Source organism: Pristis pectinata, chromosome 13, assembly GCF_009764475.1.
Source record: "Pristis pectinata isolate sPriPec2 chromosome 13, sPriPec2.1.pri, whole genome shotgun sequence".
NCBI lineage: Eukaryota > Metazoa > Chordata > Chondrichthyes > Rhinopristiformes > Pristidae > Pristis > Pristis pectinata.
Genome location: NC_067417.1, coordinates 29,213,060 through 29,357,238, shown reverse-complemented (window position 1 = coordinate 29,357,238; position 144,179 = coordinate 29,213,060). Strand labels below are relative to the sequence as shown.

Here is a 144,179-nt window from a genome sequence, read left to right as displayed (position 1 = left end):
AATAATACAATTAGTACCAACATTTATAGTTTGAACAACTAATCATACCTTGGGCATTATAGTAACTTTCATACTTCAATTGTCATTGACAATAAAATCTGTTCTGTTTTGAAGTATGATAAACAAGTCACTCCATCATGCATGATAGATAAAATTCCATTTATTACCCAGTGGCAGTGGGATCCCAAGAGCATAAGCTATTTCATTTATGCTTAGTATTGAACAATTAAGTTTATCCTCAAGTCAACATTGATTACTGCAATATTTCTTAGATAAGACTCAGAGATTGACACTAAGAGACATGTTCAATTAATGCTGGAAAAAATAATTAAGATACAACTAAACTATCTATACTTTGTAATCAGCAGGCATGTAACAGAATATAAATGTGTTTTCTGGCAGCTTCATTGCATTTTCATTGTACTGCTTCACTAGAAAATATATCTACATATAAGCCAATCACATACATGTAATAGTGTCCATTACATATAATGTTTGAAATTTGAGATGGTTCAGTAATCTTACATAAAAAGTTATTAAATGCTAGATATATTTAACATTTGTGTTCAATCGTCCTTTATAAAGAATCAAAATGAAATATTACTGTGTATTAATGATTACGTTGTCCACCATTTACATTGAATGGGTAGGTATCTTTCATAGCTCAATTGTTCTTTAGTTCATTGTCACAAAGAAACTGTAAAGAATTTAACCACAATGGCATCATAGATTTGTGTGCTAATGTTTTCCCTTTAATATTAGCGTATACACTGTACACCCATGATATTAAAAGAACTCACTTACCTCAATATTGCAGAACTGCATGAAATAAACTATGTCGATTAATTTTGTTTTATCATGGTATATTGCCATATACCATTGTTGGACTTGTAATAACAATTTCTGTGGCACACAACAAATAGTGCAGAGGTGCTGGCCTACAAAGTAGATTGGCACTTAAGGGAATGTCTTAAGTGATGCTGTGGAGAGATGGAGGAGAGGAGTTGCTCTAGTTTAATGGGAGACACCTTGCAGCAAAATTCTGTTGTGGATGAGGCCTAAAGTTTTCTGTCAGTTAGAATATCATCTGATGCAGAATATGCCTTGCATAAATGAAAAACACTATGATGCTGGAGGAACTCAGCAGGCCAGGCAGCATCCGTGGAGAAAAGCAGGCGGTCAACATTTTGGGTCAGGACCCTCCTTCAGGACTGAAGATAGGAAAAGGGGAAGCCCAATACATAGGAGGGAAAAGCAGAGCAGTGATAGGTGGACAAAAGAGGGGAGGTGGGGTGGGCACAAGGTGGTGATAGGTAGATGCAGGTAAGAGATAGTGATAGGCAGGTGTGGGGGAGGATGGGAGAGCAGATCCACCGGGGGATGGGTAAAAGGTGAGAGAAGAAAAAAAGGCTTGGAAAGGGAAGAAGAGAAGAAGCGTGGTGGGGGGTGTGAGGGGTTTTGTGGGGAAGGGGGGGTGGGGATTACCTAAAGGATGGAGGTGATGGAGGTGGTGTATGGGCAGGTGTTGCATCTATGGTGGGGGCAGTGGAAAGTTCCCGGGGTGGGAGAGGGATCAGTGGTGGGGGGAGTGAATGAGGTAGTTACAGAGAGAGCGGTTCTTGAGAAAGGCAGAAAGGGGTGGGGGGAGGGAAGATATGCTTGGTGGTTGGGTCCCGTTGGAGATGGCGGAAGTGGCGGAGAACAATGCCTTGCATACTTCCATATGTTAGTCAGTGAAGAACGTTAGTTGGCTGCAGATTGTGCGTTTAAGACACTTGTGCCCATGTTGGATGTCGGAGCAGACTGGAGAGATGAACTGAGGTTGAGGTTGAGGTCCAGATGAACAGACAATTGGTCAGGTGGGCAATTATTGATGGAGGTCAGGCAGAAGGGGCTTATCAGACAGACAAATCCAGCTGGGGTCAGATTTGGTTAAAGAGTTGATCAGCAATCCTTATGATATTGGCAAATGTGTGTGTATGTGTGTGTGTGTGCGTGCGTGCGTGCGTGCGTGTGTGTGTTGGGGGGGGGTGGGTGGTGGGGGGTGGTGCCTTCACCTGGAAGATACCTTGGACTCTTTAGCAATGGACTAGGCAAAATTGAACCTTTTAACCAATGTCAAAACAGGCCTCAGTCATCCAGTTCAGGTGTTTTGGTGTGAAGGAATCTTGCACAAGTGGTGCCAAAATGTCATTGCACACAAAATTTAGTAGCACAGTGGCTCAGCTAGTAGAACTGCTGCCTCATAGCACCAGAGACTCAAGTTCAATCCTGACCACAGGTGCTGTCTGTGTGGAGTTTGCATGTTCTCCCTGTGATTGCATGGATTTCCCTTTGGTGCTTTGGTTTCCTCCCATACCACAAAGACATGCAGGTTGGTAGGTTAATTGGCCACTGTAAATTGCCCCTAGTGTGTCGGTGAGTGGTAGAGTCTGGGGGGAGATGAAGACAATGTGGGGAGAATGAAAAAGGGCTGAATGTAGGATTAGTGTAAATGAACGGTTGCTAGTGAGTGTAGATTCAATGGGCTGAAGGGCCTGTTTCCACGCTCTATTTCCCTATGACTCTATGACCGTTTGTTGTCACTGAGTTTCCCAGGAAAGCTCCTGGCACATACACATCAAATGTACAGAGGACTCATAACAATTTTCTCAATGTGTGCAACCAATGCGTGAAGTAGCTGGTTGCATTTAGTGATAGGATTTTTGAAAAAATCCAGTATGTAGTGCACAAAATCTTTATACTTTATAATAGATTTTCTAGGCCACAAACTGTAATTATATTACAATCTAAAGAAAGTCTATCACTTGACAGGAGATTTATTTTCTATTTAATGAAGCTCAGGCTCAGTATATACGATACCTTTGTATCTGTTCGTTTCTGTGTAACACTTCCAAAACTTCATCCAAGATGAATAAATTGGTTTAATGTGGGAAATTGATGATTTCCAAGTGCAGGAGGGATTATTCTCCAGACGCAGAATAAAGAAGGCTTCATGGTTGATCTGAGAGATACCAGCCTGATCCTGAATCTCCAGGCCTAATATGCCCACACTGATGCACATGAATTTCACCTCCTGCTATCCAAAATTTAAAATAACTCTAAAAATTCAGTCAAAATCAAAAATATTATTAATTGTTAACTGTTGGAAAAGTGAAATCATCACCCTCTTTGAGATATGGTTCTGATGGTTTTGAACACAGGGCTTGCTGTTTGTTGACCCTCCTTTAGCTGTGAAGGTATGCAACAATAATCTTGAAAGAACAGTAAAGAGAAAAAACTGTCACTGAAATTCAACGTCTTTCTGTTGGTAGATTTATTTACGCTTTATTGACTATCAAATGGATCACTCCAATGAATGCAAGAGGAATTTTGTCGCTGTGTATGATGGGAGCAGTGCCATCGAAAACTTAAAGGCAAAGTTCTGTAGCACTGTAGCTAATGACGTAATGCTACAAACTGGAGTCGGCGTGGTTCGCATGTGGGCTGACGAGGGCAGTAGGCGCAGCAGATTCCGAATGTTATTTACCTCATTTGTGGATCGTAAGTAAATGTAACTAGCGAATGTTGGCATGATTTAGTTTCTTGCTAGATTATTACACAATAGATTGTCTCAGGTGGTAGTGTTTTTACAAAATATGAAACACATTGTAATATGGCAGCAGAATTTTAATACCAATATCAAAAATGCAGGTTTGGAAATTATGCTGTGTAACACTTGAAGAATTGACCACGGGTGAAGTGAGAAAAGTTTGGGAGCAGTGTGATTCCCTCAGTCCTCTCAAACCAGAAGCAGCCAAGTGAATGGGATAATACCTATTAAACCATGTTTTTAAATATTTTCTGTAACACTCAAATAGTTTATCTCTTCCACACTTAAACTAAGCATAGAAAAATGCATACTCCAATAGGGATTTTTCATTAAAAATAAAGAGCACATCTGACCCCATAAAGCCTTTCATGTAATGTTCATGTCTCATGTATTTTAAAACAGATCTTTAGACACTAATGTCATAAATTATTCATAGCAGTTGCCACATGCATGAGGATAAAACTTGTATTTTTAGCTCTGTCAACTTAGCACCTGCAGAGTAATCAACAGTTGCAGATAGTTTGACACATGCACTGACTTGCTGTCTAAGCATTCAAAATTAAAGCAATTGATCCACATAAATCCCTGAAAAGACCACCATGAAAAATCGGATCTCAATGTACATAATGTTCTGCATCATATAACATTTCAAAGAGACATCTCTCTATCATAGTTTTGTTATTTTCTGATTCATTAGCCCTATTTCAGAATGCTATTAACTGAAGTGGTATAACTAGTTTCTAAAACCAGTGATTGAACAATGCCAATTAACAATCTATAAATCCAACAAGGTTATATAACTGTATTAATTTTGTAAGGGAGATTCAGTTAATGAATCTCCCTCACAAGTGAATAATGAAGCCATGACCAATTTACCTAACTGAGACAGCTGAACTCACAATGACGTGACCTTTCCAAAGTGCCCATTTACTGTGTTTTCTTATTCATGGTTAAATGGCCATACATAATACTATGCCACATCTCTTGTATAGGATTCTAAAAGACAATTGCTGTGCTATAATTTATAGTGACACTAACCTTTGTTTCACAGCTCCCTGCCAAGACAACACATTCTTCTGCCACAGCAACATGTGCATCAACAATTCTTTGGTTTGTAATGGAGTCCAGAACTGTGTGTACCCATGGGATGAAAATCATTGCAAAGGTAATGTTGTTTCCCTAACACTATAAGAGCATTTGTGAGAAAAAAAATGTCTTCACTTCATCAGACTTGACAAAGGCCATTTTTCTCTGACAATTGTATTTATGTGTTAAATCAGTATATTTATCTCACTCAAAGATTCCATTAAGCGCTGGTTTGCCATGCCTAACAGATCTTAACCAGTTTTGACACTTCCACAACCAGTATATGGAGATCTGATTTAATAGCTCATTTCATTGTGTAATAAAATCTGAAAAGTTCAATTGACAGTTACAAAATGGCAATGTGTCACTGAGTAAAAATGGGCATGATGTTTGGCTTACTTAGACTGTGATATAAGATTTATTGAATAATAATCCATTCTTGTACGTTGTAAGCTATGTTGCTCTTCTTCTGTGATAACTGATAGTGGGGTAACTGCTGTTGCTAAACTTATTTTTAATGCAGGATAACAAAGAGGATATTTAGCTTTTCTCTGTTCTTAATCATTGTTGGTCAATTGATAACATTGGTTTAACTATACAGTGAACATTGTGTTCCTTATTGTATCAGTATTGCAAAGCTTGTGGGGTCAGAGGAGGTACACAAGGGATGGAGGTGGAGGAGAGTGGGTTTGAGGGGGTTTCATTAAAATGTAAACTCAATGTTGTTGTCATCCAGTATTTACATTATCTGGAGGTAGAGATTGCTAAAAACAATCCTGGAACGCTAAACACCATGTCAGTTCCCAAAATATCAGTTAGCTTAATTCTAAATGAGAGTACTCAGTGGGTGATATGATTCTGATGCAGTGCACCAAATAAACATGTAAGAAGAACAAGTAGCAACATAGGCATCTTGTCAGTGAAGCAGTGAGTAAACAATATATTTAGCATTATGATGGAATATATACAGAAAGCAACTAAATACTGAGAGATCGTCCTTGCCAAAGTACAGAGACTGACTACAACTGATATCAGTGCAGCTGTGCAGCGGTGCATCTAACAAATATTAAACACTTTGCTGCCTCCTTGGGGAGGTATTAGACCATCATCCATATACTGGTTGTGCCAAGAGCATTCACTTCAAAAACCAATCTGCTCTGTGTTTAGAGATCTAATTATTAACTGAATTAACTATTGTATGCTAATGGACACTAAATATGCAGTAAATTGCTGTCAAAGACTGGATATAGAGATTTCATTTAAAACTGCAGAGATTGTCCTCCCCATCCCTAAAGGCCTGTTGAGATGTTGTTTCTGCATGTTGTAGGTGTCTTTTGAAAGGCCTGCATCAAGAGCTAAGCAAAAATGTTCATGTATATTTGGAAATCATGCTGTAGCAACATAAACTCACATCAATTTTGAAGTTAATGGTATAATTTCAAGGAAAGATTAAGCTAACTCTATAGTAGAATTGAATCACATATATTATTTTAAATAGGCAGCCCAGCCTGACAAATAGGTTTAATTAATATACAGCTTTATCAACATATTGCCAATTGTATAAGATGCTGGAATATTAGACATTTTAATACATGCCTGTATTGTTTACACCTGCAAAGAAGTTACATTTAAAAAAATGGAGATTTAATGCATGAATTGCAAAGTCCCTAATTATCCATCTGGGTCCCTAGTTCACCTGACATAATGCATGGAGGCACCCAGACCAGTGTAGTAACATCCAAAGCATTCAATGCTCACCTAGCTGTTCTGTGATGTTCACACTTCTGCAGAGACAAGTGAGATCCATTTCCTGGTAGTTTAAAGGATACCTGCCTGAGCAGATGCCAATGTGTGGAGCCAGGCTATGGATTGGTTCACATTAACTTGCATTTTGCAGTGGTTCTCCCATGGACACTCCAACCCCCCTCAAGTCTAATCCTCACTTACCTCCAACACTTATCTCCAAACCCAGTCAAGCTCCAACATCCCTTCAGTAGGCATTCATCACTATGAAATACACCCCACAACCTGTTTACAACCTCTTCCGCACCTCAACCACCAGCAGTCAATGGCAGCCTTTCCCCACCCACCCCAACAAACCCAAGCCAACCCTCAAGTTTCTCATTTCATTTGACTCATTCCGCAACCCTCTCTGGAATCTGTGTATTCCCACAGGCCATGCAGCAGAGTTTGTAGAGAAAGGGCCATACGAGGTTGATTCTTTTGTCTGCAATAGAATTTTGTAATGTTGGTCTGGTTTTATTTCTGCTTTCAATGCCACACTTCTACTGAAGAGGGTAAGGAAAGTATCCTCGTCCTCAGAATAACTGGGCACCAGGCAAATGTGGTGCCTTCAAAATATGCTCACTTGTAACGACTTAGCCTTACAAGCTCAGGGCACTCACTTGTCACCAGGCAGGACCTTTTACCTAGAAATTAGCCAGGGAAGTGGCCATTTGTGCAGACTTGAGAGTCCTGTGGCAGCAAGAGTGGTCATTGGCATCCAGACCTTTGGATTAGTCTCTAAAAACTGCAACCAAAAAAACACAAGGCCAAAGGAACCAGTAAGGCTAGTAAAAAGCTTACACTTATTTTAGGTATCCCTGACTTTGCTGCCTGCTAACACGGGAGTCAGGATCAATACTGGCCACTAGCAGTGAATGAACCTGGAGGATAATGAGTTGCCCCTTGCATGAACCTGCTCCAGACACAAATACTCCATCCCACTCTCCAGGTACCTCCTTGGACACCATAAACAGGGTAAATGCCTGGCTTCACAGGTCCCAATTCTTCTTCCACTTCTTTGCAAAGACAATAACTTGGATGAGTTACTGGTGAACAACTTGGATGAGTTACCGGAAGACAAGGAAGATGGAAATAAAGAAAGAAAGAAAGTAACAAATACTTCAATATTTTATCTCTCCAATTCTTCCCTTACTCCACACTAGTGCTTCCACTGCAATTGTTCCTGTATCCCTTTCCTTCAATCATGCTCGCATCGTCTCTGCTTCAATAATTATCTCCACTTGTACCTCTCACAGTATCAGACTTCCTTGGATAAAAAGGTTTCTTTTGCTCTCTATCCTAAATTAGATTCATTTAGTCATTCCTATATCCATATCTCTTCATCCAATCTTTCATTCATTGGGACATCATCTCTGTCTACTCTGTCAAATCAGTTTATACCTTTTAGCAATAACAAAATATTCTTTATGTTCCTCTGCCCTAACATATGTGCCCTAATTTTTCTTATTTTTCCTTATATTTCTTCTTACCAGGCAACATTGTGGTGAATATAAATTGTCTGCACTCTAATCAGTCAACATTCTTCCTCTGACAAAAATGCCAAAACTAGATACAGTACATTAACTTTATTTTAATTGCTGTAAATTTGTGCTTTTTCCATTCACCTCCTGAAGATACTCAGATGTTGTTAATTATATTTAAACAGTGCTTTTACCACCTATTCCCCTTAACCTATGATGTGTCTAAATAGTGAAGTACTGGTGAAGTAAATATTTCATATTCTACCTCAGGGAAAAGTGCCATGCTATGTACTCTAAATGACTTCTGTTTCCGTAAAAGCTACATTAGAGAGCACTTTAACATAGCTGTACATTGAAGGAACATTTAATATTAGGTAGCTATCTGATATCCATTATACCATGACCAATTTAATATATGGTCAAGTGCTTTCAGGTGTAACAGCCAGAAATTACCAGCCAGGAAAATATTGATGAAAATGTCACAATGTATAGTTCTGATGGGTTGTGGTTTAAACATCTAGCATGGATGAATGAGTAAACAGAAAACAAAATGCAGTGGATCTATTTTGGTACATTTTTCCTCAATAACCAAAGTGAGACAGTGTAATTTGGTTTTCCTGGTCATTATCATTCCACATTATATCAAGTTTAAAAAAATACTGGTATTGTCATAAAGCATTTATAATCTTCAATTATCCATCATTCCCAGTACTTTCATTATGTTCTTGTGATTGATTAAATAATTAAGGAAGGCTTAGACCTTCATGTGAGTCATAGCAATTTAAATGTGTACTTGCTAAAAGCACTGTAAGTTATTCGCTGAGAATGCATTGCCTGATTATTTTGAGAGAACTTAGAAAATGTACAGTGGAGCAACTATTAAGGGTTGGCCAACTCCATTATTTCACATTACTTCGATTTTCTGAAAACGCTTTATAAACTGGAGCAGTGCAGATGTGAGTGCATCAGGATAAATTGCACTTGATGGTTTTTCCAATAATGGATGCAATTTTTCTCTGAAGAATGGTAATTGTTTGCTGTCATTCTGCACACTCGACTACATCACGGTTTTATTGCTGATTCATAAAACCCAAGCTGATAAATGTTCATTCCACATCAATAAAGTATACAGACACACCATTTTTTAAAAAGCATGATAAAAATAAAACTACTTGTAATTTTCCCCTAGAATTCTTTGTTGAATTGTGAGAAAATAAACAGCCTTTCTTTGTCTAAAGATCAACTATTTAGGAAAAGTGGAAGTTATCCTGGTGTATTAAGTGAATCCATGTTTAATTTCACCACTTGATTGTCACACTTTATGGTAAAATTCATACATTTGTAAAGACTTTTAACTGTAACAGTCATGCTGAGTAACTGAGGTACACTCTTAGCATTTGCAATTTGAATATTAAACGTTATCTGGGTCAGTGCAGGTTGAAAAATTGGACGTGTGGATGCCAAACCTCTTAAAGGGGTTGCCTGATTTTGATCCAAATAATGTAAACTAAGGCAAAAACAGGTGAGCGCTGCATTTCTTGGGCTAGAATTGCCGTGAAGACAACATTGTCTACTTTTATTATTTTCTATTATTCATTTTAATTATAGGGTCAAATAAAAGCTCTAGCTATGGTTTAATTTTGGAAAATTCTCCAGGCAAGTAAGTCAGAGCAATGAGATAGTTGTTATATTTTTCAGACCTTTGGTGGGTAGACTGGTTCTCACAGCTCCCATGCCTTCTAATCCTGTCAAATGTTATTCACTAAATGGGCTTCAATTTCCTGTGCACTTGAGTTCATCCAAATTTTCTCCCTCAGGGAATCAGGATGCCAGCCAATAACATTCATGAATAGAGTAGACCATCACTCCATTTATATACAGTCATTGTCTGATACAGGTTTGTCAAAGGTACCCAGCAGTTATCACTGCAGATCTGTGGGCCTGGACCTTATCACTTCAATTGATTTAGGGAATGCAGAAAATGGAACATATGTAATAGTTCAACACCTCCTGTCTGCTCTATTATTCAGTAAGTTCATGCCCACCTTCCTGCAATAGCCCCATATTCAGTGATTTCCTTAATCTCCAAATCATCTATCAACCTCTATCTTGAATGTACTCAGTAACTGCAAATCCACAGGTCTCTTGTGTAGGGAATTCATTGCAATGCAAGTCTTTCACTTTTCACAATTTAAATATTTTTGGACAGGTCCACCACATATTTCATTTCCTAAAGTGGCTATTGGGCTATTGGTGGTGTACATACTTTCTCTCATATAATAGAAGTAAAAAGATTATGGCAGAGAAGTACATTGTTTATGAACTTACGAATTAAAAGCAGGACTAGGCCACTTGGTCCCGTAAGCCTGGTCTGACATTTTATAAGATCGTGGCTGATCTGATTATAACCTCAATTCTACATTTCCATCTACCAATACTAACTTTTCACTTCCTTCCTTATCAAGTATTCATCTAACTCTTTATGAAATGGTTGACCCCCCACTTTTAAACAGTGACTTTTAGTTCTAGATTCTCCCAAAAGCAGAAATATCCTTTCTGCTTTTCATAAGACCCCTCAGGATCTTATCTGTTTAAATCAAGTGCCCGCTCAGCTTTCTGAACACCAGCCAATTAAAGAAACGCAAGAGACTGCAGATGCTGGAATCTGGAGCAACACCCAAAACATTGGAGGAACTCAGTGATTTAGGCAGCATCTATGATGGGAAATGGTCAATCAACATTTCGAGTCGGGACCCTTCATCTGGACTGCTTCCAAACTTGACACAGATAGCACCAGAGGTCAGGATTGAACCTGGGTCCCTGGAGCTGTGAGGCAACAGCTCTACTGCTGCGCCACCCAACCTCGACACAGAGGTCAGGATCAACAAGTTCTGCACCCGCCACGATGCCAAGCTCTTCTTCCGTTGCTTCCGCCTCCGTGCCTACTTCTTTAGCAAGGATTCCCCAGCCCCTACTGATGACCCCTTCTCCCACCTCAAACCCTCGTAAAGAAAATCAGTCCAGATGAAGGGTCTCAATCTGAAATGTCGACTGTCCATTTCCCTCCATAGATCCTGCCTGACCCACTGAGTTCCTCCAGTGTTTGGTATGTTGCTCCAGTCAATTCAAGCCTAGCTGGTCCAATCTTTTCTCCTAAGGCAACCCACCTATACGATGTATTAGTCTAGTAAACCTATTCAATAAAAAACCTCTGTATTTCTGCTGGTGCATTAAAGGATGAAGTGTGTGACGGTGCAAAAACATAAACAATTTCCATTTATATAGCACTCTTAATAGCAAACTACCTTAAGGCTTTCGACAGGAATGTTATTAAAGAAAGTTTAATACTGATATATGCATGTTTAAATAAGGACAGATAAACAAAAGAAGTAAGTTTTGAGGAGAATATAAAAGGTGGAACAAAAGATAGAGAGTTGAAAAGATTTTGGTAAGATATTTCAGAAATTAAGGCCTTGACGTATACAGGCTGTTCCTGGGTTATGAATGCCTGACTTATGGTATTGGGATTGGTTTATTATTGTCACTTGTACAGAGGTACAGTGAAAAACTTGTCTTGCATACCGATCGTACAGGTCAATTCATTACACAGTGCAGTTACATTGAGTTAGTACAGAGTGCATTGAGGTAGTACAGGTAAAAACAATAACAGTACAGAGTAAAGTGTCACAGCTACAGAGAAAGTGCAGTGCAATAAGGTGCAAGGTTACAACAAGGTAGGTCATGAGGTCAGAGTCCATCTCATCGTATAAGGGAACCATTCAATAGTCTTATCACAGTGGGTTAGAAGCTGTCCTTAAGCCTGGTGGTATTTGCCCTCAGGCTCCTGTATCTTCTGCCTGATGGGAGAGGAGAGAAGAGAGAATGACCCGGGTGGGTGGGGTCTCTGATTATGCTGGCTGCTTCGCCCAGGCAGCGAGAGGTAAAGACAGAGTCCAAAGAGGGGAGGCTGGTTTCTGTGATGTGCTGGGCTGCGTCCACAACTCTCTGCAGTTTCTTGCGGCCCTGGACAGAGCAGTTGCTGTATCAAGCCGTGATGCATCCAGATAGGATGCTTTCTATGGTGCATTGATAGAAGTTGGTGAGAAGTAGGACATCCCTACGTACAAACTAACTCCCATAACATTATTAAATTCAAAAATCTGACATTCACACATACATTCCTACAAACAGCAGAACTAGTTTCCTCTCTCTTTCCACTTTCAGTAATTGTTCTTTCTTATCAGTCTTATGTGCTTTTGACATCATTCATTACAACATTGTAGGTATGGTTACTGTGGTGAGTGATTTTTATGTATTTACTGACATACAGACTAAATTGACTTATGGGCATTTGTGAAGATGGAACCCATTTGTTACCCAGGGACAACCTGGTGGCCATTGGTGCAACAATAAAGTTCATGAGAGATACCTCAGGGGGCTGTAGCTCTGGAACAGACTAAGGTCATGTGGATATTTTTAAAAAATTTTTAATAAAAGTGCCTTTGCTGAACAGAAACCAATGTCGGTCAGCGAGTGGAAGGGTGATGGATAGACCCGATAGTGCAGTAGAGTTTTGAATTGCTTGAAGTTTACTGAGAATAATGCAAAGGAAGCTAGGCAGGTGTGCCTTGGGGAAATCAAGTCCAGAAATAACAAATGAATGAATGAAAATTGCAGCAGCAGAAGGCTGTGGGACAGTCTCTCAGGCAACGTTTCGGAGGCGAAAAACGTGGATATGTAATCCAAAGTCCGCCTTGAGTTAAATATGACTCTGAGTTTCTAAATTGCCTAGTTCAGTTGCAGATGCCAGGGAGAGGGATGGAATTAGTGACAAGGGAACATAGGTTATAATGGGGACTGAAGACTGTAGCTTTATTCTTCCCAATATTAAGTTATGGATTTTTTTCCTCATCCAACAGTGGATGTCAAACAAACTGACAATTTAAGGACAGTGGAGGGGTCAAAAGAAGTAGTGTTGAGGTCATGTGAACATTGATGTTGGATTTTTAGATGTTGTTGCTGAAGGGCAGCATGGAGATGAATAAAAAGAGGGAGTCAAGAAGAGAACTTCAGTGATAATAGTATAAGCAGGAGAAGAGGGGCCTTTGAAGATGATTCTCTGGCTTCAACTAATTAGATAAAAATATTCTGCATTTTGTTATTGCTCTTCCCTCTCTCCTACCCTGATGTACTTAAGTTTTGAAATGATCTGCATGGATGGCAAGTTTTTCACTGTATCTCGGTACATGTGACAATAATAAACCAATTATCAATTAGAAACAGATAAATGCAATTCCTCCCAGTGGACCATACACAGAGACATTGGAAGAGGATAGTATGGCCAACTTCATTAAAGGTTGCAGATGTCAAGAAGGATAAGGATGGTTAGCTGACATTTTTCATAATCACATTATATGATATTAGTGACTTTGAGGAGCAGAGGGATCTGGGGGTCCATATCCACAGATCACTGAAAGTTGCCTCACAGGTGGATAGGGTAGTTAAGAAAGCTTATGGGATGTTAGCTTTCATAAATCGTGGGATCGAGTTTAAGAGCCGCAAAGTAATGTTGCAGCTTTACAAAACTCTGGTTAGACCACACTTAGAGTACTGTGTTCAGTTCTGGTCGCCTCATTATAGGAAGGATGTGGAGGCGTTGGAAAGGGTGAAGAGGAGATTTACCAGGATGCTGCCTGGATTAGAGAGTATGGATTATGAGGGGAGACTAAAGGAGCTAGGGCTGTTCTCATTGGAGAGAAGGATGATGAGGGGAGACATGATAGAGGTATACAAAATATTAAGAGGAATAGAGTGGACAGCCAGCGCCTCTTCCCCAGGGCACCAATGCTCAATACAAGAGGGCATGGCTTTAAGGTAATGGGTGGGAAGTTCAAGGGGGATGTCAGAGGGAGGTTCTTCATCCAGAGGATGGTTGGTGCATGGAATGCACTGCCTGGGGTGGTGGTGGAGGCTGAAATGTTGGTCAAGTTCAAGAGATTGTTAGATAAGCATATGGAGGAATTTAAAATAGAGAGATATGTGGGAGAAAGGGGTTAGATAGTCTTAGGTGTGGTTTGAAGGTCGGCACAACATGGTGGGCCGAAGGGCCTGTATTGTGCTGTATTGTTCAATGGTTCTATGGTTGATCAGATCCACCTTGGTAATGAGATGGGGACAAAAACTGGATTGGAAAGAATAACTTAAAATATCGAGGGAAAAATGCGTATCAATTTGCCAGTGAACAGCATGTTCAGCAACTTTGGAGAAGAAAGAGGCTGGGAATGGAGTAGTACTTTGCAAGGCTGGAGCAGTGAAATGTTAGTTTTTTGAGGAGAAGAGTGCATATTCTGCATTGTTCTTTTCCAAGACACTTTCTTTTGTTGTACCCAAGAGCTGAGAATGACATAGATAAAATAGAAATGGGGCACAGTAAAATGGCACAAGGAGGCTTCATGAGCGTTTTCATAATGCAGCTTCAATTTGGGGAATTTACTGAGTATTGCTGATGTAATTAAAGGTTTACAACAAATAAATGAACCCCATACTTAGATGTTATGTCAATCTTTGTCTTTTCCAATGCTATTAATCTCCAAGGCTTGGACTCATTTGAGTAAAGGGTATGTGTCCAGCAACGCAACCATACTCGGTAGCACTGAATAAGCTATAAGTCGTATTGGTGCATCATACTCTACTTTCTAAATTCATTTCTTTGAAATCAAGGGCATAAACTTCAGAGGTACTGTACTAACACCAATAAATTGTATTTAGCAGACTGGCCAGGGATGAATTTCTAGGGAATGACGTCTATTATTCCTCCACCAGCCTTGCTGCTATATGTTGCATTATTATGCTGTCCTGTCCTGAATAAGGAAAGTGCAAACAGTAGTGGTCAGTTATTGAACATATCAGTGAAGATATGGGAGGCTATTATTATAGTTCATGGTGTTGGAGCTGAAAAAGAAACAAAGTGGTTACATAGAACAAAGAACAGTCCAGCACAGGAACAGGCCCTTTGGCCCTCCATGTCTTTGCTGACCATGATGCCAATCTAAACTAATCCCATCTGCTTGCACATTGCCTGTATCCCTCCATGTGCCTTTCTAAATGCCTCTTAACCGCTGCTATCATATCTACTTCTACCACCTCCCCAGCAGCACGTTCCATGCACTTACCACAGTCTGTGTAAAAAATTAGCCTTGTAAATCTCCTTTAAACTTTCAACCTCTCACTTTAAATTTATGTCCTCTAGTATTTAACCCACCCTGGGTTAAAAAAGAGTGTGAGATTGATTAGGTGATCAAAAGAAAGCCAAATGTTTGCAATGGACCATTCGGTGCATAGAAAAGATGCAAAAAGGAAATGCTGTTTCATGGTATTACGTTGTATTTACAGTACAGAAACTTCCCATTTGACTCAAGAGATCCATGTTCTACACTAACCTTCTCCCCCACTTCTACATGCAACCTTATCAACAATATGAAATAGCACACCTATTTAATAAAAACCTTTATGTCCTCAAAGCGATGTAAATCCATGTATTTTCATATCACTTCTGGAATTGTAAATTAAGTAAATTAGAAAATAAAGGTGATATCGTTGTAGAAAATTGGAACATTACACCGAACTAGAATGGTTATGAGAGGTCAGTCTGGTTTATAAGCATCAGAATTCATATGAAGCTTTGAGATTTTGACAAGAGATTCATTTTAAAATAACTGTGAAAGTGGAAGCCAAGATTCATTTTGCAGTCAAAAGATACCATTGTTACTAGCAATTATGTGGGTCATATGCTGAGCTGTGGTTAGGGCAAGAACAGTTGTCTAGTTTTGTTCAAGAAGAAATATTTTTCTTTAATATGGTACAAGCTTGAATATTTCTAGGTTGCTGATGTTTTCACCTTGGGATACTTGTACTTTACAGAAAAGAAAACACCTGGCCTCTTTCACCAGATTACCAAAACTCACGGGACAGTCATCGGTATTTCATCAGGAATTGTTCTGGTTCTTCTTGTCATTTCTGTACTGGTCCAAGTAAAACAACCACGCAAAAAGGTTTTAGCTCGCAAAGCAACACTGAACAAATCAGGATTTCAAGAAGTATTCGATCCTCCTCATTATGAACTTTTTTCACTGAGGGACAAAGAAATAACGGCAGATTTAGCTGATTTATCTGAGGACTTTGAGAACTACCATAAACTGAGGCGCTCCTCCTCTAGTGCCTCCAGATGCATTCACGACCATCACTGTGGCTCACAGCCACCAAGCATGAAGCAAAGCAGGACTAATTTAAGCACAATGGATCTTCCATTTCGGAATGATTTCTCTCAGCCACAGCCAATGAAAACATTTAACAGCACCTTCAAGAAAAGCTGCTATACTTTAAAACACTCACAGGATAGTCCAGAGCGAGTCATAGAAGATAGAGTGATGGAGGAGATTCCTTCTGAGATCTACGTACGTGGCAGAAATGACACTGTTCAGCGTTCAATGTCCATTGACTTTTAAAATGGAACTGTTATGCTGTTACTGAGCGGTTTCTTTTGGTCTGTTTATCTCTTGAAAATGCTGCTCTGTCACTTTGACATTTCATGTCATATTTTAATATACCCCAAGTATCAGCCCACTGACAAAATACGTGGAAGTGGGATTATCCTTGTCTAACTCTTATTGACTTTCTGTGAGTTGAACTGTCAACAACAATTCTTAATAACAAACTTATAATTGTGTTCTGAAGCTTGTTAATGTTGTATTGCTGGTTTATAATTACTTACTGTAAATAAGCTGAAGATTTAATTCTTTGATCTCCTGCTGTCAGCCCATTAATTGCTCCAGTTCACTGGAGAGAAGTTTTTCAACTTAAGTATGGAAAGATGTAAACAGCATCACATTAACATCAAAATTCCTTTAAAATAGCCTTTTTTTTACTTAAAAGGAAACAATAAATTTTTGATCCTGCTAGTCTATGGTTTTGAATGGCAACATAACCTATTTGTTATGGCTAGGTTTTTTTAACAAGTTAGTCAACCATGTTATTTAGATCATTGAATCAATGTGAATAAAGTTATCATTAGTGAACTCACAGAATTGTGTAATTGCCAATTCAAATAAAAAAGCTTGTTGAAATGTAAAGTTATTTCTCTGTGACATGATTGACTACATATTGACAACATGATTATCCATTTTCTTTGCAAAATGAAAACACTTCAGTGACCTAATTTTGATAAAGAGGATTTTAAAAGCTGCGTGGTTGGCAAGTGTTGGCTGGAGAGAGGGTGAAATATTAATCTAAGTGGTGAAAGTAGATGATGGATCAACAGTCCCAGTTGTTTGTGTGGATAACAAGGCAGGGGGGAGGGAGAAGGTCCCATCACTGTTTGGGGGTAGTGCACTTCACTGGGTTTTGAGTTTAAACTTGGACAGTAACTTCATGTTCTGGGTTGCAAATCCCTAAAATCTTCAGATTTCCTTGCAGGGAAAAACAATGGGATCAATCAAATCCTAATTCTGGATGTTTGGAGGGAGGTGCCAAGGGAGTAGTTCGACCATGACAGCTGCTAGTGGCTGATTAGGAGCATGTTTAAGCATTGTTCTGAGAACCTAGCAAAGGTCCATTAAAACTCAATGCTTTGACCAGAACTGCCAAAGAGCTCTACTCCTTTAATTTGCTCTCCACTGAGGTTTGCAGCACATTGTCCTTTACAATCCTTCCCCAACTTCCCGTCACTTAATACCCTACACTACACCGCTTCTCTTTCAACCATTAATCTGCACTGTTATCTCCTCACAATGATTCAATGCACCACACTCACTGCTCCTTTTGTCCCCATCTGTGCAGAACCCTTCAACAGGTTACCTTCTTCCAAGACAATGCAAGAGAGCAAGCAGCACAAGACAAGGCCCAGCACCATTCTAGGTGCTGACAAAATGGCAGAAGCTCCCGTGGATACAGTGAGAAGCTGCTGTGCTGGAAATGTACACAGATATCAAGATTAGTTTGATATGTTCTGCCCGCGTGTTTGGTGCCCTACTTCTCATTTCACCTCCACTTGAACTTTCTTCCATACGTTTGTGGCTCAGTGGCACAACAGGTGGATTCGATGCTGATCCCTAACTGCTGCACCGCTGTGCTACCTGTTGTGCCACTGAGCCACAAACGTGTGGAAGAAAGTTCGAGAGTACATTATGTCTCTATGGAGTTTGCATGTTCTGTCTGTTACCACATGGATTTCCTCTGGGAGCTGCGGTTTCCTCCCACATCTCCAAGATATACTGGTTAGTAGATGAATTGGCTACTGAAAATAATCCAAAGTTTGGATGGGTGGTCAGAGAATTGGAGGGAGTTGATGGGCAGGTGAGAGAGAATAGGTTACAGGGAAATAAGTGGGAAGATAAGACCGGTAGGAATGCACTGAGGAATGCAAGGCCTCGATGGACTGAGTGGCTTCCTCATATTTTGTAAGAAAATATATGAAAATGATATGCACAGAATCCTGGTGCTGTCTTGAATTGTTACTTAACATCATGTTTTGTGTACCTCTACAACACAGAGACAGGCCATTTGACCCATCAAGTCTACACTGACTGTAAGCACAATTCTATCAATCCCATTACCCCACTTATTTCCCTGTAACATACTCTCTCATACATGTCCATGATTCTGATACCATCCATCTAAACTACTGGTAGTTTACAGTGGACAATTAACCTAACAACTAGCAAATCTTGGGAGATGAACACCTGGGGGAAGGTCGCACAGCCACAGAGAGAGCATGTAAACTCCACAAAGACACCTGAAGCAACAGGGGTCTACATTAGGAGGATCACCAAGCTCAAGTTCAAAGAAACACGGGCAGGAGAAAGGATGAATTCATCACGGGGTAACTTGTGTCCGAATGGTTTGTTTTAGGAATGAATGAAGACATTTGGAGCAATGGATATAAAAGATCAATAGTGGACACAAGGAAGGGAGAAGTAGAGCAGACTACCTCCAGCTCATGGGGTCCTTGCATCAGAACAACGTAGTTAACTTTGAAGCATTTGAAGACCTATTATGAATCCTGGAGTGTAAGTCTGTTTCCATGGGTTCTAGCATTTCCTGCATCTTGAATCCAAGATCTCCAAATCATCCAATCATTCCCACTTGGTTTGCACAGGAAGTGGAGTGCCAAGGCCCAGCCTCGTGTGAATATCAGCAACTCCAGAGCAGCACACACTTTGCCTTTTCAGGATAGCAGGATGACTCCTCCAACACTGCTTCAATCAGTGCCAGTACTGCTACTATAACGCAAGCCAGATCAAAGAACGCCCTGCCGTGGCCAAACAGCTGTGGTCTGCAGCCCAGTGCTTGCAGCTCCGTGATGCTTCAGTCTGCTCACAATTAAGTGGACTCATGGATTTGACGCAAGTAATTGCTGCAAATTGGTTAATATTGTTTATGTCACTGACCAAGATACGTTTAAATTAAGGGCTTTGGGTAATGAAATGACTGATCCACTGATGAGCAGCAGTCTAGACCCACAGCTCTTCACATAACTAGATAACCTGTTTTTAATCCGTAAACTAGTGTATGGTATCCCGTCCCCACCTCCTGCTATCAGCTCTTCCTCCTCCTGAGCCTTCAGCCACAATGGCACACCCAGCAGCACAGCCATGTTACTGGATGAAGTTGGTGCAAAGGCTCTTGAGCAGCAATTCTCTATCATGAACAGAGACATAACTTGCCACTGTCTGGCACTTAGCTACATCAGCCAATATAGCAGAAATGACCACCAAAGCCCACTATCATTTAAAAATGGCCAACGGATCCTTAACTAACTGCTGCTGAGGACCTGCTGAGATAATGCTAGGACATGATCCCTGTCAACTGTTCCTACCTTGGATTGAGAAGAAGGTTTCGAATCAGCAGCTGAGGAAGTTGAAAATACTGGCGCAGTGTGCTGGACTGTGTGTATTATATCAGACTGGTTCCATATATCAAAAATGCACCAAATGCAAAATGACACTTTGTAGTGTAAACTTGCCACTTAAAATTAGAAAGCCGCATACTCATTGTATGAAAACTAGTGGGAAGTTGAAAACATTCTGATGAAAGGTTATCAACTGAAATGTCAACTCTGTATTTATCTTCACAGATGTTCCTAGACCTGATGAGTATTTCCAGTATTGTCTGTGAGTACATGATTTGAAAATCCCCCTCTTAAAATTTTGAGCAGGAAGAGATTGCTGGAAAGCAAATAATATATTCTCTGGATTTTTGCCTCCACATGGATCATGGACTTTTGCAAGGTGAATGTGAAGGTGTCAAAGAAGAGTAGTGAGGACTGATAAGTTTTCCTTTATTAGCCCAGGTATAAAGTATAAGAGCAAGGAGGTTATGCCAGAACCGTACACAATAACAGGTAGATCACAGCTTGAGTACTGCATGCAGTTCTGGTCAATGCACCACAAGAAGGATGTGATTCACTGGAGAGGGTGCAGTGGAAACCTACAAGGATGTGGCCAGGAAAGGAAAATTGTGGCTGTGAAGACTGGATAAGCTAGGGTTGTTTTCTTGGGAAAAGTTAAGGCTGAGGGGGAGATTTCTGTGTATAGAATTACAAGGGGCCTGGATAGAATAACAAGGAATACTTTGCTTAGCAAAAAAACAAAGTGTGTAGATTTAATTGTTGGAAGGATTAGAGCAGAGCTGGGGAAATATTATTTCACTCAGAGGGTGGCAGAGATCTGAGATTCTCTGCACGAAAGAGTGGTAGAGGCAGAAACTGTCATTGCATTTAAAAGGTATCTGAATGTGTACAAAGAACCATGATGTGCAGAGCAGGGACCATATGATAGAAGGTGGGGTTAAGCTGGCCAGCTCTTTCTTGACCAACATAGACACAAAGGACCAAATGGCCTCCTTTTGCATTCTAATTTACCTACGATTTTTAATTCGTCTACTCTCTTGGTTTGGGAGTAACATAATGCAAATAACCAAACAGCATAGGAAAATAATGGACAAAGAGGGAAAGGGATTGTCATCAATATTCTTTCTTTCATGTACAGTATGGGCAGTGCTGGATTTACTTTTCCCTACAGTGGCACACTGCAGCACAGGGTGAGGCACCATGCAGAAGCCTAACAAAAAATGGTGAGATTTTTCAGAGTGTGAGGAGGCTACAAGGCACCAGCAAAGGTCTCAGACAGGAAAATATCACTTCCTATTATACCTAGTATCTAATCTCAACAATGTTTTCTTTATACTCTTGGCACTTCATTTCCTTACCCAGTTTCTTATCCCAAGATGTCAGTAAAGGCTATATTCCATAATAATTGCTGTCAGTGTGAAAAATAGTAACAACTCAAGTGCTATCAATAACACAAACTTCAAATGCATTGGTATATTTTGTGGGGAGTGAGTAACGTTATAGAAATTTAAATTATCTCCATAACCTTTTAGCCATTAGCATCCTAGTAATAACCTTTCAAAGGATTATTTCCTTATTTAATAGATTCTTAAATTGGTGGATCTCCTGCCAGGGCATCATTAGTGAACCTAGAAGAAAAGCAGAAGAAAATACAACAACATGCATTTATACAACAATAAACTTTGCAAGGTGTAATCAGTATCATTTTTGAGCTGTCAGATCTGCAGAAGGTTGAATGTGCTCTTCTGATTTCATTTGTCCCTCTCTGTTTTCCCAAAAAATGACAAGTTCATTAATTTTATTGACTGTTATGATAAGTGACTTTTAGTCTTTAAAATACATCCTGTTACAGCAGATAATTGTCCCATGCTTATGGAAAATAAGTGAGAATAGTGAAATGTGCTGAATATGAATTATTTAAATATAAGAAGGTCATTTTTACAGAGTAGGAATAACAGGTATTAAAACCTGGGCTCAGCATTTTGCTTTATTCTGATCAACAGTGCCAAGTAATACCTTCAGTTGGCAAATTAATATTAATTCTCTAATTTAGGTGCATTTTTTCATTAGCAATCTGGAATTCCAGGGGGTTATCAAGGAGGAAAACAATTTTCATTTAATGACATGAATGTTTCAGCCACTTCCACTTCTTCCTAATTCCTTTCATTTACTTAATGTTTTCTATATTAAACATACGATCTTGCAATATCAGCTGAAAATCTAAATTATTTTGCCCTTAACAGAGCACTGCAAAGACAATAGGGTGAGCACAAAATTACTAAATTATGTGCTTCACATAAGTATGCATTTATTTGATGAAATTCATTGAGGGAAAGTAACACTCCCTACATTTATGTGCAGCCTCTCATCTTCCTAGATATTCCTAAAGTACTTCAGAGACATTGAATAATCTTTTGAAACAGAACCACCGTTTTGCAGACAGATGGGTGTCTAATATATGCATTGCAAGCTCTAACAAACGGTAATGCTCTGAATGTATAATCACTCTGCTTTTGACAGTGTTGATTGAAAGTTCACAAGGACACCAGAAAAATACCCCATTTCTTATTTACTTTACACTTCTCCTGAATCTTCAGATTTCATGCTTCATCCAAAAGATGTATCTCTTGACAGTGCAGCACTTTCTCAGTATTCCATTGAAATTTTGGCCAAGATTACATGACCATGACTTTCCAACTCAATAGTGAATGGTGATACCACTTTGTCATACTGACAGCTAGTAATGTAATTAAACAGTTTGTTCTGTAGCTATACAGAGATTTGGCCCAGCAACTATCAATTTTTATATTCGGTGCCTATGAACAACATTTCATACATTCTCATGGCTGTACAAACAAGCAAATATTTGACATTTTTATGGGAAACTTTTTTTAGGAAAAAAAATCGCTTGCATTTAAACACTGATGGAGAAGGACTCGACTGGTGTCCTCTTGGATGACTTGTTAGCTGTGCCCCTGTCTGCTCTCTTAAATGGATATAAAGGATCCTTTGGCACAATTTCAAAGAGATGGGGCATTCTTGTAGTACCACAGCTGATATCTGTCCCTCAGCCAAAATCATAAAAAAAGATTAACTTGGAATTACCACCTTGCTATTTGTTGAATTTTGCCATGTTGTAGGGACTCACCGCACCAGCATCGAACCGGCTCCCGACATCGCAAACGTCGTCAGAGGCCCCGATCCAAGATGGCGCAGGGCCCTCCTTCTTCCTCATCATCGGGCTAGGAAAGCCCGCGTGCAGTAAGGTCAGGTGACCCGTGCGTGATGTCAGCGCGGGAAGTTTTGGGATATTAAAGGCGCACCGCGCCCCTGTCGTTCATTCGACTTCTGATTTCGAACCAGCGACTCTGTGTCTTCATTTTGTAGTGTGTAGCTAGCCACTACAATGTGCAAATAGAACCATAGAACCATAGAACACTACAGCACAGAAAACAGGCCATTCCGCCCTTCTAGTCTGTGCCGAAACGGTATTCCACTAGTCCCATTTACCTGCACCCAGTCCATAAACCTCCAGACCTCTCCCGTCCATGTATCTATCCAATTTATTCTTAAAACTCAAGAGTGAGCCTGCATTCACTACATCAGATGGCAGCCCATTCCATACTCCCACCACTCTTTGAGTGAAGAAGTTCTCCCTAATGTTCCCCCTAAACTTTTCCCCTTTCACCCTAAAGCCATGTCCTCTCATACTTATCTCTCCTAATCTAGGTGGAAAGAGCCTACTTGCATTAGCTCTGTCTATACCCCTCATAATTTTGTAAACCTCTATCAAATCTCCCCTCATTCTTCTATGCTCCAAGGAATAAAGTCCTAACCTGTTCAGTCTTTCCCTGTAACTCAACCCCTGAAGACCCAGCAACGTTCTAGTAAATCTCCTCTGCACTCTTTCAATCTTACAAATATCCTTCCTATAGGTAGGCGACCAGAACTGCACACAATACTCCAAATTTGGCCTCACCAATGTCTTATACAACCTCACCATAACATCCCAACTCCTATACTTAATACTTTGATTTAAGAATGCCAGGATGCCAAATGCCTTCTTTACAACTCTGTCTACCTGCGACACCACTTTCAGGGAATTATGTATCTGAACTCCCAGATCCCATTGTTCCTCTGCACTCCTCAGTGCTCCACCACTTACTGTGTATGTCCTACCTTGATTTGCCCTTCCAAAATGCAACACCTCACACTTGTCTGCATTAAGTTCCATCTGCCATTTTCTGGCCCATTCTTCCAGTTGGTTCAGATCCCTCTGCAAGCTTTGAAAGTCTTCCTCGCTGTCCACTACGCCTCCAATCTTAGTGTCATCAGCAAACTTGCTGATCCAATTTACCACATTATCATCTAGATCATCGATATAGACAACAAACAACAATGGCCCCAGCACAGATCCCTGAGGCACACCACTAGTCACAGGCCTCCAGTCTCAGAAACAATCATCCACTACCACTCTCTGTCTTCTCCCACACAGCCAATTTCGAATCCAGTTTACAACCTTTCCATGGATACCTAGTGACTGAACCTTCTGAATTAACCTCCCATGTGGGACCTTGTCAAAGACCTTACTAAAGTCCATGTAGACAACATCCACAGCCTTTCCTTCATCTACTTTCTTGGTAACCTCCTCAAAAAACTCTACAGGATTCGTTAAACAGGATCTACCACACACAAAGCCATGCTGACTATCCCTAATCAGCCCTTGGCTATCCAAATACTTGTATATCCAATCTCTCAGAACACCTTCCAATAATTTACCCACTACTGATGTCAGGCTCACTGGCCTGTAATTACCTGGTTTATTTTCAGATCCTTTTTTAAACAACAGAACTACATGAGCTACCCTCCAGTCCTCCGGCACCACACCCGTGGCTAAGGACATTTTAAATATATCTGCCAGGGCCCCTGCAATTTCTACACTAGTCTCTCTCAATGTCCGAGGAAATATCTTATCAGGCCTGGGGGATTTATCTACCTTTATTCACTGTAAAGCAGCAAGCACCTCCTCCTCTTTAATCTCTATATGTTCCATGACACTACTGCCTGTTTCCCTTCCTTCCATATCCATTATGCCAGTTTCCTGAGTAAATACTGATGCAAAAAAACTGTTTAAGATCTCCCCCATCTCCTGAGGCTCCACACATAGACGACTACTCTGATCTTCTAGTGGACCAATTTTGTCCCTTACTATCCTTTTACTCTTCATATACTTGTAGAAACACTTTGGGTTTACCTTCACATTATCTGCCAAAGCAACCTCATGTCTTCTTTTTGCCTTCCTGATTTCCTTTTTTAGTATTTTCTTACTTTTTCTATACTCTTCAAGTACCTCATTTGTTCCTAATTGCCTATACCTGCTATACACCTCTGTCCTTTTCTTAACCAGATCGCCAATATCCCTTGAAAACCAAGGCCCCCTATGCTTGTTAATTTTGCATTTAATCCTGGCAGGAACATGCAAACTCTGCACTCTCAAAATTTCACCTCTGAAGGCCTTCCACTTACAGAGCACATCCTTGCCAGAAAACAACTTATCCCAATCCACTCTTCCTAGATCCTTTCTCATTTCCACAAAATTGGCCTTTCTCCAATTTAGAACCTCAACCCGAGGACCAGACCTGTCCTTATCCATAATTAACTTGAAACTAATGACATTATGGTCACTGGACCCAAAATGCTCACCTACACATACTTCTGTCACCTGACCTGTCTGGTTCCCCAATAGGAGATCAAGTATTGCATTCTCTCTCATTGGTACCTCTATATATTGATTTAGAAAACTTTCCTGAACACATTTGACAAATTCCAAGCCATCCAGCCCTTTCACAGTGTGGGAGTCCCAGTCAATATGTGGAAAGTTAAAATCCCCTACTATTACAACTTTCTGTTTCTTACATCGGTCTGCTATCTCACTACAGATTTGTTCCTCCAATTCTCTCTGACTATTGGGCGGTCTATAACACAACCCTATTAGTGTGGCCACACCCTTCCTATTCCTCAGCTCCACCCATATGGCCTCAGTAGACGAGCCCTCCGGGCTGTCCTGTCTACGCACAGCTGTGGTATTTTCCCTGACTAGTAATGCCACTCCTCCCCCTTTCATCCCTCCCCCTCTATCACATCTGAAACAACGGAACCCCGGAACATTAAGCTGCCAGTCCTGCCCTTCCTGCATCCAAGTCTCACTAACAGCAATAATGTCGTAATCCCACATGCCAATCCACATCCTAAGATCATCTGCCTTACCTACAATACTTCTTGCATTGAAATAGATGCACCTGAGAACATTTCTATCATGTACAAACCTTTGATTTCTGTCAATATCTGCAGTCCCTGCATGACTTTTTTCCTCCTCCACCTCACTATCTGCTCTAACACTCTGGTTCCCCTCCCCCTGCAAATCTAGTTTAAACCCCCCGGAGCAGCACTAGCAAACCTACCCACAAGTATGTTAGATCTTCTATAACCTCTGGATATTCCAAAGTGCTTTACAGCTAATTAAGTACATTTGATATGTGATCATTAATGCAGTGTAGGAAATGTTACAGCTAAATTCAACATCATAAAATCCAGCAAATGGCAAAATGGTGATGGCAAGTTAATCTTTCTTCATGATGATGGTTGAGGGACAGATGTCAGTTGTTGCATCACAAGAATGCCTATTTCTTTGGGATTGTGTGGTGATGCTGTTTACACTGGGCTTCTGTGTGCTCCTGATGCACGGACACAAGATACTTAAAACTATCCCAAATACTCCTCCAATTTGACACATTTATGAGCCAGGACCTTTGTCCTTTTGATATGAAGGTATTGAGTTCAAAGCCCACTTTTCTAATTTACATCTGAGTGATAACTACAAGGGGCTTATTTCTTCTTTGATAAAATGTGTGTGGCTCATTATTAAACCTGATAGGGGATTGTGCCAAAGACATAAATTAATCATTTAATTGGAACAAACACAGTACATAAATAGATCTATTTCAATGTTTTAGGAAGGGCAATGTGAAATATAGTGGGATTTTATAGAATGGAGGATGTGTGGGACAAGAATGTGAACCATATAATTATTCATATAGTCATCAATTTGCCCAGTATGGAAAATTAGCACACTTCACACACTTGAGTGTATTGAGTCTCTGGAATTTTCTTCTTTAAAGAGCAGTGGAACTAGTCCTTGAGTACCTTTAAGGCAGTTGTAGATGTAGTCGATAAACAAGAGAGTGAAAGGTTACCATTGATAGACTGGAATGCAGAGTCGGGGTTACAGTCAGGTCAGTCATGATCTTACTAAATAGAGGACAAGGCCTGAGGGACTGAGTAGCCTACCCCGCTCCTAATTCATTTATTCATATGTACATGTGATTGTGCATGGGCATACAATAACAATTGTGATATAGTACCTAGATGGGTTTACACATCTATTTACTCATAAAACATTATCTGCTCTCTTCACAGAGAAAAGGAGGTAGTATTCTTTCACAAGATGGACCCAAACATTGCCAGCCACCTCTGCATTAACTGTTATCAATCACAATTGAAGCTGACTAATGCAAAGTACCCCACAGGAGAAGATGACTGATTCTGAGGAAGAAGGGTATGAGGTATAAAGTACACTTGATGAAAGCGTATGCTGGCTTCATGTCCAAAGCGCTTAGTTGTGGTACTTCTATATCACCTCACAGGTGCCCATTTTAAGTGCTTGTCAAGTTCTGTAATGACAGTGTGCTCATTAAAAGTGTCATGGTGATTGGAAACAGGTTTTTGAATGAGCATTAAGTTTCCAGAGTGTTATGAAGACCTGGCTGGTTTGTGAGTGGCCATCAATAAGTGACCATTGGAAAAGTGTGATTGAATTTCAATGACTAACATTGAAAACAGCTTTGTGTGAGGATTAAGCCAACAGGGGTATGCCTGGAAATGCATCACTCATCCAAGCTCTGTTGATTTTCCAGAAAGAACCGGAAATGACAGCTTTCACTGAAAATACCAGTGTTAAGTGCTTGAATTTCTTAGCCACCACCTGTGCTACCTGTTCTTCACCCCACACTTTTCAGTCCCGATGAACCTCCTCTTCCTGTCCCCTTCCCTAAATTAATTTGCAAAAGAATCGACTCCTCTGCACCAACCACTTTTTTTTCAACTGGCATGCTATGTCCAGAGCTTTCCTTTAGTTACTCAGGTCTGATCTTGAGTGAAGTCTTTACTTTTCAATATGACTCTCCTACAACTGCAGGATGTTTTAAAGGTTCATCGGCAAGACCTAAGTGAGCAAAATCAGAGTTTTTACAGGCTTTTCACTGATGTTCATTAGATAATTTTTGTATGAATATATAAACCAACCTTAACATTTTTAGTGTTTTTTTGTTGATATAATACCAATTTTTCTAAGTCTCTTTATTCCACACAAGGTGTCAGAAGAGAACAATATTGCTAATTGTCTATATTCTGATTGGCCACACAGTGCTGCATTAGCTACATGTATACATTTCAGCAAATATGGTAATGGTACTCTGGTGCCACCATGTGGTTATAGTTTTAAATGGCCACAGAGAAACGATGACAGGATGTCCAAATATATAAATGCAATTCTTTCCAATTATTGTCAAAAATTGTGCACAGTATAATATGTCTCAAAATCCTGTGACCACTTGTAAAAGGCTAAAAGGTGGAGATAAAAAAGAATGAAAAGTAAATATCTGAACAAAAGTGCAACCATTCCCTCTCCTTGCATGGTCGCTTTGCATTTCAAACTCTTGCCCTCCCACCCACCAAACATCTAAATTTCAGATTCATAATATTCAATGGTGACCTCAGTTCCTGACACAGTGGACTTTTATACATCCTCACACACATATTCCCCCTTTTACTGATTTCTTCTGGTCAGATCTGATTAAGAATGGAAATGTTACATAATCCTATGGATAGTTCATTGTCAGGGCCATTAATTTAGGCTGATAAAATTAGGAAGGTATATATTTTATTATTTCATTTTAGGATAACAAGTGTTTTACAGGTAAAATTTTAGAAATGACTATTTAGCATGAAAATTGTAAACAAGTAGCCTTTATTATTGTCGTGTGCTTAACTGATCTTTATGGTTTTGACTTGAAGATCTTCAAGCCATATAACAGTATTAACTACATCAAAGTTGATATCAGTAAGGTGAACTCCTGTAATTCCTATGCCTTGACAGACTGGAAGCTTATATATGACAGAACAACAAAAAGGCCAGGGTGGGTCAATGGTTGGAAGAAACAGTAAGTTAAAAGTCGTAATAATTAGAACATAGAGCACTACAGCACGGTACAGGCCCTTTGGCCCACAATGTTGTGCTGACATTTTATCCTGCTCTAAGATCTATCTAACCCTTCCCTCCCAAATGTTAACCCTTCCCTCCCATTTCTCTGTCATTCATGTGGCTATCTAAGAGTCCCTTGAATGTCCTTAATGTATCTGCCCCCACAACCTCTGCCGGCAGTGCGTTCCACGCACCCGCCACTCTCTGTGCAAAAAACTTACCCCTGACATCCCCCTTATGCCTTCCTCCAATCACTTTAAAATTATGCCCCCTCATGTTAGCCATTGTCACCCTGGGATAAAGTCTCTGACTCTCCGCTTAATCTATGCCTCTTATCATCTTGTACACCTCTATCAAGTCACCTCTCATCCTCCTTCTCTCCAAAGAGAAAAGCCTTAACCCACTCAACCTATCCTCATAAGACATGCTCTCCAATCCAGGCAACATCCTGGTAAATGTCCTCTGCACCCTCTCTAAAGCTTCCATATCCTTCCTATAATGAGGTGACCAGAATTGAACATAATACTCCAAGTGTGGTCTAACCAGAGCTCTGTAGAGCTGCAACGATTGAAATGTTTTTGCAATTGAAATGTTTTTATCTTTTTTATTGCAATTGTTACCATATTACAAACACTGATTTATCTTTCACTGCTTTATGTTCCTTTGTGGCTCATCTGATCCAATTTCATTTTCACAATTTCAAATCCCAATTGAAATTCAAATCCCAATTGAATCCCATGTGCTCAAGTAACTCTATTTGTATGATCCTCTATAGCGTAAAGTAACAATTTCTATCAGTTTTTTAATGTAATTTTTAGAAAATAGTTTTCATATTCTGAATTTTTGTTCTAAACACATGCATGTGTTTATGTCAGATGTTTACTTATCGTAGTTCCATTAAGATTTGAATTTATTTGTGAGATTAGCAGTTTTACTGTAACATGATAATTATTTCTCATTTTTGTTGGTAATACAGTAAATAAGTGATAATCGACTGAGCATATATGTAACCCATTTACAGTTGCTGGAGAGGAAAGAGGAACATTGTAACATCATTGTCATTTGGCAAATAAATTCTTGCCAACAGATGATATCTTTAAAATTAAAGATACTTTGAAAGATATTTCACCTTGTGGCAATGGTTAGTTAAAGTTACTATTTACCTTTTTGACACCACACTCAAGAAAGAAAAATAAGCAATCAAAACTGTACAATGTTGATTCACTAAGAGGATGCCAGTGATGTGAAATTTAAGGCACTTTGTCTATTTCCATTCAAGCAGTAAAGGCTTAGAAAAGATTTAACAGGGGCTTTTAAATTATGAACAGAATTAGAGGGAGAGACTTTTTTTAGGATGATGAGTCAATGAAAAAGGAATCATAAATTTAAAATTGTTACTGAGTGAGGGGAGAGGCAGGAAGAAAGGCTTCATGCAGAGGATAGACTGGGGAATGCTTTTCCACTGGGGGTGGTTAAAGTAAAGAATATTGGATCTTTTAAGGGAAAAGTAGATAAACATTTGAAGCAGAAGCAATCATGGCGAGAAAGTAGGAATTAGGGTTTGACTAATCCTGCAGAGAGGTGACAGAAACAGAGTTGCCTCTGCATGCCTTGACAACTTCCTTGATTCTATGGATACTCTATAAAAAATAGACACATAGAATTTTGACAGTTGTCTTTGGACTACTTATAGATTTATTTTATTCATATGTGAGAATTATGGCCCATTTATTATCCATTTCTAGTTGCTCTTGTGAAGCTTCTAAAACCTATTTCCAGTCAATGTAAATGTAAAAGTCATTGGGCTATTTTTTAACTACTTGATGTCCCAGTCCATTTTGAAGGTTTTGCTTCCAAGTTGCTAGACATGCAAAAGATGGCAAAAAATATTAGTACTCAGACAAAGTCCTTCCTTTAAACAGTTTCTGGATCTCTGGGCTATGTATCAATCTGTCCCTCCAACCTCCTCTGCCTCTTCTACCAACTCATATATCTATCTAAATCCTCACGGTAGGGTTTGACATGATTGTGCTGGTGCCTGGTAGTGGCAGTACAAATGACACCCTGAAGTACCATCTTCAACTTCTTCTTCAGGAGCATCGTTAGAGACTGAAAAAATATAACACTAGCTGAGAAGTAAGGCATGAAACAGGTTCCATACCGCGAAGATCCATGTCAGCAATATATACCAAAGTCTTTGATATATATCCCCAATCACTTTAATAGTTAGAGATGTGTGGCTAACTATGACTAATAACCATGTACAAAAGAGGGCCAACTTTGCCTCTTTCTCTCTCACCCATATTCTTTCCCTCAAGTAATATTCTTAATGTACGAACCAGGAACAGGGGAATACGTAGGCTACATGGCTCCTCAGCCTGCTCTGCCACTCAGAAACACTATGACTATTCCTCAGCTTTAATTTCATTTTCATCCTTAATCTACATATCCCCTGATTTTTCTTAAAAGTCCAAAAACCGATTGCTCTCGTCCCACTTGGTTCCCCTTCAATTCACACACTATCCTGACAAAGGGTACCAGACAGTTAATGTTTTAACTGTTTCTCCTTCCATAGATGCTGCCTGACCTGCTGAGTTTTTGTGTTTCTATTTTCATTTTAGATTTCCAACAATTGCAGTTTTTTTCATTTTCATTTACATTTAATGAAAACAGTACAAACCTTTTTCCTCTCTGTCTCCTTGTCTATCACTTCTCTCCTTCCACATTTTTAATAGTGGTAAAAACACAAAACAAAAGCACCATCAGCGATAATCAGAATAGCTACCTTTCACACACGCACACAAATGCATGTTTGCAAGTAAATGCATACAACATTTGCTTTAGAAAGATAATATCCAATTTTACCCCAGTGATGCATTTGAAATTTCTCTTGCTTTTGCAAATTTTTGGAAATGAGCTAAGGGACAAAAAGTTCTAGAAGCCAATAAGAATATTGTGTTAGTGCAGCGTAAAGTATCTTGTAAAATTAGATAAATTCTGCTCGGAGTGCACATTCAGAATTCAACTTGCAGCTCTTGGCAAATTTATCAACTTTTCAACTGTTGTACTTAAAAAAACTTGCATTTATATGCTTCCTATCACCACCTCATGGTGTTACAAATTACCTTACAGCCAATGAAGTACAATTAATGAATATAACATAAGGCTTGATGACTTTGACTGTAATTTTTACTCGAATTCTAAAGCCAGATTTTCCAATGATCATTGAGCTGCACTAATTGTTTCTTCCAACATGCTCCTGGGCATAATCTATTGAGGGGAGGTTGGGTCCCAAGTTGATCAGCAAAGCCTGCACAGCCCAGGGCCTTTCTGACTGTGAGTAGCTGGCTCTACACTGAATGACCTTCATGGCCAGCAAGTCCCAGCCTGTAACTAACCTGCTATCAGATAAACCAAACGATCCCTGGGCTCTTGCAGGAAGCCCTTGTTAACTTCACCTGTCAGTTTCCAAACTAGATCCTTTTGCCAGATTTTCAATAAGCCAATAGACATATACCTGTCCCATCATAGCTGTCTCCAGATATTGGCTGCTATTTGGCTTTGGATTGCAAAGCAGAGAGTTCAGAGGCAAGGACAGCAGCCAGTAATGGGAGGGGGAAGGTGACTGAGCCCTCCTCTTTCTCCAGCTTGGACCAACCTTTCCTCTGCTTCTTAGCACAGCCTGGATTGAGAATGTCCACTCACCTGTGGCCTCCCTCTCCACTCAGCCTGGCCCAGAGAGGCTGTGATCGATGGATGAGTCACATGGCCCAGGAGAAGCAGTGAGCAATGGATCAGTGACCTACTCTGGGCCCAACAGAATCCACTTGCCCCAACCAGGAGAGGCTGAGAGATTGGCTGAGTCATATTCAGTCCATTCCTACTCCTGGCCTGAAGGCAAATATGTTCCTGGTGTTCAGCAGCCCAGGCGTTCCAGTTCATACAATAACCTTCCTTCCTGAAAATATCAGAATGGGGAGGTTAATTGATGATTGCACCATGTTAAATCCATTCCAAACTTCTCAAGAACCAGACAACATTCAGGCATGGGCTGATAAGTGGCAGATAACAGTTGCGCCACAAGTGTTGTGCAGTAATCATCTCCAAACAAGACCAAGTCTAACCACCTTGATATCAGACAATTAATTAAGATGAAGTCTCATTGAAAGACAAGACTTCATGTCCTTTAGAAACACAGATATGTCATAAACAATGTATACAAATCACAGCAAATGAAAATGAAACAAATAGTGACTATAGTTTGCTATTTCAATATTGATTACTTTTGCTCTTTCATTTAATATGTTCATAAAGACTAGCTTACCATCCATTGGGTTCACCAGCTCCTTTGGCATGCACTAGAACTGCAGGTGCTTGGCTTGATTGGCAGACCTTCACTGTCACTGGGTCTGGATCCTGGAACAACAGCACTGTGGGAATACATATCTTCACCAGAAGGACTGCAATGATTCAAGAAGGCAGGTTACTATCATCCTTCTCAGGGACAAAAGGGATAGACAATAAATGCTGATATGAAAATGAACAAATAATAAACATTTAAAAGATACGTATAATCTTAGTATGTGTATATAATATTTTTATATATAATGGATGTATAACATGAACACTTGACCCGTCAAGGCATAGAAGCCCAGCCAGATGAATGGTCTTGACCTGAAACATCGGCTGTCCATTTCCCTCCACAGAAGCTGCCTGACCCGCTGAGTTCCTCCAGCATTTGGTTGTTGCTCCAGATTCAAGCATCTGCCTTCTTTTGTGTCTTCTATAGAAGGCCAAGAGCTGGCAAATAGATGGGCACTTGACAGTCAGCATGGACATGATGGGCTGAAGGACCTATTTCTGTGCTGCAAACATTTTCATATGACCTATTTGCAAGTACACATGTGTGCAATATTTCAGCGTACAATGATATACAATAAATGTGTCTACTACTTTTCTATGATCCATTTGCATTTACAACAGATAAGCATCATGTGTCCACGACAGTTGCTCACTTAGAACAAGTGAGTACTTGCTCACCTGTCCTAACAGATGTGTGCACCACCTTTCTGTGATCCATTTGCATGTACAACATGTGTCCATCCCAGATGTCAGCGAGTCCTGGTGCAGTGACCACCCACCAACACCACCAACACCTCCTCCCCCGCCCCCACCGATCGGTGATGACGTAAAGGAGCTCTATGTGAGGACAGGGGCCGACGTCACTTCCGGAGCCTGCCCGCCTGCGACCGGTGCCCGAGCTCCTTCCCTCCGTCACGATGGCGTCTGTGGCCGACACAAAGCTCTACGACATCCTCGGGGTCCCGGCGGCCGCCACGGAGAATGAGCTCAAGAAGGTCGGTCACCGTCCGCGGCTTACACAAGGCGGAGGGGATCCACTGGCCCCGGCCGGCCCGCTGAGCCGGCGCCGGGCAGCGATGGGGGAGGGGAGGGGATGACTTGGGGGGAGGGAACAAGTTGAGGCCTCGCCGGCTAGGCCGCGGTTGAAGCCCCGGCGTCAGGCCGGCTGCCCGCCCGCCCCGGAGCCGCTTCCCCTGAGGACGTGACACAAGCCGCCTGCCGCTGCCGGTGGAGGTGCCGGGCCCGGCCCGGGGTGGGGGTGGCTGTCCCCCTGCCCAGCCCCGCAGTGGGACGCGTGGTGCGGGCTCCTGAGGCCGCCGGGTTCGCTGGTGAACCCGACACCGCGACACCATTTTGTCCGTGTCGCTGTCGCCGCAGCGGTCGGATCCTGCGGGGGCCCCGGCGCTGAAATGCCGGTGACTGCGGAGGCCATTTGCTGCGGTGCGGTGATCCCCAAACCTGACGCCGCTGGTGCTTTCCGTCGGTCTCCGGAGCTGAGGCTCGCTGCTCTGCAAGGGCACAAGGAAACGGGAGTTACATTCTGCAGGCATTATGTGATGGCAAACGGTGCTAATCTAACGTGACATGGTATTTTCACTTTAGTGATTGCTGTAAAGCAACATACGGCCGAATGACATGCAAGACAACTATGTAGCATAATATCTGGCTTATTAGCCGCATGCTATTTAGTTCTCTCTGTCGGAGCTACAATCCATAAAAATCGAAGTGCTGAACTTTGTATCTTTCCCCACCACTGTAACTTACCCTGGAGTTTTTATCCAATCATTTACTGAATGTACTGTGCAGAACTAGCGCATTTCTAGGTAACTGAATTAAAGTTTAATAAGGGCTCCCTTGTTAACTCTCCTGCTTGTGAGAAAAATGTGGGGTTTGACCCGTTAATTTTTGATGATCCTAGTTGTCCATGCATGGAAACGTTGAGTTGGTTATGTTTGTTGAGTTTCCATGTCTGTTAGCATTTGCTGATAAGGTGATGATTTCTTGGCTGCTGCAGTCTTTTCAATAGTGAATTAGCAATTTTGGCAAGACAGGCGATTGAGAGAAAAAGGGGAGAAATGATGGGTAGTGTAAATTCAATTTTTTAAGAGCTGTAAATACTTTTGCCCTAAATATGGTGAACTTTTAAGTTCTAAAGCATTCAATTTGCTTAATTTGACAGATTGTGGGTGATGCTGACAAGGCCAGCATTGATTGCCTTAATGCCTTGAGAAAGTGGTGAGCTGATATTTTCAGCTGCTATAGTCCTTCAGGTGAAGGGATTCCCACTTATTTATTGAGAATGATGATTCAGGATTTTGACATATCTTCCCACACTCCAGGTGTAAGGCATTCCCATGCCAACACCCTTAAGTTCATCACTGTCCTGACTCGGAAACATACTGCCATTCTTTCATCACTGGGTCAATATATTTGACACAGTGGGAGTACCTCGGCCATGGCAACCTCAGTGCTTTCCAGGAGACAGCATGCTTGTTCTTTCACTGAACAAATAGGAATGCAAAACAAACTCTGTCCTTGTCAGTGATGTCCACAAATTGTATGAAAAGTACCCTACCTCTAAATATATTCAAGATAAGATTTAGAAATAATCTTAGATGTTTGTCTCGTTAAATTATTTTTCTACTTTAGTTTATAATGACAGTTTTAAAGTTTCAGACCATGTGCAACTCACTGCTACCCAACTGGGCTTGGCACCTCCCAAGAAATTAGATGGTGATATATTTTTAAAGAAGCCGAGAACAATTTTTGTACAGAAGTTATTGTAAATCCTGGAAGTTCTGGATTTCATATGGGGGAATTTCACAGCTTTCCTGTGCTATTCAGTGTCCTTTTTCCATCATATAGAGCATCTCCTTCCACTATGAAAATATTGTGTTTTTCTCCTTGTCACCTAAAATTCTCCTCTGTCTGTCACTGACAAATCTGACTCTTCCAATAGTCTCTTGGGCAGCCTCTATCCTCAAGTACTCTAAACCTTGGCCAATCCAAAACTGCTGCACGTATCCTCTACTGTACCAAGTCTTTCTCCCTCGTAGTTCTAAGATAAGATCTTTATTGGTCACATGTACATAGAAACACACAGTGAAATACATCTTTTGCGTAGTGATTTTGGGGGGCAGCCCACAAGTGTCGCCACGCTTCCGGCGCCAACATAGCATGCCCATAACTTCCTAACCTGTACGTCTTTGGAATGTGGGAAGAAACCAGAGTACCCGGAGGAAACCCACACAGACACGGGGAGAATGTACAAACTCCTTACAGAAAGTGGCCGGATTTGAACTGGCTGGCGCTGTAAAGCATTATGCTAACCACTATGCTACCGTGCCTGCCTCCTATGCTACCGTTTGCTTCTGGTTGCAATCTAAAATTTACTTACATGAGGGTTGCCATGGAGAACCTATATTTCTATATCTTGTCCTCTTTACCTGTTTCAGCACCTAAAGTGTTCTTTTCTGTTAGCCATTTTCCCCCAGCATGCCTCCCAGCTGTCTCCTTGGTAGCTGTATATTTTTACCTAACAGAATCCCATAGCCTTCAGTTTCTTCATCTCTTTAAGTTTGCAGCCTTACCATGACCCATTAATATGTCATTAACTCTGACCTATTGTGCATCGTTCTCCTCTGGTAAGGGAATCAGGATGTGGGTGAGAAAATGAATGGAGGAGTGGACTCATGGGGACTCAAGTATGATCAACTCTTATGTTCTTCCATGCTCTTGGTTCTAGAGTCTGTGGCAAATGGACACAGTTTTACAGCTCATTCCCTCCCCATCTATTGTGATCTTAAAAAATGTGGCCTTATGTTCTCTTGTAAACTTTCTCGCCCCAATAATTTTAATTTAAAGAACTCAAATGATTGGAATGCGCTGAGACTCTGACTGAATATGTAAAAGAAAATCAACCTAGATGCTTGGTTCAATGAATTGTACCAGCAAGGATAGAAAGTTGGTTGATAGGAAATGATTAACGTTATTTAGAGGGGAGAACATTTGAAGTTAGGATTATTGTACCATAAGAATCAGTGGTGGATCTATTTTTGGTAAGTTGGATTAAATTGGTAAATACATGTTTGACTGGGCTTGATAGATCTCAAGGGACTAATGCATTAATGGAGATGGAAAATTGGTAGAATAAAGAACATAAAGATGTGGAGGACAAACTGCAAGAATATAATTGCTTCAAAGTGCAACTAGTTTCAAGGTGAGGCAGATACATTTTAAAAGGCAAAACACTGCAGATGTAGGAAATCTGACGTGAAAGTAGAAAATGCTAGAAATACTCAACATATCAGACTGCATCTGTAAAGAAAGAAACAATGTTTTGAGTAGATGTCCTTTCAGTGGAACTAGGAAAGGTTGGTGATAAGTTCTTAATAGCAGACTGAACAAAGGATATGCCAGCTGGAAAAAAGGTGGGTAAAGGGCTACTGGATAGTATGATTGTTGCAAAATTAGATTTACTATACATTTTTCTTTGAATAATAGGAAATACAAAAAAATCAATTTCAGAATAACCATGCATACATTAAACCACATTCAATGTCACCTGGCTGCAAAGAAAGTGTATGTAATTACATCAGCACTTTTTTGTACCATTCATGATGCCCTGCAGTAATATAAACCTCTCTTTTGAATTTCAAACAAATGAAATCAAAGTTCTTGCAGTGAGCAGCAAAGTTTTACCAATTATTACACAACATACATTTCAAGGCCTACAATAGTGAGCCAATGACTTAATACTCTTTGAGTTTTAGTGCTGGCAGCTTAGAGCAATTAATGATTCCAGCTACATTTTCTTTCTAAGTTAATGGAACTTTGGATAGAATGGCGTCTTACTGACACACACCCTTCAGCCCACCATGTCCATGCTGACTACCAAGTACCCATCTATACCAATTCTATTTGCCAGCATTTGGTCTGTAATCTTCTTTGCTTTGGTGATTCAAATGTTCATCTAGAGATGTATTTAATGTTGTTTAAGTCTGATTCAATCGTCCCTCAGATGGTGTTACAGATTCCAACAAACCTTTTCCTAAGATCCTCTCTAAAACTTTTTGCCCCCTTACCTAAAATGATGCTCTTGATAATCCTTCCAAAGTGCATCACTTCACACTCAAGGATGAAATTCTATCTACCATTGCTCTACCCATCTTATCAACTGATCAATATTATATTATAGCCTACAACTATCCTCACTATCAATTCTTGTGTCATCTACAAACTTATCATGCTTCCTAAATTTTTATATAGGAATCTTTAATGTATATCGCAAACGGTAAGGGTCCCAGCATCGATCCCTGTGTTACACCACTAGTCACAGGCTTCCAATCACTAAAACAACCTTCCACCATCACCTGCCTCCTGTAACAAAGTCAATTTTGGATCCAATTTGTCATCTTGTCTTGGGTCCCATTGGCACTAACCTTTTTGGACTGGTTTCCCATGTGAGAGCTTGTCAAAGGCCTTACTGAAGTTCATGTATTTTGTTATCTCCGGAAAAAATTCAATCGTCTTAACAAAACCTCCCCTGCATTTCCAGTTGCAGAGTAATCCTGTCCTTAGGTTTATTTTTCCCAATAACTTCCTCCTCACAAGCCTGCAATTAGCTGGCTTGTGCCTACTGCGCTTCCTTAATAAAGGGACTGCATTTGCTGTCCTTCAGTCATCTGATATTTAACCCTGTGGCGAGTGAAGATGTGCAAATTTCAGAGTGATATATTCATTAGACCATAAGATATAGGAGCAGAATTAGGCCATTCAGCCCACTGAGTCTGCTCCATCATTTAATCATGGCTGATTTTTTTTCTTCAACCCCATTGTCCTGCCTTCTTGCTGTAACCTGTAACCCATAACCCCCTTACCAACCAAGGACCTATCAATCTCTGCCTTAAATACACCCAATGACTTGGCCTCAAGTCCTCTGTGGCAATGAATTCCACAGATTCACCACCCTCTGGCTGAAGAAATTCTCCATCACCTCCGTTTGAGGGACATCCCTTTAATCTGAGCTGTGCATCTAGGCATCTTGCGTGAAATGGGTAGGGTTTCTTCTCATGGAGATTTGTATTGCAGCCCAAGCAGTGAATTGAGAGTCAAATTACTTCTTCCTTTTGAAGGGGAAATTTTGTGCTCTAAGTGGTACTGTTGATCACGGAACAGTAGATGGGTTATAGTAGGAGATAATTTCCACTGTTATTGTTGCAGCAAAACAATTACAAAATTAGTTTTATCTTTCCTATTAAAGCTTTTGGTTTTACTTCCCCTCAAAGAACTAATATTCTCTCCCCCAACCTTCAATTTAATGACCTGATCAAATCATGATCAAATCATGTGTTTTATCTCTCCCCACCCCATCACTACCAACAGCTTTTCAGAGGGGCCATTCCCTCTTCTCTGTCGCTATGTTCAACCACAGGACACCTACTCTACTGTCTCTTCCCTTCTGGCTAAGGTCCAAGCTCTCTCAGTTGTTGCTTTGTGGGGTAATTCATGTGAAGTGGAAGTGGAGGCATTGAATGTGGATTGAAAGCCAAATAAAATGGCAGATATACAATGGCTGAAATACAAACACAGAATGCCAGAAGCACTCAAGCAGTATCTGTGGAAAGAGGACCAGAGTGGATAACTAGAGTGTCTGTTCCTTGGCTCAGAAGTCCTGCAGCAACCAGGCAAGCCTAATTCCATGATCCTCATCTTGGAGGTGCTCTTTCAAGGCTGGAGTTGGTCTTGACCCTACCTCTTCAGAGTTATCCATGATGCAGCATCCCAATGTGACCTGTGTACCTTCAGGAGTAGTAGGCAGAAGGGAAAGAGATACTTATTGATGCTGTAGAATTATGTTGATTTTATGATTTTTAGAAATTAAATGTATGGTCTTGATCATGTGTATCCTATTAATGTTATTTGGACTCTATTTGGCACATTCCTTGGGTATTTTTTTCATAAAATGGAATTTTCCTCTGTAGTATTTGTCAATTTTATTAATATACATTGAGCATTAAGAGCAACTATTGTTTGCAATAGTTATCTGACAATTTAATAAGCAAGATACTGATTAAATAAAGTATTTTGTAGCAATTCATTTGTTCTGTAATTTATTTTTAAGGCATACCGCAAGTTGGCTAAGGAATACCATCCAGATAAAAACCCAAATGCTGGTGATAAGGTAAAGATCAGCATTATTTAAGTTTTACTTAAAAAATATTGCTATAGTTCAAGAAAGAATGTGAGGAGGATGGGTTACAGGCAAATTAGTGAGGGAATAGGATTGCTCTGAGAGCTGGCATTGACTTGGTAGACGAAGTGGTAGCCTCCTGTGTTGTAAGGAAGTAAGGGAAATGTTTAAAATAAATGAATTGTTTGAATAGTTGTCTTGCTTTCCAAATTTGCTTCAATGATGGATATGATTGTTTACCTTTCTAAAAGGATGCACCGAATGCAAAATAGTATAGATACAGGTGCTTGGGAATGTGTAGCTTGGTGTATACAGGCCACCCAAATGAAGTATTGTTAACAATGTCTTTTATTTCTTCCCCTCCTGAATATGTAACTCCATCTTGGGTTGGTTCCATGGGCATCAGCTGTCCTTCAATAATCTGGCAAAAAGAGACATCATTAACATGTCATTGCAGACTATTGGGGGAAATTCCACATCTCCACTTCAATGACAAAATAGTGGACGTGCATGAGATTTAATTTGGTGGCAATATTAATGTTCTTTCTACCATCCTTCTGTTGGACATTTCTATTAATTTTCTAGGAAACTAGATGAAACATAAATTCAGAATGATAATGGGAGTTCTATCCAAATCCTAGTTAAGGTTTACTGCTCACGTTGATTCCTAAAAATTAGAATTTTTGAATGTGTTGTTGTGACTGCCATCAAATAGCTATTCAAAAATGGCAAGGAAAATTGATTAAAAGTTTGAATAGTTTTTTTAAAAAAGATGATACTTATTCATTGAGTATGCATGGGAGAAGTTACTTTGTCATTGCTCCATTGATGTTCAGAGAAGTCATTTTCCTGGGAATGATGTGTCAGCCAGAAATCTATATTGGAGAACAGGAACCTGAAAAGTTGTCTTTTGTCAGTAGTGCAATATATTGGCCTGTGAGGTATTCCATTTCTAAAGTTAATTTTCATTGCAACTATATCGTGTAATTGGATTGCAATGTGCTGAACAAAATAATGCCGTTGATATTAACTCCAAGGAGTAGAAAGCAGGCATTTATATTGTACTATAAAAATGAATATGTTCCTAGTGAAAGGCTACAAATCTAATGTGAAAAGACTTCATTTCTGTACAAATCTTTTTCCCAGAGTTATGACTCCCCAGATTGTTCAGCAGATGCCTTGCATTCTCCTGCTATTGTTGCCCTAATATATAAGTAACTGTTGGTTGAATACCATCCCACAGGTCCATTTAGTTATACCTTTGGTAGTTACCACATTTTTGCAATCACATGTACTTGCCAAGTATTTTACTTGTGCTAAATTTTATTTGCCTTTTAATGTGACTTTTTGCTAGACCACTTGTCAAAAAGATTACCTTTGTACACATATAAAAGCTTGTTTTTAGTTTGGGTTCTTAGTTGAGTAAATTAATTATTGTTCTCTGTCGTGGCAGAGGTCAAGTTGAGGCTTTTTTTTTGGAAAAAGTACTGTTTAATGGGTGAAAGTTTCCAACACAAGTATTTGTCACATTGTTAGCAGTGCTTTCATTATAGTTTGGCTTTTGTTACTAAATGGATACCCATAAAATCTTGTTAGGGCATGTTTAAATTGATCATTGAGATTTAAAAGTACTCAAACACTTATTTTTCATCTACAGTTTAAAGAAATAAGCTTTGCTTATGAAGTTTTATCAAATCCAGAGAAACGAGAACTTTACGATCGCTATGGTGAACAAGGTCTACGAGAGAGTGGTGGTGGAGGAAGTGGAATGGATGATATTTTCTCGCATATCTTTGGTGGGGGACTCTTTGGGTTCATGGGTGGTCAAGGTAGAAACCGCAACAGTAGGCGAAGGGGAGAGGATATGGTGCATCCCCTCAAGTGAGTGGATTTTTAATTTAATTTTTTTAAAGCTCTCTTTTGGCCCATCATTACCATGCTAAATGTATTTTTTTTCTAATTCAACAGGGTTTCTTTAGAAGACTTGTATAATGCAAAGACAACTAAACTACAGCTGAGCAAAAATGTTCTGTGTAGCTCATGTAGTGGGTAAGTTGTGTATTATTTGAGAAATGTGGAAGTTTAATCCAGAACTGTTGGATCTTTGATTTTTAAAGTCTATTCTTGATTAAAATGAGACACTGAAAAAGTACTTAATTTATGCAAAGCCATACCACAAACAGCAATTGATCAGTTTTAGTGCTAGAGAGTGCAATATTGCCAAGGTGTCAGAGCTGGTGCTCTTCAATTAATATGCTGAGGACAAGAAGATAAATACTTGACAATTTTGAATTTGAATGTAGTCATCTATATGTTACATGCCTTTAATATAGCTTCAAAACATGAAGCAGGGTGATGAAATTTGCAAGGAGACTTCTAATTGCTGCTCTGAAACTGTTCAGCAATAAGCCACCCAGTTATAAAGTCAAAGTAAACTAGGGTGGACTCTTATCGTATTTTATTATACTTTCTAAAGAAAACTGCAGATGTCTTAAGACCCAGTATTCTCTTTTAAAGGTTGGTACTTGTGAGGTACATTTCCTAGATTGTACCTTTCAGCTAATTATTATAAGTGGCCATTTGTTAATTACACAAAAACATGATGGTGATCTTGTATTGTGCTAATCATTCAGCTATTTTTCTGTTGAGGTTTAACAAAAATGTTGTGAAAAGTGGCAGTTTTTAGCTGCACCTATTCCTAAGGATTCTTTGTATGCTTTCTTGGATCTTAGTTGCCCTAGGTGTTTTTTCCTAATTAATCTTGAATAAATGTACCTACATTTTTGTGAAATCTACATTGTCAATAACTGGGAGAAAGTCCATTTTGCATTCAAATATTGTTATTCAGTTAAACAGATTATCTAAATAGCATTATTCAAATGTCTCTCCATTAAGTGCCAAAGATATTATTGAACATGTCAGTTTGTACCATTCTTAGAATTTGTTTGTTGATGCACCGATTTTATTTTTAAAACAGTCAAGGTGGCAAAGCAGGAGCTGTTCAAAAGTGCAGTGCTTGCAGGGGACGAGGTGTAAGGATCATGATTAGGCAGTTGGCACCAGGAATGGTTCAGCAGATGCAGTCTGTGTGTTCTGATTGTAATGGAGAAGGTAAGTCGATTTTTATTGTTTACAAATACCACATAGTGATTAGGCTTTCACTAGGTTTTTATGAGCAGGATGTGAAATATTCAACGGACTGTTGAGAACCAATCTGAATTTGATGTTTAAGGAGACAACAATCTTAATTACTTTTCTCATGGACCTACCATATAATAACTTGGTCTTGGCTATACCTCCATGAATGTAGAGGTATTTTGTCGTGCTGGATTCTCTTGTCCTTAATGATTAACAGGAAAAATAAAGACTGAAGGATTGACTGTTTTCTAATGTAGCAAAATGGTCAGATAATCAAGATCTTAAACAGTGCATGCCATAAAAAGATGCTGTTAAGAGTCACTTATCTGTGTTGTTTTGATTTGACTGCCTTGTATCCAATCCTCGTAAGATTAACAACAGTTGAAGTTGTTGGAAATGAGAATGCATAATGAAGAAGAGGCTTATTCTAGTATCTGACAAGGGAGCCTAATATCCAAAAATCATTATTATCTGCCCTGTGTTAACATTTGAAGTTATCAGCTTTTAAGACTTTGAATGGTATCTTGAATGTAGGATCTGTGTCGACAAAAGGCATATATTTTACCAAATAGTACATAATGAATTTTTTTAACATTATTCAATTCTTCTCCCTTGGCAAAATAGAATATGTTGAGGAAAAATCGGACTGTTCCTCCACAAAGCCTTGCTCAATGAGAGCATGTTGTATAATTAGATGTAATGGTGCTTTAGTCTTATCTACCCTGCTTTCATGCCTGCAGTGTCAAATCCCCCTCGTAAAAACCACAAAGCTGTTAACATTTATGTTGACATGCTGTTGCTACGTTTTAGAAAAATTAGCTTTAGCATATTTTAAATGTGAACTTCCAACAGATTCTAGAACTTATCATCCCTGATTTTGCTCTTAAGTACAGCAGTTATGAACAGTGTCACTGACGTTTGCTTGTTTGAATGGAAGCTAATATGGGACTTCTGTGTGTGCATTATCCATCACAGAAATCTAGATCTTGCATGGTTGGAATGTCAAAACTATTGGTTCAGTCTGCTGCATGGCACCGTTTGAGTTCAGCTGCATCTTGCTGAAGTTCCTTGGCATTGATTATGGGGATTAGTCTCTGATAGATTGATTTCAGTAGGATTGTGAGGCAAAAGAGAATGAAAGTTCTTGTTTTATAAAACCTTTGCCATTTAGTGTCTTTCATTGGGCCACATTGTATTCAAACCACAATATGCTTGTAGTTGCCTCAATCTTGGGGACTGGCTGCTGCAGCTCCCCATAAGGCAGAGCAGGTCACAAGCAGCGAGTGGGCCTCCGTGATAGGTCCTGTGGTCCTGTCTTCCAGTCATTGGCTTCTTACAGCTTGCTTACTGCTGTCAATGGTCTTTGACGTTTTCTTGATGTTTCTGATAATCAGTGGCATTTAAAAGCAATTGGAGTGAACTTTATTACTTTATTAAAATTATTTCCTTTGTCTTGCTACATGAAATCAATTAAAGCCACAGAAATTAAGTAAACTAAAAGGAAACAAACTACATTTCCACTTTTTAGTTATGGTGAGTGGCCTCTTTCAAGTGAATGGGCTTGAGCTCATGGCTGGTACAGAGTTCCATCTGACCCTCCACACAGGGTCTGTGGAACCACCAGCCAGAGGTTAGTACGTTTGGCCTTGTGAATTTGTCTAGATTTAGAATTTTTAAATAATTTACTTCATTTGTAATTGTTTTTAAATGTGTCAAGGCATTTGAGAACTGTTGGATAATCCTCTTAGCTTCATAGCTATCAAAGTTAATACTGGCTTTCAGGGACATTCTGAGGACGGCTTCAGTGTGCCATTGCCAACACTCATACTTCAAACCCTTTGCAGCAAGTTTCACCTAATAAAATTGCTTTTTAAATTGTTAATATACATGTGACACATCCTTTATATTACACCTGTTACAAGGTCTAATCTTCAGTAGTTCCTTAATGTGAACGGGCTGACAGATGGAGTTGATTTAAATCCTTTGAAAGTTTGCTTTGTTAGCCTGTGCTCTGACTTGTGCTGTATTTTGTGAATATTACAGGTGAAGTTATCAATGAAAAGGATCGATGCAAGAAATGTGAGGGGAAGAAGGTGGTAAAGGAAGTGAAGATTCTAGAAGTTCATATAGATAAAGGCATGAAGCATGGACAGCGTATTACATTTAGTGGAGAAGCAGACCAGTCTCCTGGTGTGGAACCTGGTGACATTATCCTTGTACTGCAGGAGAAGGAACATGAGGTATGAGAGTGCAAGGTGATAGATTTATTGCTAATTTTTACTTTCGTGTTCTGTTCTGTGGTCAGAAGGTTTTGGAAGGACTAACCTAATGTAGAGAAACATTAGAGAAATCCTGGTGCTGTTTACAGTTGCTGCATTATCAAATTGGGATCAGGGAGAAGTCATTTGATTCAGCATTCCACAATACGTTGGAGAAGGTGCAGAGGAGGTTCTTCTGAATTTTGCATGGATTGGAGTGTATTAGCGATAGAGGTTGGTCAATATTGCATTTTCTCTTGTGTTGGAGGCTGAGGGGTGACCTGATGGTTTATAAAATTATGAGAGGCTTAGATAGGAAAGATGGTCTTTTTTTTTCCCCATGTGGAAATGTATTAGAGGGCATAGGTTTTTCAACTGGAAAAGCCATTCAGATTATCCAAACTGTTTCTTCCAATATTTAGCTAGAGGTGATTTAATCACTGTAGACCAAATTGTGATCTATGTCCTATATTTGTACCTGTATCAAGTGATCAAATAAGAATATTCTTTCCTCTGCCAAGTACCACCTGTATATTGTCCAGAAATGCAACCTGAAGATACAAGGCAAAAGAGCACATTTGTATGCTGAGTAACCAATTCACCCTGGATATTTTTTTCAAAAAGTTTCAAATAATTTGTTTCTTTGATCTACAAGCTCACATATATAGTTGTCATTTCTAAGTAATCCACAATGCAGAAATTAAAGGACTTGTTCACTTTTTAAAAAAAACACTCACTCACTGAAACAGGTCACTTGAATCCATTATTACTCAAAGAAAAATGTGCTCATTTGCATTGCATACTATCTAAAAAGGGACAAGCTTGCAGGCCAAAGTATGAACATGCTATCTTCCAAATTCTTATGGGTAGGTAAAAGTCTAACATAGACAAAACATCCTGAGCTCCCAGATCATTGAGGTGGTACGTCTCGTGAATTTCAGGTGCAGTTAATGTCTCTAAGCCAGGTTCTGTTCTGTTACAGTACCACCCTTCTCCAGCTCTAGGTTATCTAGGATATGGAAGGCAAAATCATCTTCAGAGTTCACCTAAGTACTATTTTTACATAATAAATTCCTGTCCCTAATGTGACATAATGGAGAGGAATGCATTTCAGTTGGATGGAATCTGGTACACAGATCAGCTGTTCTGATGGTCAGCTGTTGGAAATTTCAGCAACCTGTCATCCCCAACTCCAGCTGAATGACCACATCCAGATCCTGGTATACTTTGAAGAATTCAGCATGAAGCAATTCACTGGAATTTTTCCAATACTCTCCAACAGTCTCTAGTCACTTAACTCCTCTTGCATCCATGGGCAGATAGCATGAATATATGATCCTCTTTTTCTTCATGGGGCTGACTCCCATTACTAGCTCCATACCCATCAGGCAGACATTGCCCCACCTAGACATTCAGCCCATTAAGTGTCTGTAGATGGATAATGAGTGGCTTCTAACTTGCTGCAAATGGTGTGCAGTCTGGATTCATTCTTGAAGACTGAGTCAGAACACTTGTCTAGATGGGAACTTGATTCAGTTAATAGAGCCATTATGCAAGGCCCTTTGCAGATCACATGCTGCAGAAGGAATCCAAAACCCTAATGAAATTGCTTTTCTCCTCTTTCCCCCCCACCCCCACCCACACATTCTCATTCAAAGCTCATTGAGGACTGCTGTAATGAAACTAATTTGTCTTTGGGAGGAAGTGTCTGTGTGTCGTGAATGAATTTCAAAATATGGCTTATTTTCCATGAATTTTGTGTTATCACCATATTTAATGCAAAAGTAAAAATATGGAAGAAGTACATCAGTTCTGATTACTGTTGATTTATGAACTCGCCTTCACATTATACCTGAGCACAATTCATTTAATTAAAGGGATGAAAAGATCATCATGTATCACTGTCTTTGAATGTTGCTGCTTTATTTCCCATGTTTTTGGAGGTATCAAGAAAATGATGAAAGAAACCTTGTGGTTCAAGTAGGTGTGATTATAAAATTTCTGTTGTGTAACCATGCATTTCCTTAATACAGTTTTCAAACAAAAATTCATTGTAATGTCAGTGCTATAAACTGATTAGATACATGCAATGTTTACTCTCAAACTGAAATTGCTAAAGATAAAAGCAAGGTAGTTGAATAAGATTTCAAAAGTAATGATACAGCAATGGTTGTTTTTCAAATGAAGTGAAATCCTATATTTGTGCCTGTTGTAATGAATTGAAATTTGCTGTTATCCACAAAAATACATGAAGCACAGCTGCAGTATGCTGTAATTGAAAAGCAAGGAGCTGCAAATGTTGGAGATATGAAATAAAATAGGTGAATGCTGGAAATACTCGGGTCAGGTAGCATCTGTAAAGAGAGAACAGCATTAATTGTCAACTTAGAATATACCCTCTGTTTCCCTGACTATAGATGCTATCTGCCACCTGAGTATATCCAGTATTCCATTTTTATTTTGGAGTAAGTTTCATGCTTTACCATGCTCGAGCTGTTAACATTTAGTTTACTCTTAAATTGCCACACTTCATTACAGGATCACTAAAGACAGCTTTTGTTTTTCTAGGTGTTTCAGAGAGAGGGAAATGACTTGCACATGACCCACAAAATTGGTCTTGTTGAAGCACTCTGTGGTTTTCAATTCACATTCCAGCATTTGGATGGACGGCATATTGTTGTGAAGTATCCTCCAGGAAAAGTTATTGAACCAGGTACCAGTGTGAAAGTTATCAATATTTTCTATTGATTGATATTGAACTGCTATATTTTAAATTGTGATATGGGATTTTGTATCAAATGATTGAAATGATTATTGTAAACATTCTTATGTTAAAGTTGCAATATAAATGGTCTTTGTTACACTACCTTATCTGTGGAGATATCCATATCTAAGGAGGAATCAAATGAGTTTTAAAAGAAACCTGATAATTCCTATATTCCCTTATAATACAGGCCATTTGGCCTATCAAGTCTATGCTGGCACTCAGCATGCCCATCAGTTCAATTTCCCCCACTTCTTGCATTCTGTTCTCTATCATGTGCTCATCAACTCTCCCTAGATTCTCCTATTATCCACCTACACTGAGGGCTATTTACAATAACAATTTAACCTAGCACCAGGAGGCATCGAGAATGTCTAAACTCCATACCACTAGAACCTGGATCACTAGAGCTGTGAGGCAGCAGCACTAATAGCTGTATCACTGTTCTCCCCTGGGTTCATGGAGGTATGGTATAAAACTCCTTGTATGCACCTATTTATTGGTCACCTGAAGCTATGCTAAAGGTACGAGATGTCGATGGCTCAGTTTGTACTATAGTAATATTCAGAAAAATGGACTTGGGATTCCCTTGTTTCTTGGTGCCAAGGTGCTTAGTTTCTTTGGGGATCCTAGTTACTGGTATATTTCATTTGGTTTTTCCATTTGGTCACCTGTTGTACCTCTGCAATATAAGTGATTCCATTCCTTTCTTCCAACCATTGTCAGTGTTGTATAGCACAGAAAAAGGCCTTTTGGCCCAACAAGTCTGCACCAACTGTCAAACACCCATTTACACTAATCTGACTTTTCCCCATCAAATACCCTTGGATTCTGTCACTGCCACCACATTTCCCTCTGCATGTTTATAAACAATTAGCCTACCTTGGGATGTGGGAGGAAACGGACACCCAGAGGAAACCCATACAGTCAGAGGGATGAAATGCAATCTCAACTGGTGGTCAGGTTTGAAGGTAGGTCACTGGAGCTATGAGGTAATTGTGCAACCCCTAAAATCTATCAAAATCTGAACCGTTAGCCTGAACAAATTTGAAAGGTGGCTGCAGGATGGTAGAATTTAAATTTTAATTAATTTGTGTGACCAACTAGACAAAAAATCCTTGGGCTAGGGAGAAGTACTCATTGTAGTTTGCATAGTATATTTAAATACCACCCACTCTGCTTTAGTGACCATTTGTACTTGTGTGGAATGTAAAACAATTCCTAGTCCTTGATGAGATAACATTAAGCAGCTGAAAAGTCTGTGATCTTGAACTATTTAGTTAATGGATCCCTACTAGAAAGTCATTATCTGGTAAGATCTAGATTCTGTTAAGACATCCTGTCTGTATGTTGTATATTTGTCTGTGTTAAAGATGGCTTGGGGGGTTGCTGTTGCTGATGGGAGAGCGGCAACATGAGGACTGCTGTAAACTTTAGCAATAACCTTCTGCACAATTAGCTGAGGAATGGCATGTAAACAAAAAAAAAATACCATTTTGGTATCAACGATGCTGTATCCTATAATGTCAGCCTCAAAGATAATTGGTTCATTGTCATGTGGGAAGAAATTGATGATTGAACTCTGGAAACTGCTTAAATTGGCTCTAGTTTCCAAATGGGATTGGGGCTAATAGGTTTCCTTATCTGTATTCTTGATAGCGACCAGACACATTTTGTCACTGGATTGCCTCAAATCTGTATGAAAGCATTTATAATACTGAATGATTTGATTTCAGTGATAGACAAATTTAAATATTCAATGTAGTGTTTTGATACTTAGTGGTGTGCTGTTCATCTAAGAACTCGTACATTTCTTGTGCCTTTTGGGTCATTCTGTTAAATTTGGATGTTATTTCTTCCATAGGTTGTGTTCGTGTTGTCAAAGGGGAAGGAATGCCGCAGTATCGTAATCCATTTGAAAAAGGAGACTTGTACATCAAGTTTGATGTCCAATTCCCTGAGCATAATTGGATTAGCTCTGATAAAATAGCCGTAAGTAGGAAGTCTGAAACTTAATTTGACTTGTTGGTTTCATTCTGTCAGTCAGATTTTCTAGTGTCTAATATTGGTCAACAGACTGGGAGGTTTTATTTTGAAAAGCTTTTTTAAACTGTTTATAATTAAAAATGCAAGTGCAAAATTAATACTTTTGTTGCCTTCAGGAACTGGAAGATCTACTCCCAGCCAGGCCTGAAGTCCCTGAAATGATTGGTGAGATTGAGGAGGTTGATCTGCAAGAGTTTGATAACACCCGTGGTTCAGCAGGAGGGCACAGACGGGAGGCCTACAATGATAGCTCTGATGAGGAAAGTGGCCATCACACTGGCCCTGGTGTACAGTGTGCCCACCAGTAAACTCTGATAAAACACTTGCAAACCATGTTCTGTTCAGTTTTGGATATTTTCAGGTTTCATCTGATTTTGCTAAGAGCCAAGCTGGACTTTGTCACAACTCAATCCAGAGGAACTCTGATGGACATCTCTTCGCTGTATATGTAACTTTTAATTATATTTACCGAATGTATAATTTAAAGTCAACTAACCATGGCACAGTGCGAGGTGCTCAATTCTTTGAGACCCATGCAGGGGAGCAGCTGGTGAGAATTAAACGTATATCACAAATTTGTCTGTCCTTGTATCTCTGCTTTTTTTAAGAAAAAAGATTCTGTACATTCTTTGCTTTCTGCTGCCATTTTAAAAAAGCTTTCTTGATGTTTTAAAGCCCTTATTTGTGTACACTTGATGTATGGGCTGAAATCACATGAGCTGCTAACATAGTAAAAGAATTTAGTGATGCACATATCTCAAAACAGCTGCATGTCAACCCAAATGGAACTTCATCTATAAGTTTGAGAGCTTCAAAAAAAAACAACAAAATAATGTGGTTATAAGGTTCTTTTCTAGAATCTTAGTTCTGTGGTTGTTCAGTAATAAATTTAAATGGCAACAGTGGAACATTTTTTAATTCTGAACCTGTGCTTGCAAGCAGGCCCCATTCTGTTCGCTTTATAAAGCTTGGACAAAGTTTACTTTCCTTTTTTCCCCTTCCCTCCCATTGCCTTAAATTCTGGCAAAGCCTTTGGACCATTCTGTATTGTAACACTGATAACATTTTCTTTCCATATTCAAACTGTTATTTCTGAAGTCCAAAATTGAGTCGTCTGTTAAAATGTTTGTTCAAATTAAAAGGTTTTGAAAAAGTTACAATCATTTGTATGCACTGTTAAATATTTGGCTGGTTTAACCATTTTGAAGCAGGCATGTTAAACATGTAAACCATTTACTAGAAATGCTGTGAAGTCTGATTTTTTAAAAAAATTATAGCAAATTATAAACTTGAAACAGGCCAGCAACAAGAGAAATAGGTGGAATTGATTAAAGATTATGAATGGGAATCTATTTTGGAATCATTGTGCAGAGGCTGTGAATATATGATTTGAACTCTGATGTTGCTCTGGATCCTTTTTTTTAAACTTGAGTGAAATGTAGCTGGGTCTGTGTAAATATTGTCTGCATCACCTATTACTGCTCACTAGCAAATTGCATGCATGTTTTACTATTATAGGAGTTTAAAGAAGAATGTAATTAATACTAGGTCAAAGGAATTACCAAAGGATCTCAGAGACCAGTTGAGTGAAATTGCAGAGGTGTTGTATAATTTAGCCTGAGTCAGAATTTTGAAAACTTGCCTTATGGATGTTTGGGGAAAGCTCGTGAAATGGGTTTAAACATTAAACCTTTGGACTTATAGTTTTGCATACCAATGCAGAAGGCAGAGGAAGAGAATTTAGTCCATAAGTATCCGCAGAAGCCACCCAGCTTTCCTACTGCCAAGTATTGATTGTTAAGTCACTGAATGCAACCTGTGTTGGAGAGTAATCCAAAAGCAAAATACAAGGGATGCTGGAAATCTGAAATAAAAACAAATACTGGAACTATGCAGCAGGCCAACATCTGTGGAGAGAAATGGCCAAGATTTCCGGTTGCAGAACTGGAGAAACTTGAATAATAGTTTAAGGTGCAGAGAAAGGGGGTGAGCAAAAGAGCTGGAGAGACTGAATGATTCAAGTAATTGTGCCAGCTGGAAAGGTGGCAAAGGCTTCTAAGCAACAAAAGGTAAGTCAGGGTGGTGTTATACAGGAGCCAACTAACATTTGAGAGAAGGGCTGGGATAACTGACTATCTTAGTTGTTGAATCAGCTCTAAGTGGTGTAGATGGAGGATGAGATGCTGATCTTGAGCTTTCTTCAAACACTAGGCCAAAAAGTCAGTTACTTACACTGAGCACCAATTGCACCAAAGTAAGGACAGTACAAGTAAATTACTGCTTCAGCAGAAAAAACTTGGAGCTTTGGACAAGATGCTATGTTGCATCTTCTCCCAGCAAAGCTGCTGTAAGGAAAGGAATGAACCTGAACGACCCTGTGGGATCAATTCCTTTAGACAGGTGAAAGGAGCAAATGTCTTGTGGCATGTGGGTGATGGAAGATCTAGATCAGCTGGATTTAACTTATTCACTACACATTAGCAACCCCCCACTGCTTTCATCATTCAATCACAGATCTTCCCTTTTCTCTCACCGGCTGCCCACTTTCTGCAACTTCATCTTTATCAGTTCTGATGATGGTTCATCAACCTGAACTGTAACTGCCTTTGGCTCCAAGGTTGCTGCCTGATGACTGTTTCCACTATTCTGTAATCTTGTGGAGTATGTGATAGCTGATACTTTGAATTATTTTACAGAATGGGTCTGGTTTAAGCTTTGAATATGTAAGGTACTGAAATCTGATATTTTTGGCAATTTTTAAGAAAATGTAGTTTGATTTAAAAAAAAGCTGGATCTGATGTGGGAAAAGTTTACAGAATTTTTTTTGGGAAATCCAACATTGAATTAAAATCCAAGACTGCATACACAAGCATTCCTTTACTCATACAAGATGGTTTATTGTAGCATTACTTGGATTAGAGTGCTTACATCTTATATCCAACAGAAGAAATGTTTAAACATTACAATGAGGAAAATAGTTGCATTGGCAAGTTATCATCCTGCACTTGTAACTGGTATAGTTTGGTTCTTGCATTCCTTTATTCTGTAGGTGTGAAAACTAACCAGTGTAATACATTCTCTTCACCTGCCTATTTTCTTAAATCTCAATACACTGACATTCTTTGCCATATGTTTCAAAATTAGATTTTTGGTTTCGTATTTCACTTGTTTTTTCCTCTGTGGATGTTTATATTAGAATTAAGTGGATAGCATCTCCGTGTACAAATCATAGCAAGCTGTTAACCTTGTTTGATTTCCTGACTGGCTCCACCATGTATCTGCAGCAAGCTTTACAGTTCAGAATTGTTCCAGCCCCAGTGCAAAAGAGCTTTTATGCTATTTTGCAAATAAATACCTAGAAAAGAATGAATGGAGCAAGGTATGAAATGATGCTGCTGATTAAGTTATCAGTGCAAATTTTCCAAACAGAACTGTGGCCTAACCATATACCAACATTCAATAAATGTAGAAATGTGAAATTAGTAAATTAAACATTGTTTACTGAATTATGATCTAATATATTTAGAAAACACTGCAACTTATTGCAGTGTTGAACTCTTACTGCTTGAAAGCACTTAATGGGAAGAGGAGTAAGAAAGTTTATCACCATGCATCTCCAACACAAATGCAACTGAGCTAGAGGCTAGGATTACTTGCAAAGTAACAAGAATTTGCATAAAGGAAGGTGATGTGACATCAAACTAGCCATGTTCTACCAGAAGCATTTTTCTTAACTTTTAATATTTGAAGGCTTTTTCAGCAGGTATTCTCAGTCAAACTTCACAGCAATTGGATAGTCTGATATATAGCACATTGAGTTGGTACCCACTTGACTTGAGCTATACCCTCTGTCCAATTGAAAGCATCTGAAAGTAGGAGACTTCTACCATGTACCACTACTCCATTCTGAATACATCAGGCATTGGTGACATGAATTGAACTCAATTCAGTGTTACAAGTAGCTTCAGGTAACTTTAATTTTGCAATTGTGCTCAGATGGGGACCAACTGCAAAAAAGGAAACCCTTGATCAAATTTCTGTTCCATGCATACTCACAAAAGCATGTCAGAGAAAGGCTTTCCTAAAGGAAGTGCCAGCCAATGTACTGTCAAAAGTACAATTGGAATGAAGTACTACTCCCACTGATTATGATACAACTTAGTTTGAAGCTGTGCTCTAATTAAAGTGAAAAATTCTTGAGCCATTATTTGAAGTAACAATTGAACAAAGTTGTGGTCATTTTTGTTTTAACCAGGTCGAGAAAAGCAAACAATTGATACTATTGATGTATGAAATTGCATATACTGAAGAAAAATCTAAGTGTGACAATAGCCCAATACCATGGAAATGTTTTCCAGTTTATGTACACACTCAAATTAGAATAAACCCTAGTTCATAACCATAATCTTTCAATTGTTTTTCCACTCAACCCCTCACTAAAACACCAAGCAATTCCTTTTAAAAAGTACTTTCTCATCTATTAATCACCCAGTCACATCTAGTAAACTTCTGCACTGCAGCCAATTAATTACATCCATCCTTAAATAAGGAGAGCAATACTGTACATAGAGCCAAGGCAGACAGTACTGTAGGGCAGTGGAAAGACCTCACCTCCCTTCAATAGTACATCCCTAGCATCAAATGATGATAACCAAAGAGGAGAGCTAACAGGTTATTAGTTATACAAATTTTGCAGACTTGATAAATCATGTTTAGGAATCTTGGAAAAATTTTAAAAAGCTGAGGAACATTAAAGCTTCAACAAACCTCACATAGTGCCTATACAATTTGATTTTAAATTTACACAGAACATGGGTATTACCAGCAAGGACAGCAGGTATTGCATAGTCCTTATTGCCCTTGTGAAGGCAATGGTGAGCTGCCTCAAAACTTTCAGATCATTCTGCCCCTCCCAGTTGGACATCTAATTTTAAAATTGGTCCACCATTGTCTGGGGCTTCAGCTGCCTGCTGGGATTCCCACCCTCTATCCTATTGCAAGGCATGGACAGTGTGAAATCACTTTTCCACAAAATGCCTCAGGACATTTCACTACAATAAAGTTCCATAGAAAGGGATATGAAATTAAGTAAAATGAGTTACAAATATACTGTGGTCAGATGGAAGTACTCAAGTTGAGAATAGTTAAAATCTAATTTCCCTCACTCAATTGTACCTGCCAAGGGATTGCTTGGGTCCATGCACATGTCCCAAGACCATGCATCTTTCCAACAGCAAAATTACTTGGAGCTCAAGATTTGGTAAGATGCCAGTTTCATACACAACTCCAATCCACAAAACAGGAGTCACTTAAAGGGCAAAAAAAAATGCTCCAGGCTGCTGTACAGCTACATGCTTAGGCTGAAAAAAAAATCCCAGTCACAGGCATTAAAACAGAGCTCAACTGCCATTTCGGCACCTGCAAACTACTCTCAATGGACACTTCCACTGTGACCCCACTGGCTGCACTTTAATTGGAAGGTCCAGGCCAAGCATCACAGGTACTTACAAGGAGGTTTGGGATACAGATGGAGACATGTTCAATGTCTGAACATCCCAAACCCAGAGGTAACAGCATGTTCCCATTTTGACCTTCAAGGAATAACATGTCCATGGGCCCAGGTTTAAGGCATTTATGACAGACCTCTAGTCTGCCTGGACTGCTAGGTCACCATCTCATTCAACTTAAGCCTCAATCATTCCCAGTACAGCAGCTGATCAACACCATATTTCAGTTTGCTGCTCATTGCAACATTGAAAGGGCAAGGTCCAAAAAGGAAATAAACCAAAAAAACTCATTTTTATTTGCCACATTTGCTCAATTCCTTCCATTAAATGAACACTGATTTTAAACTTTAAAAACAGAATTTTAAAAAGTTTTCCAAAACGCAGTTATGCAAACATAACAGCAAAAAAAATACAAATTTTAAGCATCAAATCCATCCAAGTTTAATGGAAGAATGCATGTTTTAAAGATAAAATTATGGATGCAAATATTCATATACTGTTGGCATGCTTGGCACTGTTTTGAGCCTTTTCACACAAGGCTGTTAATTGAGTCTGCAGGAAAGAAAAACAATATTTAGGAGAAAGTTCAACAAGCTTTTCTTTAAAAAAAATCCTTTTCTGGTACAGGGACTAAGCCTGTATTTTAGATAAATAGTTATACATGTAGTTAGGGCCAAATCCAAGCAGGGGTACATTGTTTTGTTCTCATTAAAGCCCTAGCAGATGAAAGAATGTTATTGCTCACAAGTCCAGAATTTGACTAGTGCTGTTAGCTGCAGTAAAAGTAACTTAGGGAAAAACTCAGACAAGTTATATACAAAAAAACTGGTCTTTGGATACAGCCTTAGGCAGGGGATAACTGTGTTCAGTTCTCAACTCCCAGTTTGGAGAGGTGATAAGCTAAGAAAAATATTAAGGGCTGCATATTGGATCCATTACCTATAATTGGTTAGAACTTCAATCTTTGTTGCTATTTGTAACTGTCTGAGATTACTTGGACTGGATGGTTTAGAGAGTTCTGGAGGACACGCACAGATGATCCAAACATTGCTTGGGATTTTTCCTTTCCAAAAGGTTCATAAAAGTATTGTGCAGTGGACAATATGCTAAGACAGTTGAGTTCCTAGATCCTGTCAATATCATGAACAAATTAGTTGATCAAATGTCACATTCTTAAAGGTGTGCTGCTCATCTTTTAGAACCAGTTTTTAAAAATACTGGTTAAATTAAGCATATCCTGCCCCTATTAGAATGGGGTTGCAATGTTTTCAGCATTGTAACCCCATTAGGACAGAGTTCCATTCCTCCCACTTTCCAAATCCCTCTCAAAGCCCAGACCTCCAAATGAGTAGTTGTTCTTTTTCATCTGATTTACATTTATGCTCTGTTTGGTTCAAGGACATCTTTCCTGTAAGTTGCATGTTCCCTCACTGCCCCGAGATCATTCTGGTGTTCCCAACACTTCACTTGTCTAACTGCAGCATTGGAACTAGGATTGATTTAGTGCAATGCAAGATCATTGTAATGTTTCTGGAAACTTTACTTAGTGCCCTATATTTCCTGCATGATTTAAACAGATCTAACTGGTAAATAGATCCAATGTGACAAGGTCTGGAAGTTCTTTTCCCTTCAAAGGATTTCAGGTAACTGCCATCAGCTTCATTGCTTTATACTCATTATTTTATCATTCAATTGACATTAGTCCTCAACTATTGGTTTTACAACCAAATTTATAGCTAACCTTTCAACCAGTGGCAATTGTGGAATTGCCCATACCACCATCCAAGCCAGTGACAGTTTAGAATTACTAGATTAAACTTTCAGCCTAATTGCATTTCTTGCAATTTTCCCCATCAAGACAAATAGGTTCTAGTCTAATTTCAGTTGAGACATTTTCCAAAATAGTTTATTCCAAGATGTCATCTACTGCAAATAGGTGCTGTGGTTGAGACTTTGCCACCTGATCTTCAGAAACATTTAAAACTACTATAATGATGCAAATTGTATAATGTTTTTGTCATTAAAAAATATTAAACTTATTCTGCTGACCAAGTCTGGGAATGGGAACTCCACTCTTACAACTGACCTTTTCTTGAACTGTCTATTCCTTCCAAGGTGTCCTGTGGCATAATGCCAGGACTCTACCATGACAGGGCTCCACTGCAATACTCACTAGACTCCTACCTGGAGTCCAGCAATGAAGCAGTCATGACACATGCACCAGCATCCTGTCCCAGAAAAATGCACATCCAGCTGCACCAAAGCAGGACTCCAAGTCTTACTGCAGATTTAAATGGTTAAAAACAAAAAGCTCCAATTGGAACTATAGACACCAGTCCAAAGATTTACCATTGGCCTTGTTCTTCCCTATACTGAGGAAATTTCTGCTCATCCTGCAAAGTACTGCCAGACAAATTAACAGTTTGAAGATGGTAGAAATTGAACAAGGTGGATGGAGCTAAGTGTTGTCAGAGTATTAGTGATCACAAGACAAAGGAGCAGAAGTAGGTCATTTGGCTCATTGATGTAATCCATGAGCTAAACTAATACAATTCCTATCTAGCCCCAATTTCCCACCTTATCCCCATATCCCTTGACTAATTAGATACCTATCAATCTCCTCCTTAAACACCCCCAATGATTGGGCCTCCACTGCTGTACATGGCAAAGAATGCCATAATTTCACTACCCTCTGGCTAAAGAAATTTCTCCTCATTTCTGTTTTAAACCAGTACCCTCAAATTCTAAGATTGTGCCCTCTAGTCCTGGACTCCCCCACCAGGGGAAACAGCTTAGCCACATCTACTGTCCAGTCCTTTCAACATTCTAAGTGTTTCTATGAGGTCCCCTCTCATTCTTCTGCACTCCAATGAACACAGTCCAAGAGCCAACAAATGCTCATCATAAGTAAGCCCTTTCATTCCAGGAATCATCCTCTTAAATCTTTTTTGAACCCTTGCCAATATCAGTACATCCTTCCTAAGATATGGGGCCCAAAACTGCGCACAGTACTCCAAATGAGGCCTCACCAGTGCCCCATAGAGCCTCACCAACACTTACTTACTTTTATACCTCTTGAAATGAATGCTAACATTCGCTTTCTATACTGCCAATCCAACCTGGTGGTTAACCTTTAGGGTATCCTGCATGAGTATTTCCAAGTCCCTTTGTACTTCTGTATTTTGGAAAAAGAAATAAATGGGCAGATTATCTAGATGGGGAGAAAATTCAAAGTGTACAATGGCACATTTCTCATTGAATCTCATTTGCCATTTCTTTGCCCATTCTCCTAAACTATCTGTCTTTCTGCAACCTTCCTGTTTCTTCAGTACTCCCTACTCCTCCACCTACTTTGGTGTTGTCTGCAAACTTAACCATAAAACCATTTACTCCATCCAAATCATTAATGTACAAGGTTAAAAAAAGTGGCCCCAACACCGACCCCTGTGGAACACCACTAGTAACCAGCAGCCAATCAGAACAGGGTCCCTTTATTCCCACCCTTTGCTTTCTGCCTACCAGCCAATGCTCCACCCATTCCAATATCCTACCTGTAGTTCCACGAGCTCGCATCTTATTAATCAGCCTCTTGTGCAGCACCTTGTCGAAGGCCTTTTGAAAGTCTAAATACACAACATCCACAACCTCTCCCTTATCCACCCTACCTGAGATTTCCTTAAAAAAAAAGCAACTCCAATAAGTTGGTCAGGCAGGATCTTCCCTTCACAAAACCATCCTGGCTTGGGCCTATCTTGCTTTGCACCTCTAGGTATTCCATAACCTCATCCTTGAGGATAGATTCCAATAACTTTCCCACCACTGACGTCAGACTAATAGGTCTATAATTTCCTTTATGCTGCCTCCCACCTTTCTTATACAGCAGAACTGCATTTGTGACCTTCCAGTCCTCTGGAACCATGCCAGCGTCTATTGATTCCTGGAAAATTATCACCAATGCCTCCGCAATCTCCGAAGCCACCTTCTTCAGAACCCGGGGTGCACCTCATCCAGGAGACTTGTGTCTTTAGTCCATTTAGCTTGCCAAGCACCTTCTTTCTAGTAATCTTAACAGAATTCAGTTGTATCCCCCAAGACCCCCGACTATCCAGTATATTGCTGATGTCCTCCACAGTGAAGACTGATGCAAAATACTCATTTAGTTCCTCTGCCATCTTTTATCCATTATAATCTCTCCCACACCATTTTCAATTGGTCCTATATCAACCCGTGTCTCTTTTACTCTTCATATTTAAAAAAACTCAGTATCTTTTTGTATTTTATCTGCCAACTTCCTTTCATAATTCATCTTCTTTCCTAATGACCTTCTTAGTTTCTTTGTAAGTTTTTAAGAAGCTTCCCAGTCTTGTTTTCCCACTAATTTTTGTTTCCTTGTATGCCCTCCCTTTTGCTTTTATTTTAGCCTTCACATTTGTGCCATTTTTCCATTCATAACCTTTTTTTTCTTGGAATATATCTATCCTGCATTTTCCTTATTTCTTGTAGAAATTCCATCCATTTCTGCTCTGCCATCCCTCCAACTAGCTTACTTTTCCAATCGATTTGGGCCAGTTCCTCTCTCATGCCACTGTAATTTCCTTTGTTCCACTGAAATATTGACACATCTGATATCAGCTTCTCTTTTACAAACTTGAAACTGACTCAATCATGTTGTGGTTGCTAGTTCCTAATGGTTCCTTTACCTTTAGTTCCCTAATCACCTCCGGTTCATTACACAGCACCTAATCCAAAACAGCCCATCCCCTGGCGAGCTCATCAAGCTGCTCCAAAAAGTCATCCCGTAGACCTTCCTCAAACTTGATCTCCAGACATCCACTGCCTTCCTGGCTTTCCCAGTCCATCTTCATGTTAAAATCCCCCATAACTGTCTTGACGTTGTCTCTCTGACACACTTTTTCTATTTCTAGCTGTAACTTATATTCCACATCCCAGCTGCTGTTAGGGGGCCTATATATAACTGCTATTGTCCTTTTACCCTTGCCATTTCTTAGCTCCACCCATGAGGATTCCACTTCTTCTGACCCTATGTCCCTTCTATTTTGATTTTATATCATTATTAACCATCAGGACCACACCACCCCTCTGCCTATCTTTCCTACACACTGTGTACCCCTGGACATTTAGTTCCCACTCAACTTTCCTTAAGCCATGACTCTGATTGCCCCAATGTCATATTTTTTTTAAATCTGTAGCTGTGCCACAAGGTCATCCACCTTATTTCTAATGTTACACATGTTTAAATATAGTACATTTAGACTAGTACCTGCTGCTGATTTTGCTGTATTTCTATTGTTCAGCAAATTATCCTGTCTTTTCACTGGCCTGTCCTTCTTTCCATCTTCACTGTACACTGTCTTGGACTTGCTCCTATATAACTCTTCCTCTATCCTAACATCCTGGTTTCCTTCCCCCTGCCAAATTAGTTTAAACCCTCCCCAACAGCTATATTAAACATTCCCACCAGGATATTGGACCCCTTGGAGTCAGGTGTAACCCATCCTTTGTGAATAGGTAATACCTCTCCCAAGAAAGTGGAAGCCAACTTTACTGATTGGCACCAAGAGGCAGAATATAAATTAATAGTCAAGCTGCATTGACTCAATCAAGAACCTTACGTGAAAGACTAACCATTCAAATAGCTTGTGAAAATGACCTTTGCCACCTTGTTTGAAAAGTAGAAATTAAAAAAGGGTTTAAAAATCTTCCGGAGCCTCAGCAAGGCATCAATTTTCACAAAATAACAACTCAGAGAAAATTGCTTACCACTAGCAACTGAATACCCTGAAGGGCTTGTGGATCAAGTGACTGCACATCAATGTTATTTACTTCCTCACCAGCTGCACTGATTGCCTAGGTAGCAAAGTTCAAAAAGTACAACTGTAAATAAATCCATTTGCAGATCCAGAGTAATTAAATAACTTGAGTAACTGCTTTAAATGTGCAAAAAAAATTAAACTATCCACTAGCTTTTATCCTTTCAAAGTGCTAAAGTTTGTCCCAAAAATATGCACTAGAGAAAACAAACACTGCTAATGCTAGAAATCTCAAAACAAAGTCACTGGTTATACTAGTGGAGAGAGAAGATTCATTTTTCAGACTGATAATCTATCAGATGTAAAAGTTGCCAATTCTTGAACAAGCACCTGTACAAGAGTAAAAACCAAGCATCTTTTTCTTAAATAAAAACTGCCAACAAGATCAACTTGCATTTTACAGCACATGTCCCAAAACATTTCAGCAAGGATGCTATTCCAGCACTTGCTCATGTGGCCAGAGCAAAAAAAAATTACATTTTGACATCTATATTTTGATTGGAAGAGAGTCTCAAAAGAATGCATTTGAATGGACTGCAAAAATGTGTTTAAGGAGGGAATTCAGTGGCAAGTATCCATTGGATTTTCATTCATAAGTTTGTAGATGTTAATTGGAGAGATCTCAGAAGCAAACAGATGTGCACAGCTGGGATAGAGTATGCAAACCGAAGATTTCCATTCTAGCACAAGCATTCCAGTGGGGAATCAAAAGTTGCAATAATTCACACCAAGGTCAAAAATGACCTGCTCAGTTGCAGAAAATATGGCAAGTGCATGATACCACCGTAGCACGTCGTATCTCAAATAGCGAGTTGGAGTACAGGAAGGAGATAGAGCTTAGTGACAATAACCTTTCCCTCAACATCAGCAAAACAAAAGAGCAGGAAAGGGGCAGTGCACATGCTCTTGTCTACATCAGCAGTGCCGAGGTAAAGAGCTTCAAGTTCCCAGGAGTGAACATTGCCAATAGCCTGCCCTGGTCCAAACATGTAGATACCACGGCCAAGAAAGCTCACCAGCACCTCTACTTCCTCAGGAGGCTAAAGAAATTTGGCATGTTCCCTTTGACATTTTCCAAGTTTTATTGATACACCATAGAAAGCATCTGATCTGGATGCATCATGGCTTGGTACAGCAACTGCTCTGCCTGGGACTGCAAGAAACTGCAGAGAGTTGTGGACACAGCCCAGCGCATCACAGAAACCAACCTCCCGCGATGGACTCCGTCTACACTGCTCGCTGCTTGGTGAAGCAGCCAGCATAATCAAAGACCACACCCACCTGGGTCATTCTCTCTTCTCCCATCAAGGATAAGATACAGAAGGTGAGCTTCTATCCTACTGTGATAAGACTATTGAATGGTTCCCTTACAAGATTAGATGGACTCTTGGCCTTACAATCTACCTTATGACCTTGCACCTTATCAACCTACACTGCACTTCCTCTATATTGTTATTGTTTTTATCCTGTACTACCTCAATGCACTAATGAATTGATCTGTATGAACGGTATGCAAGACAAGTTTTTCACTATTCTCCAGTGCAAGTGGCAATAATAAACCAATACCAAGAGTATTCTCTGGAGCTCTGATACAAGATTTTTCAGAACAACAACAAAAACAAATCATGGAATATTTGGACATATAAGATGTGAATGCAAGCCAATATTAATTATTGAAATGGATGAAGTCTTTTTGACAAATTACCCATTTTCTTCCAGGTCTCACAAGACATTAGACTGGAAGATGGAAGAGAATTATTAAAAAGCTAACCTCAAGGGTCATTCCAATAATAGAGCATCGATTCACATTCCTGACTTGCCTCGTAAATGGGAAAGCCTTGAGTTAGATGAATTACTTGCCACAAAATATCCTGCCTTTCTTGTAGCCACAGCATGTGGCTGATCTATTTAAAAATTTTTGCTGATAAAGGCCCAGAATATCAATAGTGGGAGAGTCAGCAAATGTTGATTGTCAAAGGAGTTGGACTTTGATAGTAATCAAGTCCTGGCATATGGAGCTACTCATTCATGGAATGGACCTTTAGGTACAATACCAATTGAGAATATGTGGGTAAACAGAAGGGAGAACAGGTTATCAGAGTGACAAACGTTGTACAGTCCTCAGAAGGGTTCATAGCCCAAAGAATGGTACTTCCGCTCTGCAGAACCTTTCAAGAGTGCAGATACAGTTTTAAAATCATGACAGAAAAATTGTATTATTCAATAAACCTTGCATACAAAAACAAAATTAATGTCACATTTGTAAAAGACTGTGGCCATGTGCACTAATGTCTGCATTTCTGGGCATCCTATAATAGATTAGGACTACTCAATAAAATTAACCAAAGTGAAATGAGGAATTAAAGAATGGTCTTGTTCAAAGAATTGGGAATGGAATAGAAAAATCCAAAACATTTCCAGGAGTTTGAAAGCTCAAGCAAGGCAAAGCATTTTTGAAGAGATTATGCATAAATCTGTTTTAAAGTTTAATCCAACCTGCACTTGAAAGACACTTACCTGCCCATCAGCCAAAGGTATTTTGATAATTGGCAGTGACCTATTCACACGTTTAGGATATGAACATTTGCTTGCTTTTGGTCCAATTCTGATTTTAAAAAAAATTAGAGTCAGTGGGAGTTACATTTACAAGTATTTTGCACAATAGCTAAAGCTATGAATATCCTTTCTGATTTCAAGGCTAAAATTGGTATCTCCAATGACCCTGAAGTGTATTATCCACATTCAATTAAAGTAAAAGTGAATTTCAGCTTCATTGCTCCTTCCATGTGCTTCTCAACTAAAATGGAAAGTGGAGAGAAAATAAAACAAGTGGTTGGATTCATGCACTTGTCAAGGGCCCAAGTTTGACCATTTTTGTACAACCATTCCCCAAAGTTACACTAAAGAAAAAAAAAACAGTAAATCAATTCAGGACATAAGCTTGGACCTTTGATGTTTGGTGATTTCTTTAAAAAAAATCCCTAAGATAGTCTTAAGATAAATAAGTAAAACCTGGGTTTTACCTTTTGTCACTCAATGACTTCTTCATCAGGGCTCCTTGATGAACTGAAGTCTTTTCATTGCCTGGTTTTGGCCCACTGCTTGCATGTGCAATAAAAAGATATTTAATAGATACAAAACAATTTGTGGCAAATACATGTTCAGCATTTACATGACACAGAAGACAGACATTCAGACCATCAAAATGTTGCACTTCAGTTAGATACCAATACCTTCTAATGTGCATTTCCTTGTCATGGTTGGAGAATAAACTTGGTTTGGTTTGAGGTACCTGCAATAACATTTAGATGCAGTGTTTAATGTGGATCCTACTACAAATTGTGGTATGGCAAGCAATGCATGGTTGCTTACTGCCAACCAAAGTTTTCTTTCTGAATTTTGCTCCACTCATTGCTTACTTTTAGATTCAAAAGCTAGTTCCTGTAATGCGAAATACCATGACCATTTGGAATGGAGTGCAATTAAGGGCAAGGAAGACTAAGTAGTAACTTTAATCCAAAGGTTCTCATCCAACCAAGATGGCTTTAAACAAGCTACAGCTTAAACTAAATGTTAGCAACTGTTTTCCCCAAAAGGAATTAATTTGATTTAATTTTTTTTTGCAAAAAGTTTTTCACCACCCCTTCCCTTTCTATACAACCATTTAATAGTCACTATGGATAACAAATCCAATCTCAAATCAGTTCAAAAGAAATTCTAGACCCATAAGTTTTTCCAAACCATCAGAAAGTCTCAAAACAATGAAAGAAACCAACAATTTCTCACATACAATCCCTCTAATTCAAATGGATAACAAAGTAAAAATCAGTATTTTCTTCACTAACAGATTATTTAGATAAATGTGCTCTGAGACTTGTACTTGGGAACTTACTTTTGGAACTGTGCGAGATTTTGCAGTTGTTGATTTTGCTCTGCTTTTTGATTCTGTAGAATTCAAAGTCAATGGAGCTTTACCTGAAAAAGTAACTTTATTAGTTGGCACTAGATTATCTGGAATTAAATATTAACTGCATGCTTTTTTTGCTCCAAACTTGCCTTTTTTCTTTGCTTTATTGGCAAGTGTAGCTATTACTCCTTCATCTGGAAGATCAGCCTTTGAACACAAAAAATATTTCACCAGTTGCCCATTAAGATGGGGTTTTAAGATTATTGGTAAACAATGTATTAGATTTTTAAAAAAATGAACAAAAACCTCCATCAGTCTTTCCTAACCTCGTTCCCAGGCCCCTAATGTTTAAGGATTAATCAGAGATTGAACTGATTCAATGCATTTTCCCCACGCAACATGATGACTTAAGGAGCATTTCATTTCTGTAGTTCTACTCTTGGCCTTACACTCATCAACTGACCATGCCCAAACTATCCTCAAACTGCAGATCAACGTTCTTGCTTGTGCGAAGCACTATTGGCACAGACACAATCAGCACTCAAAGGATTAAGATGATTTTCCCAATTTGCGAAGTCTGCGCTTACACCCTTTCCTTATCCTCCAGCTAAGACTTTATCCCAAGTTACTTCCTCCACCCAGCTTTTCAGAGCCATACAGCACAGAAACAGGCCCTTTGGCCCATCATGTCCATGCCACCCATTGTGCCCATCTAAACCAATCCAATTTGCCTACACAGCCTTCTGTGCTACGGCAATTCAAGTGCTTGTCTAGAAGCTTCTTAAATGTCATGAGCATAACTGCCTCCACTACCTCTTCAGGTAGAAGATTCCAGACCCCACCCACTACGTGAACAAATTCCCTCAAATCCACTCTAAACTTGCTGTCAGTCACTTTAAACCTATGTCATCTTGTCTTATACACCCTCACCATGAGAAAAAGATTTTTTACTATCTACCCATTTGCCCCCAATTTTACACATCTCCATCAGCACCTCAGCCTCCTCCACTCCAAGGAAAACAACCCTAGCCAATCCAATCTCTCCTTATAACTGTAGTGCTTCAATCCATAACATCATAATGGTGAATCTCCTCTGCACCCTCTCCAGCCCAATCACATCCCTCCCACAGTGTAGTGGCCAGAACTGCACACAACACTCCAGGTGTGGCCTAACCAATGTTTTATAAAGCTGTAACATGACATCCCAGCTCTTACATTCTGTGCCACACAGTTCTCCAACCACACCACAGAACCAATCCAAACCAATGCAGCCACATTTCTTTAAAAAGTGTAGATTGGACCTTAGGTTGGAGATTCACTGCCATCACAATGGCATGGTCCACACACTACCCTCTCCCACACTAGAGCCCTCTGCTTTACCAGATCACCTGTTTCTTCACCTCCTACACACATCTTGTGGTTCCTCAAATCACATCATCTTTAATCATCTCTGCCCTTCATTTTGACTACTTCCCCTCAGTTCATTTTGCTTCATTCTCTTCAGTCAAAGTGCTTGATAAACCAAAGAACCCAAACCGACTTCTTGCTACAGCTGCTGCTGGATCTAAAGGTTTCCATTTCAGGGAGTGCACATCTTGATTTTCTACAAGATGGCTCATCTTCCCCACATCACACCAACCACAGCCCAAATGTACATCTGACCTCAAGTATTACAGACATAACAGCTAATACAGGAGGCTTAAGTGGGATACTGCATTGCTATAATTAGATCCCTTACCTACACGAGCATTAATGAAGCCTGTGAAAGACAATCCAAGGATAACAGCTAAAATCTAAGACTAAGTAAATGTACCATCCACCTGGGATTGGCCTTATGGAAAACTTTTGGGGGAAAAAAAACAGGTAGCAAACTTTGACAAGTATCTAGGGCACACCAAAATGAAACCAAGAGCAAATAGAGAAAATATGTATTAAGTAAATGGCAAAGCGTTGCCATTTAAGAGTGTGCAAGTAATCTACTTACCATCACTGCAGCAACTGGGACCTGATCTGTTCCTCCAGTAACTAAACAAGGCAAAAAGGAAGGAAGAGCAAGGCAAACTGTTTACAAATCAAAGATATGGAAGTATAGTCACCTGGGCCCCTTTACTGCCAATGCACAAATCAAATTCTGCTTTCAGTTGCATAAAGCATCTTTCTAAATCATCCCCTTCCCTACATTTCTACTCATTTGTCAGCAAGCTGAATGGTATGAAGGGATTTTTGCTGGGATCATTCAGGAATTCCATACTCTTTATCCAAAACACAAATCACTTAGATTGCCTTTTATTTTACTTCGGCAATTTTCTCCTGTTCCCTCCCTGCCATACATTTACTCACAACTGGGGGCACACAGCTCCACAGTCCTCGACACAGATCCTATTAATACTTTTGTCCAATTGACAATTCAGGTGACCCCAACTGATAACTAGAGATCAGAAGTTAAACAGCATAGATGGAACCGATTACAACCAAGCCCACTTGTCTACATTAGCCATACCTATTGTTGAAAAAGTCTTTCCCCAACTTAAAGGGTGCAGAGGCTAATTGTGGTGCTATACTCAAGTTGTGAAGAGTTAACGTATAACTTGGTAAAATCCCTGTTGTGTTGCATAGCTACGAGGTTTGCTCACACTAAGGCCATTCAACTAACTTCTGAATGCATCTTTGGTAGAAAAAGAATGAGAAATGGGCTGGAGTGAAATATTTCATATACAGATACACAATAATGACAGCTTAATAAGGGTGTCAAAAATCAAATAAACATTGGGCTTGTTTCCAGGGTGATCAAATTGAAGAGAATAAACATGTATGGAACTCCAAAGTGGGATATACTGGGGACATTTGAATCACTCTAGCCTCAAATAAAAATATACAAATACATTGGAAAAAGGTGCAGAGATTTACTAGAAATAATAGCAGAAATGGGAAGTCATCTCAATCATTCCTGATGAGCAGAAGTACTTGAAAGAGACAAGATAGAGGAAGGATGGAATAGGTTTCTACTTGCAGGGAGCAAAACGTGGAATTAAAAGAAATGGCTTTACCACAAAGCTTCTAGAATGTGAAATTGCTAGTACAGGAATAGTTATAGTAATATAGCAAGCGAAAGTGGAATAAATATGACGTGAATGGGATATATTGAACAGGATTAGACAAAGGCAGCAGGTAACTTGTGTGATACACACATCAACATGCATCTGTGGTAGTGAAGGTTTTCTTTCTACAGTGCAGATTTTATTTTATGCCAGCTTTAAGAAGTTTTACCAAGGAAATCTTTCAGCTTTATTCTTTTGATTGCTGCTGGCATCTTTAGTAAATGAACAGCCAAGACACTTCCAACCATGTCCATTAGTTTTCCAAAAGTTTGTTCCATTTCCCTTATTTTCTCATTCGCTGCAATGGAGAAAAATAATTAATTGTATCAAAGCTGTGAAAATAACAAAGTTTAAACTCAAAGTATAATTAATCCAAATGCAGTATTAAAATCGTTTAAAGGTAAATTAAATAACAGAATATTGATCTCTACAATCTGGAATATTTGGGGGGGGGTGTGGAAGAAACAAAGTTGGGAGAATATGTACCCTGCACCCCATCACCTCCCCTTCCATCCATCCAAATTTATCAGCTCCCCACCTTGTGCTTTCTATGGAACTCAGAACTGCAGTAAGTGGTCTCAGAGGTTTAACCGCACAAATAGACTATGGTCATTTCCAGAAGTGAACACCGTGTCCTGGCCATCATCTCTAATCAGTCAATGACTTGTGAATTCTGAGGTTAATTAGCATTAAAAAGTAAATTTACTACATAAAAATATTCCAATAAACATTAAATTTTGAAAAAGGGAAATTGTTACAACAGACATGATGTAATCCCATTGGGTTTGGGAGGGAACATATGCATTTTCAACAGATTAATCTGACTGAACTTGCCTGCAGATGCTGGAAAGATCCAAATATGACCATGGTGGTTCTGAAGAGGTTAAAGTTAATAGCACCCATCAACTTCATTGGCTAATAGCTTTGGTCACTTGCAGTGAAGTGTTGATGACAGAGACATTCACTGCCCTAAAGCTTCCTAGAGGAAGCAGATCTAATGGAAAAGTTCTGTTTAGTAGATAATATTCCCCTTGACAGAGATCTACAAATAAGTGGATTATCCAAGATCACAGTAACCAACCACAGACCGAAGAGCTGTTCTAGCAAAAGTTATCTATGAAAGTACTGAATTTAACATTGGCATTGATTTGCAGTATTGGATTCAGATCTTAAATATAGCACTGTCAGAAGTCACTGGTGACTTCATGTCCAAAGAAAAACAGCTGCTTATTTATCTTACATAAAAGATAATGCAGACAATTGGAAGAACCCCAAGATAAGTGGCATGGGGCAGGATTGAGAGCTGTGAGGAGGATGCAAAGGCTCCAGAGCAACTTGGACAGGTTGACTGATTGAGGCAAGTGCAATGCAGTGTAAATAAATGCGAGGTTATCTACTTTGGTGGCAAAAACAAGGCAGCAGGCTATCTGAATGACAAGAAATTAAGCAGGTAGGTGCACCAGTTGAATAAAGCAAGCATGCAGATGCATCAGATGGTTAAGGTACAAGTGGTATGTTGGCTTTAGGGGAATGCAGTACAGGACCAGGGATGTATTATTGCAATTGTGCAGACACCCCATCTTCTGTACTGTTTTGGTCTCCTTATCAGAGGAGATATGTTCTTGCAATGGAGGGAGAGCAGTGTAGGTTTACCTGACCCAATTCCTGTAAGCAGTAGGACTGACATTAGGATTATGATTATATCCCAGAGATTGGGATTATATTCACTGGTATTTTAGAAGAATGAAAGGTGACCTCATTGAAACTTAAAATCCTGATAAAACTGGACAGAAAGCAGCAAAGACATTCCTGATGGCAGGAAGCCCAGAGCCAGAAGTGGAGAAGGACTGAAGTGAAGAGAAGTTTCTTCACACCAGAGTGGTGAACCTGTGGAATTTTCTACCACAGAAAGCAATTGAGGCAAAAACAAAAATCACAAAGTATGTTCAAGTTTTGAGGCAAAAAAAAAATCAAAGTATGTTCAAGTTAGATACCGCACTGATGGCTAACAAGATCAAAAGATATGGGGAGGGGTAGAAGCAAGAACAGGGTCCAGAATTTGGATGATCAACTACCATCATATTAAATGGCACAATAGGCTCAAGGACCCAATAACCTACTCCTCACTTCTATGTTGTTCTGAAGTCAGCTTCAGTCATCAAATACATAAAAAGTGGGATCAGAACTTGGGATGAATAGCGTTTCACTCCCAGTGTGTGCAGAATAAGGAATTAAATTTTGCATTTTTAACGTACTTTGAAAATGTCACGTTTACTTACTGAAAATTGGTATTTGGATTTTAGATCCAGCTCCGAGTTTCTTTGCTTGTTAATCAAAACAAGTAATAGGAGTTGACTACGTTAGTAAGCAGCAGTTCTCCATGCCACGTTTGCCTCCTCATTAACCCATTGTTAGCTCCAATTAATTATTTATATTAGAATTGATTTAATTATAGTCGCTACAATAGGGATAAAGGAGCGACCAAACAAAAGCAGAACACCAGCAGTGGCCCCTGCTAAAAATACCCATGTGGTTGGTGAGACAGTAAACACTCACATTATGGAGAGAATACCTGCAGATGACAGACGAGGAGTCACACTTGTAGCTCCCGAAGAAAGTTAAATTTACCACTCCGAAATTAGAGATACCAGGTAGAAAGATAGCGGACAAAGCAAAGAGGAAAGGTAGAGACAGAATCAAACATACCTTTTGCATCGAAATACTTCATAAACAGTTGTACTTTTTCATCCTTTACTTCTTGCGAGAGGACAGCTTGTGCTGAGACCGCACTATCCAAACAGTGGACGCGTTGTGCTCTTGTCCCCGAAGCCATCACCACTACCTTCTAAAACTCAAAGTGGGGTGGTAGAGATGAAAATGCAACCTAGAGCGCCCCAGCCTGACTAATATTTAACGCTCGTCCTGTTTGGAATAATTGTCTAATTGACGTTATCTAATTTAATCTATTCAATGAGAGCTGGAAATTATTTTAACATCGATAATGTTAAGGGCTCCGCTGCGAGTGAGAGGTTACAATTTAATATGCTGAATTGTAACACCAGCTGCTCTTTTGTATGTTAATTGGGACCATCCGTGGGACCTCGGCAGCGGCCGGTGATCAGTTTATGATTACTGATTTGTCTGGTTCCAGGTAACCAGAGATGTATTTGCAGACGTGTATCATCTCAAACTATAAATGGGCGTTGTTGCTAAATACGTGCCCGGTAATTGTTCTGTTGAACGATTTCCCTCTCGGACTAATATCATCGGCAGTAATTTCCGTGATGGAAACACCTCTGGAGAAGTAGTGTTGTCCAACACGTTAACTGCCAGTCAGCAGTTAGTGATTGCATTGCTAATTAGTCAATAAAATAGTCAACTCGTGTCCTACTCCAAAATACTTGGGTTGATGTTACTATAGTGTTTGAGGTACCAAATTTAAAATGGAATGCTAACCTGAAACTTCTGTCTTCATGTTTGTCTCTCAAACTGATTCAGGTCTTTATCACATAACCAATACTGGATTAGTTAAATTTCTCTGCAGAATAGCCGCAAAGAGAACGGATGTTCAATATAGGCTCCGTGCAGAATGTCATCCTGAAAAATCTTGCCGAAGTCACAAAATTACTCCGAATAATGTTAATTTGTTTTGAAAGTTAGCTTGACTGGTGAAATTAGGAGAGGCCTGTGTGTGCTCCGTCAGGTTGGTTGGTTTGTTTTAAAACCGTTGTGAACGATGAGTGCGCACGAGAGCGATCTATCGCTATTTAGCTGAAAATTGGAGATTTTCTCTGAACATCTAACTACTTCTGTAAGTATAATAGATTGTAGCCAATGGTGTTGTGCCAAATAAAACCGTGTAATGTAGTAGTAACACTGAACAAGGAGTCCTTCTGCATTTTCATTCCTTGCTGATTGTTTTCTCCCGTCACTGCAGGGAATGTCCACAGACACTATGGGAGTCCGGCACCGATTTTAAAAGGTTGGGATTCATGTCCTGGGAAGCCGTTGATTTAATTGCCTAGGATTGTGATTACCACTTAGCCTGGTGCTTGCCAAGAGGAAGTTAAGGTAGAAACTGACGCAGATTTGTTTGACCATGGCTTGGCTTGGCTTGGCTTGCCTGTGGAAAGCTGAGGGTTGTGGTGGAGGGAGTGCATTCAGATTGGAGGACTGTGACTAGCGGTGTCCCACGGGGATCAGTTCTGGGACTTCTGCTTTTTGTGATTTTTTTTTATTAATGACATGGATGAGGGGGTAGAAGGGTTGGCTGGCAAGTTTGCAGACGACACAAAAGTTGGTGGTGTTGTGGATAGTGTAGAGGATTGTCGAAGATTGTAGAGGGACATTGATAGGATGCAGAGCTGGGCTGAGAAGTGATAGATGGAGTTCAATCCAGAGAAGTGAGGTGGTACACTTTGGAAGGACAAACTCCAAGGCGGAGTACAAAGTTAATGGCAGGATTCTGGATAGTGTGGAGGAGCAGAGGGATCTGGGGGTTCATATCCACAGATCCCTGAAAGTTGCCTCACAGGTGGATAAGGTAGTTAAGAAAGCTTATGGGATGTTAGCTTTCATAAGTCAAGGGATCAAGTTTAAGAGCCGTGACGTAATGATGCAGCTCTCTAAAACTCTGGTTAGACCACACTTGGAGTACTGTGTCCGGTTCTGGTGACCTCATTATAGGAAGGATATGGAAGCATTGGAAAGGGTGCAGAGGAGATTTACCAGGGTGCTGCCTGGTTTAGAGAATGCATTATGAGGAGAGACTAAGGGAGCTAGGGCTTTACTCTTTGGAGAGAAGGAGGATGAGGGGAGGCATGATAGAGGTGTACAAGATATTGAGAGGAATAGATAGTGGACAGCCAGTGCCTCTTTCCCAGGGCACCAGTGCTCAACACAAGAAGGCATGGCTTTAAAGTAATGGGTGGGAAGTTCAAGAGAAATATCAGAGGGAGGTTTTTTACCCAGACAGTGGTTGGGGCATGGAATGCACTACCTGGGGTGGTGGTGGAGGCAGGTACATTGGTCAAATTCAAGATTGCTAGATAAGCATATGGAGGAATTTAAAATAGAGGGATATGTGGGAGGAAGGGATTAGATAGTTTTAGGTGAGGTTTAAAGGTTGGCACAACACTCTGGGCTGAAGGGCCTGTATTGTGTGTTCTTTGGCTGTCGAGCAAAATAAATTACTCATTAAAATCGAGACCTGTTTACAAATGTCTGTCCCAAGCACCTAAACTGCCTGGGGAAATTCCCCTCGAGTGAAATTTATCTGGAAGTTGACTCCTCTGATATCAAATAAAATCTTACTGTTTCTAAAGCACAAAATCATTCAGCGCATTTGCCCTTATTTTACTAAACTTGACTATTTTCATATTACAGTGTAAACAAGTGTTTCCACAAATGCTTTTGGTTTGTACACAAACTGCCCAATTTGAATGAAAGGTGACAGCACTGTTTTTAAAATGGAAAGCTAAGTTGAAGCTTTTAAAAACATGCAATTAATTATTTTGTGGTATATTTGTTTCATTTCTTTCCAATATGAAATAAAAAGCCATGGCTACAATTCAGTGTGTTGACCATATAAATATTGGAGTTAAGGATGTGGGAAGTAACGTCCTCTGCTTGGTGACGGTCTGTATTTTTAAACAGTGTTATTGACCGAGTGTGATTGTTGGCTCTGGGAGTAGGCAGCTGTAAGCTTCATTAATTTTAGGCAGCTGTAAGCTTCATTAATTTTGGGCAGCTGAACATCAACACTTTAAACATGGTATTAATTAAAATTAAAACTGCTGCGAGGGAAAAAAGCTGCTGACCAGGGACAGGGAATGATCCTTTCTCAACTGCAGCAAAACACCTACTGCCTCATATATAGAAATTCTATTTGTTTATTTTTTTAAATTCCTTTGCTATTGAATCCCGTTCATGCTTGAATATCCTATCAATTAAAATGACGCCATTAATAGCTGGAAGTTTGCTGAATCACCCTGATATGTAAAGCCAAATCTTCCATAGTTTTAGATATCTTGCACTTTAACCTGAAGTTGGTGGTGTTCGGGAGATCGCCCACCGCCCCAATCTGTTGTACAGGTTTTGCTGAATTCTGATTCTCAAGCAGACATCTAATTTCCTTTTAAAAGACTTTGAGTACAGACACTAGTTATGAATTTAAGAAAGATTCTTCTATTTAATTTTGTTTAAAAGATTTCCCCCCCCCAACAGGATCTATACATTTAATACTTTATGATAAATCTCCATCTTGAAGGCTAACGTGAAGTTGCCCCTTATCCACCTCTCAGCGCCCTTGTCGCTAGTAAAATCCCAGTAAATCTATGTTGGAATCTGCCAGCGACTGACATTGCATTTCTGCTGGTCCTCTGTCAAGGTATCAACTAGGGAACTGTTTATACCAAGTGAAATTGATATGTGTGTGGTAGAGTAAGGGAACACAGTTCATTCTGCCCATGAAGTTCCTTTGGTAGAGCAGTCTAATTTACACTATTCCCTCCCCACCCCCCCCCCCCCCCAAGTAATGTAAAATAACACTAAAAAAAATCCTTTCATGCACTTATCCAATTACTATGATACTTTTGCTGCTATCTGATTGAAGATAACTCGTTTCCAGTTAACTGATGAGGCCGTTGTGTAACCTGCACCCTCTGCCACAAATGTGACAGGAAGTGCCTGAAGGGATAGAGTCAGAATCCACGAGAAATGGTGTCATTACTTGCCCTCATTTCATGAAGAGGAAGAGATCAAAAATGGATGACCCATCTTGCTGTTTCATGTGCATTACAAGATTGTCCAATGCCACTACTAATTAAGTCAATTCTGCTCCAGGGCTGACTAATCACCTGAATCTGACCTGCACTGAGCTCTGCAGGAAGATCTCTGACACCATGTAATACTCAGGGCTAGGACTGCTGATGTGACAGTGGGGCTGAAAACTTGGCATTTTAACTTGGACCACAAGATGGTAGATGTGGTCCCCAAACTGGGGCTTGAGTTGGGAATTTGCCATTTCATATATAGCTGCTTATTCGGGCAATGGTCTGCGCATACTCAAAGGTAGTGAAGTCCAGCTTTGTAGGTGGGGAAACTGAAAGCTTCCTGATCAGACCTGGAGTTGGGCCAAGCTGTTCTCTCTCTTGTCTTGTGTGTTGCATAAAGACTTGCCAAAGCCATCAGGATGAATGTGGGTATTAGAAGGCGTGATGATTCCAGGCAACAGCAGCACTTGAGTCAGAGCCTCCCCATTGATGGACAACATTGCCGTCTACTGCTCGGATCCGCTGTCCACCCACAGCAGCTACAATCAGTTTGAGTTATCCCTTGGGGCCTGACTGAATTGCAGCAAGAGAAGCCCGGTTCTTTGGCAACTTGTCCAACTGATCCTTTGCTCTTTCACGGTCCTGTCCAACTACTTGAAAGTGCTGGGAATCTGGTTCAGAAGAGATGGAACATGGACCTAGAAATGGATGATAGTCTTGGTTATCTTGCACTTGAACGTGGGGTTGATGTTATTTAGGAGATCACCCTCTCTCTTCTCCCCCCCCCCCCCCCCCCATCTGTTGTACAGGTTTTGCTGAATTCTGATTCTCAAGCAGATATCTAGTTTCCTTTTAAAAGACTTAGAGTACAACCACTAGTTATGAATTTAAAGATTTTTAATTTATTTTTGTTCAAAAGATTAAAGTGCAATATACCCAAGACATAGACAAGCTGAAGCAGTAAGTGGGATTGTGGGAATGATGCAGGAAGGAACCCGGTCATCAGGTGCAAGTTGCTATTTTGCTATATGATTGTGTGTGTGTGGCCTGTACCCACCCCTTGTGCTGCAGCGGTCACCCATGCCATTCTTCCCTTTCTTCTGGAGATGGAAAATGGATAATGCACACAGAGATAAAATGTTCAAATCTGCAGAGGGAGAAATGTACCCACTGTGGCTCTCATCTAATGGCTGCATCAAGCTGTGCATAGAAACTGCCTGCATTAACATCAAGTGTCACCATGCTAAGTTCTAGCTGTCCCTGGTGTTGCAAAAAATGGGATCGGCCATGTTGTCACTTGTTATTGGCTATTAAGGGATGGTACCAGAGGAATGGATGGTAGCAAATGTTACTCCTTTGGTTTAAAAAAAACATGAGAATGAGTCAGCAATTAGAGGCCAGTCAGGTTAACTTAGTAGTGGGAAAGCTTCAAGAAATATTGATCTGGGATTAGCAATGACTTAGAAGAAGATATCTGTGCTGGCTTGGCTTACTTTTTAAGGACAAATTATATTTAATCGATACATTTTAGTGAGGTAACAGATGGAAATGATGAAGGTTATGTGGTTGATGTGACGTACATGGACTTCCAGAAAGCTTTTCGGTACCACATAACAAGCCTTAGCAAATTTAAATCACATGGTATAAAAGGAACTTTGAGAGCACAAATAAAAAGTTAACTAAGATAACAGGCAATAAAGGTATGATGAATATTTTTTTTGACTGAAAGAAATTGAATAGTGGCATTTGTCAGGTATTGGTGTTGGGGCCATTCTCTAAAATCCAAACTAATGACCTAGACTTCAGGGTGCAAGCCATAATTTCAAAATTTGCAGATAACACAAACCTGGCACGAATGTGAACTGCAAAGAGATTACAGCAGGATATAAACTGACTGGAAGTGGAAGATGAATGACAGGTAAGATTTAACACAGAAATGTTAAGTGGTCCATTTAAGCAGGAAGAATGGGGATAGGCAAAATAGAATAAAGGATACTATTTTGAAGGGGGTGCAGGAGCAGAGGGACCTGGGGAGAGGTGTGTATACAAACCATTGAAAGTGCAAGTGCAGGTTGAGGAAGTGGTTATTGAGACATGCAAAATTCTGGGTTTTGTGTATTAGAGGCATAGAGTATAAAAATAGAAAGGTTATGCTGAATCTTTATCAAACACTGGTCTAGCCTCAAATGGAGTGTTTTCACATTATAGGAAGGATGTGAATTAGAGGGTCCAGAAATGATTTATGGAATGGCTCCTAGGATGACACTACAGCTACAGGGATAGATTAAAAAGCTGGGGGAAGATATTATCTGGACAAAGGAGATAGTGGGAGGCTGTTACCTGTGGCAGAGGAGTAGAGAAGTGATCACAAGTATAAGGGAGTAGAGAATTAGGAGTGACATGAGGCATAACTTTTGTTTTAAAAAAAGAGCATGTGATTGGAATCAGGAGTACATTGCCTGCAGATGTGGTGAAGAGGGGTTTAATTGTGGCCTTCAAAAGGGAATTGGAGGGGAAATATTTGCTGTATCAGGTTCTTGGCAGCCTTAGTGTTCTAATTGACTACTACACCTTCACCAAGACTGCTGTTTTCTATTTGTATGACTGCCTAACTCTCCTACTACCTCATCTCACCTCCTGTTAAAACCCTCATTCATGCCTCTGTTACTTTGATACTTGATTCCAAACTACTCCTGACCAGCCTCTCGTTTTCTGCCTAATGGCCTCCTGTGTTGTTGTTAGTATACTTCGAGTCTTTGAACTCTTGAGTTCAAGAACCAGGAACTTATAATGCATAAACTCTGGTTGGGCCACATCTGGAGTATTGCATTCAATTCTGGTCGCCCCATTATAGGAAGGATGTGGAGGCTTTGGAGAGGGTGCAGAAGAGGCTCACCGGGATGCTGCCTGGATTAGAGGGCACGTGCTTTAAGTAAAGGTTGGATAAACTGGAGTTTTTTTCTCTGGAGTGCTGGAGGCTGAGGGGAGATCCAATAGAAGTTTATAAAATTATGAGAGATATATAAAGTAGACAGCCAGTATCTTTTCCTCACAGGATTGAAATGTCTAATACTAGAGGGTATGCATTTAAAGCAGGAGTGGGCAAGTTCAAAGGAGATGTGTGAGGCAAGTTTTTTTTTCCCCCACACAGAGAATGGTGGGTATCTGGAATGCACTGTCAGGGGTGGTAGTACAGGCAAATACAATAGAGGCATTTAAAAGGCTTTTAGATAGACACATAAACGTGCAGAAAATGGAGGGAAATGGGCATTGTGTTGGCAGAAGGGATTAGTTTAGTTTGGCACAACAGCAAGGGCCTATTCCTGGGCTGTACTGTTCTATGTTCTATACAATATTGACCTCTTCCAGAATTCATTTGCTTATGCCCCAACTTGTTTCCAATCCTATTCACCTATGTTGGCTTCTGGTTAAGTAGCACCTTGATTTTAACAATAATTTCTCCAAAGCCTTTTCACTTTCTCTGATCTCCTTCAGCTACCATGCTTCAAGATGCCATTTCTGGTCTCTACTGTTTACAGATTGTAAACTATCCACTACCAGTAATCCTTGCCTTCTGCTGACAACTTCCTACAGTCTGGCTGGCCTTAAATATCATCTCTCTTTCAACATTCCTGAAAAGCTACTCTTTAGTCAAAGATTTTGGTCATTGGCTGTTATACAATCATGTGAAATATTTCACAATAAGGGCTTGGAATGCTGTATGGTAATGGTGCTTTATAAATACAAACTGTTGTTTAAATTCAGTTACTGTGTAGTGTAACATTGCAAGATGCATCAGGGTGATTGGCAATCACTGCAATTTCTTGACAGTAATACTGTCACATCAGGGGTAAGTTCATATTTAACTATCATAAGATTTGTATCAGCAGCAGCTTGGATCATTTTTGTTGTGTTTCAGTAGAAGCAATCCCTGCAACTCAGACATGTCTAAGGGTGAACTGATGTGTGAGGGGGAATGTTGCAATATCAACAGACCATGCATTGCAATGACAGGACTTTTTTAACGTTTGGATTTTTAATTATTTTACATGACAAATTGTGGAAGAAAGAACTGTTCATGTCAGATCAAAAACATGTAACTATCTCAGCCAATTAGATTGAAGCAATGTGAGATCAGTGGCAGAAGTACTGAAATGGTAATTTGTGGGCAAGTTCAATGCTAAATTGGGTATAATTAATTTTCAGTCCCACATTAACATCTTCTTAAACAATGTGGTATTTGGATTGGAATGGACAAAGTATACTTTATGATATGAACTAAATTTCAGACTTCACACTGTTCAATGTATTTCCAAAGAGAAGCAGTGAAATGCCCTTTGCACAAAGCTAGCGGCAGAGTATCCCCGCATATTTATCCCAAACCTAATGTTGCTGGACCATTTCCACACTAATAAAAGGTACCAATACCCTCACTATTGTCTTAATTTAATTTATAAATTCCAGAGTATCCTTACACCATCTTGAATTGATAACACAAACTGACACTGGATACAACAAATATCTTGTAGGAAATTAAGTGATTAAAATAATATTTATACTTGTTTGAAAATAAGGTTAGCTGTTGCACTTCTATGAAGGAATTGGATTTCTGTAAACCACAGGATGTAGGGAAACACAAAACAATTCTGCAGATGCTGGAATCTGAAGCAATACACAAAGTGCTGGAGGAACTCAGCAGGTCAGACAGCATCCATGGAGGGAAACAATGTATGGAATACTGCTTATTCAAAAGGTTACCAAAAGCATTGCATCCAAGCATATATAAAATCAAGATTTTTCAGACCAATTCTCTGTCTCATAGTATCATGGTTAGCTTCTATAGCTTGGTAACAAAATAAGTGGTAGAAGTTTCAGATAGTGCACAAATAGTCCCTTGGGCTCACGTGCATTTTTTTTTCTCTTAGATGACTGAGGATCATGAACAATATGTTCAGCATCTTTATTATCCAATATCTAGTTACACAATAATAACCCATAGGACTTAATTGTCATTTTTATATACAGTAAAACATCAAACTTGCCAGTGAGTGGCCCATTTGCATATTTTATCTTCTCCAAGGCAAATTCAAAAATTCTTGTGTGATGATCTCATTTCCAAATACAAAACACTTAGGTGATTGACATGAAATAGATGACTGATTAAAATTATACATTTTTTTTAAAACATAGGTGAGATTTACCAATGCCCCAGTCATCCTCATATTGAAACTTTGAATCATATGTAAACTTTGGATATTCCGTAACGTATAATAGGGTTATAACTTAAAATTCAATGTACTGCAGCTTGTCAGTTAGATTGAGGAATTAAGTTTAAAAGACTCAATCTCCTGATGCTTTGCAGTAGAGATTCATTTATGAAGATACCTACCAAAACTATTATCTCATCTGAACTACATTGGAATGGTTTAGTTTCATCGGGCATACCAATAAAATCGGTCAATTAATCTAACATAATATCCAATTCTTCTTTTGCACTGGAATAATTAGGTCCTCCATTGTTTCAAACCAATATGGCACATTGTAATAGAGCACTCATTTCCCTTCTAGATGGCCCTTATTATCCTTGGCATCTGTGGTGTATCCAGCTCTTGACTTGATGACAAAAGTCTGAAGAACAACTATAACTCTGGAAATTAACCACTTAAATCTGAGCCTATAGTGACTGAACTATGCAAACAAAACTATTAAAACAATATTTGAAGTAGGTGATATGAAGTAAAATTGAAATGTGATAGTTCTTCCATGGAATATTTCTGTAAGTGAAGTGAATGTAATACATTCATACTCTACTGTCTTGATATGCTATCACATTGGTTATTTCAGGTATTGTATTCATTCACTAGCAAGATGAAAAATTGATTAAAAATTTAGTTTAATGATTCTATTTAACACCCTCGAAAGAAAAAAAATGTAAATGACTCCTTTGTACAGGAGTCTTTTATATTCCCTATCAAGCTACAAGCTTTACTCACTTACAGATTGTTTCATTCTAAGAGCTACAGAAGGAAATTTCTCTAAAACAGAACATGCAGAACTTCCTAGATTTGAATGACCACTTCACAAGGAAGAAAATCAAGAGTTTATTCCCCATTTACCCCCCTGCAAGAAAAAATATAGCTATGTTCTTGAAGGTTTACAAAGCACTATTCAAACTTGTAATAGTTACATTGAGATAAGAAAGAAAATTCTGACTAGCCAGATCTTTCTTTGAACTTATGAAAAGAATCAAATGTATCTCTACATAGCTACAACAACACTTCAACTTCAGAACTGTTACATGTTCACTTGTTCTTCCACAAGTCAATAACTTTGTTCATTAACTGAAACTGATTTGATGCAATGCTGTACCACTTTTTCATGATACCCAAGGGATTGTCAAAAAGCACAAGGGTAGTCAAATAGCTTAGCCAACTTAAAGAGCTCAATTTCTTGTCCTGGGTTCATTAATTAATATTTCTCTTGATATAAAAAGTAGCTGTTGCATTCTCAATACAATCAGCTAATGCAGCAAGGGTCATCTGACACTAATATTTCCCACAGTGCTCTTAACTATTGAAGACTTAAGGGAACAATTGCTTTTTCTTCATATTTTCTTTAATTGCATTCTGGTAATTGAACTGACTTTTAATTGAAGAAACATGAAGTTAGACTACTGTATATTTGGTATTGAGCATAAAGGCATTTTCCTGGTTTCTCTGGGGATTCTGAAGTTTTGTCAGATGATCAGGAGACCAACACAGCCTCCCCCTGTCAAATGGGAAATTTTCAGGGCTCTAGTTGTTCATATAAATATTACACATTGACCATGAGAATGACTAATAAAACTCAATTAGGATGTGTGTGTGTGTCACATAATAGTACAGTACATATTAAGTCAGAGACACAACTTCACATTTAATCCTTTGAAAGTCAATTGCGCTTAGAAGTAAGCACAGCAAATATGCAGTTTATTTTGACACCTATATTAACTGAAGCTAGCAGAAAATATTTCCTAAATGGAGACAAAGCCATAAGAAAATCACTTATTTCAAAAGAAACAAGAATCTTATCTTAACAGTCATATCTGGCAAAACCAATCTTTATTTTGTACTTCTGTAAGTACCTACATGAAAGGCCATAAATAGAAAAGAAATAAATTCAAAGTTAAAACATTTACAAAGGCTGGCCAGTTGTAACCACTCATCCCTGTAAACATTACATCTTTATTATTCAAAGGGTGGGCAGCAGAATCGCCCTCCATATGTTTTCAATTATTGTAAAACCCATTTGCTTGGCAGTGTTACAAATTAACATTTTGTTAGTCAATCCAGATAGAGGCTTTATTAGCTAATTGTCTGCTGAAATTCCAACTGCATACACAGCAAAAAAAAAGTCCACAAATGGTGAAGATATAGTTGTGCTATACAAATGCAAATCTGCTTATGAGTCAACTTAATGCACTGTATTGCCAACAAAGTATGGAATATGACATTGACAAAATAAGGCACAACTTCAGGCATAACTACCTGAAACCAGTAAATATTTCTGGCAATTTGAGATTAGAGGCTTGAATATCTGTAACACTTCTAGTACCAGATATGAGGACATTAATTTGTTCAATAAAAAAACCTTACCAAAAAGTACCAAAAAATTCTAGCGGTACTATTTCACTGTAAACAGAAGTATTCTCAAAAGATGCAGCAAATTTGTACAAAATAATGGTATTCACAATACCAAACTGACAAATAGTTGCAGCAATTGTTTCTCCATTTCATTTTAGTAAATGTTAATTTGACATTTTGGTAGGACTGAAGGATGGGTTAATATTAACAATGTGGATTTCTCCAGTAAACAAAATTAACCAAGTGTTCATGCATATTTCTGAACAAATTTACCATGAAAGTCCTTTACATTCTGCAATAGCACTTTCAGCTTCTCAATTGGAAGAAGAATAGTCATTCTAGAGGGAAAAAAAAGTTGCAAGTATTAGTGCACATTTTAACCATTTAAAAACAATCACTATATCAATTCATTTATTTTTACACTCATGTTTTATACCTTTCAAGTTATTCCTCTGTTTCTTTAGACCAAGTACTTAAAAATAATTTATTATAGCACTATTTCAATACCGAGCAGAATGGGGCAAAATTCTGGCAAATTTTCCACTTACAGCTATGCTCCTGTGGATTAGCAGATTTATATTACTGAAAGATAAACTATAATCTCAATGTCTAGTACGAATTATTAAAAAGTACTAATATTCTGATCAAATAAGGACCAAGGTTCACAAATGCAAGGAAGCCATGGACAGAATTAACTGTGCTGACAAGCAACTTAATGGATTTTTAAAATATTTTATGCCCTGTTTTTGACTATTTTAAATATACAGTACAGAAATAGGGCATTTGGCCCAAATGGTCTATGCAAGTGTTTATGTTCCACATAAATCTCACTCCATCCTACAAGATCCAACTTTACCAGCATATCCTTCCATTTCTTTCTCTCGTGATCATCTGGATTCCTTTAACTACATCCATGCCTTTGCCTGAACTATTCCTTTTTGAAATAACTTCCACATACTTTCTACCTCTTGTCTAAACTGATTTCTTCTTGAACTCTAGTTTTACTCTTCCACACAATTGGAAATCTCTTCTCTGTGTCAAACCTTTTCATTATCACCAAGACTTCTGCCAGTTCACACCAAACTTTTCTAACTTCTGGTATGTTCATGTTTTTCTGGTCGATCTCTCTCTATTCATGAATCTCTTTTGCACATTCATCTATGCCTCTACATCTTTTTTATAACATAGAATCCAGAGGCACTCAGTATACCGAGTGTGGTCGAACCACGGTTCTATACAATTTTAACATTACAGTAAACTGTAAATCATTAAAGTAAAGCAGAAGTAAATACTGCTGCAAGTAAGCTTTTCATGGCATCTGTGCATACATGTACTTGTGCATATGACAATAAAGTTGACTTTGCACTTTTTCAAACCATTAATGTGGAACATTGAGGACTTTGGTGGTGCGGGACTAGCAGATTTTCCAAACAATCGAATGTTATTCTCAAAATACTCAAAACAGACTTTATTCATGTTTTAGGAAGATGTTACACAGAAACATTTCAGTGAACCTAGCAAGTTTCAGGGCAGCGCAGGGACAGGGTATAAAATCTGCGTACAGATATAAACTATTGACAAACCCATTTTCACTATGTCTGCCAAGACTTTGGAATTACCTGAAATGATAAGTTCCTTCCTTTTGCCCAAATCCACTGCCAGGCACCACACAGATTCCAGTCTCCTCCAAGAGCTTCATGCAATAGAACATATCTGGTGCCATACCACTGGCCTAAACAAAGAATAATTTAAGACAGGTAAAGCAAACCTCTGTAAATCTTCATAAGTCTTTTTTTTTGTGAGCCAGCTGAAAAGGTTATGCAATTACACTTGTAATAAAAATCAGGATGTTTAAATTGCAACCCATGTAGAAATTCACTGGCAATTTTGCTGATGTTCAGTATCTACCCAATGTTTTAAAAATAATTAGGCTGCCAGTCAATGCTACATCTTTTATTTTTAGAAACAGCTGCAGAGTAATGTGAAATACACCTCCCTGGAACATTCTGAAGTCAATCTCCAAAATAAAAGAAATCAAAATCCTAAAAATTAAAGGACTGCCCATTCCAGGATTATTTGGGACTTGTGATGCTCACCAACAGCTTTTGAGAGATCAGAAGACTTTTATCTTATTCAAAATAAGGGTGCAGGCCACTACAAGATATTTTGGGCATCCATTGGAGGGATAGAGTATCAGAGCATGATGGCAATTTTTAAAAATGGAAAGAAACAGGATGCTCCCTCTGTAATGGCCCTGAAGAACTACAATCAAATTTTGCCAGTGGATCCAAATCACAGTTCAAGTGGGCTCCACTTCATACCCCTACTTACTCTGACAGTCTTATCCCTCTTCCTCTAAGCTGTCAACTACAATTTCCTACCCTGGAATCACAACCACCAACCTAATGTAGGGGAGCCAAGGCTTCACTGCTGAAAACAAAAGGCTTTATGGTTTGTGGGAGAGTGGAGGTATGAATCAGCCACTATTTGTGTATACTTGCCCCACACTTGTAGGGTTCTTGCAACAGAATGCAGTAAATACCACTAGAAGGTATGAAGCTTTAGAGTGTCTACTTAACTCTTGGACACTGCTCCTGAATCCACTTATTGCACAAACCCAAGGTATAAATAGATTATATCAACTCCATAATGCCCTTTAAAATGTTGTATGCTGTAACAAGAACACCTCCCATTCTTCTGAATTTGAGAGAAGATGGGCCCTGTCTGTTTAATCCCAAATATATGAGAACCAGACCATCCCAGAAATCAGTCCGCTGAACCTTTGCTACACTCCAACTGTCACATGTTAGATAAGGAGACCACACCTGTACACAATATCGTAGATACCATCTCAACAGGGCCCTACATAATTGGTACAAAACCTCTCTACTATCGACTCAAATCCTCTTGCAATAAAAGCCAACATACCATTTGCCTTCCCAAATGCATGCTATACTTGCATGTTAACTTTCAGAGGTCCATGTACAAGGATACCCCAGTCCCTCTGAACACCTACACCTTTCAATTTTTCACTATTAAAAAAAAATCCCTTTCTATTTTTTCAAACAAAGTGATCTCACATTTTTCCACATTATATTTGGAAATGTATCTGTCATGTCCTTGTTCATTCACAATTCATATCCCCCAAAACCTCATACATCCTACTCACAGCCCATATTGTCACCTAGCTTTGTATCGACAGCAAACTTGGATATAATGTCCCTGATCTCCCTCACTGAAATCACTTATACAGATTGTGAATAGCTGGGGGTCTGGGACAGATCACCGTAGCATCCCACTGGCCACAACCCCTCAATCCGAAAATGACTCATTAACGCCTACTCTATTTGCTGGTTGCTATTTAATCCTTAATCAATGCCAGTATATTATCCCCAAACATTGAACTGCCTAATTTTGTATAATTTCTTGTATGGAACCATATCAAAGGCTTTTCCAAAATTCAAATACACCAGCTGATTCATCCTCATCAATTTTGCAAGCTCCAACCTCAAAACAGTAACAGATTTGTCAAACATGGTTTTCCTTTCATAAATCCATATCGACTGCCCAGTCTTGATATAAATTTTCTAAGTGCCCTGTTATCACTTCCTTAATAATGGATTCTAGCACTTTTCCCACTAGCAATATCATCCTAACTGATCTGTACTTCAATTCTTTCTCTCACCCTCCTTTCTTAATTAGTGGGGTTACCCGTGTTACCTTTTGATCTGAGGAACCATTCCAGAATCTAACGAACTTTAGAAGATGACAACCACTGCATCCACCACTTCCATAATCCTAAAATGCAGGAGTTTACAACCTGGGAATTTAATTGCCTTTCAATCTTGTTAACTTCTCCAATACTAATTTTTTGACTAATGCTAATTTCTTTCAGCTCCTCATTCACTCTAGATGTAAATTTATAATAGTTCCAGGAGCCTTTTATATCTTCTTCAGAACAGACACAAAATAATTGTTTGTTTTCTCTGCTATTTTCTTATTCTCCAATATAATTTTACCTGTCTCAGTCTGCAAGAAACCAATGTTCATTTTACCTAATCACTTCCTTTTTACTTATCTTTAAAAACTTTGTCTGTTCTCATGTTTCTTGTTACTCTACTCTTGTATTACTTTCCCTATCAAATCCTTCAAACACATTTGCTGAATTCTGATATTTTTTCACTCCTAAGGCTCACTGCTTTTCTTGGCAATATTATACGCTTTTTCCGTTGCTATAATACCACTTAAGCTCTCCAGATAGCCTTAATTTTCCAGTTGGATTTTTTGTTTTAAAGCAATATACACTTGTTAACTATATATTAATTTTTTTAAATTGTCCACTCATTTTTATATCATGCCTTTCATTGTAGTTTCCCCAATATATCATAGCTAACTTGTGGCTCATGCTTTGTAGTTTGCTTTATTCAGATTTATAACCCTATTTTCAAATTGCACTCAGTTTCAATTTTTATAGTGATCACTGTTTCTAAAGACTCCCAAACAACCAGACCAATTAACCCTTCCTCATTGCATAATACTAGATCTTAACCTGTTTTTTCATTTATTTTAAATAATCCTAAATTTATCTTCTGTTCTTAAAAGAAAAATGGATCAGATTTCTGCCAAATTATAATCTCCATCTGAACACTGTCTTTAAGCATCATTTCCAATAGGTTATATGTTTATTCTTCAATATAAAGCAGCACAATAGTAAAAAAAAAGTGAAGAGAAACTTTGCATGTTATCAAATGGTGCAAAAGCATGGCAAAAAGTCTTAATAGTAAGACAGATAATGCACAAGTAATGGCAAAGCAGGAACATCACAAATTATCTAGCTCTTAAAAACAATAAAGCTATAATTGCGGCAACTGACTTCAACGTTTTGCAAATAATTCGGCAAGAATGTTTGATAGCGTAATGGCATTTAGCATGGAGGACTACAGGCTTGAACTACATTTGACCTTGTCTTAAGCTCAGTAAAATCAATGAAATTTCATCTTTGTTTGGAGAGGGTAAATTATATGGGATTGCCATGGGAATTTGTAATCTTGTGGGGGCTCTTATACATCATGTTTTCACCATATTCAGGTTTAAGAAAAATGTATAGAGGGAAATATAATCCAAAGGAACTTAAAGTAATGGAAGCAAATAATATACTCCAAAATTATATGATTCACTTAGCCATTGCAAGTAGAGTATTTACACGTTATTGCCAGAATCACAAACCTGGGCTTCTTTGATTGCTTTGGCAGGAATAAAAATTCTTGGAAATGCATACATTGCCCCTTGCAAAGGGTTGCACTGCATTCCAGGAATGGTATTCAAGACTTCTTCTGATAACTTGGCTTTCTCAGCAAGATTTTGCAATACCATCATCTTTTCCTGCATATTAAACAAATACATCTTATTAATAGGGGAAGTATTTTGTCACATTTTACTTCAGTCAACACAATAAAATTACTTTGACCCCTGCCTATATATTAAACACAAAATAATTATGTCGTGGGAATAAATGTTTATTCTTTTCAAAGGAAAAACGGTATAATTTCCACTTAATAGGATGTAGAATCTAATTACAAGTTCACAGTTTGGCCAATACTTACAGCAACTATTACATATGGATCCATAAGTTCAACATAAAGGAGTATTGTACATTTTTGTGCATTGAATGTGTGCAGATTGTCTGAGATATGCCTTGGAGAACACGTGTGTCTTGCATGAGATGGAAGAATTCAAATCCATGATTAACTCAAGGTGTCAAGATTTTTCAGATTCACTTTGCTCTTTTTTATCCCCCCTTCTTGATTCTAAGCCCTTTGACTGAAGTTTGAGTGTTTCACTTAGGTTTTGTTTTAAATTTATTTATTCACAGGATGTCGATGTCCCTGGCAATGCTGGCAGTTATTATTCAGTTCTTGCACCGCTAAACTGAAGAGGCAGTTAAGTGTCAATAACATTAATAGATCTTCAGTCACAAAGCCCAGGCAAGGTAAATATGACAGATTTCTTTCCTTGAAGGTTGTTGGTGAAACAGGTATACATGATCACCATTACTGAAATTACCTTTTATTAAAATCCAGATTTATTTGAATTCTCCAATTGCCATGATGGGATTTTGAACTCATGTATCTGGTTCAAAACTTTAGCTGATAAACCAGTGACTCAAGCACAATGCTGTCATACTCTATATCCTAGGAGAGTATACTGACTGAACAATCAACTTCATGGAAGGAAGGAAAAACTTGTTTTTCTGTTTTGCAGTTTAAGATGTTGAAACACATTGGAAATGTGAAAATTGTTTAAGATCTACAGATTCTGGTAAAGTCTCATCTATTACTGAGCACATCCTTGATGAGTACTGCCAATGTCAACATGTTCTACTGAATCATATATCCTGCTAAATGACTGAAAAATAATAGGTAAAAGACTGCATAAAATTGCTTTAAAGGATGAGAACTAACATGAGTCAACTTATTGGCAGATTTTCTTGTTTTCAGCTTGTAGTGACTTCTTCAACATTACCAAATAGAAACAGTGCATATTATTCCAAGCAGAGGACTAATAATGGAAAAGAGAAGAAGAGCCAGTTCAAGGATAACCAATGAAGCAGACTAACCATTTTGAACGTCTTATAGGATTCCTCTCCAGGCTTTGGAGGGTTTACCACAACATCCATGGCCACTTGCCCTGGTACAGGGGGACACAGACGAACTGAGAGCAGTTTCTCAAAATGAGCCTTAACCTCAGGGTCCATGTTGATAACTTCCATATAGCCACCCCTAAATCCACACCTAAAAGACAGAAAAGTTTGGGAGCAAGCTTATTTGAAGAATAGACGACATAGACATGTACAGTCACAAAACAAAACAAAAACTGGAATTCTCAGTAGTCTTATCACAGCCGGATAAAAGCTGTTCTTGAGCCTGATGGCATGTGCTTTCAGGCTTTTGTATCTTCTGCCCAATGGGGGGGGGGCGGTGAGAAGAGAGGATGTCTAGGATGGGTGAGGTCTTTGATTATGTTGGCTGCTTTACTGAGGCAGTGAGAAGTATAGATGGAGTCCATGGAGGGGAGGCTGGTTTCCGTGATGTGCTGAGCTGAGTCCACACACCCCTCCGCAGTTTCTTGCAGTTACAGGCAGAGCAGTCACCATATCAAGCCATGATGCATCTGGATAGGATGCTTTCTATGGCGCATCGATAAAAATTGATGAGGGTCAAAGGGGACATGCCATTTCTTCATGATTCAGTAAGCCAAAATAAAAACACACATATACTTATCGCAAACTAATTTTTGTTACTAATCTATTTCCTTTATATTGTCAGGAAGTTGAGGCATTGCCACGGAACAGTGTCCACAGAAAATGAATAATTTCAGTTTTATCAGAATCCATTTACATATTAAATTTGATGAAATGAAGGAACAATTAAGACAAATATTTGGAAGTAAATATTCAACATGACAGAGAAAAAATGGGCAGTTTTTAAAGGAACAAAGCTAAGAACAAAAAGATAAAAATGTACTTGTGTGCATTTGTGAAGAGATGCATAAATCGCAGAAGCTAAGCAAAAATTTTCAAACTTCATTGCAGTAGAAAGACAGTCAGAAAAGAGGAGTGCAGTGTAAAAAAATGAAATAGACTCAAAATTTTATCTCCTCTCTCATATTCACCAAGAGCAACAGACCCTGCCCAACCAAGAATAACCAAATACTTCCGCAACACAAGTCCTGAGGTGGTTAAAGGCCCCAAAAACAAACAAGTCATCAGGAATAAATGTTCATGCTTATAAAAGACAAAAGGTGTAGAAATTAGGTACAAAAATTCCAAAGAGGCACTTGGTTACACAAGGTTGGAGTAAAAGCTCAATAATGAAAAAGAAATTAGCTCAAGGTTAGTTTAAAAAAAAGGAGGCACTTTATTGGAGGAGTTATGTTGGAAACAGAGACTGCCAAGTCAGATGACCCACGGGTCAATGCTGGAAGCAGAACTGATTTAATATTTTTTAATGTCAATTTTGTACCTGAATGCAAAATAAGAGAACAGAGAAATAATTTAAAAACTACAGAAATTACAGAATGAGTTGAGCAAAATACATATGTGCTGAAAAATGGTAGGTAAATCCTGATGCCGCCAAATGTAAAGTACTGTGGAATTAGGTAGAAGAAAAAAGGACCAAAATATACATCATAAAACAGTGTTGAAATTGCCATGGACAAAAATGGAAAGAGACTAAGGAGCACCTGTAAAAATAAAAAGGCATACATGCATCTTCCACACCCCTTTTGGGATATCACAAAATGCTTCATAGCTATTTAAGTACTTTTGAGGTGTAGTCTCTGCTATAATGTAGGAAGTACAACAGATAATTCGTATAAATGACAAGACCAAACAATTCTTTGTAAATGTTGGTTGAGGGATAAATATTGCCCAGGATATCAAGAATAAGCATGCTCATGACTTGATGCTTAATATGTTCAAACAGTGCATTGTAGCAATCAACAAAAATTCTACAAAATGCAGAATCAGCTACCCAGCCACAGCAGAATCCATGTTAGTTGCTGAGGGAAAGCAAGTTCGAGCATGGTAAACAATAGATCAAGAAGTTTCAGGGTTAGTATCAGAGATCGCAGGAATACTGGAAAAACATTTTCTTCCCGTTCCAGGTAGAAGTGTTAAAGAAGCATGAATAAACAAAAGTCAGTTGTGTTTCTGCATCTGCAGTCACATGACAGAAGATAATTTCAGAGTTCTGTATGTGAGAAAATGCTTGCTAATTTCACATCTACATGGCCTCTTTCCAAATAGAAGATTGTACCTCCTCATTCTGGATTGCAGGAAATTTGTCTTTGCAAAGAACTGAGTGAAGACATGATGAATGAAGCAAACCTCAAGTAAATTTTAAAAATTGAATATGTTGTTTTGAAAATGCAAAGGCAGGTTAGAATATACTTACTCTCCTGTGTACCCTTTTGATGTGGAATGAAAAGAGACCAATTCCACTGTATTGAAGTACTCAGGACCCATCTCATACAATACTTTCTTAAAGGAGTGGAATTTACATCCTTCTGAATATACGTTTTCCTGATAAACCTAGAATAGAGAAAATAAAGCATACAATTTTACTGTTGAACGATACACTCAGAATATCCACTGACTCTCAAAATTACAATGCTGCATTTAGATTATTAGATAAATTCCATAAGTAAACCTCACCTCATCAGCCAGAAGGAAGAGTTTTTCCTCGTAAGCGAAACGAATTACATCCTCAATACATTTTCTGCTTTGCACTTGGCCTGTGAGTTTATTTAAAACAAGGGGTTGTTTAAAAACTCATTTTTGTTTTTGAACAATTCAAATTCAGAAACTTCCTTACACCCTTTTGGTAAATTCACCCATCCATCTCCAGCTAAATTTTATAATAGTGATACTGCATTAGTAGCCAACTGATCATTTAATTGAAGCAGTCTTCTGAACTTGTTAACTTCCCTTTAGAACATTCATAGCAGTTGCCATAAAAGCCTCTAGATGGAATTTTGCACAAAGACATGCACAATTACAGGGAGGAAGAACAGGGACTGGTTCAGAGGGCTAAAACCCAGAAATTCAGTGGTTGTGCTGATATTTAATGGCAGGACATTCATCAATTTTCAATTCTGTTTACCAACCAGATTGACTGTAAGGTAACTGCAGGGTGGACAGCTGTTAACAGGAGGGAGGAAAATATGAAAGATTGATTGGAGGGTGCAGGGGGAGTGGGAAAATTACAACCGCGAGGAGAAGCATTAATTGGCTCACTCTAGGAGCTTGCTCTTACAAATTCATAAAGGATTCCAGACCTACGCTGATACTCCTGTGAAATACTGATGGTGTCCTATATTTTTGGAGGTGCTGCCTTTTAGAAGGGATGTCATCTCATCAGTTTTCAGAAAATCAAGAGAGAGTTTACCTTTATGGCCTGGAAAATACTTATCCTTAAATCATTATCACTGAACAGATCTCATCAGTATTACATTGCTCTTTATGGGCTGTGCACAAATTGTCTGCCACATTTCAGGCTGGAGTCAATGTCACAAAGAGCAGTGTAATAAACACCTACCTTTTGTTGGAGTCAGAAACATGACCATGCTTTTCTTTAAGAGTGGTAACAAAGCATCAGCCATGAAGATGAAGTTGGGTGACAGACAGAACTAATAGCAAATGGTCTTTTATAATGGCAGAGACAGAAAAATAGGAGTCGGCTCTTTGAGCCTGCCCCTCCATTCAATACAAGCATTGCTGATATGATCATACTGATCCTCCATCTCAATACCATGTCCCCACTCTCTCTTCCCATTCCTCTTGCTGCCTTCTGTGTCTAGAATTCTACCAATCTCCTATTGAAACGTATTCAGCAATCTGGCCTTCACAGCCTTCTGTAGTACAGAATTGCATAGGTTCACCACTGAGTGAAGTAACGTCTTGTCATCGGTATCTTATTCAATTTCTTGAAACTTTGACCCCCGGTTCTGGACAACTCCTCCCCCCTCCTCAAATCAGGGTATATCCTTTTACATCCAGTTTGCCAGAACCCTGTCAGAATTTTGTACATTTCAATGAGCTGCTCTGCTCTCATTCTTCAAAACTCTAGTGAATAACTGACCCAATTTTTGTTAGGATAGTCCTGTCATCCCAGGAAACAAAGCAGACCAAAACTGCACACAATGCTCCATATAGTCCCACCAAGGTCCTGGACAATTATGGTAGGGCACTCCAAGTGTGGTCTCACCACAAATCAGAATTCAGAAAAGATTTTACTTATCTTTTATTTGTAATGACAATAGAAGAAGATTGAGTCCATCCTGGCTCCCAGAGGAGAAATCCCATTAACCACACATTCCCTCACACCTAATTATCATATGTATAAATTGACTCCCCTTTGATTCTTTTTCACACAATCATGGAAAGAAGGTGCAAACTAGACCAGGATCAGGATTGAACCCAAGTACTTGGAGCTGTGAGACAGCAGCACTAATGGGTGCACCTCCATGCTGCCCTAATAAAAAAGTTACAGCAACTTCCTCCATTAAAGTAAAGGTAACTTCAGAAAAATACAATGAAGGACAGTTATACAAAAATGTGCATTAGATCAATTTCAGTCACAGCAGTATGGTCACTAAACTTGAAGGACAGAGGAATGACCTAATCTCTGTCCTAGTAGCCAACAGCATTGTCACTATATGCAGCTTCTCATTAACTAGGGGCTGTAGTATTTTTAATGCCCATATGAATGGTTTGAATAGATATTTGTTTCAAGTGTCATCTAAAATGCCAAAGTGCCAAGTTGCAGCACCCTGAGTATAGCTCTGAAGTGACCTCCTAGACTGTGTGTTCCAGTTCTAGAATGGAGCTTGAACCCACACTGCTCTCGTGAAGTAGAGTGCTACAAATGAGCTAACACCACAAATAAAATGTGACCTACTTGAAACAAAATGTAGAGTTGCCTGTAATTAGACAGGCTTTTTAACGTCATTCATTATTATTAGTGAAACACCCAAGTGTCTTAAAATTCAAACATATGCATGCATTTTATTTTTGAAATGGTTTAAATAAAGTACCAGTAGGGTTTCCTGGGTTAATAATGCAAAGAACTTTTGGGTAGCAATATTCCCTGGCCTCGTTCAAGCTTCGCCTCAGTTCACTTTTATCCAGAGCCCAGTTATTTTCTTCATCCAGGTAATAGTTGACTTGGACAGCACCTAGCTCTGAGATGGCTGCAGAATACAGGGGATATTGTGGGATTGGAATCATTACTCCAGTTCGCATCCTGCCTTCTCCAGACAAAAGAAGTTTCAAAACAGACTGTAAGAAATGGAGAGAGATACAATTCAGCAAATCTAAAGCTATGCTTATTTATATATAGTTTACTAGTAGAACAGTTGCAAAGTTAGTTACAACAATTTAGCTACGGAAAGCCCACTCCTGCATTTAATGAATAAAGAAGCTGGTCATTAAACTGCTGACATACATACCATTATTCCATCACTTGCTCCAGTGGTAATGTAAATATTACCAGGATCTACAGGAACTCCTCCATCTCTTGACTCCACATATTTAGCAACATCCTGTCGTATACAATACAGACCCTGGCTTGCACTGTAGGAACCTGAAATTGTTTTAAAAAAAAGTTCCATGTGATGAATACTGGTGGTTAATATTTCATCAGAAATTTAATTGGATAAAATTTAAGGAAGCTCAGACCTCCAAGAGCATACCTACTCTACCTGTGCACATAGATCAAGTACAAGTAACATTTAAGACATCTTCAACTTCCAGTAGCAGCTTGGTTTAGAACAGAAACTACCATATCAGTTGGCTGATTTTCTCTACATTTTCAAAGGTCAACTGAAGGCTGGCGTATGGGTACAAGTGCTTATTTAGCTTTGATATGTTGTCAATTGGCCAGAATCTCAAAAAATATCTGTTTAATTATCCATTCATAAATGGCTTGGCTGTGGATCCCAGGTGCCAATTTGTCACATTTTGTCACTCACTCACTGCTGAGAGGTTGTCAAAGTCTGGGTAAATGATTGCTGAGTGATGATTATCTGCAGAAATCATTGATCAATCTTTTGGCATTTTAACTTTTATTCTAATTGATAATCATTTCTAAAATGAACTATTGATCCACACAATCCAAGGTGTGCCAGTATCTGTCCAATTTACAATTCTGGAAAGTCTAGTACACATACAAAATAATTCAGGAAAATACCTCCTAGTTTATCAAACATGAAGCACACAGTGTGATCCAGACACAGCATTATCACAATTCTTCTTCCTTCCATCAATAGAACTTGGTGTAAATTGGACATTGAACCAGAGCACAAATCGTCTTCAACAGCACATGGAAGTTCCACTACCAATTTGCCACAGAACCTCACATTCATTACTCACCAATGACTTCAGGATTCCTGAACATCACTTGCCTAAATGTGAATATAGTAGCACAAGTAGGGGTGAAGCAGATGTACCTAGACTATGTCCTCCACAATCCTGTAGGATACGTTGGGCTCTCTCTTTTGCATCAGCAGGAAAGTCAGGACTGTCAATCAGTTCAGGACAAGTACAAAGAGCAACAACCTGAATTGGACAAGAAACATTACCAATCGTTTAAATGGATTTCCTGTTAGTATTTTTTTTCTTCCAAAAAAACATCAATAAGCAACAATCTACAATCTAACCATTGGTTTCAAAATTTCATTCATTTCTTGTGAACACTTATCAGGAATTGCTAAACAATACAGAAAAACAGTTACTGCAGACAAAACTCCTGAATTTATAATTTCCAAATTTAATTCCTGTGTGATATTCAAAGGCCTCAAAGTATTATTTTTTGTAGTATAAAATTACGCTTTTGATATTCCTTCAACTCTATGTAATCACAACATCAATTTTTTTCTGACATGCTTAAGCTTGCTATTTCTATTCCCATTTGTTACCCTGACTTCTAGCTTGTTCTTTGATTGTTGCAGCTATTAATTTATCTGTAAGCTGAGCCGGGTGGCACTGTTTTAACAGTTTTACCTTAAATTATATTCTTTAATGCAACTGAACTGTTTTTCAAGTTTTATATTTGTAAAATGCAGCAGAGGAATGGCTGGGCAATTTGAAATGTCGGAAATACTCCACATGTCACATAACGCCGACAGAGAGAGTAAAGCAAAGCAGATTTTTCCAAATCACGCTGACTGTGGCTCTCAGTACCAAAGGGAACCAGCAGCTTTCAGATGTTCCCAGCTAAGTCCTGGACTTGCACAGACTCACAGCAAGTCCAAGAAATACTGAGTGACAGATGCCAACACATCTCTGACTTCACCCTGGCACTGGCTCTACCATGGGTCCATAACAGAACCCAACTGTGCTGGGATTTCCCAGTATTATACCACAGAATTATCTCAAGGATACAATGAGGAAGTGAAGGAATGGGATGTGCGTGACAATTCCTGTATAAATGTCTGTCTGCCCTTTGTTCGGGGAGAACTCGGGAAGCGACTCTTAGTGAGTGCTGAAGAGAATTCTCCTAGCGGTGCACTGCTAATAAAGGTATTTGTTCAAATCGACCTTGTGGCACTGTGTTATTTACAGCGGACGGAAAGGGAAAATTAATTTCGGGACGACAACTACACCTCCCAGTCATGGCACAAGAACTGGGAATTTTGGCCTAGAGATTGAGGAAAATTAATATAATTTCTTTTTTTATTAAGTTGTATTTTCATTATTTTAAAAGATAATTTGCAGAGATTGAATCTGGGCCTTCAACTATTTACAATCTATATTTATGACTTAGCTCCAGTGTTTACAATACGTGCCTCTGGAACCACTTGTAGCTCTTTAAGGAGTTATATGTGACTCCTGCCCTTGATTGATCAAACGCCTTTAGTCACCAACCCCATGGTGCACAACAAGGTACTTGCCATCTTTACAACTCTACCTACTGGCCACTCACCTTACCACCTGTCTTGGCCATGGGGCTGCTAACAATTCCCAAAGATCCTCAGAACAGCTCAATTCCTTTAAAGGACTAGCTTGTATATCCACAAACAGCATATATGTACCAAGAAGAGCACCATGGAGGCCAAAGAGTGGACAGTAGGATGCAACTTCTTCCCACACTGCTACCTTCCGCTGTCCATCTGGATCGCATCCGAGCCCAGGCTCACGATCCTAACTGGTCTGAGGCTGCACTGGTGGGTGCATAGTTATCACTGTACAACACTGAAGCACAATACTGGCAGAGGCAGGTCTGTCACTGTACAAAAGATGAATATAGAACTGGTGGACACAGGACTATCACTGCATTACACTGTGGAGTGTCATCATCTAACTCAGAGGTACAATACTTGGGGAGGGGGTGGTGTACAGTTCTTTCTCCAGTTCTGACTGCTATTTGAAAGAGGTGGTACAGCCACAACAGACCGTAAAATTATTTGAATTACCATTTCTTCTCTGGCTTCCTTTGCAGACTTTACTTTTTGTTTTAGGGACAGAAGTAAATGTGGCTTTGAGGGATTCCCAGATAAAACTGATGCTGGTTATTGAGGCTGAATGGGGAGGAAATGTACCCAGCTTCCTGACCCAAGATGGTAGGAAATCTTTGCTTCAAGAGAATGTGAACAGCTTTCATGGTTTTAATTAAAAAAACACAGATGTTATGCATAGCAAGTGAGTGTTGCATGCCAAGGAGCTGAGTGAGTCGGCGGGTGGGGGGTGGGGGGGGGGGTTGGTGGTGGAGGAAAAGGGCTATGAAATATTATTTGTTGGAGACAGAGGGAGGGGCTGAGTGGCTGTAGATGGAACAGCTAGGAAACAGTGAGTGAAAAAGTTAGGCGTATCTTTAAAATAAAAAGCAATTCTTATGAATGGTTGTCAAAAATGGTTTGGATTGTAAATCTGGTCCTCTGGAAAAACATTTTGCACCACGAGTCTATGAAATTTCAGTCCCTGCATTCAATTACTGAAAGTGGGGTTACACATATTACATTTCTTAAGATAATGAGTTATGAGCAAATTTGAAAACAAAAGGCTCTAGTATAAAGCAGCAGACCTGGTATAGGTCCCGGGGGAAAACCATATGTTCTATCGAAGGTCGGAGGACAACTGAACCAAGCAGGAACCATCAACATGCACATCCCAGGCTTCCAAGCCAACCCCACTAAAAATTAAGGTTTAAAAATAATCTTACAATACAACACTACAACATTTAGACCACAAATAAAACCAATATAATGGAAAAGAGTGGAAAAAAAAAGACAGTGGAGACACAAGACATTGCAGATACTGAAATCTGGCTCAAGAAAACAAGCTGCTGCTGGAGGAACTCAGTGGGTCTGGGACCATCTGTAGAGGGAAATGGATGGTTGACTGAGTCCAGATGAAGAGTCTTGACCCGAAACATTGACTGTCCATTTCCCTTTACAAAAAACGACAGTGATTGTTAATAGGACCCTGACGGAATTAACTTTCTCTTTGAAGAGAAAGATAGATTAAAATTACTTTCAGAAAGCATTGCAGTATATATTTCACGCTCACACCTACCTGTCTCAGAAATGTGATTGGTTGCTGTCCCATAGCATGAGCATCACCTATATTAGCTTTGATTATTTCTGTGAAAGGCTTCTGGGCTCCCTGGGTAAAAAGAAAACAGAAGAATGTAATCATAGCCATGTGTAGCTATTTGCTGTTATACATTCCTGAAGAGAATCCAATTAAGTTAGCAATTCCATTTAACTGTCACCCAAGGGAAATAAATTGAACAGATGGTTCAACCAAAAGTTTGCCAAGAAATTTGCTACTGGAATGAGAATAAAAGAGATTGCATCTGTATAGCATCCTTAAATTACCCCAGTAAAATTAATCCATTGCAAATGTATCCCTTTATCAAGTAGACATATTTTTCCAAAAAATATAATCCTGAGCACATCAGTTGATCCAAGCTGTTCAAAGGCATAGCCTTAAATCTCAAGTACACTCTGGTATCTGATAACATCTGCAACAAAGGGCATAAAAAACCCAATTGAGCCAATTCACTAAAACCAAACAATTCAAATAAAGAAATGAAATGAATAGGTTACAGGAAAGAAAATCAAATTCTCTTTCCTATAGTTAACATTTACAGACTAACATTAATCACTGTTCAAGCACTTCCCTTCACACATGCACAAAATAAGCAACACACACCTGCTCTTTTGTCCAGGATCCCAACTGGATATTTCCCACAGAACCAACAGTAGAGGAGCTGCATAGCAATTCCAGTTTTAACTATGCTCCTCTGGACCAACAGTGCACCACTATGTGCCAAGTCATATGGTATCGTATTGTAATCTCACCTCCTACATTAATCCTCTGTTACTGCCAAACTATTACACCAATACTCTCCCAGTAAGCTTCCCACCTTCCACCCCTCATACACCAGAGTTCAGGCTAAGCTCTACTGCCCATGCCCAATCCATTTCAACGTCCATTCAACCACCAATCTGTGTTTACTAACCTACACTGGCTACTTGTCCACCATTGTCTTAAAATAGTAATCCTTATGTTCAAATTCCTCAAGATCTCCATTTTCCCTATATGTACCCATCATCTGCCCTCTACCTCTCTGGAAACAATATTCCCCCAATCTTGCAATGCTCTTTTCTTCAGCTGTGATGGCCATGTATTCAATCATGAAGGCTACGAACTGTGGAATTCCCTTGCTATAACTCTCCTCCTGTCTCTCTCATGGTGAACATTTAACCTACTTGGTTGTTAACCCTAGAGTGAGAGAAGACCTGATAGAAGTTTATAAAATTATAAGAGGCATAGATAGGGTAAACAGTCAAGAATCTTTTTCCCAGGGTATAAATGTCAAATACTAGAGGACATGCATTTAAGGTGTGGGGGGGGGGGGGGGGGGAAAGAGTTCAAAGGAGGTGTGCAGAGCAAGTTTTTTTTTGCACAGAGAGTGGTAGATGCCTGGAATGGGCTGCCAAGGGTAGTGGTAGAAGCACAAACGATAGTGGCATTTAAGAGACTTTTAGATAGGTACATGAATATGCAGGAATGGAGGAACATGGCTTATGTGTAGGCAGAAGAGATTTAGTTTAATTTGGCATTGTGTTTGGCACAATGTGGGCCAAAGGACTTGTTCCTTTGCTGTGACGTACTGTACTGTTCTACATTCTAAAGTCACCTCTCTCACAATAATTAAAATGTGGCATTGTCAAGGCTATCTCCTTTATGTTAGTTATTATTGCAGTGAAGCTCCTCTTGGAATGCAAGTTACCATTGCTGCTCTAATTCTATTCTATTTAAAAGTTAACAAATGAATATTCTGATCAAGTTACATCTTTGAGATATGATTTTGGAATTTCTGAAGGGATATGACGTTTATATCTGATATAAACTTTGAAGTTATTCCTAGGTCTATTACTCAGTCAAGTCTGCACATTACATAGAACACTACAGCACAGTTACGGGCCCTTTGGCCCACAATGTTGTGCTGACATTTTATCCTGCTCTAAGATCTATCTAACCCTTCCCTCCCACATAGACACATGAATGATAGAAAAATAGAGGGCTATCTAGGAGTCTCTTAAATGTCCCTAATGTATCTGCCCCACAACCTCCGCAGGCAGTGCATTCCACACATCCACCACTCTCTGTGTAAAAAAAAACCTACCCGACATCCTCCTTATACCTTCCTCCAGTCACCTTAAAATTATGTCCCCTTGTGTTAGCCATTGTCGCCCTGGGAAAATGTCTCTGACTGTCCACTTGATCTATGCCTCTATCATGTTGTACTGGGGGGGGGGGGGGGGGGGAGAAATCACATTTAGATTTGGTCACTCTGAACTAAACAGGAACACACTTCCCAGTGGTACAATAATAAATGCAACAAAAAATTTACCATGGGAAGCAACACGGAGAAGATATCCTACACAGATCAAATTCTGAGTGATTCTGGACAGAACAGGAACAATCTCCCCTATGCCACAGCGGTAAATACAGCTGAAATCTAGCACGGAAAGCAAGGGGCAGAAAATAGTCATTATTAATCAAGTCAGAAACTGAGAAGGGCAACGAGAATAAACCACATCAACTTGAATGAAAAGAAATAACGGTCTAAGTAAATGGGAATGAAATGCGTTGAACAGAAGGACAGAATCATGATGGAATCTGTAACAGATCAGTAGCCTTTTGTTTATCAATTTTTATGAAAATGTGTAGTAGTTTTAACACATCAATTATGTTACTTAAGAAAAATTAACTTGGTCCAGTTATTATGGAACCACAGTAAGTACCAAAAAACATATTCCAAGTTTTGGACTACCAATGTGATTTAGTACCAATAGTACTAATGGAGAATACTGTGGACTACTGCAGATGAAACAAGAGAAAATACTGCAAGATTTTTGCTAGATTAAGAAATCAAAAAGCTGTTCATATTGTAATTGGTATTGTTGCCATTTAATTGTAGAGAATACACTCTAAAGATTGCTGAGTGAAGTCAAAAATCCAGATTGCACAGCAAATCGTAGACTAAATAAACAACCAGAATGATTATTTTCCACAAGTAGGTTTGCTGAATAAATATGGCAGCCTGTGATTAAATTGCAGATTATTTGTTAGTTCGCTCGTTTGAATTTTATTTCATTGTGCCTTTATCTTTGTTAAAGCATTTGGAGAGTGCTATAAACAGAGACTACATCGGACTAAACAGCAGTGAGATTAGGAGAGTTGGCTGAAAGATAACAGGCATTTTACATAAAAAAAGCAAAGGAATAAGGAAGGAGATAATTTACATAAGAAACTCCAGAGATTAGAAAGTTTTGCCAACAAAAAGCCTCAAGCAAGAGGGATATACAGGAGCCTATGGATTGAGCAACGTGGAGTGCAAAATTTACAAGAGGAGGTTAGGTCAAGGTTAGGGGTGGAGAGATTGCATTTATGTAACAAAGCAGCAGTTTGAATGACAGGCAACTACATATCATTCAAACAAGGTACAGACTGATTGTTAATCTCTGAACAAACTTCTTAAAAAGTTGAAATCTTGAAATACCCAGGAAATAACTGCAGTTAGGAGGAACCATGACAGCAAACACTTTACTTGGTTATATTAGAAACTGAACTAGTTAAGTGTGGTTCCCTAAAAAACAGGATGATGGAGCAGTTAACTGTGCTAAAGTTCAGCAGAAAAAGGAAGCAAGAACAGAAGAGCCAAGGAATATCATAAAGGTGGGCCCAGTGATTGGAGAAATGGGAAAGAATTTGCAGAGTAGCAAAGGACTAAAACTAATAAATGAGGCAAAAAGGAGATAACAGCAATTGAATTAGCTCACAAACTCCATTATAGGAAATGCAGCACAAACTCCTAACACTTGATTTTGGAGGTGCGAGAATGAGGGAATGCTAGAGAAGAGAGTCAGCAAGTAGAGTGAAAGCCTGGAATATTTGGCCATGATGATGAGACACACTATTGGTTCAGATGGCTAGAAGAGGTTCAGATTGGCTGGCCATATGCCAAGCCTACTTATAACTGCACGAAACACATTTAAGTTTGCAAAAATGAGAGAAAATGAGAGAGTTAGATTGGACCAGAGCATCAAACAGATAGAAGACAGACAATACTCACAATATGCTTGATGACGTCAATGCAAGATAAGGAACTTGAACAATGAAGGCTTTGTAATCACAGTGGTTGATGAGCAACATTGGTTCTCAGAAAAGGAGCAACTCAAATGAACACAAGGACCAAGATATTGGTAGATTCTAAGGATGCCTTCCTTGTGCTACTCTGAAATCTTTGTTTCAATCACACTCATGTCTTCTTTCACCCTACATCTCCTTCACAGAGCAGGTCATCTACTGCTGTCAAGTTCCTCTTCATTTGGCACAGTCGTCAACCAAAGCCTCTGCAATGTGCAGCTTTTTATCCCTCACTGCTTCAATGTTTACCGAAAATTTTCCCAGCATTCTCTCAACATGGGGACAGAACTGGGGAATGTGAGGGAGCTGAAAGGAAAGTTGAGGGCTGCACAGTAACAGAGACTGTTTATTCCCACAGTTGTTTATGATTTAGAATATGGGAGGTGAGAGAGAGAAAGGAGAAAATAAAAGGAAATTAATGGGATTTTCCCTGTTGAATGGGATGGTTGCAGGAATATAGTGGCTTCTAACTAAACAGAGTTAAGTCTTACAATGAAATAAACATTTCCAAGTGCTTTAAAATTGCTGTTGACATAAAGTAAGGGATGTTTCTGCAGGTATAAATGGAACAACAGTAGGTGTCCAGAGTGGCAGGAGAGATGTGATGAGGCATGGAGGGTGAAAGAGGGAAGGAACATTGAAAAAGAAGTGACAAGAGCAAGGGTGAAAGGTAAGTAGAGTGTAAAAAACCTTAAGCATAAGATTAAAGTGGTGAGATTCCATACTTGGAAAACACAGAGGTTGACAGCAGCAGCAGAGAACTGCATTACTAAAAACAGCGAAAGCTTGATGACAGGTCCTGTCCGGATTAGTCTGATGAGTGGGAAGTGTTTTAGAGAAAAAAAGGATTTTGAAATGTGCATTACATGGAAAGAGATTTCACTTTCTCTGCATTGTTACCAGATCAGGAGACTCTAGTTTAATAAAACAGATGCCAAGCTCTCTTTGGCACTTCTCAATTTCCTTAGAAGGGTTTGGACAGATGACAGTTTGTAAACTTTGGAACAGGAAACTGCTGCATGAAATTTAGGCAGGACACCCGTCAACAGGCAACATTTGAGCAATGAAGAAGCTGACGCAGAGAAAACAAAACAGTACAGATATGGGTGTTGTTGCAGGAAAGAATAGAGCAACAACTGTAGCATTGACAACAGGTTCCAGCACTCAGAATGGCAACACTGTAAACAAGCTGTCCGGCAAATTCTCACAGGATACTCATTGCACCTGCCTTTATAATGATAAGTACCAAGTGACTTGGAAAAATGTTAATAGCTAAGTATAGTTGAAAATTGTGACTTTCTAACACCAGCCAGGGTTTTACTGAAATATTCTCAATCTCAAGAAGTCAAGGCTAACACAACATGAAATAAAGTACTGGAAGCACTCAACAGATCAAGCATTTGTGGAAAGAAAAACAGAATTAACATTTCGGGTGTGGCCAGAATTTCTGTGGTGATAAGATGTTGAAGTCATTTAATTGGTAGATTGAGTGTAGTTAGAGAGGGGGAAAATAAATATAGGGACAGGTTTCCACCATGTTGTTTCTGATTTCTACTATCCGCATGAATTTTGATCTTCATTTAGATTTAATAAAATGTCAGAAAAATGCATAATAAAGCGAAGTAACAAAGCCCCTTTAAAATGTCCACTGAATGGAAATGAATGAAAAGACCACTCATTAATCTTGTTTTGAGGTGTTTGGAATGAAAAGCTTGCTCTCACAAGATTTGCGTTACAGTAAATGAGATTATTACAACATGAATGATTTTCAAGACTGCTTCTGGTCGAAGAACATTGCTGTTAACAAGTTAAACATTTATATGACTCACTCCGCTCCGTGTGACACAGGCAAACATAAAAGCAGAAACACTGCAGATACTGGAAGTCTGAAATTAAAACAGAAAATGCTGCAGACACTCAGCAGGTCAGGAAATATCAGAACAGTTCTGTAGAACGGTCATTGACCTGAGATGTTAATTCTGTTTCTATCCCCACGGATGCCGCCTGACCTACTAGTAATACAAAGGCTACAAAACTCTGTTTTCCAAGCCACAGTTTTTAGTTAAGAGGAAAAACAGCAAAATCACTGCTTTCATTTTGTGCTAGCCCTCACAAGTCAGGTAAAAGAACAAACCTGTGATTTATGATAGAGTTTCAAAGTTGAAGCCTTCACTTTATCCAATATTCCAGCCTTCTAAGCTTTAACCCCCAACTCCAAAGTACCACTCTTCTAGTTAAGCATAAGCATTGATAATGTCAATTTATTTCCAGCTCATTTCTCCTCTAATATTTCAGTAGGTATGCAGTTTAAAGTCTTAAATTATTGGCTTATAATTCCTTGCTTCAGACCATTGAAGGTTGATCTTACTGAGGCATTAAAAAAGATTCAGGGATTTAGCAGGACACATATGGAGAAGCATTTGTCTTTGATTACAGGAACTGAAACTAGGTTACACAATCTTAAAATTAAAGATATGTCATTCAGGGATGAAACCAGGAAGCATTGTTCACAAAATGATTAGTAAAAATATGGTACACTTCCAACCCCTCAAATGCTGTGGATATGGATTTGACTGAAATTTTAAAGATTGGGATCTTGATTTTTTTAGATGGGAATTTCAGGGATACATATCAAAGACAGTTTGAATTGAGGTGTAGTTCACCCATGACTATAACATAACAGGGTTCAAGGGCTTAATGTTCTCCTATTCCTACGTTGGATATACTTGAACAGACATCTGACACAATCTTGACTGAGTCAGCCACAATAATATCTCAGAAATGAACCCTCCAAACTCCTCCCACATCTAACCACCCAATTATCCACCAAAATAACAGTGAATCTCTCCAGCTAAGGATTGCCAGAGTCAGGAAAAAAAACAAATTTAATCTTCAGCCTGTACTCACTGAATTGAGTTCTTGCTCCTGAACCTCAACAAGCAACTAGTTTCATCTCCCCCACATACAAGAAACAGAAGCAGGATTAGTTAATTCAGCCCCTTCTGCCTACTTCGCCATTCAACAAAATCATGACTGATATTCTACCTCAGCAATGCTTTCCTGTACCAAATCCATATCCAATGGCACGCAAAAGATCTATCAGTCCCTACCTTGAATATACTTAGTGACTGAGCCTAAATAACATTCTGAAGATTCACCAACCCACAGGGTAAAGAAAATTCAATAAGATCATGGCTGATTCAACCTTAGCTTCACATTTCCAACCGTCCCCCCCTCCTTACTGCTTCACTTTTTTGCAGTTCAAATATCTGTTTATCTCCATGAATATATTCAATGATTCCACCTCCATAGCTCCCTGGAGTTGAGAATCTCTTATGTAGTCCATAATTTCATCCTGCTTATTTGGTTTACACAATCTCCAAGAGATCTTATCTCTAAGGTAAGAGTCTCCCATGTTTAGCTCTTGTTATATGTACCTCTAATTTCCCTATTTATAATATGCCCTGCATTACCTGCTTTTGGCAGCCAATGCTGAACTCCCACCAATGTTTTCTGCTCTTTGATGTTTTTCCTTCCAATCAAACGGATTCTACCTCTTGATTTTCTGAGCCAAGATCTTTCTTTTCTACTGCCTTTATCTTTTTCCATGTTCCCTTTCTCTTCCAAAAGATAAAACTTCAATTGCTTGATAAACCCCATACCATTGTCTGTACAGCATTGTCAACTTCCTCCATGTCCTCGTGGAAATCATGTGGAATGACAGAGTTTAGAGTATGTGTTTTGGGAGTCTGGTGTCAGATTAGTAGGTGATGAGACCTGCCCATTGGAGCTGGTTGAGCCCTGAGCGAGGTATTGGCCTAAGAGAGGGCAGTGACATTCGTTTACCTAAAATGACAATGTATTTAGATGACATGAGTCAGCAATGGTGGTCTTTCTTCAGTGGTTTGAGGTGTCTGCTGTAGGTTGTCCTTTGCCCTTATACATACAGGAGAGCAGGGATCAGTGCTGCTCTGTAAATCAAAAATGTTTTACCCTGTTTGAGGGCTTGGTCTTCAAATATTCTTTTCCTCAAGTTGCCCAAAGTTTGTACTGGTGCCTCAGAAGTGATAGTAAATTCATCAAGTCTGCCTTTACTGAAACCCAGCTGCCAAGAAACAGAAAATGATCCACGTTTTCCATGGTCTCAATGTGGATTGTGATTGTCTACGTTCTGTGGGGTCCTGCAAGAGTAGGCTGGTAGTGGACCTTTAGTTTCCAGAAGTTTATTGTGAAACTCATCATCCTAAATGCTCCAGTGAAGGAGTCAACAATGATCTGGAGTATGCACAAATGCAAGCGTCTTCTGTGAACTGTAAATTCATCACTTTTGTCTGAAGATGGTGAACTATCACAAACTAGCATATTTTACTTTAAATGCATTTCAGTACCTATAATTTGACACTTGACACTTATTTTACATAACTGTTAGAACAAGCTCCTTACTGAGCCGATTCTTTAGTTTCCAACACCCTCACACACACACCCTACCTCTCTCACACACACACCCCCTACACCCCACCCCCGCCCCCCCAACCCCTACCCTACCACCCACCTGTTGCAGCTCCTTCTCGATTTCTCCGGCTTTAATGACGATGGGTCCCCGGACCGCGTACTCAGTTGCGCGGACCTGCGGGTTCAGGCTGCCGATGTTGAGGACCCTGTCGCCGTTCCTGGCCGGGGCCACTCGGCTGTCCTGCAGAGCCGAGGCAGTGCCCGCCGTCGTCAGGTTGGCGGCGAGATCCCTGCCTCCCGGCCGCAGTCGCGGCCGCGCCTCCACGCCCACATGCCGCGCACAAACGCCGGCCGCTGCCCGCCTCGTCACCGCACTCAACCTGTACATGGCCGCTCAAACGCTGGGAAGCCACTTGGCCACCGTGGCACAACCCGCCCTCACATCGGCGCCGCAGATTAAGAACCGCTCGCTTCAGCCCTGCCGCCAATGCCCTGCCCAAGGTGTTCTGGGTCTTGGAGTCCGCCCTCTACCGCCACCACGCCGTGCCTGTCGCTTTAAGACTACATCTCCCAGGAGGCCGTCTGGCGGCCACACATGCGCATCTCATTTACTGGCAGAAGGGGTTGGTAAAGAGCCAAGTCACTCGTTTGAGTGTTGACTGTAGAGGAATTGCAAGTGGCAGTAATAGGGAGATTATTTATAGCTGTGTATAAAAATGGGAGCAACGATTATGATCTGAAATCGCTTAGCTCAGTTGTTGAATCTAGGAAACTGCAAAGGACCTGGTTAAGGAATGAACGACCGCCCCTCAAATTTACGCTGTGTCATAGGAGTTCAGTGGAAACCATGAGAAGTCGAAGTGGCCGAGGATTAAGGTGGCTAGAAATTTGGATGTCTCACAAAGTGATCACATAATCTGCGGAGAAGATCAAACCACAAGCACAAAAAAAAGACAAAGGACAAGTGCTGCTTGTATCTAAAGGCGTTGTGGGAAAGGGAGTGGTTGGTGGATTTTATTCTATATCAGACCTGGGTGATCTCGGAGGGAACAATCGCTTTGGAATGCTTAAAAGGATGAATTGGAAATGGTGTATGATGATGTGTTGCAAGTTAAGACTGATTGGATGGGTTAGGGAAACCCTAATGTAATTCTGAAAGGGATGAGACAATGGCAGCACTGTGCATCAATCTTGGTTGAGGATAAATTAGAAGTATCAAGTCAAAAGGTGGCATCATAAGATCAGAAACAATAGAGGACGAGAAAATGGGAGGATAGAACCAAGTTCTTACAGATAGCTGGTTTTCAGAAGGGTAGTTCTGGGAATAACACACATCTGCTGGAGGAACTCAGCAGGTCAAGCAGCATCTGGAGGTGAAGGAGGAGGAATTATAGACGTTCCAGGAATGTCCTTCACTCCCAGTGGAAAAAGTTAAATAGCAAGTCCAGAAGGCTAATACTGAATATTACAACTGATTTCTGTCTATATCTGTGATATTAGCTCTGCTTGTTTGTTTGTTGTACTTCCCCATACCCCCCGCCCCCCAATTCCCCTCCCCCTGGGCTGGGCATATGAAGGACATGCCCAGTCTGACTTATTCAGGACGTCTTCCTGCTCTGCATTTCACAACCCCCACATTCTTTTGTCTATGTTTTTGCTCTCCAACTGCTCCCATTCACTCACTGGCCAGATAATCTTGTTTACAGCTTATCCATATGGTTATCCAGGTTTTGTACCATCAGAGACACCCCTCTTCCCCCACACCCCCTGCAGCTTAACAAGCTTCTTCCCAGTTCTGATGAAGGGGCTTCAACCTGAAACATCAGCTGTTTCTCTTCTCACGTGCAGCCTGACCTGCAGAGTATTTCTAGAATTTTATGTTTTATTTTAGATTTCCAGCATCTGCAGTTTTTTTTTGATTTTCTCTTTCGAACACATAATTGATGAAACCATTGTCTCTGTAGCTGTACTTCTAAGGCTGTGATTCTTATGACTTTTCTCCAGATAATTTGTGCGCCGTTTTGGGCCCCACATCTTAGGAAGGATGTGTTGACATTGGAGAGGGTTCAGAGGAGATTTACGAGGATGATTCCAGGAATGAAAGGGCTTAAGTATGAGGAGCGTTTGTCAGCTCTTGGACTGTACTCGCTGGAGTACAGAAGAATGAGAGGGGACCTCATAGCGACATTTAAAATATTGATAGGAAAGGACAGACTAAATGTGGCTAGGCTGTTTCCTTTGGTGGGTGAGTCCAGGACCAGAGGGCACAATCTTAGAACTAGAGGGTACAGTTTCAAAACAGAGATGAGGAAAAATTTCTTTAGCCAGAGGGTGGTGAATTTGTGGAACTCCTTGCCACGTACAGCAGTGGAAGCGTTCAAGGAGGAGATAGATAGATATCTAAATTGTCAGGATATCAAGGGATATGGGGATAAGGCCGGTAATTGGGATTAGAATAGTTTTTTTTCTTCTTCTTCTTCCCCCATTCCCCATTTCTCATTTCTATTTCCCTTTCCTTGGAGCAGACTCGATGGGCCGAATGGCCTGCTTCTGCTCCCTTGTCTTGTGATCTTGTGAATTCTGCAAGTTAATCTCAGCAAAAGTAGAAAATTCCTGGGTTAAGGAATAGGAAGACTGTTGGTGATTACTGCTAAAACTATATGATATACCTGAGAAGATACATAAAAGAAATATTGTATTTAATTATTTATACTTTAATATAGAAAATGTTCCAAGGAGTTTTACAGAAAAGGTGGAAAACAGATAAAATGAGAAATATTTTAGATGGGGTGATTACAATAAAAACTTGGATGAGCAAAAAGGAAAATGCAGAGGGGAGGCCCAGTACAAGAGCAACTTGTAGGCAAGAGAAGAATTTTGAATAAAGTTCAAGTTATACTTTATTGTCATTCACCCATATGCTATAAAAACACAAGGAGGAACAAAATGTCATTTCCCCCACTCACACAACAGAGGACGTACAATAAACGCAGACAAAAAAATTGTGCAAGTACAAATAGTGCAAAAGACGGTATATACAGAATACAAAATTAGTGCAGAGTTAGTGCAAAACTGAGTTGGACAAACAAAATACAGAACTCAGTGTGTTGCACTAAATGTATAAACATGTTTAGCAGCAGCCAAAGTTCTTATACGCCGTTGTGCAAACCAGGGCTTTTGACGCGGCATTTATCTGAAACTGCCTCCAGGGTATTCAGGAGCCTGACAGCCTGGGGGAAAAAAATTGTACAGTCTAGTAGTTCTGGCCCGGATGCTCCGGTACCGCTTGCCAGATGGCAGTAGGACAAATAGGTCATGGGAGGGATGAGAAGGGTCATCTATGATTCTGCAGACCTTGCGTGTGCATCATATGTTATAGATATCCAGGATGGAGGGAAGAGGTACTCCAATGATCTTTCCAGCTGTACTTGCGATTCTCTGCAAAGTCTTACGGCCAGAGATGTTACAGTTACCGTACCAGGCAGAGATGCAGCTGGTCAGGACACTCTCAATGGGTACCCCTGTAGAATTGGTGAGGGTGGGGGAGGGCAGGTTTGCTCTCTTCAGCCGCCATAAAAAGTGGAGATGCTGATGTGCCTTCTTGGCGAGGGAGGAGGTGTTGGTTGACCAGGACAGGTCGTCTGCTATATGTATTCCCAAGAACTTATAACAGCTGATTCTCTGTACAATGATGTCATTGATGCACAGGGGTGAGTGGTCAGCCTGGGCCTTTCTAAAATCCACAATCATCTCCCTTGTTTTGTCCACATTCAAGGACAGATCGTTGACTGAGCACCAATCCGCCAGCCTCGCCACCTCCTCTCTCTAAGCTGTTTCATCGTTCCTGCTGATGAGGCCCACCGCTGTTGTATCATCAGCAAACTTGATGATATTGTTGGAGCTTGAGTTGGCAGAGCAGTCATGGGTCAGCAGCGTGAACAGCAGTGGACTGTGCACGCAGCCCTGGGGGGCTCCAGTGCTCAGCCTGGTGATATTTGAGATGGTATTTCCAATGCAAACTGACTGTGGCCTTTCAGAGAGGAAGTCCAGAATACAGTTGCAGGTGGAGGTGCTAAGGCCCAGTAGGTGTAGCTTCCTTATGAGGTTCTGTGGGATGACAGTGTTAAAGGCAGAGCTGAAGTCTATGAAGAGCATCCTAACGTAAGTGTCCTTTTGATCTAGGTGAGACAGGGCTAGGTGGAGGGCAGAGGACGCTGCATCTTCGGTTGATCGATCGGGGCGGTATGCAAACTGAAGGGGGTCTAGTGAGGGGGGGAGAATGGATTTGATGTGTTGCAGGACAAGCCTCTTGAAGCACTTCGTGATGATTGGTGTCAGTACCCACCGGGTGGTAGTCACTTAGACAGGTTACAGGCGTCTTTTTAGGCACTGGTATGATGGTGGTAGATTTGAAACATACGGGGACAACTGCTTGGCTCAGAGACGTTAAAGATGTCGGTGAGAACATCTGACAGCTGGTCTGCAAAATCCCTGTGCACACGGCCAGGTATGTTATCAGGTCCTGCTGATTTCTGAGGGTCAACCCTAGATAATATCTTCCTCACACTAGCTGAGGACAGACAAAGTACCTGGTCATTGGGCAGTGGAGATGTCTTGCTCACAGGTTCGTTGTTAAATGCATCAAACTGAGCATACATCTGGGAGCGGGGCGTCATCATCGCAAGTGCGAGGTGGGGGCTTGTAGTCGTGATGGCCACAGACGTCTTGTGTCCTTGGTATCAGAGAAGTAGCCCTGGATCTTCTGGGCATAACTCCTCTTTGCCTCCCTGATGCCGCAGGACAGGTTGGCCCTCGCTGTCCTGAGGGCTGCCACATCACCTGACCTGAAGGCAGCGTCTCGGGTTTTCAACAGTTCATGTATCTCTGCTGTCAGCCATGGCTTCTGGTTGGCATGTGTGGTGATGGTTTTGGTGACAGTGACATTGTCAATATACTTGTTGATGTAGCCAGTCACCACAGCTGCATACTCCTCCAAATTGATGGTATGGTCATAGGTGGCTGCTTCTCTAAACATACTCCTGTCCGTATTTTCGAAGCAGTCCTGTAAGGCTGACATTGCATTCGCAGGCCACACTTTTATCTGCTTTTGAAACGGTTTGCATTAAGAGGTGGGCAGCAGTGATAAGAGTAGGTCAGAATGTTGGCAACAGAGTTTTGAATGCACTGGAATATAAGACTAATGCAAACAGGAGGAGAATTAATTATAAGCTAAATAGTACAATTCTGAAGGGCAGAGAGTTCTGGGCTGTTGGACATAAATCTTTGCAGGACACGTTGAAAAACGTTTGGCTTTATTTTTACAAGCAAAGAACACAAAAGCATTATGCTAAAGTCTTCCACCACACTTGCTCCATTTCATCTCTATTATTATGCTGACTTCCAGGCCTTATTACAGTCATAAAGAGGATACAAGAGGGATTTACTCAGATGGTACCAAGGATGAGGTATTCCAATTATGTGGAAAGATTGAAGCAGCTGAGAGAAGAGAAAGTAAAGAGATTTAACAGAGGTGCTCATATTAAGGATGTTACCAGCTTATTTATTACAATACAGGATGTTTCTTGATAATCATGTCCTGAAAAATATGTAATTACAACACACCTCAAACCAAAGTGACAAATGAGCAACATGAATGTTACATAATTGAATGTTACATAACTGAATGAAGGGCCATAGTTTTGAAGTTTCTTTTGTTGCACTGCAACATGGAAAAGGTTTTTGAATGTAATTTTATACTTATGGCTAAGTGTATTATAAATCAATATAATCCATAAGTAGTAATTATTTAATATGTGGCGACTCACCGTCTAGTCGGGCGAACCGGCTCGGCAGTCGGGTCGCGCGGCGTCGGAGCGACGAGGCCCAAGATGGCGGCGGGCCTCGTTTTTCCGAGCGACGGGGAGAACCCGCGCGCGGGAAAGTCCTGATGACGTAGGACTTACGTCATTGCCGGTTGTTTTGGGCGGGAACATTCTCCCTTAAAGGGCCCGCGCAGGGCGGGAAAATAAACCAGTTCTGTTTGGCAATCCTCCGAGTAGAGTCTTGTTTTATTCCACGGTAGCAACCGCTACAAATAGATCATTTAACTAAAGCTCAACAGAAAAAAAGGCAGCCCGTCATGTGCAGGCCAACTCCCAGCAGAGCAATCCCATCGGTCCCATTCCTCATTCTTATTTCACTGTAACTGCAATTTATATTCTGTCACAAGCCCATCAACTCCCCTTTGATTCTTTTGTTACCTATGTACACCAGGGGTAATTTACAAATTAACTATCAGCACACGTTTGGGATGTGGGAGGAAAACACATTACCCATGCAGTCATGGAGTAAATGTGCAAACTTTACACGACACCTGAGATCAGGATTGAACCCAGGTCGCTGGAGCTGTGAGCCAGCAGTGCTAACTGCTGCATCATCATGACATCCCTCTGTTAGAGAAGTACTTTCCCATGGCAAATGGATTGGGACTCAAAGGAAGTTTTTGTTATCTGGAATGTACTGTCTGAAAGGGAGATAGAAATAGATTCAATGGTATATTTCAAAAAGTGGATAAATACTTGAAGGGGAGATATTTGCAAATTTATTGGATAGTTCTACCAAGAGACTGCACAGGTATGATGAATAAAATGGCATCTTCAATTCTGCATCATTTTATAAATGTATACAAAAACAAAAGTTCTTACAAAATAATTAACAGGATAGCAATGCCTAATGTGAATCATAATACCAACCAGAGTGATTCAAACAGATCTGAAAAACAATACTTGCACCATAATATCCAAATAGGTTAGCTATACTCTGTGAACATAACGTCAGTCCTACTTTTATTTAAGTACCCTTAATAAACACAATCTTTCTAAGAGATGTTGACAGATGTCATTGTTCACTCCACTTACAAAGGTTATTCCTTTGCCAAAGTACAAGCTTCATCCACGTAAGCAGGATAATAGGTGAGAAGCAAGTTACAAATTAGTTTGTAATCTGGAGTTGGGTGGGTGGGAGAGGGGTGGGCAGGCAATCTGATGATGTGGTAAAAATCAATAATTCTTTATTAGGTTTACCTGTACCTTTGGAGCTGCAGTTATGCCTCAAATGTGCATTTTTTTTCCAGTTCTGATGAAACGTGGAAAGAGTGAACAGTTTCAAGTTCTGGGTGTCAACATCTCAGAGGATCTATCCTGGGCCCAGCACAGATGCAACATTGAAGAAAGCTCACCAGTGTCTCTACTCTCCTAGAAGTTTAAGGAGATTTGGCATGTCATTGAAGGCTCTGACAAACTTCTGCAGATGTGCAGTGGAAAACATTCTAACTGGTTGCATCTTGGCCTGGTATGGAAGCTCCAATGCACAGGAACACAAGAGGCTACAGAGAGTGGTGGACTCAGCAAGTTTCATCATGGGTACAGCTCTCCCCACCACTGAGGACATCAACATGAGGTGATGTCTCAAGAAGGCGACATCCATCATCAAGAACCCCCACCATGCCCTGTTCTCAATGTTGCTCTCGGGCAGGAGGTACAGAAGCCTAAAGACCCACACCTCAGGGTTCAACAACAGCTTCCTCCCCACTGCCATCAGGTTCTTGAAAAGACCTGAAAAACCCTATCACTACCTCAGACTATCTTTTATTTCTCAACTTGCACTAATGTCATTATGTTTATTTTAGTTTATTTTGATGTGTAAATTACATATAATTTATGCTAATTTAAGTCTATGTTAACTTATGTTTGTCATGATTGTAATGTACTGTGCTGCTGCAGAAAGCTAACTTTCATAGTATTTATACTGAGTATACGTGTGTATACTGTATATGCCTATGACAATAAACAAACTTGAACTTGAAGGTTATTAACCTGAAATATTAACTTTGTTTCTCTCTCCACAGATGCTGCTTGACCTGTTGGTATCTCCAGCACCTTTTGTTGCAGATTTCCAGCATCTGCAATGTTTTTAACTTTCTAAATTTTTTTGTTCCATGTGTCCTGAAAAATATGTATACATAACACATATCTCAAACAGAAGTGACACATCTGTAACATGGATATTATGAGGGGCCACAGTTTTCAAGACTTTTATGGCACCACAACATGGGCATGAAGAAGCCCATGAAATCGTGAATGAAATTGTTTACTTATGGCATTAATGTATTTACAGAATAATAATAATAAATAAATAAATAATATTTTAAAAATTCAATTGGCTCTACCAATGCCAATATTTGATCAATTTCCTGCTTGAAATGCAACAGTGAAACAGATCTGATTTTAAAATGTTCCCTGTCTTTGAATAAATTGGGTCTTCTTCCTTGGTTGAATGCTAATTGAACTCCAATTTCTGGTGCCCCTTAGAACAGAATTCAAGGGTTATTGAGAGCAGGACAAATACTCACTCACTTTATATGAAATAATCCTTTTCCAGGATTTATTTCTTCATCTTTGCAGCTTGATTACTGTTTCCACAAGCAGCCTAAATTTGTGTATTTGGCTTAACACAGCTCCTACCTAATGGTTAATCCTGACTACAGTAATGTGCTTAATGATGTAAACTACCTATATCTTCTACCACCTTGAATATTGGAAATATTATACCAGATTATTTTATGCTGTTGAATTTATTTACTATTCAAATAATATGAGAAGCTAGGAGGCAAAGGCAATTTACTAAACAAATCAGTACAGTACAAATTATGGGTGTGGTGAATATGGTTAAATATGCATTCTCTAGGCCTGAGCACTCGTTAAGGCCTTTGAATAGGTTACATTTCAATTTGCATCCAGATGAAGATATCTTTATCTTAATTTCCAATCAATGTGTTTCCTCTCTCACAGCCTGCTGACCACTTTGTTTCATCTTGTGTTAGCAATACCCCCCTACTCTGGTCCACACAGGTCCTAGACGGAGCCAGAGGTCTTCTACTATTCAGCAGTTCAGATGTGTTATAAAAAATCACTGCAGAGGCTGAATCATTAGAGACGAGACTGCCTGCTGAGACACAAACTGGGCAATTTGGCTTCCAGCAGCATGGTGAGGGACCTAATTTGCCAGTAAACAGGCAGCAGAAAGATCAGCAGTGCAGTGATCACTGAGGGGCTGCACTGATCTGCCCACCTTACAACCTGAAGTTACAGTGAACAGACAATTATTGTAGTAACTATTTGTTTGCATATTGGATGAACTGGCCCACTGAATAGATGTTGGCAGAAGAGTTTGAGTGCCTTTCTTGTTAGTGCCCTCTATTGCTCACTGCCAGCATAGCAGTACAAAGAGTAAGGATACAATATTGATCAATTTCAGTTTTTAAATGGCAACTATGCCCCAAGACAAATTCAAATAAAAGAAGCTATTTGGTCCCTTTTATTTAATCTATTATTATGTTATCTAACTCCCTCAGGATTTCTAGGTCATTTTTTTTTGAAGGAAATTATTTGGAAAAAAAGATATACTTTAAATATTGTGTTTTAGAAGCATAATGTTTCATTGCATTTAACAAAAGAGGTCTGGGCTGGTAGGTAGAAATTAAATTCAGAAAGTATGTAGTATCCTTGTAGATAGAAAATAGTAAAGAGCAGCTTGTTTCTACACCAATTGTTTGAAGGTTTTTGATCTCTTTTGACTGGGAATAGGCATTAAATAAAGAAGAATTCTGAACACCACAAAAGGCAGGCTTGCTTTTAGAAAGAGGATGCTGCACAGAGACTTAGACAGTAAAAGACAGAGGTTTACAGAACTAGAAGGATCTGCCCTAGGCTATAGAACTGGATGTGGAGGAGTTAATTTGATTAGTTCAAGCAAGATGACCCATTTAAACAGAACAGATTGTCATAAGCTTTATTTTCATGTCATTGTGTAAGAATTGAACTAATTGAATCTGATCATAATTATTCCAACTGTGTGTTCATATTTTTCTGGAATTAAACTGAAGCCTTGTCTCATGCTGTGTGTTGATTTGGTCCAACGAAGAAGAGATAGAAGAAATACATGTGTAAGAGATACACCTACCACCCCAGGACCCTGCTATTGTACAAACAGATATCACATGACATGCAGTGTAACTCAACTCCTATAAAGAGATGCACTTCTGTAGCACTTGCCACAACTTAAGGATGTGCCAAAGTGCTAAGTACTTCTGAAATCTAGTTACATTTGCTATGTAGGAACAAGTATATAAGTGACAAATAGAACATAGAACAGAACAGTGCAATACAGGCCCTTCGGCCCACAATGTTGTGCCAACCTTTAAACCTCGCCAAATACTATCTAACCCCTTCCTCCCACATATCCCTCTATTTTAAATTCCTCCATATGCTTATCTAGTAACGTCTTGAATTTGACCAATGTACCTGCCTCCACCACCACCCCAGGCAGTGCATTCCATGCCCCAACCACTCTCTGGGTAAAAAACCTTCCTCTGATATCTCCCTTGAACTTTCCACCCATTACTTTAAAGCCATGCCCTCTTGTATTGAGCATTGGTGCCCTGGTATATAAGTACTGTATATAAGTATTATGTAGGAACAAGATAGAAGTGACACAGCCAGCTCATAAGAGTGACTGATAAGAGTCATAAGAGTCTTTAAACACATGAAAGTACCTGTCCCAGACCAAAATCTGTGATATCTTAAATCTCAGTTGAATGTTCCCTGGTTCTCTGAACTGCATTATTATTTGATACAGAAGTGTGTTTTTGGACATGGACTTTTGAATTACTTTACCAATTCACTGGAATTCTGCAGTTCATTTCTTGTTTCAGCTTTGCCCATGTGGAGTATAACATTTACTAATAATTGTTATAAAGAGATAAAAACACACATTTGTTTTGATGTGTGAAAAGTACTTGCATACGGAACCACAACCCAAAGACTTGAATCCTTAAGCGTATTGTCTTCTTTTTGTCCCAGCTTATTTCTCACATTTGTTCTGAAACCTGCCTATTCATGTTTGAGGGGGGAATAGGGGCAAACAATATAACAGTCTCTAGGTCAGTGTTTCTCAACAACCTGGTGGACTGGTACTGGCCCACAACAGCATCTTTGCCAATCTGAGTTTAGATTTAAAAAATTACTTTTTCCCAAGAAAATGATACAGACGACTTAGATTAATGAATGAAGCAGAATTTCCCAATATCCTGAACAGCTTATTGTAAGTCTACATTCCGATCCTTTGCTGCTTCGGGTCTTCCATGGACAATTGGACAGAAGCACCAGGGTGGGAACATGGACCAGGAGTGGGGCTGGAGCCGGGGTCGGAAACATGGGCCAGCAGTGTGGCCAGAGCTGGGGTTGGGAACTGGATCAGGTATGTGGCTGAAGCTAGGATCAGTAGAGTATTGTGGGCCAGGTGTACAGCTGGGATCAGAGGCTGAAGACCAGAGTGTAGGCGGGAGGGTGGTGAAGTGTGTGTGTGTGCATGTGTGTAAGAGTGCTTGCACGCTGGGTGGCACCTACGTGTGTTCTCCACTGTGTGAGCATTAAATACCATGCAGTAGAACCAGGTCTCCAGTGATTTTGTTCCCCTCTTGCCACTGGATCAAGGACTCAATGTGTCAAGTGCATGTGGTAGCTGGTGTGCAATGGCTACCTAATGTTAAAAGAAACTATGTAGAGGCAACTTCCAACAACTGAGAACAAGAAGTATCAGCAAGTTAAACAAGGATTTAAATTTTCTACTGCAGAATTTCAAAGCAGATACCATTAGATAACTTTGTTAGAATGAGTAAAAATTTGGAGAAATATAACAGAGATCAAGCACGTGATGAGCAATGTAACAGAAGAGAAGAAAAGTTGGAAAAGACCAGGAAGTGTTTGGCCTTCAACAGAAAATATGATGCTTCATATACAAGTGTGGATTTATTCCAAGCAGGGAAGAGGAATTCCCTCAAACTTGAGTATGTCATGTACAGTGTGATTCCAAGGAACAATGCTGTGAAAGCTTCCAAAGCGATTCATCACTTTGAGACCACATACCCGAGCTTAAAAGAAAAGCCAATTAAATTTTTCCAATAGAAAGGAGATGAAACAAAAAACTACTATATTCTATAATAATGACAAATGAAGGTATGTCAAAAGCATTGTTTCTCCTGGATCATCACGTTACTAAATGCAAATCACCATTAGGTGAAGACTTTCATTATAGATGCTTGTCATTCACTTTTGATTGATTCAGCTGCCAAGAAAATTAGCAGCATTCCTTTATCAAATGATACAATCTCAAGTGGAATTGCTGACATTGTAGAAGACAAGGAATCACAATTGACTGAGAGGGTGAAAATGTGAGCCTGGTTTGTGATACAGTTGGATGAATTGAGTGATGCTGAGGTTCTTTTTGCTTAAGGGACCTTTCATGAAGATTTACTTGGCTTTGAAGAACTGCCACAAAATATAACTGGTACTGATTTGTTTTTAGATCAGTGTGAGTACATGAGACGGCACCGCATCCAATGGGACCTCTGCATTGGTACTTGCATTGCCCGAACAGGCAGCCATCTGGGTGTAGTGAAATAGAGTGATGGAAGTTGCAAAGAATACTCAAGCAACACATTGCTTGATTTATAGAGAGGTATTGTCAGCCAAGAAATTGTTAACAGAGCTTAACAATATCCTCATTACGGTAATTAAAATAGTGAATTTTGTAAAGTTAAATGCCCTCAATTCGCACATCTTTCTTGCTGTGTGAATAAATGGGGGTGGACCACTATCACCTACTTTTATATGCTGAAGTGTAATGGCTGCTCCACATTACAGTACCAAGCCCAGTGTATGGACTGCAATGTGAACTTGAAGCCTTCTGTCTCAAAGCAAGTCTCCTTTGATAAAATGTCTACAGGATTCACAATGGCTTGCCAAGCTTGCATATCTGATGGCTACATTTTATCACTTCCAGTGCAGCATAATCAGTGTATTTGAATTGGTAGACAAAAATCACAGCTTTTTACAAAGATGCTTAAAGTCTAGAAAGAAAGAATTCCAAGAAATAAGGGAACACAATTGTTTTGACATGTTCCCACCTTTTGAATGAATGGCTATTAATAACAGCCAATACACTCCAAAGGGAAAATAATATCATTCAATTTAAAATCAACTCTTCAAAAATTCGGAGTATATTCCCTCTCTTTCTAATCCATGGAAAGAAAAGCACTGGATTCATGACCAATTCTTATTGGTAGACACTGACATCTTCCTAGTGATGAGATCCTGAAGTTAAAATTTCAAAACCTGACTTCATCTGTTTTCTGAATTAAAGACAATATATTCAAAACTTAGTGAAATTGCAGTCAAAATTTACTGCCATTCTAATCGACTTCCCTGTAGATTTTCAACGATGAATGCAACTACAACTACTGGGAGACTGAGCATTGGAAAAACTCTGTGTGTCCTAGTCTAACATTCATCCCCTGACTGAAAAGCTTGCATCCACATGCTAAGCACAGAAATCAGGTGACTGAATCATTATTTTAAACTAAGTTATTTGTAATGTGTAAATATTGCAAATATATTACAAGTAGTGAGAGAGCTTGATCTGGGTTTAATGTCTTTAATTATGTTTTTTGTGAAAATTATATACTTGTATCTGAAGTTTTCTTTCCGAATGGAATATGTGTAAAAAGTAAGGTGCTCTCCCCAACTCGAGTGATAGGCCCTACATTTTAAAAAGGAATGAATATGTTCACTCCAAAATGTTAAATTTCAAAAGGAAAAATTATCATCCCTACTAAATAGATTGAGTTTCAGATTATTCAATTTAATTACACCCTAGTGAATGCATTTCATTTAATTTCAAGCAACATATAGACAAAAATGGTTGAGATCTAAAAAGAAGACCTCATCAGCTTAGGAAGATAGCCAGCCAGTGCCTGGCATCAAAAGGATTGGGAAACACTGCTCAAGGTTCTCTCCCACATGTGAGCCTACAAAGTGAATGTTGACAGGGCAATAAATTGTACATTGCATCATACCTTAGTCCAATACTGATGTTACTCAGTAGGCAAACAGTGTGATCCTTGCAGCACCTAACATTGTTGCACACTATCTGCCAGCATTAAGAGCACTTCCATTTCAAATTGCAATTTTAGTCATAGAGTAATACAGCAATGGAAACATTTTTTGGCCCAACTTGTCCATGCTGACCATAGTGCCCACCAAGCTAGTCCCATTACTCACATTTGACCCATATCCCTCTAAGCCCCTCCTATCCAAATGTTTTTTCAGTGTTGTTATTGTACTTGTCTTAACCACTTTCTCTGGCAGCTCATTCCACATATGCACCATCCTTTGCATGAAGAAGTTGCCCCTCAGGTCCCTTTTAAACCTTTCACCTCTCACCTTAAGCCTATGCCCTCTAGTGTTTAGTTCCCCTTCCCTGGGAAAAAGACTGTGTGTTCACCCTATCCATGCCACTCATGATTTTGTACACTTCTATAAGGTCACCCCTCAATCCAAGGAATAAAGTCCTAGTCTGCCTAACCTTTCTCTATAACTCAGTCCCTTGAGACCTGGCATCATCCTTGTAAACCTTCCCTGCACTCTTTCTAGTTTAACGATGTTTTTCCTGTAACAGGGTGACCAAAACTGTAAACAATATTCCAAGTGCGGTCTCACCAACGTCACGTACAACTGCAACATAATGTCCCAACTTGTATACTCAATGCCCTAAATGATGAAGGCCAGAGTGCCAAACACCTTCTTCACCACCCTGTCTACCTGTGACACCGCTTTCAGCAAACTATGTACTTGTACTCCTCAATCCCTCTGTTCCACAATACTCCCCACGGCCCGACCATTTACTGTACATGTCCTACCCTGGTTTGACTTCCCAAAAAGCAACACCACACTGATCCGAATTGAAAGCCATCTGCCAATCCTCAGCCCACTTACCTAGTTTATCAAGATACCCCTAAAAGTTTTGATAACCTTCTTCATCGTCTATGATACCACCTATTTTTGTATCATCTGCAAATTTACTAACCACGCCTTGTGTATTCACATCCAACTTGTTTATATAAATAACGAACAACATAAGTCCCAACTCTGTGGCACACCACTAATCACAGGCCTCCAGTCTGAGAAACCACCTTCGACAATCACTCTCTGCTTCCTACCATTTAAGCCAGTTATCTACCTCTCACTGGATCCCATGTGATCTAACCTTCCAGACTAGCCTGCCATGTGGGACCTTGTCAAAGACCTTGCTAAAGTCCATATTAACAATGTCCACTAGCCTACCCTTATCTACCCTCCTGGTTACCCCTTCAAAAAAACTCTAAGAGATTTGTCAGACATGATTTAAGATAGTGAAAATGTCCCAAAGGGCCTTATCAAAGAAAAGGTTATTAGAGCAAATGACCAAAGACTTGGTCAAGGAAGCAGGTAATGAGGAGATTCTCAAAAAAGATAGGTGGAAACGTATAACCATCTCATTGAAACATATAAAATTCTGACAGGCTGGATTCAGGGAGGATGTTTCCTCTGGCTGGCTGGTCTAGGAACAAGGTTTACTGTCTCAGGATATAGGGCATTGAGGACCTCGATGAGGAGTAATTTCTTCACTCAGAAGGTGGTGAACATGTGGAATTCTCTAACAGGCCATGTTACTGGATATACTTAAAAAGGAAATGGATAGATTTCTATACACAAAAATATCAAGAGGCATAGGGTGAGGACAGGAACATAGCATTAAGACAGAAGATCAACCATAATCATATCTTTCTGATGATATTGCTTAAGGGTATTACTGATATTCCTCATAGATGGGGACTAAGTATAGTTTCTTGCAGAATGTCAGAGATAATGGCCCTTACAATTCTGTACCTATGACCAGTAGGTTAAGAATGGAACCAGGCTAGTGCAATTCCATCCCAGTGGAATGTTGAAACAGGATGTCAACCATGTCAAAGTCTGCAAATGGGTCAAGAAAAAGACAGGGAGAAAAAGATTATCTTTGTCTTCATGCACCTGCACCATTATTACTGATATTCCTCAAAGATGTCATTAGGGTTACTATCAGAGATGTTTAGGTATTGCTGAAGGTTAGAAATCTGATTGAAGAATTATCCTATTTAGAACATGGAAGCTGGATTGGATACCTGTGCACTCAATGCTTATTAATATAGAAGCACCTCATGCATTCCAGTTACATATTAGACTCATCTAGATCTTTATTTTATGCAAATGAAGGAAGGTCCAGTTGATGTAAATGGAGCACTGAATAGTAATATATAGGTTAAATGTCCACATGGGTTCTTCCTTGGAATGGTATACTGCTGTTTTTGATATATCTGTTTTCAAATCTGTTTTTCTGCTACTGATGTTATTGTACAAAAATTGCAATTCTTAGAGCCTTATTAATAGTGCTGTCTATGAATGGTATTTTTTTGACTTGTAGAAGAGCTATGAGTATATCTTTCTATCTGTAGACTATGGAACCGGAGGAGAAGGTGACAGAAGATCTCCTGAAATGTTTCATTAAAGCTCTTCATTACACCACCATTGGAAAACATTACTGGCTATAGCTGAAGATATTTCATGTGGTGACAAGGATTCCCAAAGGAGACCATAACAAAACTATGTAGCATGATAGATAAGGCCAGCTCATTACAGCTGTATTTAATTAGGTACAGTTTTTGTTTCCCCGAACAACCAAGGAAGTTTTGTCATATCTTCCAATTTGAGTGCACAGTTGAATCATGTAGGTTACTCACAAATATTTTTTCAAGGTCAGTGAATTCACCAGTATACCTTTAGAAAGCAAAAGGTATCAGGAATGAGCCTTCACTAAGGTTTGCAAGTATCTAGATTGTAATTCAATCTATTAATTTGGTAAATATAATTCTATCCCAAGTATTTTTCTGTCATGAACATAAGAGGCCATTAACCTATGGATATACACCTTGCCTTTGACCATAGGAACTGACTAAGTAAATAACACAACAAACAATCTGCTGGAGGAACTCAGCGGGTCAAGCAGCATCTGCAGGAGGAAAGGAATTGTTGATGTTTTGGGTCAAAACCCTGCATCAGGACTGAGAGCGGAGAGGCGAGATGGCCAGTATAAAGAGGAGAGGGAGAGTGGTGGGGAATGGGAGTGGTTTCACTGCTCCCCTTCTCCTCTTTATGCTGCTTGACCCACCGAGTTCCTCCAGCAGATTGTTTGTTGCTCCAGGTCCCAGCATCTGCTGTCTCTTGTCCAAGTAAATAACACTGCCTTGTTTGGCAACACAAAGACTAAGATATTGGAACTAGAATGTGGCACTTTATGGCACAGTCTTAATCAAGCACACAATTACCACTTTAAAACAAGAATTTCAATGCTTAGTCAGAACAAAAGTAATTTGCGGCTCACTCGAATAAACATTGTAGTCTCTCATGTCCTCTGTAACTTTGCCCAAGAAGAGGAATAACCAATGGAGAATTATCAGAAGACCATGACAACCATTAGAGGAGATCTTCATACCAAGGGGAGTCATCGGGTAGGGTTAAAGTAATCAAATATCTAATATGTTAACTTAAAGCTCCAGGAATTATTTCCAAATATGCCCAGATACCACAACAAATAATTAAACACCAGCTCTGGGTCTAACCATATGCTAAGATCTTTGCATGTGCATCATTTTCTCCAACAACCTGATTCAGCATCAAAGCAAAGGAACTGTCAGAGCACATTACAGTATCAGCCACTACAACTTTTATTAACATCTGACAGTGCATATTCAGTGTGCTTTTTACAATGCCATGTTGTGCACTTTCTATCTCCTAACTACATGTTCCTTTTAAGTGATATTAAAGTTGGAGGTAGACGTGAGATGGATTAGAGACTGTGTGTCAGTGTCATCTTATGAGGTGGAAGTGTCTTAGGTTGGGTTGTGGCTCGGAAACTGCAGATGCCACAAGATTTGCTCCAGGGACTCCTTGGGACTGCATCTAGCACGTGTGGAATCATTTGAGCAGGACTGCTAGGTGATACATGACATCACCCTGAGAGGCGAAAGTATATTTATGCCAAATTCCTCTGATGAACCAATCAAAGCACATTGTTTTACCTACAGCTACAACTGCAAACAGCCTCCAGTAAGGAGGTCAGTTATTGAGAGGCAGAAGGGCGGGCAACACAGAAAGATCTCAGACATTATTCCAGAGCAGGTGCATGTCATAATGGTGGAATCATATCTTTCTGTGGAACATTTAAATTAAATGTGATGAATATCCTCTTACATAAGAATTAACTTTTATAGGAGGGTAAATAAGACGAGGGAATTCACTTCAAATGGTAAGATATGCAGAGGTGCAGAGGAACAGAGGGTGGAAAAGTGCATGTCCGTAGATCCATAAAGGTAGCAGGCCAGGAGGATAAGATAAAAAAATATACAGGATACTTCCCCTTTTTCACTAAGTGACACAATATAAGGCTAGGGAGGTTGTGGCTGATTTGTGCACATCAGTTAGGCCACAAATGGAGTAGTGCATGCATTTCTTGTCAACTCATTTTAGGTAGGGTGTGATAGTACTGGAGAGAGTTTTGAGGAAAATTATGAGGATAATATAGGGAATAGTGAAGTTTAATTATAAGGAAAGATTGGCCAGGCATGGGATGTTTTCTTAGGGGCTTTTAAGGCCAAGTGAAGATTTAATTGAGGTGTACAGAATGAAGGGAGGTTTACACAGAGTGAACAAGAAGGACTTAATCAAGCACACCACTTCAAAAGAAAACAGATTTAAGGTACCCGGCAGAAGGATTTGAGGAGAGCTGTGCATCAGGAGGGCATTGAGGGTCTGGAAGCACTGCTGAAAGGGTGATGGAAGCAGAGACCCTCACTGAGTTTAGCAAGTACTTTGTTGAACATTCCACCTATTGTTATTTACAAGGCAGATCATCATAATTGTTATTCTTTGGACAGCATGGACTTGAAGGACATAATGGTTTCCTTCTGTGCCCTATATTTGTATGATTGTCTGATTCTATGCACAATCTTCATCCATTAAGACTAATAACTGGAAAATCATGCAAACCATGAATTAGGCTTAATGACATCAGTGCCCGAATTCCTGATATATATTCTTGTTACATGAACCTCTGCAAAAATAACAAAATCTATCCCACATTCTATTTAAAAGCACAAGTGAAATCTTTTCTCCAGAGAATCTTACTGTCAGAGAATTATTAATCTGGTTTTTCTAGGCTTTTGCCAAGTATGCATCTAATGCTTACTGTATTCTGCAATTGAAGTTAAATTAATAATATGTTTCATACCGAGTTACTGCAAGGAAATATTTCAAAGTGCTTCAGAAACAATGAATTATTAATCTTGGAGTGCGGTTGTTATGGAGACAAAATCTATTTGAAACATTATTTTGCAAAAACTTGAGTCCAGAGTGAAATGTCATTGGTAATGTGTTTGTTTAAAAATTCAAGAGGAATAAATTTTAATGGATAAGATTACTTTAAAAAAACATTAAATTGTAAGCTTTAATTTTATTGTTGTTTACTTAAACTGAGCATAAATCTGTTAGTCCCAAAAATTGTGTACCTTTTCTAACTTTCAATTACACTGCTTGATAAGCATGCACTGCTTTAGATTAATAAGATAATTAAAAGCTAACAAAAAAGGTCTGTTTGACTTTTGTAAAATGATTTAGAACCTTGATAGTCTGTGGTTATAAAAAGCTGACCTTGTTTCAGTTGATAACATAAGATTTCTGCCTTCTGTTAATTTATCTGGGCAGGTTGAGAAAGACAGTTGGGTGAGGTCTATCTTGTTGAGTCCAGTATTATCAAAGGTGAGAAGTAATGAGTGACATTTTTGTCATCACTACCATAGTGACACTGGACACTAATAATATTAACATGATGCTGCTGCAACATCTATTCTGTTTTCAACATGCTTAGAAAGGAACATATAATTACTACTGAGGTACCTGAATAAATTTGCAAAGGTTTGTACCCACACTAAAGCAAAATCTATGTAACTACCTCTGTCTGAAGAATGTAAATCCCAGATTGTTTCAAAAAAATAAAAAATGCATACATTGAAAACAATGTAGTCCCTAAAAGCATATCTACAATGTTGACAGGTGTTTAATGAATTCAGTTAAAGACAGGACAATGCCAGTTAAGTTCAACATTGTTGCTGCTCACCAGTGTCAATGCTAATATATGGTTCTTAAAACTCGTTCAAAAATTCTTACTAATAAACTGATCTCCACACAAATAAATGCAATCAGGTGATAATAATGAGCATAAATATTCATTTTTCTATATAAATATTTAAAATTACCAATAAATTTTAATTGTGAAAATTAACCAAATTCCAACTTCATTAATTTCAGGGATACAGTGCTTATTTTCCTTGTTCTCATTGGATAAATACCATTAAGCTCATCATTTATTTGAAAATGCAAAAAAATCTATTCTTTTTTACAACAATAAGGCAACTTTCTTACCTCAGTTTGTTTCCATGCACTTTGCAGCCAAGTACTTTTTGTTTCAATATGTAATTACTGTTGTAATGTATCAGCCAATTTGCACACAGCAAGCTCCCACAAATAGCAATGTGATATTGATCGATTTTCAGTCATTGAGGATTAAAGTTGAGCAGAATTCCAAGGATCACTTGCCTGCTCTATTTTATCAACACAATATTTACATAGATCTTTTACATTCTATCAAGATAAAATGAGACCTCATTTTGCCATTTTATCCAAAGTCAATGCCTCCTACAATATAGCAGCACTCCCATAATATAGCACTAGAGTGTTAACATAGAGTTTTGCTATTAACTCTCTGCAGTAGAACTTGGATCCATAACCTGTGAAAAAGTATTCAACAGACTGATCCAGGGATGACAGGGATGATAAATCCTGGGAGTATTTCACAAAGAGCTTTCCCATTATGCACACCTGGGAGGTGGCAAATTTCTTACAGCAAATTTCTTCAGCTCTGTATCCTTGTACATCTCTCCAAGTACATTACTTCAGGTTGAATTAAAATTGCCATTTTTCTGCCAACCAAACCAGTCTATTGATAGCTTCTACTGTTCCCAACCCCAGTTCATTTTTAACCACGTGACCAATTTCTGGGTCATCTGCAAACTTCCTAATCAAATGTCAATGTGTGTCTAATCATTAATACACGCCACAATAAGTAACAGACCTAGCACTGGATCCTGCAGAATCCTATCAAAAGCTTCAGTCACGTTAAAAATAAAACCTGTTGATCCTGCCTCCGAGCCAGTGTTGGAGCCACCTCGCCCTTCGATCCCATGGGATTTTGACTTTACTGCTTAGTCCGTCATGTGGGAGCTTGTCACGTGTTTGGATGTCTGGTATCTCCCTCTGCAGAAACCAGACTGCTTACTGACATAAGAAAAGGTGAAATCCATGTCCTAGCAACTGCTAGATCTTCAGAAGGACCTTTGAGGTCAACGCCAAGCGCTATGGCTTCAGTCCTGACGCAAGATCTTGGGCCACTATTAGTCTTCGGATAAAGGAAGGAAATACAAGGCTTTGAGGTCCGAGAAGTAGGATTAATTGGTTAGTTCCACCAAAGGCAGTCATGGGCTCAATGAGCACCTTCTCTGGCGTATCTTCCCAAGGGTTTAAACCTGCATCCTTCACATCTTGATTTCCTCCACTGGTGTTTGCCAACATTTTCTTATGTCTGCTTCCTAGATGCAGCGGGGGGGGTGGGGGGGGGAGAGGTGAGTTGATGTTTTTCGTTCACGCGTCAGGTTTAGCCACCGAAGCAACCCGAGCAGAAAACCAACAGGGGAGGAAGAAAACTGTTCCCAAAGAAAACGACTGTGTTCCGAGACACTTCTGGGAGTCCGCTCGGGGGAGGGCGCGCGCGCGCGCTCACGCGGAGGTGGTGGGGGGGGGGCGGTGTCACGAGCTCGTGACCGCGAGCGGCGTTACGTCTTCGCGTCGCCAAGCGGGGTTACGTGCTCTTGCCCGCAGTGCGGGGTGCGCGCCGGGTTGCCGCGCAGGTCGCTGCAGGGCTCGTGGGCGATGGCAGCCGGATACATTGTTGCTCCGAAGTTGTAATGAAGTTCCATTCGAACTTTTCATCAGCGACAGTCCTTGCGGATCACAAGCTGCAATAAAACCGGGAAAATGGCTGCTAATAAGGCGAAGAAAGTTACAAAAATGGCCACGAAAGCATGTCCGGATTGTGACCAACAGGTGGGAAATATCAGACTATAAATATTTGTGCATTTCACATTCATTTCAGGTTTATCAGCGAGGATCGAGTCTTTCTTTGTGCGATTTTGACAGGATACATTACTGAGGTTATAATTTTGAAGCATCGTTCAGAAACTTTGCCCTGATATTTTTGATTGGTTATTGTATGACCTCGCGATTGACAAAAAATATTTTTTTAATATTTGAATTTTCACCTCGAGTGATTATTGCAGGCTTTTGGCGTGGGGAATATTGCATGATATCAGATTCCCCTTGCCTTCATGACGATCTGGTTACGTATTCTATTTGGATATGTAAGACAATAAAGGATAGCATTTGGGCTGTTAATGACTGTGGAATACAGCCCTTGAACAAATGTCTTTCATCTGAAAGTGATTAAACTGTTCTGGCGTCAGCCGAATACCACACATTTGTAAAATTATATATTACTTCCTCGTTGATAAACAGCCGTATTTTAGGTCTCCTATTCGATAAAGAGGTAAATAAAGTTTTAGCGAGGAAATTAAACACTTTCAGATATTTTTGAACGTAGAATTTAAGCTTTGTCATGTGGCATATGCAATGCGGGCAGTTCTAACAAATATGAATACTGGTGAAGTGATGACGAGTTACCAAAGGCTTAATCACAACCAAGACATTCACGGGTTTACGCCTAGACTTTCAAAATACACATTTGTCTTTTTTTAGCGTTGAGTTCACGCTGCAAATCACGCAGCCATTTATATTCAAATTCAATTGCCTATGCTCTGCTTTAACTCGGTATTATTAAAACAGTTCGATTATGTAGGCGTTGTACAGTAGTTTCATGTAGGAGGACGCCAGTTCTTAAAAACATTTGCATAAGAAATGTCAGTTCATCGTCGAAAAGGAAAATGCAAAATACTGCAATCTTGGCAAACTGCCTTGCCTGATGTATAATCTTTCAAACAATGGAAATTCCGAATTATTTTTAATTACTTCACTCGGCACCATGCAATCCTATAAGTGCGAGTTGGATATTAAGAATGTGCCTTAATTTATAGTGATTTCCAGGGTCTGCTGGCCTGCGTGCTTACAATTAAAATATATATTTTTTGAGTAAAGCCTCTACATATGTGAACATAATCATATCCCTCGTGATTAAAATGTTTACTGAGACGTAGGGCAGAAAAAACGTCATCCAATTTCAAATGTTTAATTTTTCAGATTCCCGTTGCCTGTAAATCATGCCCTTGTGGATTCATTTTTATAAGTAGAAGACTGCTGAATGCTAAACAGACTGAAAAATCACCGCCACCTAATTTAGGTAAATGATGATAAAACCTGTCAAACTGGCGAACAAAATAACTGTAGTGGGGAGCAATGAAATGAGTAAAGCAATACAAATCTATCATCCATTTTTAGATTACAAATTGGTATTTGTATTACTGGCAATGTTACTTTCGTTATAGACTGAACATCTCTAACAGAGGTTTTATTAAGACACGTTTTGTCATTTTTTTCCTTTAATGATCCTTGAGTTGAATAAACTAATTATTGTATAATTATTGGTTGACAATTTTGCATATCGGACCATGTGTGACAATTTTTAGCTGTGAATTAAAATGTGTTCATGATGTGAAAGTCATTTTAATTTTCTTTTGCATTAACAAAGTAACATTTTTAATGATCTCTTGTCATGTTTCTCACAGCTAATTGTATTGTTCTGTAATGGCTGGCATAACAGCATAGAATGAAAAATATATTATCAATTAAGGCATCAAAGTCTAATAAAGCACAAACATGTTTTCTCTTTGTCCATTTGTTGTCTACGTACTGTCCCTCAGCAATGCCAAACACATTTAGGCCAGCTTCAGCAGGTACACTGGTCATACAGACCATCTCTGAGTTAAGGACTCCCAACTTATGGGCACCCTTGCTTACGTACCAGCTCCCATAATACTGTTAAATTCAAAAGTCTGATGTACGTACATTTGTTCCTACGAATGGCAGACTAGTCTCCTCTCTCCACTTTTAGTAATTGTTCTTTCTTATTGGTCTTCAGTGCTTTTGATGGCATTCATTATACCACTAAAGGTATGATTCCCATATTGAGTGATTTTTGTGTATTTTCTGACATAGTTAAAATGGACTTTATGGACATCTGTAAAAACAGAACACATTTGTTTCCTGGGGATGGCCTTTCGATGTTCTCTTCAACTTTTTCTAATTTCTTCTGTTGTCAGACAACCTGCTCAACATTTAGTTATGCATTAGGCAAAGTTTCCTTGAATTAAACATTGGAAAGATCAAGACTGACATCTTTAGCTCCCATCACAATCTCTGTGTTCTCCCCAGTTGGTCTCCTTTACCACTACAGGCTTGGGTCAAACTGGACCTTTTGAAACCCCAAAACATTTTTTGAAAACGAGCTGAGTTTACAGCTAGATATTCTTGTGATCAAGAAGTCCATGTTTGCCTGTCTCATCACCACTGCTGTCAAAATGTCAACTGTCCATTTCCCTCCATAGATGATGTCTGACTCAGTGAGTTCTTCCAGCGCTTTGTGTGTTGCTCCAGTTTCTAGCATCTGCAGTCTCTTGTGTCTCTATGCTTCTAATACATGGCTATTTCAATCTACCAGTCAAACTCTCTCATTCTGTCTCCTCCTGCATTCTCCTGCATTTCCTATTCCATTTTGTCTTGCCATTAGAATCCAAGCCTTTGCCTACTGAAGATCTACATGCTGGAACTCCCTCCCTAAATCTTGCTGCCACATCATTTTCCTCCTTGGGACTTTTCTTTCCAACTTCTCTGTTTAACCAAGTTTTTAGTTGCCGTATGTAATATCTCCTTTCGCTCGGTATTCATTTCCATTAGAATTATCCTTCTGGGCAGCAGCTTTGGATGTTGTTCGCATTAAAGATTTATGTAAATAACTTGACAGGGAACAATTACTCAGTTTCAGTTTCAGATCAGTGAATGTGTGCTTGTAGCAAGTTTTTGTTCTCCCTTTAAGGTGGTTTGATATAATTATAAAATAAGTTTGATATGGGCTGTGAGTACACAGGCTCACTTTTGAAAACTGGTAATGGATTTCTTTCGGTATTACTTATGGTAAAAAGAGTGATGACTTGTATTAAACTTGTTATGTGCATGTTATTCTTCTGCCCAGGTGCAACAGTATTTCAAACAGCTGCCTTTTTACAAAATTCTATTTTTTTTAATATTAATTCAGTCAGAGTTCTGTTGTTTAATCATTGAACTCTGCAAATACATTTCTGGTAGGGTATAGTTCCAGATTAGATACACTAATCATCTTTTTCCCTGTTTTGGAAAAAAAAATTGTTTTGCACCTCCATTATGAAGTACAACCTCTTTTAAACTCTGCATTTTGTTTTTTCACATTCATGAATGTGTGCTTGCTTATTTTTTTTGTTTCAGTAGCATACTGCTTCTCTATCTTGTTATCTGCTTTTCTCTAATCACAAATGGAAATGAAGGCAGATGGTGCACAAGGCTGATCAGCTACACTTTGAAAGTAAACATTCTAATTTGCATCTTCCAGGTGGCAATGGACAATCATTTCCAGCTCTATACCTGCTTGATGTCTGGTGCAGTATAGCACCAGGTAAAAAGTAAACAGGTGGTAGTGGAAGGCTGCTACTGTACGTTATCCTTAGTGCAGCAAGAATTTTTATATTACGGGGTTATTAAGGAGTAATAAGACAGAATTAGAAAGTGTTTGTCTTGGAAAAAGGCTGTTTGGTTTATTGACCGCTGCTATTTATCTTCCACACAACAGTAATTCTAATTCTATGTTCCTGTTCTTTTCCCTTTTATTTTTCCTTCAATCTCTTGTGCGCATATGCTGAGACTATCTCTGCTTTAGTTGCCAATTCTTGCTACAGTTTTATAAACTTCAGTGCAAAATAAATTCTTCTTGTTGCTTTAAATCTCTCACCTTTCAAAAAAAAAGTTATCCAGTCTCTACGTGACATTAAACACTTCCTATCAAATCCCTCTTGATCCCCTCTGTTCCAACTAAAGCATTTTTAATTTTCAAATCTTTCTCTGTGCTTCCTCACACCATCTGCATCTTACTAGACTGCACTATCTCCTCTCTTTTGCCTTACATTCTTCCCAGCACTGTATACGTGCATAATGATAGCTGTGCATGCTCGCATTTGAATTAATGGCTTTCGGGTTACTATGTCATACTACGAAGGCTATATTGCTACTCTTTAATGCAAAAGAATGAAGAAAGGTAAGCTAAATTGTTATGTAAGGCCTTTTGTTCTCTTCGTGCTTTTTTTGTTTATATAAACAGGCCATGTAAAGAGATTGTAAATGAGTGCACAGAGGGATCAAGCTTCAATCACTTAAAAAAAACATGCACGAGCAGAAAGTAGTTACAAAGGCAACTGACATGATGGCCTTGATTGCAAGTAGGTTGGAGTTTAGAAATGGGGAAGTTTTGTTACAATTGTACAGGGTGTTGCTGAAGTACACCTGAAGTTCGGTGCAGAGTTTTGGGCCCCATATTTAAGAAAGGATGTCCTAGCATGGAAGCAATCCAAAATAGATATGATAGCCTTATTCCTGGGATAAGTGGGTTGTCCTATCATCAGCAGCTAAAGAAGTTGGATCTGTATTCTTCAGAGTTTAGGACAATGATCCTACTGAAACGCATAAGATCCTAATGGGCTATGACAAAAGATGTTGAACAAGTAGACATAGTTGCAGGATAAGGGGACAGCCGTTTACAAATGAAATACTCAAGAATTTCTCCTCTCAGAGGGTGGTGAACCTCTGCTATTCAGAGGCTTGTGGAGATAGATTATTGGATGTATTTAAAGAGAGGTAGGCTTTTTTAAAAAAAGGTTGGGGATTTGAGGGCTATGGGAAACTGGGGCAGATCAGTCTTGATCATATTGAATGGTGGGGCAGGCTTGAGGGGCCAAGAGGCTCAGTTCTTCTCATGTTTTCTCTGTTCATTTCACCATCATGCTTGAATGGTCTTGCTAAGATTTTCTCTGCATTTATTCCGTTTTTTCTTGACTCATACGTTATGGTGAAAGATGGAGGGAATTTCTAATGCTTAATGAGTCTGTAAATATTGAAACATGATGAAAAAATCAGCTATTCTAGTGATGAAGCTGCATTGTGCAGCTGAGATCTGATCAGAAAATAATTGAGGATTGATTCAAGACCTGATGATTCAAATCATGAAGTTTAGAAATTAAAAGGATGCAAATTAATGTGATTTGATTTGGCAGCCTCTGATTGGAGGGTTTGAGTCTAGATTAGAGTGTTTGAATTATAAGGAGAGATTGGAGGGGCTGGGTCTATTTTCCCTGGAGCAAAGGAGGTTGGGGAATGATGTCATAGAGGTACGTAAAATTTTATGCAAGGCATAGAGAGGTGGTCGGCATCTGTTTCCCATGGTAGAGGTAGTTTTAGATAGAGGCATAGGTTTAAGGTAAAAGGGAGGAGGCTTAAAGGGGATCTGAGAAGTACATTTTTTTATAAGAGGAGTGTGATATCTGGAATGGGCCCTCTGAGGAGGTGGCAGAGGCAGGAACAGTGATGGAGGCATCTGGACAGGTACTTGATGAACAAGACATACAGGGATATGGATTTAATGCAGGTGTGGGATTAGTATAGATAGGCACAATTGTCGGCATAGACATGATGGGCCAAAGGGCCTGTTTCTATGCTGTACAATTTTATGAATCTATAATGTCCTTTTTTCAGTAGCACGACAACCAGTAATTTGTTCTATATTGAAAGTCAGCAGGTGACTATTGATATATAACCTGGATGGTGGTACAGTTTTACCAAACAAGATGCTAGTGTTTACCAGGCAATTTGTAATTTCCACCAGGCAACGTTTGGAAAATTATATCAACTGATCCATTTGTTGCATGCACAAGCTATTCATTGTACACAATCATTACTATTTATATTATACAAGGTTATGAAATAAGCCATAAAAATTCATCAAATTGAGCTTGATTAGTCACAGTCGGTGAGCTGAAACAATGTTTTGTGATTTCCTCCGGTTTAAATTGTTTATTATATGCTGACTATTTGGCCTTGTCTTTGCTGATTTTCTATTTTCACTATCTTCTCTATAATCTTTTCAGCTGAAAATAAGAATGTCTATTTCTTGTTCACCTCATGGAAGCATTTTATTACAGGTTGGTTCTGTGGGTTAGTTCCATAATGTGCTTTAAGATCCTTGTGTTCTTGTGTGTCTTTTGGACCTTTGGAGATTTGTTATGAGCCTGCAAGTGTAGCACATGATTCATGACTTTGTTCTCTTGAAGTGAAGTGAGGTTAGAGGACATGGGACATTGGACCAGTTTTCCAAACATTACTCAATTGTACTTTAAAGATATATTTTACTTTTAAATTCCTGCATACACATGTACAATGGAAAATGCCTATGGAAAGTGACGTGTAATTACAAGCTCCTAGCAGTGTTAGTGCTTCAGCACTTCAATAGGGAAAAGTGCAATTTCTAACTTGCTGGATTTGTAAAGGTTGTTCCTACCAAGAATGTTTTTGATTATAGTTATAGAAAAGGTAGTAGGAATTGAACATTGCCATTTTCATTTATATGGACCAGGTTTTTACATCATTGTAATGAAAAATCTCTACTAAATAGAAGTCATCCAAAATGGGAAGATGGTGTTCATCATTTTAAATTTGACAAAAGGGAAAGGTTCTAAAAATAAAATGCTTCCGTGAGGTAAAAACAAGGGTTTAAGTAATCAAATCTTTGGTCTTCACAAATTTTTACAAGATTATAGTGAGTGAACTTCTATTCCAGTTTTTAATACCTGAACTTGAAATGGGGGAATTTTGTTGTACTCGCAGCTAGTTTTTAAATAAAAATTATCAACACCAGTAATATTTGCATTTCCAAAGTATGGGCACAAGTCCCAGATTGACATTAACTGGGCAGCTTTGCTTTTGGAAAGGACTTTGAGCTATTTTTCATGATGGACTGTTTCCTTTTGTCTGCCACTTCAATGGAAAGTAGTCACTAGACTATTTGGTTTATGTGTCTGATTTGAATAACAAACTCTTATTTTGTGGCTAGACAACAAGTCAGCAGCTAAGAGAAGGAGAACAGAAAGAGCGCGTCGAGAGAAAGCCAATTCTCCTCTAACCAAAGATTTGGAAAACAGAAAGCGCTCTAGATCAGAGAGCCATTCTGAGCAGATTCGGCGGCGGCGAGGGCGACCAAAAACTGGCCCAAGCAAAAAACACGATGACGATAAAGGTAAAATACTCGAGTGGTTCTGACAATGGTGAAGGCTGGGATCGAAGCTTCATGCGTTGTTAGATTCATTGCTGATGGTAGTTATGCTACGATTGGATTTGGCTAGTGAGGGAAATAGGTTCAAACTGAGCTCTCCCTACTCCCATGCAAAGAACCAGCACATAACAGGAATCGAGTTGTTCTTTGAATTGTAATTGAGTATCTTTTTGTTACCATCAGCGTTGCTCCCTTTTGTGAACGGCTCTTTAACCAATTTGCTTTTGCTTAACTATCCTCTTTTTCCTGAAGTGGCTGATTCAGCTGCAATATGGGTCCACGTGAGGATATTAAAACCCAGTCATTTTCTCTTTCACAAATGTGCCTATAAAATGAGTGCTAGCAGATAAGAAATAGAAGACAAGAGGTATTAGAGCAACTGATTTATCTTCAATTGTCCACAAATATATATTTTGCTGTAGAATAAAAAGGAATCAGAGTGACAACCTTAGCTGATATCGTTTTTGTTTCCATCTTGAGGCTAATTGAGGCGCATCTTTTGTTAACCAGGTAATGATCACGATGCTGGTCTGAAATTACATTTCCCTCATTTACTTTTCTGCATCCATTCACCTTTCTTTGTCATAATGGACATCAGTAATTTCTACTGACCTGTCATATGGAAAGTTTATAATTGTCCGTATCAGTACTTTAAAAACAGACTTGTAGGAAAAGAACTATTTTCTTTTCATTATGATGAAGCATAATTGGAATAAGTACTTCTAGTCTGTGTTCTGGTTTCTTTTCAGAGAACCAATACCATACAGTCTTGAATAAGTTGAAATCTTGAGTAAAATGGTTAACAAGTAGGCAACAAAAAGGTTAACATAATCTTTGCCCTATTTGATTATGTGCAAAACAGTGCTCTTGTGTTTTCAGATTTAAAAGGATTTCAGCTGGGCAGTAAAATGAACAAGGATGCAGATAGAATAGAAAGCATCTAGTTCTCATATTGCCATGTATTAGCCATTCTTCTAAGGATTCCTGGGTACATTCAGATGGCTTTGTAGCTAAAGCTAAATGGAAACATCATTCTCAAACAAAACTTGAGGCCCAGAATTCCACTGGTATTAATAGATATGTAAACCCTGGGATTGTGCAATGTTGCAAAAAGTATTGTTTTTCTCTGAGCAGTGCCAAGAAAATATAGTTTTTTTTTGCTTTTTTAGTTTCCTCATGTTAAAACCGGGAAATCTTTTCAGCTCTATTTATTTCACAAGTTCCCACATTTTTTTGAATTCTCTATTGGCAGTCTTTCCTCCCACAGTAGTTTTTGAAGCCAATGTAATGAGCTCTGGAAATCTGGTTCTTAATATAATTCTATACCATTTCTTTTTGAGAGTTTGGGGTTAGACGATAAAGTTGACGTGTAAGATTTAGACCTTGGGGAGACTGCATTATTTGGACTTGATTATTATTTGCTCTTTTTACTCTTTGTTTTCCAGAAAGGCAAGAAAAAGAAGTTGATGTATATGCCAGTCTTTCAGATGAAAGAGCCTTTGTATTTTCAGTGGCGTTGGCAGAAATAAACAGAAAAATAATTAATCAGAAATTAATTCTTTGACAAAGCATGCAAAGGTGAGAGATAACCACAACTCAGGACTCAAACTCTTGCTCCGTTTGTTTCACCAATGTGGACCTTGTACTATGGCATTTTCTAGCAATATTGTGGAAACCTGAACCTTGCTGTCGGACTCCTTTTTACCTTGCTTAATTGTCAGATGACTGCTCGTAACAGCAAAACTTTCAGAGGCCATGGATGTGGACATGCAGTAGTTTGAACTTGTACACCAAAGCGGAAGAAGACAATTCTTTAAATTCCAATCTCACTTTGTACAAAAATAATGCTACGTTGAACTTGGAAGAGTAACGTGGTTTGATGCATTGACCAAGAAACGGGTGAAGTATAGGAAATATTTTCTTCCTCATCAGTTTCAGCAGGTGATCAGATTAAACCAAGAAAGGGAACATAAGTTGTTCCTGTAGTGTATTTGGAAGGACCTAGAAATTATTAATTCTTGTTTCAGATGCACATTTCTTTCTGTATTTTACCTTATTTATGACATTGAGTGCATGGAAGTATTCTCTGTTCTGATCGGTGTAATTAGTCTAACACTGCAAATAATCATAAAATACTATAATAAAAAAAAGTCTTAAGTTTCATACATCTTTTGATCTATTTTCAATTTTAAGTGTAAATAGTAAATTTTAACTTTCGTAGTTTGACACTAGCATAAATTAATCCCAGGAATCTACTGCATGTAGTCCAACAATTTTTGGAGTTATTTTAATATTTTCCTCTGTAATAAATGCATTTATTTACATTAATGTGTGGCATAAATAGACTTTTGGCATGAAGGCTGAAGTAAGAAGCTGCACTTGTGAACTTGATTGTCAGTTTCCTTCCTGGTGATGTTTAATTGATGCATATCCTTTCATTTACATTGTCGATATGAGGATATTGCTAGTAAGAGAAATGGACACACAGTGGGATTCTGATGGGCATAAAACATGTTGCAACAGGACCCAACCAAATACTGTTCAAGAGGTGATAGAATTGTAGTATCCTTATGAAACAGAAAGAAGCTATCCAATTCATTGAGTACTTACAGCCTTTCTGCAGAGCAATCACTCAGTTTCATTACCCTGCTCTTTTCCTGATGGTCTGCAAATTATTCCCTCGAAACCCCTTTTGAAAGCCCTGATTGACTCACTTTCACCTCCCAATTGTAGAAACCAAGTGTTCTGTTGTAATCACATTGTATTTAAAAAAAAGTTATTGCTCAAATCCATTCTGTACTCTTTCTTCCTTCTGCCCACCCCATACCCTGCCTTGTCCTTTGTCTATCACTATAAATCTGCGTTCCCTGAAACATCTGATGGGAGCAGCTTCTCTCTATTTAAACCTGTCATGATCTTAAATTTAAAAAAAATTTTATTTACAGCGTGGTAACAGGCCCTTCCGGCCCAACAAGTCTGCGCCGCCCATTTTAAACCCAAATTAACCTACCCGTACGTCTTTGCAATGTGGGAGGAAACCAGAGCACCCGGAGGAAACCCACACAGACACAGGAGAACGTACAAACTCCTTACAGACGGCGATGGGAATTGAACCTCGATCACTGGCGTTGTAATAGTGTCGCGCTAACCGCTACGCTACCGTGCCGCCTTTTTTTTAGAAGCTTTTGCTCCAAAGAGAACATCTCCAGATTCTTGGGTGTAAACTTCTTTAAATTCTTATTTTAATAGCTTTTATGGCTTTTATAACTAAATAGCTGAAATCCCTTATCCTAGGAACCAATATTTTCTCTACTCAGTCTTGAACTTTTGCTTGCTTCCTAAAGTCAGCAGACTAGAATTAGACCCACTCATTTTTGGCCTTGGCGTTGCTTTATGAAGGTTCAATATTAACTTGCTTGTATCTGTCCTCCTATTTATGAAGCCTTGAATCCCATATGCATTATTAACTGCATTCCCAACATGTTATAAGTGTGCCTTATCTGCTTAGGTTGTATAGATATTGCTTTCATCTGGCTATTGTTTTATGCTCTTGCATAGTTGAGAGTGCATTGATTTTTTTTGTTTGGCTCTAAAATTTGATTGGGTTATGTTTCAACGGTGAATTTTGCAACTTATAAATGTAATTTTAAGGGTAGATGAGTATTGAATTTTTTTAATACATTACAAACTGCGGACTTGCTTCCCAATCCCTGATTGCCTCAGAGAAGGTGGTGGTGAGCTGCTGTAATTGGTCTCGATGGATAGCACAATGTTCAATTCTATTTCTATCATCAGCAAACATCCATATTTCTGACTTTTTAATGATGGAGAAAAAGATGGTTCATGAAACAGCTGAAGGCATTTGAGCCTAGGGCATTGCTCTGGGGAACTCCTGCATTGATATCCTGGAGCTAAGACATCAGGCATGATGTCAAGCAATCTCAACCATCCTCTATACTAAGAATAGTGGGGAGCTTCCCCCTTAGGACATAAAACATTACAGCACAGTACAGGCACCTTGGCCCATGATGTTGTGCCGACATTTTATCCTGCTCTAAGATCAATCTAACCCTTCCCTTCCATTTCTCTATCGTTCATGTGGCTTGATCCCTATAGACTAATAGAAGCCAGAGTTATGCACTGTTGATTCAGAGGCACAAGTTTGAAACCCATTGTGATAGCTGGGAAATTTAAATCCAAATCATCAAATAAATTTGGAATTTAAATGCTAGTCCTGGTAACAATAACTATGAAACTATTGGATTGTTGTTTCAAATAAAAACATTAGGTTCGTTAACGTCCTTTAGAGAAGAAAATCTGCTCTCCATAACCTGGTCTGACCTACATGTGATTCAAGACACATCAGTGTGGCTCACTCTTAATTACTCTTGACCAGAAGAGGCATTTAGGAATGGACTATAACTGCTGACATTACCAATGACACTCACATTCCATGGACAGATGCAAAACCAAAAGTTAGTTTGTATTTGTCTTATTGTAGACAAGACATCCCTGGGCAATTTTCCACATTGTTGTGTAAATTGTCTATCTGATTCACTGATATCCTTAAGGGTCTTGTCTATATGTGACTCCAGACACACAGCAATGTGGTTGACTCTTTAAAATTTCCTCTGAAATGGTTAGCAACCCACTCTGAGTGATGAAGAATGGGTAATAAATACTGGCCTTTCCATGAATGCCAATGTAGGGCAAATAAGTTGGTGCTGCAGTGATATTGGAACAGTTTGGCCAGATGTGGAGCTATTCCTGGAGTACAAGCTTCAGCACTATTACTTGGGTATTAAATGGTGTAATACCTTTTTCTGCACCCACATTAACCGGCAGGGCAGACTGAAGGGCTTGATGGCCTATTTCTGCTCCAGTTGTGATTTTCTTGTGTTCAGTGCTCTCAGCTCTTCCATAATTTAATATAGAGCAAACTGGTTGCAGACTGGCTTCTGAAGGTGTGAACCTGGGGAAGAGGCAGTGAGGGATCATTCTTTCAGCATTTCTGATTGAAGATGGTTGCAGCGAATTTATCCTGCGCCAAGCTCCATGGTTGGTGAGGACGGAATGTTGTTGCAGCTCTTCTTAACTGGATGTGGGAGGACTGCAGGGTTGGTCATTGGATTTGTTGGTTGTGGAATCCTTTTTGTCCATCTGCTGCTTTGGCTGCTTAGTACACATGTGAAACACTGTAGTGTCTTCAGATTGGCCCCTATGTTTTAGTGTAAAATATGCTGCATTTCTGGATTTGAGATTAGGCTGATGTAGATCTGATCTTAATAGTTCTAACTGGAATGGTTTTGTGCTATGATTTATTGATGGTTTAGCATTTCCAGAAGAGAATATAAAGCTAAAGGCTAATTGGGAATTTAACAAGAAAATCTATTTAGTATTGAAAGACCAGTTCTCTAAAGATGACTGTCATCCCACTAAATCCTCTGCAACACCCACGTTTTTCTACCCAATTACTCAGTTGAAAACTTCATAATATATCTTCAACATGTGTATTTTCAAGGTTTTTCTCTGTATCTCAGTGTGTGTGACAATAAACCAGTTACCATCACTTTTCATATGTCGTTGCTTTAACTTTCAACTGACGTTTGGGCCCAGCTTACTAATCTGAAGGAGAGCTGCTTATAGTTATATATCATGTATGCCAGTTTGCAAAAGTAAACAGCTGGTAGATCCTCTAAATCGCACAACTGGAAAAGAAGAATCGTCTTCTCTAGGGGCCTGTGACCAAGCCAATACCTGGATATGACTAAGTTAGTTGCAGTCTATCATTGTATTGGGCTGGATCACACTTGCCTTTGGAAACTATTTCTGTGGAGAACTGCTGACTTCCACGCCTGTACATTGAAAACTGGAGACAGGCCAGAAGTCAAATGCCAGCACATCACCCACTCTACTGGGCTCACCACTAAGTTCGGTAACACAGCAAGTGTACTGAGAAAAGGGGCAGGGATCACTTTGCATCCTGCCCCTTCAGTTTTGAGCTAGGGATGGCTGATATATGAAGCGTGACCTCACTGATTTGAATACTCACTGACCCTGAGTAAAAAGGTAAGTCCAGGTAAATTTTCTACCTTGTGATTTTAATTGATCTTTTAAAACACTATAAGGTGTTTTTAATATGATTGCTTTTTTCCAAGAAAAATGTTAGACACATCTAAAATTGGTTCAAAGGCCAATAACACAGGTGAATTGTCAAAGGATCATTAGGGTATTCCATCGGTGGAGCTTCCAGGATATGCAGCTAAAGGCATTTTGTGGCTCAGGTCTGTGGTGTAGAAGGTGAACTCCATCAATGCTTTGTATTCATAATAGGTTGGCGTGGG

General features: G+C 39.3%; 5 protein-coding genes across 12 annotated transcripts in view; 3 read left to right on the top strand and 2 right to left on the bottom strand.

Moving 5' to 3' along the window:
- The window catches only part of LOC127577300 (neuropilin and tolloid-like protein 2), a 40,360-nt gene extending 23,623 nt beyond the window's left edge, over positions 1-16,737 (top strand). Inside the window, exons 7-9 of the mRNA XM_052028393.1 lie at positions 3,315-3,543; positions 4,644-4,757; positions 15,865-16,737. Of these exons, the coding sequence (XP_051884353.1) occupies positions 3,315-3,543; positions 4,644-4,757; positions 15,865-16,448 (927 nt within the window). The 3' untranslated portion in view covers positions 16,449-16,737. The remainder of the gene's footprint in view (positions 1-3,314; positions 3,544-4,643; positions 4,758-15,864) is intronic.
- Positions 16,738-34,385: 17,648 nt separating this feature from the next.
- On the top strand, positions 34,386-51,503 carry dnaja2a (DnaJ heat shock protein family (Hsp40) member A2a). Its single transcript, XM_052028563.1, has 9 exons — positions 34,386-34,525; positions 40,654-40,713; positions 42,380-42,603; positions 42,691-42,771; positions 43,700-43,833; positions 45,904-46,100; positions 48,687-48,831; positions 50,747-50,874; positions 51,045-51,503. Exons 1-9 carry the CDS (start codon positions 34,448-34,450, stop codon positions 51,234-51,236), a joined length of 1,239 nt encoding a protein of 412 aa, XP_051884523.1. The 5' UTR covers positions 34,386-34,447; the 3' UTR covers positions 51,237-51,503.
- A 730-nt stretch (positions 51,504-52,233) lies between these two features.
- LOC127577390 (borealin-2-like) lies at positions 52,234-72,153 on the bottom strand. 3 transcript variants are annotated; one of them, XM_052028567.1, is made up of 10 exons: positions 71,978-72,153; positions 69,441-69,569; positions 68,158-68,198; positions 66,323-66,380; positions 66,159-66,241; positions 65,500-65,558; positions 65,290-65,367; positions 64,784-64,871; positions 62,217-62,303; positions 52,234-54,283 (listed from the first exon to the last, which is right to left on the bottom strand). In XM_052028567.1, the coding sequence occupies exons 1-10, from the start codon at positions 72,102-72,104 to the stop codon at positions 54,260-54,262; spliced, it is 774 nt and encodes a 257-aa protein (XP_051884527.1). In that variant the 5' UTR covers positions 72,105-72,153; the 3' UTR covers positions 52,234-54,259. The 3 variants fall into 3 exon arrangements, with proteins under 3 accessions (XP_051884527.1, XP_051884526.1, XP_051884524.1); XM_052028566.1 differs by lacking the exon at positions 52,234-54,283 and adding an exon at positions 56,623-56,987 and having other exon boundaries at positions 65,290-65,364; XM_052028564.1 differs by lacking the exon at positions 52,234-54,283 and adding an exon at positions 56,624-56,987.
- A 10,974-nt stretch (positions 72,154-83,127) lies between these two features.
- On the bottom strand, positions 83,128-129,632 carry gpt2 (glutamic pyruvate transaminase (alanine aminotransferase) 2). Of its 5 annotated transcripts, none has more exons than XM_052028076.1 (12): positions 129,499-129,602; positions 102,089-102,196; positions 99,739-99,828; positions 96,675-96,783; positions 95,676-95,809; positions 95,262-95,505; positions 92,881-92,960; positions 92,621-92,757; positions 90,283-90,457; positions 88,893-89,048; positions 85,286-85,398; positions 83,128-84,004 (listed from the first exon to the last, which is right to left on the bottom strand). In XM_052028076.1, the coding sequence occupies exons 2-12, from the start codon at positions 102,089-102,091 to the stop codon at positions 83,914-83,916; spliced, it is 1,332 nt and encodes a 443-aa protein (XP_051884036.1). In that variant the 5' UTR covers positions 102,092-102,196; positions 129,499-129,602; the 3' UTR covers positions 83,128-83,913. The 5 variants fall into 5 exon arrangements, with proteins under 5 accessions (XP_051884036.1, XP_051884035.1, XP_051884037.1 ...); XM_052028075.1 differs by lacking the exon at positions 129,499-129,602 and adding an exon at positions 128,790-129,466; XM_052028077.1 differs by lacking the exon at positions 102,089-102,196 and having other exon boundaries at positions 129,499-129,632.
- A 143-nt stretch (positions 129,633-129,775) lies between these two features.
- On the top strand, positions 129,776-141,207 carry c13h16orf87 (chromosome 13 C16orf87 homolog). Of its 2 annotated transcripts, XM_052028081.1 has the most exons (5): positions 129,776-129,878; positions 130,416-130,526; positions 131,733-131,832; positions 137,617-137,799; positions 139,281-141,207. In XM_052028081.1, exons 2-5 carry the CDS (start codon positions 130,458-130,460, stop codon positions 139,397-139,399), a joined length of 471 nt encoding a protein of 156 aa, XP_051884041.1. In that variant the 5' UTR covers positions 129,776-129,878; positions 130,416-130,457; the 3' UTR covers positions 139,400-141,207. The 2 variants fall into 2 exon arrangements, with proteins under 2 accessions (XP_051884041.1, XP_051884040.1); XM_052028080.1 differs by lacking the exon at positions 129,776-129,878 and having other exon boundaries at positions 130,316-130,526; positions 139,281-141,206.
- The last annotated feature ends 2,972 nt before the right edge of the window (positions 141,208-144,179 follow it).

Excerpts from the sequence above, each read along its gene's own strand:
- gpt2 (XM_052028074.1), bottom strand. The coding sequence starts at position 108,727 with ATGTACAGGTTGAGTGCGGTGACGAGGCGGGCAGCGGCCGGCGTTTGT. Across the intron at positions 92,758-92,880 it reads TCTTCCTTCTGGCTGATGAG|GTTTATCAGGAAAACGTATA; the intron begins GTGAGGTTTACT and ends TCTCTATTCTAG. Across the intron at positions 90,458-92,620 it reads TCAAAAGGGTACACAGGAGA|GTGTGGATTTAGGGGTGGCT; the intron begins GTAAGTATATTC and ends TCTGTCTTTTAG.
- c13h16orf87 (XM_052028081.1), top strand. The coding sequence starts at position 130,458 with ATGGCTGCTAATAAGGCGAAGAAAGTTACAAAAATGGCCACGAAAGCA. Across the intron at positions 131,833-137,616 it reads ATCACCGCCACCTAATTTAG|ACAACAAGTCAGCAGCTAAG; the intron begins GTAAATGATGAT and ends TTTTGTGGCTAG. Across the intron at positions 137,800-139,280 it reads AAAACACGATGACGATAAAG|AAAGGCAAGAAAAAGAAGTT; the intron begins GTAAAATACTCG and ends TTTGTTTTCCAG.
- dnaja2a (XM_052028563.1), top strand. The coding sequence starts at position 34,448 with ATGGCGTCTGTGGCCGACACAAAGCTCTACGACATCCTCGGGGTCCCG. Across the intron at positions 34,526-40,653 it reads CGGAGAATGAGCTCAAGAAG|GCATACCGCAAGTTGGCTAA; the intron begins GTCGGTCACCGT and ends TTTATTTTTAAG. Across the intron at positions 42,772-43,699 it reads CTGTGTAGCTCATGTAGTGG|TCAAGGTGGCAAAGCAGGAG; the intron begins GTAAGTTGTGTA and ends TTTTTAAAACAG.
- LOC127577390 (XM_052028564.1), bottom strand. The coding sequence starts at position 72,104 with ATGGCTTCGGGGACAAGAGCACAACGCGTCCACTGTTTGGATAGTGCG. Across the intron at positions 69,570-71,977 it reads GAAGTATTTCGATGCAAAAG|CGAATGAGAAAATAAGGGAA; the intron begins GTATGTTTGATT and ends TCTCCATTGCAG. Across the intron at positions 64,872-65,289 it reads AAGTCATTGAGTGACAAAAG|AATTGGACCAAAAGCAAGCA; the intron begins GTAAAACCCAGG and ends TTTTAAAATCAG.